At 38.7% G+C, this 144,179-nt stretch overlaps 4 protein-coding genes across 6 annotated transcripts; 3 read left to right on the plus strand and 1 right to left on the minus strand.

The window, feature by feature from the left end:
* The first annotated feature begins 18,450 nt into the window (after positions 1-18,450).
* On the plus strand, positions 18,451-80,130 carry LOC127434014 (PHD finger protein 24-like). 2 transcript variants are annotated; one of them, XM_051686434.1, is made up of 8 exons: positions 18,451-18,824; positions 39,232-39,659; positions 44,666-44,851; positions 57,623-57,701; positions 65,512-65,714; positions 68,831-68,997; positions 78,983-79,072; positions 79,393-80,130. In XM_051686434.1, the coding sequence occupies exons 2-8, from the start codon at positions 39,234-39,236 to the stop codon at positions 79,487-79,489; spliced, it is 1,248 nt and encodes a 415-aa protein (XP_051542394.1). In that variant the 5' UTR covers positions 18,451-18,824; positions 39,232-39,233; the 3' UTR covers positions 79,490-80,130. The 2 variants fall into 2 exon arrangements, with proteins under 2 accessions (XP_051542394.1, XP_051542395.1); XM_051686435.1 differs by lacking the exons at positions 18,451-18,824; positions 39,232-39,659 and adding an exon at positions 44,386-44,508.
* A 16,537-nt stretch (positions 80,131-96,667) lies between these two features.
* LOC127434020 (5'-AMP-activated protein kinase subunit beta-1-like) lies at positions 96,668-109,449 on the plus strand. Of its 2 annotated transcripts, XM_051686442.1 has the most exons (8): positions 96,668-96,805; positions 97,494-97,698; positions 97,810-97,979; positions 101,266-101,359; positions 101,440-101,554; positions 101,723-101,856; positions 108,450-108,518; positions 108,608-109,449. In XM_051686442.1, exons 2-8 carry the CDS (start codon positions 97,552-97,554, stop codon positions 108,683-108,685), a joined length of 807 nt encoding a protein of 268 aa, XP_051542402.1. In that variant the 5' UTR covers positions 96,668-96,805; positions 97,494-97,551; the 3' UTR covers positions 108,686-109,449. The 2 variants fall into 2 exon arrangements, with proteins under 2 accessions (XP_051542402.1, XP_051542401.1); XM_051686441.1 differs by lacking the exons at positions 108,450-108,518; positions 108,608-109,449 and adding an exon at positions 102,882-103,094.
* A 120-nt stretch (positions 109,450-109,569) lies between these two features.
* Positions 109,570-114,664, plus strand: LOC127434025 (phospholipase A2-like). Its single transcript, XM_051686448.1, has 3 exons — positions 109,570-111,264; positions 113,367-113,500; positions 113,600-114,664. The coding sequence occupies exons 1-3, from the start codon at positions 111,158-111,160 to the stop codon at positions 113,716-113,718; spliced, it is 360 nt and encodes a 119-aa protein (XP_051542408.1). The 5' UTR covers positions 109,570-111,157; the 3' UTR covers positions 113,719-114,664.
* Positions 114,665-133,749: 19,085 nt separating this feature from the next.
* ppp1r3c2a (protein phosphatase 1 regulatory subunit 3C2, duplicate a) lies at positions 133,750-135,560 on the minus strand. Its single transcript, XM_051686440.1, has 3 exons — positions 135,405-135,560; positions 135,185-135,253; positions 133,750-134,897 (listed from the first exon to the last, which is right to left on the minus strand). The coding sequence occupies exons 2-3, from the start codon at positions 135,196-135,198 to the stop codon at positions 133,910-133,912; spliced, it is 1,002 nt and encodes a 333-aa protein (XP_051542400.1). The 5' UTR covers positions 135,199-135,253; positions 135,405-135,560; the 3' UTR covers positions 133,750-133,909.
* Positions 135,561-144,179: the final 8,619 nt, after the last annotated feature.

Raw genomic sequence — 144,179 nt, forward strand, 5'->3', positions numbered from 1 at the left:
CAGGAGAGGCTCAATGGGTAGAACCATGGAAGGCAGAGCCACGGGAGGTTCGAGGAGCAGAGTCAGGGAAGGCGGAGCCATGGAAGGCTCAAGGGACGAAGCCACGTAAGGCGGAGCCATGGAAGGCTCGAGGGACGAGGTCGTGGAAGGCGGAGCCGTGGAAGTCGGAGCCATGGGAGACTGAAGGGGCGGAGCCATGGGAAGTGGAGCCATGGAAGACTCGAGGGGCGGAGCCAGGGAAGATGGAGCCATGGGAGGCTTGAGGGGTGAAGCCATGGAAGGCGGAGCCGTGCAAGGCTCGAGAGGCGGAGCCGTGGGAGGCTTGGAGCAAGGAGCCATGGGAGGCTTGAAGCAAGGAGCTGTGGAAGGTTTGGAGCAAGGAGCCGTGGAAGAGAGCACAGGCAGTGGCTGGGGAGCTGCCTCCATGGATGTTAGTGCTAGCATCGACTGGGGAATGGGAGTCCTTTTCCGGCTACAGGCATCGGCTCTGGGATGGTTGAGGCTACAGGTGTCGGCTCTGGGATGGTCGAAGCTACAGGTGTCGGCTCTGGCACGGTCGAGGCTACAGGCATCGGCTCTGGCACGGTCAAGGCTACAGGCTTCAGCTATGGCACAGTCGAGGCTACAGGCGTCGGTTCTGGGACAGTCGAGGCTACAGGTGTGGATGCTGGCTCGTTTACCGTGGCAGGCATGGGCGCTGACTCATTTACCATGGCACGTGTGGGCGCTGGCTCGATTATCGTGGCAGGCGTGGGTGCTGGCTCATTTACCGTGGCAGGCATGGCTGCTGGCTTGTTTACTGTGGCAGGCATGGGCGCTGGCAGTGACCCGGGGTTCCCGCCATAACCCACAGTGTAAGGGGAGAATGTGACCTCCGTTGTTGTTGCCGCTGACCGCGGCGGGGAATCAACCACCAGAGCTTGGAGAGGATTAGCCCCCCCCCCCCCAAAAAAAATTATTTAGGGGGAATGTTGGGAGAGGAGTTACCTTGGGTGTCGTGGTGATGGGAGTGACCTCCTCTGTCCAGCGTGTCGAAAATGGTGAGGGGTAATGGATGGCCAGCATGGCTCGGACATATTCCACAAAAGACAGATTCTCCACCTCTGGAAGAGCTGTATATTGGTGAAAGTTGAGTCCCATTCCATAAATGGATCTGAGGTAGGAGTCAGATATTGTGGTTGTGGTAACGAGTTGACAGAACTTAGTTATATATTCCAGGAGAGGAAGATCCTGTCTGAACAACTCCATAAACGCACCAGTCAGCTCCATGCTCTTAGTGATTGTGCTCGTCGGTGTTGGTGAAATACCTGCTGAGTCCTTTTTGGTGGTCTGTTCTTCTGTCACGGAGAAACTCATGGAGGCAGGGATAAGGACTCAATCGCGGGGTTTATTGAACAGGAGAATGTAGCAGAGAAGAAAACAACAGGTGATGCAATCCAGGAACAGTTTAGATGTAAAGAGCAAGTGAGTAATATCCAGACTGGTAAATATAGCGATGTACAGATGATAGGTGAACTCACAGCAGTCCTTTGATCTATGCAGGAAACGTAAACAACATAGGAGAGACCGATACGCTGGGGAATAAGCGGAGGATGAACTAATACTACTCATGGGAGAGTAAGCGGAGTCTGGAGGGAGAGAGGGAGTCCGGTGGATCCGTGACACCCATGTAGGCTACATATGCCAATATAATATAGCTATAAAGGAGAGATGCACCGATATGAATGTTTTTGTCTGATACAATACCGATTTTAACAAAAAAGGCAGACAGTGATACTAAATGAAAAAGACGATAACGATATTTTGCTATTACCTTATTTTATCATCAGATAACTGTTTTAATTTGGAATTATGCTTAAAAAATTTACAAAAAAGTACAAAAGCTTTTTTACTGTTCTAACAATAAATAATTTCCATTGAACATTGGATCTGTTGAACACAGGCCAAAATTATAAAGAGAGTAACAATTAAAGGTAAAAAGAGGATAAAAAGATACAGAAGATACAAATAAGGACTAGATATGATAACATGATGATTGATATGAAAATTTTTTATTTTGTACTTCTGCCAACTGAAGCCCTGACTGAAGTGCTGAATGCAGACTATATTTTAAAACACACCCTTTTAAGGTTTAGTAACCACGAAAGACCATATTGTAATTTCAGTCACAATTTAATCAATCTTACAGTATTAATGGATATCATACGTATGTCTCAGAGGTCAAAGTCTGCTGGTTTCAAAACGTTTTAGATGGTTACCCTCATCATGTAGCCTATAGGTAAGTGCCACTTTCACAACTGTCATATCCGTTTATGCTGGTTTTTCTGCAGTAATGCGAGAAAGAATAAAATTTTTATATTACATGGTCTTAAGAGTGCCAACCCTTCTACATATTGTGGCCATTATTATTTCTAGATTGTGCATTTGAATTCACAGAGTTTTTACAAAGTGTTTTACTAATTAATTATAAATAAAACAATAGTTTTTCATATCTGCGTTTTTATGCTAACAAGCGATATACCGATGGTTTTAATTTTGTCAAAATGCCGATACATTGGCGCATCCCTAATATAAAGCATGTGTAATACAAGTCATGTGTTCAATGGGGATGCTAAAGGTGTCCATAGAAATTATTCGTTTTTTTGTGAGAGACAGAATGAGGACAGCAGCCAGGCAGGCATTTCAGATGAGCAGGTAAGATTTTTATATTCTGAAAGGGAAAAATGTTTAATATGATACACCGTATGCAAATATTTATGAGTCTGCCTAGGTTGGAAAATGTCTGTGAACCCCTAGGCTAATGATGTCAACAAAAGCTAATTAGAGTCAGGAGATGGCAAACCTGGCATCCAATTAATATAATGAGCTTGGAGGTGTGGGTTAGAGCTACTTAGACTTATAAAAAACACTCAATCATTTTGAGTATGCTATTCACAAGAAGCATCTGCTGACGTGGACCATGCCTCGCAAAAAAGAGATTTCAGAAGACCTATGATCAATAATTTTTGCTTTGCATAAAGCTGAAAAGGGTTACAAAGTTATCTCGAAGAGTTTAGACATTCATCTGTCCACAGTTAAAAAAATTATCTATAAATTAAGACAATTTAGTACTGTGGCTATTCTCTCTATAAGTGGCCGTCCAGCCAAGATGACTCAAAGGGCATGCCGCAGAATGCTCAATGAGTTAAAAAAGAACCCTAGAGTGACAGCTAAAGACTTTAAGGAATCATTGGAGCTGGTTAACATCTCTGTTCATGAGTCTACTATTTGGAAAACAGGCATTGTGTCCATGGCAGGACACCACGAAGGAAGCCGCTGCTTTCCAACAGTGTTGCGTGCTTGAAGTTGGCCAAAGACCACCTTGACACTCCACAACGCTACTGGAAATTTTTTTTTTTTTTTTGTGGACTGATGAAATTAAGGTTGAATTGATTAGGAAGAACAGGCATCACATAGAGATGCTGTGGAATGACCTCAAGAGCCGTTCACACTAGACATCCTAACAATATGACTGAGCTGAAGCAGTTCTGTAAGAAAGAATGGTCCAAAATTCTTTCTGAATGTTGTGCAGGTCTAATCCGCAGCTACCAGAAATGCTTGGTTGAGGTTATTGCTGCCAAATGAGGATCGACCAGTTATTAAATCCAAGGGTTCACTTACTTTTTCCACAGCACTGTGAATGTTTAATGGGATGTGTTCAATAAAGACATGGATACTTCAAGAGTTCCATTGCCAGGATTCGAAAAACTTCAAAGGACCGATCACCTTCTACATTCTCAGGAAGGCCAACAATGCGTATATTCTTCCTTCTCCCTCTATTTTCCAAATTATCCAATTGCTCCGTCAACTCACGAACCCGTCTCTCTAGCATCTCCAGTTTGCCCTCAACCGGGGCAGCAGCATCCTCCACTGCGGATACTCGGTTCTCTGTTTCGGTGAACAGTTTCTCATGATCATCAAGTTCTTCATTCTGTTGGTACAAGAGTTGTGGAAGCGGATTTAACTTTTCATCGATCAACTTCAAGATATTTTCTGTAATCTCCGTGATAGCCTGGCAAAGGGCAGGGTCTGGAAAACTAACATTATCATCAGACCTAACAGCAGCATTGTCCTCAACCTGTTGGTTAGGCTCTGGCTCTGATTTGCTTGAATTTTTAGTATTTCTGTGAGGCATGCTGATTGACTGTCTCAAAAAATAGGTATCCAGGCTCATAGCAAGATGTGCAACAAGCAACGCAAGAAATAATGGCCTCTTCCAATAAAAATTATAATAAAATGGATGTAATGGCATGCAGGGTCTGACAAACATGACCGTTCTCTAAGCCGCCATTTTGAATCCCCCACAATAAAGACATGAATGATTATAATTATTTGTGTTACCTTAAGCACATTGTTTTTTGTCTATACTTGTGACTCTGATGAAGATGAGATCACATTTTATGACAAATTAATGCAGAAATCCAGCTAATTCCAAAGGGTTCACATACTTTTTCTTGCCACCGTAAATGCTTGGGTACTCTTAATATAGTACAAGGATTTGTTAATCGCTGACAGGTTTTAGCCTATAGATGTTAATGATGCGGCCTTGTTCTTATTATAGAGAATAAAATAAACTTGCATTGTTTTACCAATGTTAGTACTAACTCAGATAGATAGATAGATAAAAAAGCAGAGGGAAATGAAGCAGTGACACTTTAGATGTTACAAAGTTATTAAATATATATATATATAATCACAGGGAAGCCGATAAAAAAAAGAAAAAAAAGAAAACATTTGTGACCATTTGACTTCTGTTATATATTTCAAGAGTTTTGAAGGTAAATGATAGCTTTGTTCTGTGAAGAAGAGACCAAAATTTAAATCGTTTTGGGGGGAACTAATACATACATTAATTAATGTAATTGCTCCAGATGATATAGATATGTAGTATCACTGTAAAAAAAAAACAACAAAAAAAACACGGTAATTTTCTGGCAGCAGGGGTGCCAGAAAATGTCTGTTGAAAAACAGTAAAGTACTCAGAATAAATAAATACATAAACTGAAAAAAAAAAAAAACAAAAAAAAAAACAGAATTAGCTTTACCATAATTAACATCTATTACTGTAATTCTACAAGAAATCTCCCTATAATTCCATTAAATCTTATAATATATAACATATATTAATTGTTAGAATAGTCATACACCTCTAAAACACAGAATAATTATCTTTAAAAGAATGATAAAGAACAGCTTATGTACAGATAATTACTATTGTTATTACAAAAAAATACTGTAAATCTAAGATCATTTATATATAAAACACAATTTTTTTATTATAATATATAATAATTTTTTTAATTCATTAATAAACACATTAATATAGATAATTACTATTGTTATTGCAAAAAATACTGTAAATCTAAGATCATTTATATATAAAACACAATTTTTTTATTATAATACATAATATAAAATATATTTTTTTAATTAATTAATAAACACATTAATAAACTGTGAAAATAAATGAATTTTCTTTCTCTAAATGTAGGTTAACTGTACTTATGCATTGTGTCATTCTTCATTTAAAAAATATAAACTGCAAAAAACGAATTATCTTATTGAAGCAGGATAAGATTTGTTTGCATAATACTTTAAAATCACTGAAATAGTGACATTTTTGCAGCAGTTGCCCAAAAAATAATTAAAAATTAAATAAAAAAATTAAAGAATCTGTCATAAAGGTTATGCTATAGAATTAAAACTTTATGCCTGTAGCAACATTTTGGAAAATAGTTCACAAAACTAATTAAAAAATACACCACCACTCATTGATTCCTTTTTTATTATTTATTATTTATTATTATTCACAAAAACAACATACAAAACAACATACAAATTCTCGTTCAGCATATTACAAGAACTCATTAGCAACAGCTTTAAATGCTTAAGCATATTTTTCACACATTTTTCACTGGTTCATCATTTTTTAAAGCTGACAAACCAATCTCTAAAATGTTTTCGCACTGGGAACAACAGCTTTTGTTTTCCGCCCCTGAAAAAAAAATACTATGGCCTTTTGCCTTAACATAATATGAATTAAAACATGATATCAAACACACACACATGCACGCACGCACACACACAGTGGTTCCACCTGATTGAAACAAGTTCTCTAACAAAACGGTATCAATTTAAATGTTTCCTTAACTTAAATGTGAAAATTTGCAACTTAAACATAAAAAAATAAGCAAACTGCATGTAGTAAACATATTTAATATAAAAAGACAAGGTACAATTATTGATAAAAACATGAGGCACAACACTGAATTATCTTCAGTGTTGAGAAGTACAGCGTTGCACATTCTTCAATGTTTAAACCTTATAAAGCCACCTGTCTTTAAAACTCTTTTGGGTAACTCAGATCCAATGCATAAATCAGTCCAAATGTGAAAAGAAATCTGAAAAGCCTGGGCAGGTGGGTGATGACTTCACTTTCAAGAGCAATTAAATTTCTGACCAGATTGTTGTGAATTGCAGCATCTGTGAGTTCTCTGATCGCTGTTAACAGGGCATCTGGTGAAAATCCAACATTTGGCTCTTCTGAATCTTCAGCCCTGAAATTCAGAAATAGAAAAAAGTGCCAAAATTAATGAACAATTTATTAAAATCTGTTTCAAAATACACACCTACATAAAAGAATAATTCACACAAAAATATGTCATTATTTACTCACTTGTTCCAGACCTGTATGACTTTATTTCTTCCATGGAAGACAAAAGCTTTGTTTTTTGTTGTATATAAATCATCTTCTTTAAAAGGATAGGATGATCATTTATTCACCACCATGCCATCCCAGATGTTTATGACTTACTTTCTTCTGCAGAACACAAATGAAGATTTTAGAAAAATATCTCAGCTCTGTTGGTCCATACAATGCAAGTGAATGGTGACCAGAACTTTGAAGCTCCAAAAAGCACAAAAAGGCAGAATAAAAGTAATCCATAAGACTCTAGAGGTTAAATCCATATCTTCAGATACAATAAACAGATCAACAGATCAATATTTAAGTCATTTTTTATTACAAATCTCCACTTTCACTTTCAGATGTGAAAGTGAAACTAAACAGGCTTTCAGATGTAAATGTGAAAGTGGAGATTTACAGTAATAAAAGATTTAAATATTGATCGGTTTCTCACCCACACTAATTATATCACTTCAGAAGACATGGATTTAACAACTGGAGACATATGGATTACTTTTATGCTGTTTTTAACTGCTTTTTGGAGCTTCAAAGTTCTGACACCCATTCACTTGCATTGTATGGCCTTACAGAGCTGAAATACTCTTATAAATATTTGTTTGTGATCTGCAGATGAAAGTCATACATATCTGGGATGGTATGAGGGTAAGTAAATAATGAAAGTATTTTTATTTTTGGGTGAGGTATTCCTTTAAGTTTCAAAAATGGTTAAATGATTTAGAAATGTGTGAATAAAGTAATTTTCCCAGCATAATTGTAAGAATCTTGAGGCGTCTTCTCTCAGCAGCACAGGAATTGCACGAAGCACAATGGTTCGACTTGTGTGAACACACTGTTGATCCTGTAAGTGCATTTTTAAACTAGTGTTAAATGTTGAACATGCTGAATGTTTTATTCAGCCTTAACATTGTGAATAATCTAAAACCATTCAGTTCCCAACCCAAATTCATAGCTTTTATAACCTTCACAATAGTCTGAAGATAGGAAAGCTTAGGCTCAGATGGAATCTGTAGAAATGTTTGGCTCTTTTCAAGCAGATTTTTTGGGAAAATCTGCAGAATTTTGTGGATGGGATTTAAACATGGTAAAATGTGTTAAATTAATCTGAGAGTACTGTACACTTAATGGTTGCTAAAAGCATCACACAGTTTGCCAAACTATTTAACAAACAACATGCAAGTGATAGGGAATTTGTAGAACATTTAAGAAATTACAAATGTTTTCTGAGTTTTCAGCAGGCACAGATTTTGTCTCAGTTTATAACATAAACATATTCTAACATAACATGTGAATACAGCTTTTCAGTACACTCACCATTAAAGGGATAGTTCAAACAAAAATGAAAATTCTCTCATCATTTACTCACCCTCATGTCATCCCAGATGTGGATGACTTTCTTCTGCTGAACACAAAGATTTTTGGAAGAATAAGTGCAAAGACTGAAACAGAACCTGAAGGTCTTATTAACTTGACACAGTGTCTAAAAATGTACCAGTCCTCCGTGAGACACTGAAGAAACAGCGAGACGCGGTGCAGCAGGTATGGACGTTCGTCCAGCGCGTTTTTACATAGGAAAACAATGGGAAAACAGAGCAGACGCAGGAAAAACACGTTCGGTTTGAACGGCCCCTAACTCATCCATTCGCGCGCATCTGTGAGTGAGAGCGCATGCGCGAAACAAGTTCGGACAGCATATATATATTAATTTAATCTAAAGAATCACAGGCTAACTCCACTAAACAAAAATTCCTCATTGTTAAAATGTTTGTAAAATGTATAAATTGTACCTCTCTCGATACACAGAGGAGCTGATTATCTAAACACACGCTAAATTATGACTGAACTTGAGATTACTTTTGAATCCACTTGGACAGCAGCGAACATTTTAATGGAGGAAAAGTGCGCGCTCAGAGACAGCATGTGTTTGAACAGAAGTATATTCCTTCTCCAAAAGAAAACTCCTCTAATTAGAAGCTACATGCATGTAAACCTTAAATACATGCAAACCGATTTTTTTTCACGTATGGTTTAATAAATAATTAGATATTAAAATAAAGGTGTCTGTTCCAGCTCAATATTTTCAAGTTTTTATTGTACTTGCTTTGAATACTTTGAATTCTTTCAATACACAGTAAGTTCATTTTGTTCATTCAGGCCAAATCCTTTTTAATTGGCGTTATACGTTGTATTTTGGAATGATAATGATAGGAGAATGTAGTGATGGGTAATTTATACTTGATTTACATGTCATAAAAATGTAAGGAAGGGTAAAACACAGTTATTACATTTTTTAATTTAACTCTGTGGTTTTACACAGGTTTTTATAACATGAAATACACTTATATAACAATAAAATCTTTAAATTAATACAAATGTAGTGATAAAGTGAAAGTCAAAATCTAATAAAATGTAGTTTTTAACTGTCTCAGGATAGTCAATACATGTGTTTTTTCAGTTTATGTATGTAAAGTAGTGGTTAAGTTATACAAAATGACAAAATATTTCTTTCTTTAGTCATATATTTTCTTGCAATTATACATTTTTAAATGTATTATTAACAATATTTTTATGTATTTGACAGTGATATATCGCCATAACAAAATCAAGAATACTTTATTTTTATGGTTTGTTTTGTTAAAATCATCATTTAAAAGCTGTTAAAAACAGATATTTAATGTATTTCATTTATACTGAATTTTTTTTGTTAAATCACATGACACATTTCGATAAACAGTTTATTCTTGTAATTTTAATACAATTTTCCTGTCATTTTGAAATACATGGAAAAAATGTAAAATTTATTGGGAAAAAACTGTAAAATTTTTTAGAATTTATATATATATATATATATATATATATATATATATATATATATATATATATATATATATATATATATCGATCACCACAACATTAAAACCACTTGCCTAATATTGTGTAGATCCCCTTCGTGCCACCAAAACAGCACCAACCCGCATCTCAGAATAGCATTCTGAGATGATATTCTTCTCACCATAATTGTACAGAGCGGTTGTCTGAGTTACCATAGATAACCACTCTCATCAACAAGGCATTTCCATCCACAGAACCCTCACTGGATGTTTTTTGTTTTTGGCACCATTCTGAGTAAATTCTAGAGACTGTTGTGCGTGAAAATCCCAGGAGATCAGCAGTTACAGAAATACTCAAACCAGCCCATCTGGCACCAACAATTATCCATGCGATTATCTAATCAGCCAATCGTGTGGCAGCAGTGCAGTGCATAAAATCATTCATATATGGGTCAGGAGCTCCAGTTAATGTTCACATCAACCATCAGAATGGGGAAAAATGTGATTTGGACTCTGGCATGACTGTTGGTGCCAGATGGGCTGGTTTGGTGCCAAAAACAAAAAAACATCCAGTGAGGGGCAGTTCTGCGGATGGAAACGTCTTGTTGATGAGAGAGGTCAACAGAGAATGGCCAGACTGGTTTGAACTGACAAAGCCACAAGCCACCATAATCAGAGACAGTGAAATTAGTTATAAACAGCCTACATGAAGCATTGGACTGAAATAGCTTTTAATCCATTCACTCACTGTTACAGTAGATACTGAAAAGGAAACAGTGGGCAGTACATTCTGTATGTGTGTAATCTCTGTTAAAAGTGGTAATCTGCAATTATTACCTTAAGAAACTATTTCTACCTAATCTAACCCTTAAAATTTGTTTTCTTGGTGTAACCTAATGTATTCTAGTTGATTCAGCGATGTTAAATAAATGTTTTGCTTAAATAAAAACAGTTTCAAAGTAGTTTGGGTCAGAACTCTGGCACCTACAGTCAACAACATAGGCAACCAAAGAGAAGCATCCATAATTAGTGTCTGTCAGCACTTTTCTCTCATTCATCATATTGTTAGCAGATAGCTTGATGCTGGGCTCTTCCCCAGAGTCCTGCCAAATGAACGCTAATGGCCGAGAGATCACGCTGTAGATGGGCTGCTAATGGTGATGGAGTTTGTGCAACTGTTGCTGTCCCCGCCATTCATTGTGAAAGCACCGAGTCTGGCTCCACTGTACCTGTGTTCTGGTCAGGAACATTTGTCTGTATTAAAGAGTGGTGAAGCACTTGTTGGCTGCCCTTGAATCATTTCTTACATCTTTTTTGCCCAATCTGAGCTTGACAAAGATGTAGCGTTTTGTCAACAGATAAAACCTGAGCATAACCTAAACAATTACCAGCTATTGAAAATTATAACTACAGTGTCTTGTTTAAAAATGAAATATAAAAAGACAAAAAATTATTGAAGCAGTAATTACACACTAGTAACCACCTTAAATTCTCTCCCACAATGCCTCATTCGCTTCCAACTTTCCACTTTGCCTTTCATATCAGTATGTGATCTTCATTTTAAGATCTAGAGATTTATTTTAATTTTTCTCCAGGTGAAAGACCAGAAGGAGATAGCAGGGTGAGGGTTTGGCTTGGTACCGGATCTAATTCATAAAGGCTTGATCTTCTCTTTCATTTCCTTTTGACAGTATAGGTGTAGTGGTCCCTGGGGGATCCACTGTTCAATGGGCATTTACCTCACCATCAATTATGTATGCATCTCCATTTGACCCAGCATGCACTAGGACCAGATACTGGGAAGTGTTGGACATAACTGCCTATGCATGACTAAAATGAGACTATATGAGATCTTGATAAACTGTATGAAAACAGTGATTATTTCAGAGAAAGCATTCGATGAATATTTAGTGATCATAATTATTACTTCTAAGCCACATATGAGAACAAAATGTGACTAATTAGTGGTCTTGAGATCATGAAATTTTCAAGCCCCATTTGGTGAAACCTCAACCATCATTTTATCATGATGATTATTAGCAATAAACTGATGTATTGGTCTGGCAGATTACTTGCTGAAATTTGTCTATTTATTAGATAGCCTATAAACTGGCATAAACTGTGCTCATTTTTCTATAAACAAAATCTGAGCACATTTTGTGTTTTCAAATATTTTTTTTATTAATTTTGGGTAGGCTAAGTAATGTGTAAAATAAATGTTGATTTAATTTCAGCAATTTTGTGTATGGGTCATTGACAAATAATGTAGTCCGGGGTGCTAAAAATTTGAAATCTTTTGAAAATCTGGTCTAAATCATGCAGTATGTTTCAACTTCTTTGGTTTCATACAGTTTTGAAAAACATTTATAGCATTTTCAAAAAAAAAAAAAAAAAAAAAAAAAAAAGAGAGAGAAAGAGAGAAAAAAGAAAAATCTATGTAAAAATCTGTATAAAATGTCAAGTTGCACAACCACCAAGTAAAAGGCGTTAAAGTATTTTCCTTGCACCTTGAATACACGTGAGTGTACACAACTTAATCATTCATTTCAAAAAAGTTTTCAAACATATTTTTCAGGGTAAAAAAATATTTGTTAACAAAAATCTTGAATTTTTAAATCATGGATATCAAGAAGTTGACCTGAATAAAATCAATTATTTTTTAAAACTTCACACACACAGTCATGAGGGTCTAAAGGCAACCTCTCTGTTTTATGTTTTTTTTGTCACATGACAACCGAATGGCTACCTGCATGTTGGTTACACCAGCTGACTTTGATTTTGTGAACAAAAGTAATAATACAAAAATAAAAGAATAATATTTTAAAATAAAATGGCTTCACTGCCTTTTTTTTTTTTTTTTTTTTTAAAGAAACAATAATAAAAGATTATTCCAAATTGGGTATGCCAACATTTATTTTTTCAAGAATTGTAGCTTTTAATGGGACTTATTTTATTTTAGTTTCTCTGGATGGTTACACCACTTTGACATTTTTTATTTTAAGCCCCATGACAAATATAAAAATGATGTTGAATTCAGAAATTTGAAACATGTTAGAAACATTTTAGAGAGGTTTTCATGTTATTTTTTGTGTGAATTGTGTGAATTTATTAATGTATTATTTAATAGCTTAAAGGGATAGTTCACCCAAAAATGAATACTCTCTCATTTACTCACCCTCATGCCATCTCAGATGTGAATGACTTTCTTTCTTCTGCTGAACACTAAATGAAGATTTTTAGAAGAATATCTCAGATCTGTAGGTCCATACAAGAAAAGTGAATGGTGACCAGAACTCCAAAAGCTCCAAAAAGGAGATCAAGTCAGCATAAAAGAAATCCATCAGACTCCAGTGGTTTAATCCATGTCTTTTGAAGTGATCCATTTGGTTTTGGGTGAAAACAGACCAAAATATAACTACTTTTTCACTGTATTTTTGATTTCAAGCGTCGATTACACTTCCTATAGCATCATCTAGCGCACTGCGCATGCATCAAGCACTCAGAAGTGTAACCGAGCTTCAAATCATGATTATGCCTAGAGACAGCAATGACAAGATGTACAGCGAAAAAGGAGTTATATGCTGACTTTATCTCCTTTTTGGAGCTTCTGAAGTTCTGGTCACCATTTATTTGCATTGTATGGACCTACAGAACTGAAATATTCTTCTAAAAATCTTCATTTGTGTTCAGCAGAAGAAAGAAAGTCATGAGCTGTGTCCGAAACCGCCCCATCCTCTAAATAGTGCACTATTTCAGGTGTCAGCCATTTTGTAGTGGTGTTCATTCCCTACATCTCGTTCCTTACATTTGTTCACTCATTCTTACCCACAATGCCTCTAGCATTAAGGCAATACATATGACTACAGTGGTTAAAACTATGTCTTCTGAAGCGATCCAATCAGTTTTGAGTGAGAACAGACCAAACTGTAACTCCTTTTTCACTATCTATCTTGACATCAGCAGTCTCCTAGCCAATCATGATTTCAAGCTCAATTACACTTCATAGTGCTTGATGCATGCCAGAATGCAAGATGGTGCCAGGAAGTGTAATCAAAACTTGAAATCTAGGAGATCTGAGCTTGAAATCTAGGGCTAGGAGACTGCTTATGTCAAGATTTATAGTGAAAAAGCAGTTAATTTTTTTTTCTGTTCTAATCAAAAGTTATTAGATAGTCTTACGCATAACCTTTTTGCTGCCTTTATGCCTTGCATTGTATGGAGATAAACAGATCATATCTCTAAAATATTTTATTTGTGCTCCGTGGAAGAAAGTAAGTCATACAAGTTTGAGACCACTTAAGGGTGAGTAAATGATAATTATATAAAAAGTTATAATTTCTGGGTGAACTATTCATTTAAAACCATACTGAATGACTTTATGGTGTCAGAGCCTTTTTATATGAAAATGTCATGTATCTCTATAAGATATATCATTCTCTTCTAAATCATTTTTAGGAGCTAAGGAAGCCACCCACTGGAGTTGGGACTGAATCGGGGGAATCCACTGCAGGAACATGGAAGGGGTACAACCTCATGGATGAGGCAATAGGTGGGAGGCCATCCAACCAGCCTCCCATCCTAATTGCCTCATCACAGGAAACTCCATTGTTGCCGCAGTGAGTTCCCCTGATTCAGTACCAGAGGAGCCAGAGCAGGAGGACATGGGAGGGAGTGGAGATGCAGGGCCAGCAGAGAGACAGAGAAGGGACTCAGTTCTGGATTTTTTAGAGAAAGAGGCTGAGAAGGCAGAGGAGAGAATGAGAAGAGATGAGGGAGGAGAGACTTCTCTCAATTCTTGAGAAAATTGTGGAAAAAAAATTAAAGTTTTTATTTGGAGTCATAATTGCTTTTATTTTCACAACTATATAACAACTATATAATAACTGTATGTTAGATTAGTAAATAGTCATTTATAGAATCAGGTTTTATAAATAATCATGATGTTGTAGGGCTGGAGGAAGATCATCAAAATCTGGAGCAGAGACGGCTGCAGCTAAGTGGTTTCTCATGTGTTCACCACTCTGCGGGTCTGTTATGTGCTGGTCATCAGGGTCATCGTTGTTCAGTTGGCCTTCTTCTGGCTCCGTGATGTCACCACTTGTGATGCAGATGTTGTGCAGAACAGCACAACAAACTATGACCTCTGGAGCAAACACTGGCTAAACTTCAAGGGCCTTGAAGAAGATGGATTGCCATCGTGTTTTCAAACTGCCAAACGATCTCTCAATTATGGGCCGAAATTTTGCATGATGGGAGTTGAAATGATGCTGACTTGCATTCTGGAGTGACTCTCTGTATGGTGTAATAAGAGAGATTTGGTGGCTAAGGCAGGGGTAAACTCCATCTCCTAAAATGTGGTATCCCTCTGGTGGGTACAGTGCCTTAGTGTAGATTGGGCTGTTCTTGAGCACTCTGGAGTCATGGACAGATCCAGGATAACCCACAAAATTGTCCAGGTATTTTCCTTGGTGGTCACAGAGTGCTTGTAGCTGGATGGAATAAGACAACTTTCTGTTTAAGTAGCACATAGAATCAGCAGATGGTGGCTTGATTCTAATGTGACAGCCATCAATGATGCAGCAAGTGCACCAAAGGCAGTGCCGCCAGCAAGGTTTGCAAAGCCAGCACTGATTTCCTCAAGCTGCTGCAGAGATGGGAAGCAGATTACACTCTGTTTGATCTGGAGGATCTTTTTTGTGACTCTGTGAACAATCATGTGCACTGTCGAGCGGGGTATATCAAATAATCTGCAAACAACCCGGTAAGAAGTTGCACTTGCCAGCCAAAATGTAAAGACCAGAATTTCGACACCATGACCCCATTCGTGGTGATGATCCTCATGGAGGATGGTAATGAGGTAGGTCAGGGTTTGTCTGGTAAGCCTAAAGTCTGGCCTCAGACTTATATAATAGTGTAAGGTAATGTTTGGTGGTAAAATGTGTTAAATTTGTAAACCATTCTTATGGATGTGTGTATATATATATATATAAAAACAAATATTTATATAAACATAAGATACACAAATGATACACTGACATCAGTGTATTATTAACATCAACTTTGAACATTAGCTTTTAGTAGTTTATCTTATGTGGACAAAATGCATCCAACTGTAAACTAAAAACTGAAATCTAAGTTTTTAAATATCCTGTAAGAAATTTTCCAGGAGTTCAATGGATCTATTCTTCAGTTATTTAGTTTACAGCTGAATGTATTTTGTCTTAATAACTTTTTACCGATGGGTGGCGTCGACGAGCTAACAACGCACGCCTCAAAGTTGTTGCTCTTTGTGTAAAACGCCTTTATCTTCTCCTCAGGAAAACAAGATTCACCAGACAAGACGGGGTACATTTCTGTGCCAAGTTTGCCTCTGGACTTGGGTGGAGGACACCGACAAGATTTACATTTTAGAATAATAGTAAAGTCATTAAAACTATGGAATAACATAAATGGAACTATGGGAATTATGTTGTGACTAAACAAAATCCAAAATTAATCAAAACTGTGTTATATTTTAGCATCTTCAAAGTAGTCACCCTTTGCCTAGAATTTGCAGACATGTACTCTTGACATTTTCTCAACCAGCTTCTTGAGGTATCACCCTGGGATGCTTTTTAAACAGTATTGAAGGAGTTCCCATCTATGTTGGGCACTTATTGGCTGCTTTTTGTTATTATTTGGTCCAAGTCATCAATTTCAAAAACTTTTTTTTATTTTTATTTTTTTTTATTACATTTTTGTTTTATAAGGAAATAAATTAATATGGTGGCACAATTATATTTTTGTCTACAAAACTAATTTCAAACATTTAAGCATACGCCTTCAGATCAAAATATTTTTAAGATCATGAGAAACATTTCAGTCAAGTGTTTCAAAAGTTTTGACCGGTAGTGTGTGTGTGTGTGTGTGTGTATATATATATATATATATATATATATATATATATATATATATATATATATATATATATATATATATATACACACTGGTGGCCAAAAGTTTGGAATAATGTACAGATTTTGCGCTTATGGAAAGAAATTGGTACTTTTATTCACCAAAGTGGCGTTCAACTGATCACAATGTATAATCAGGACATTAATAACATGAAAATTTACTATTACAATCTGAAAAAAATGTTCAGAACTTCTTAAACTTCTTCAAAGAGTTCTCATCAAAAAATCCTCCACATGCAACAATGACAGCTTTGCAGATTCTTGGTATTCCAGCTGTCAGTTTGTCCAGATACTCAGGTGACATTTCATCCCACACTTCCTGTAGCACTTACCAAAGATGTGGCTGTCTTGTCGGACACTTCTCACGCACCTTACAGTCTAGCTGATCCCACAAAAGCTCAAAAGATCCATAACACTTTCTTCCAATTACCTGTTGACCAATGTCTGTGTTTCTTTGTCCACTCTAACCTTTTCTTTTTGTTTTTCTGTTTCAAAAGTGGCTTTTTCTTTGCAATTCTTCCCATAAGGCCTGCACCCCTGAGTCTTCTCTTTACTGTTGTTCATGAAACTGGTGTTGAGCAGGTAGAATTCAATGAAGTTGTCAGCTGAGGACATGTGAGGTGTCTATTTCTCAAACTAGAGACTCTGATGTACTTATCCTCTTGTTTAGTTGTACATCCGGCCTTCCACATCTCTTTCTGTCCTTGTTAGAGCCAGTTGTCCTTTGTCTTTGAAGACTGTAGTGTACACCTTTGTATGAAATCTTCAGTTTGTTTGGCAATTTCAAGCATTGTATAGCCTTCATTCCGCAAAAAAATGATTGACTGACGAGTTTCTAGAGAAAGCTGTTTCTTTTTTGCCATTTTTTTTTACCTTTTGACCTTAAGACATGCCAGTCTATTGCATATTATGGCAACTCAAAAACAAACACAAAGACAATGTTAAGCTTCATTTAATGAACCAAATAGCTTTCAACTGTGTTTGATATAATGGCAAGTGATTTTCTATTACCAAATTAGCAATTTAGCATGATTACTCAAGGATAAGGTATTGGAATGATGGCTGCTGGAAATGGGGCCTGTCTAGATTTAATCAAAAATGACTTTTTTCAAATAGTGATGGTGCTGTTTTTACATCAGTAATGTCCTGACTATACTTTGTGATCAGTGGAATGCTACTTTGGGGAATTAAAGTACCAATTACCTTCCAAAACAGCAAAATCTGTATGTTATTCCAAACTTTTGGCTGCCAGTGTAACATATATATATATATATATAAAGATTACAGAGATGGTCAAATTCATGAAGCCACATAGTGAAATGTTCATGACAAAATGTCTGCGACAGCTCCCGAGTGCTCTCTAGTGCATGGAATTTACGTCATCGTCTGAATTCACTCACTTCGTTCACTCACTGCCTGCCATTCACTATATAGGAAATAGTGAATGAGTGAACGAGTGGGCGAATTCAGACACAGCTATACACATCTGGGATGGCATGAGGAAGAGTAAACGATGAGAGAATTTTCATTTTCGGTGAAATATCCTTTTGATGGATCAGGACAAAAAAATCACGTCATTGACCCATAGTGTATACTGTACATACATATGTGCTATCACTATTACTTGTGTCTATATATGATATGAAATCATCCATTAGATATTGGCATCCGCATTGGGCACTGAAAAACCCATATCGGTCAACCACTAATGATTATTACCAAAATCAACAAGGGAATAAATCTTAATTTCTCATAAATCTGAAATATTAAAACAATGTTTGCGTCCATACTCTACGTAATGGCTCATCGAATGTCCCAGTGCAAACGTCATTTGAGCAGACCAATGAAACGTCTCCTTTTGCAGGTTGAAAACAAGTTCCCCCGAAGAGGCTCAAAGAACACTTGAACCTTGCAAATCTAGTAGCCTAGGCAGTTGAAGCCGCATATACAACTTTTAACAGGGCTCTTTCCGTGTTTACAGGAGCCGTAGGTTATACCCAAAGCAAAGTTACACTTGTCATTCACATTTTGAAGATTTCAGCACCGGAGCTGTCCAGTTATTCCGCCTTGATGCAAGACGCTTCATTGAGCTCGCGCTTCATCAAACAACGTTGTTTTTCTTCGCTTGCGGAATATTTGGTTGAAGGGGTTACACACAATACGACAAGGCTGTGATATACCGAGGCGCATAGCATTCACTGACGAAAGCGAACCCTTTGAAATGACTGCTGGCCGTGCGTAAAAGGAGCAGAAGAAATCAAATCTCAAGTCCCGGAGCGCCATCTGAATCCGTCCCAGGTTTGTTTTAGGTTTATTTTCACTTTGATACTCAATAAATCAAGGTAATTGTGCTTTTCTAAACTCGTTATTTTAAAACGTCGGTAAATCTGGCAAGAGGCGCAATTAAGACTGACAAGGTAGAATTTTAACGCGCATTTAAATCGCGTCATGAAAGCCCACAACTTACTGTGCACAGACGTAAATATCGCGAGCTAGAAAATTCATGCATCAGTGTTTGGTGTGGGTGCAGAAAAAGCCCCCATGTAGCCTATCCCACCTGTGCGATGTAGGTCGGTGTTGTTAGACGGGTATGGAAGAGAACAACGCATTATTGTTACTCCGCTACGTAATTATTATATATATATATATATATATATATATATATATATATATATATATATATATATATATATATATATATATTTTTTTTTTCTTTTTTTTTTTTTTTTTTTTTTTTTTTTTTTTGCCATTTTGGATGACTGAAATACCCATAGGCTAATATTATTAATGCAGTAACTTTTACAACCCTGACTGAATGTTGCATGCTACATGTTTGCTTTAAGAATGAATATTCAATAAAATTATTAAAACAAATTCTAAAGGTGTGTTATGTGCGCGATGAAGTTATGCACATGCTCCCTGCGCAGCACTGCAGAGGTAAGTTTGCTAGATCAATTTCAGTCTCTCTTAGTAAGACCCTTTTGCATCAGCTCTGACGTCACAGCCCAGGAGCGTGCAGTGTGTTATGTGGTCATTTAGACAAAGTGTGGTGCTTTGACAAATTCTCTCTAAGGTGATTACATTTCAGGGCAAGACATGTAGATGTTTTTTTTGTAGAAGTTTTATTTATCTTTTAGAAACTAGTATTAATTATTATAATATCATTATTAATAACATTGATTATAATAATGGATATTATTCTATTATATAAATATAAAGTAAATCTGAACAGAACATGATTAATCGGAGATATTTCTCATTAAGTGTACTGAATTCTTTGATAACATTTTCAAAATCAGATGGTTTGTGGCAACTCTTGACAACATTGAACATTTGTTTGTTCCATTCCACCCATTAACAGTGTTGTGTGTAATCTGATTACAAAGTAATTCGTTACTTTAATCAAATGACACATTAGCCTACAGTTTAAATTCTTGTAATCAAATAACAGTTACAGTTGATTACTTTTAAGTGCATTGCTTGAGTTACGTAAATTTCTAAAATAATATTATTTGTTTAGAATAAATTTAAAACAAGAATTATGTTCATATCTATGTATGTTTGTGTTTATGTGACAGCTGAAGGGAGAACAACAATGAACAAGGAGGAAATAGAGGCATTATTTTGAGCAGATTTATTGAGCAGAAAAACAAAAACCTTCCTGTGAAAAGTATTTTAGAAAGTAACATAAAAGTAAAGTAATTAGTAATATGATTATAAATAAAACTTTTCAAATGTTTTAATGATATAGATTATGATATATTCTGAGACTCTCAGCCTAAGAAACTGCTTATTTGACATTATATATCTCTGGGTGTAAATAAGGTGGCTGAGAATTATTATTATTTTTTTTTGTGTGTGTGTTGATACGACAAAGCAATCAAAAGTTATAGCATTACAAAAATATCTCTAAGTGTCCAAAAATCTCTCCAAACAAATAAAACAAAATAACTGTACATAAGAACTAATTACACATACAAACACAACGATGACAAAAGGTATGCATAGCATGCAGACATAATTGTAGTAATGAGATTTCACAGAATGAGTGCTTTTTGACACGAGTCTGCATCGAGTGTGTGTCGTGTACTTGGCGCCATCTCCTGGTGGCCATACGTAATATTGTGCTTTGTGTGTGTTATCTTATGATCTATGCATCCGATTACCTTGTGTGGGCTTGTTTGAAATACAATCACCTCCTCTAAATAATGCTATGTGATATTTTATGTTCTGTTTATTTTTCGTGAAGTTATAAGCGAAAATGCAGCACATAAGCAACACCAACATGTATGTCAAAGACATATACTTAGCTATTACTCGCTAAATAATCTGGTTGCAGTAGCGGATTTAGGCATGGGCGACATGTGCAGTTGCCCAGGGTGGCATCTTGCGGAGAGGCGGCACGAGGCACCCACACAGACCCCCCCACCATCAATAACTTTGGGGGCGTTTTGAAGCGGGTTTCGCACAGGGCACCATACAAGCTAGAACCGCCACTGTCTGGTTGTATTATACTCTTCGAGAGCTTTCCAACAATATATGACACATGGCTATTTGATGACTTTGATGTTTTACTGATTGCAATAAAATGTACAGTGCAATTTTGTTTGAATAAATTATCAAAACTGAACACTTCTGATTTGTCCGCAAATTTAAAAGCACTTGTTCAGTTTTGGTTATAATGCCTGTATGCAATGGAAAGTAGAGCTTCTAAGCTTTCAAACGATACCTATTTTATGTTGGTAAAGACTGTAGTTATTAATATATTGATGATTATATTTTCCTGGCGGGCCCATCCAAGCTTAAAGGGTTAAGTAATGTACCCAACACTGCCCATTAATCTATATAGCATTTCCAAATCACCGGGGTCAGAAATGAACCAAAAATGCCTCTGAAAGTGACAAAAATTTCCAAAATATTCCAAATTTCAACCCTAATAACACTAAACATAAACACTCCCAACAACTCCAAATTGTGAAACAGTGATTATACCAAAATCCAAAGTGACTCTGATTATTTAAAATGTATACTAGCAAGTGTTTATTGTGATATGATATCTTGTGCATTATTTACAGCTGCTTTTGCATTTGATGTTGTTTTATAGGCAACAACAGCAATTAAAGTCCAGCCTGAGAATTCATTTCAATTAATTGATTCAGCTCAAGTATTTAAAAAAAGGAAAATACTATTGAACACCCCTCATAAAGGTAAAAAAAAAAATGTCCCTGAAAACTAATTCCAGTCACTATCCCACATCTTCGGGACTGTCCTCCATCTTTTGGTACTCAGTTTTCATCCATCCCTCTTACCCACAATTTACTATGAGTGTCAGCTCTGGATCCCTGCAGACAGTCTCTCTCACAGTGCTCATTGTCAGCTCTTCTCAGAAGATTGCCTGGCACAGACTCAGTGCCTGACAGAAACTGAATGCCAATGTGGGGGCTCCTCTTCCTCTTTAGAGGTATTTACATTCAAATTTCTCCACATTGTGTTGCCTCCATGCCCATGGGCCAGCATGCGAGTGGAATTTCAACAATTGTACTCATAGTTTGGCCCTAACGCTTTGCTTTTGGGCTGCTGAGAGTCCAAGGTCAGATACTATGGGACAAAAAAAGCAGGGACGGTGTTGTGGAACTCAAATGTACAAACTCATATGGCATAGACAGACATAATTATGTGTTTTATCGTTTCGATTTTATTTATAAAGTTTGGTTGCTCACTGTCAGAAGGTGGCCTTAGTGAACTCGTTAGGTTGACTAAGTTCAGACCTTTGCTTTGTGTGCTTGGGGACTGGATATTCACATAAATGGAAAGCATTCCCATGGAAAAAAGAATGCTTTGTAGCTTTCCTATTCACAGAACGGTTCACCACAGAAACAGGTGATAAAAGGCAGTGTTTGTTGGGATTCCAGTCAGCAACAACTGACAGGGCAGAGACAATTTGTAAAAACATGGTATTTTGATAATATATGAGGGGAAAGACCCCTAAACCTGTAGGTGCAGTGCATCACAAACAGTAACAGACAGACTCAAGAGTTTTCACTATACAGCCAAGTATAACACTGCTGAATTTAAAGACTCCATGAAATCAAAATTGAAGTTTTGTGGCTTTTAGTCCATGTCTGCTTTTAAGACATCCATATGAGAGTGTACTTCCTGGGAAACAGAAAATAATACTGATGACTCATCCTGCACTAATCAGATTTTATCCAATCAATTCCTCTCTAGAAAGAGAATGACCCCTTTTTCACCTGCAACTTACTATCAATGTATTTTTTAAAACATAACCATAATAACAATACAATAACAGACAAAGTAAGCATATCCAAATATAAAGAAAACAATAACGAAAAAAAGCAAAAATAAAAATCCAACATTCATACAACAGCAAATACAGATTCATAATATTCTATATACTCCATTCTTGATTAATTTAAGAGATATAATTGTATTAAAGATACATGCTTGTTACAAAATGATTTATAAAACAGAGTAGATTAAGATATTCTACATTTCTGAACATTATAGGGATGCACTGATAAGAAAATTTGTAGCCGATACCGATACTGAACTAACAAAAACCCATAGGCTGCTACCGATAATTTGCCATTACTTAAACCAGATCACTGCTGGACTTTGGAATTATCCTTTAAAAAATTTACAAAAAGGTACAAAAGCTTTTCACTGTTCTAACAATAAATGATTTCCATTGAACCTGGATCTGATATGTTGAACGTATGACAGGCCAAAATGTTTAAGAGAGACACAATAAAAGATAAATAGAAAAAATCAAAACTATATATGATAATATGATGATTAGGGGTGCCACAAGATCTCACGATATTAAAATGTAACAATATTTCTCACTGAGGTGAAAAGCTGTCTCACGATATCAGCATGACGGAGTGTGGGGGTGAAATTAGCATAGAAGATGCCCCCGCCACTTTTAAATAGTTTGTGTGGCAGCATTTTAGGTACCCGGTGGAAACAATAAACGGCGTCAGAGTGACAGACAAGTCACGAACGAAGGCTGTGTCTCGTTTGGAAGGCTGCATCCTCCGGAGGTCGCATTTGTCGGCCGCAGTTGTCGGCCGCATACGTCATCGAGGCTGTCCGTTTCATTTAATTTGTTTTCTCCTTATTTTTTATTTATTGTCAATGCTTTTTATGTATATGCACTTACATTTATACAATTGTTAACCTTTTTTGCATTCCCAATAAAAAAATAAAAATTAATAAAAATGAAACGAGACGACATACACGGCCGACAAATGCGACCTCCAGAGGACGCAGCCTTCCAAATGAGAGACAAAACAAACAAACATTATAATAAAGAATGAGTAAGTGTTTCAAAACTTTTGACCGGTAGTGTATATAGTGTTAAAATATCGTCTCGCCTCGTTCTCGTGAACCCAGTATCGTGTATCGTCTTGTCTCGTGAGCTAAGTGTATCGTCACACCCCTAATGATGATTGATATGAAAAATGTTTATTTTGTACTTCTAAAACATTTTTGCACTTTTGGTTTTGCAGTTTTAAAACAACAGAACTCACATTTTACATGCACAGTATGTCCTGTATGATAGAACATTACAAATTCATACTATGCATATGTTGGGCATATTCACAGAAATGTCAACCACATCATGGAAAAATTAAAAGTTTTAACCAAAGGAACAAAACCCCCTTTTAAATTAGGGCTGGGCGATTAATCAAATTTTATTTTCAATTTACGATTTTGACTTCCAACAATTATGAAAACAAGATAATCGAGATAAAACGATTATTGTGCTGCATTTTGTTTGGCAATGAAACTCCCCGGTGTTATATCTTTAAAGCATCCTTTATTAAAGTTCAAATAATAAGGAAGCAGTTTATGAAAATGAACTCAGAAACTGGCATTTCTCTGTGCGGTCAGCGCCGCGTCTATGAGTTGCGTAAAGTAACCGGGGAAGAGACTGAATCTTCTCCCGGCTGATGCACACTCTGGTGCCGGGACGCTCGTCACTCACGCGTTTGCTGCAGCTAGATTATAACATGATGGCTCGCAACGTAGTGAATCATAATATATGTGTCACATTTACTGTGTGTATCTTATCATAAAAGAAAATCGGTGATACGCAGCTCTATTAAGAAGAGAAAGTTTGTTTTTTGTGAGTTAAAGATGGACTGAAGTGATCATAAAGGTGAGAGAGTGTAGTCTTAGTCCATTATACACTGGAACAAAATACGTTTTTGATTAGCATTTTTGTCGTGTTTTCCAAAATAATATCTAAATCTCCTTTAAAACAATGTACATTTACTTCAGGAGCTATACTGCAGAAGAAAAAATAAATATCGGAGAAAGTTGAATACAATATTTAATCAGGGCTCGACATTAAAGCTTGTCTGGGACAAGTGGATTTTTGAAGGGGCAAGTGGAAGAGAATTTTACTTGCCCGACTGGACAAGCAGACTGATTAAAACGTCAATAACAAAATAATAACCGACTATATTTGTGATAGCCTAGGCCTGTGTCACTTATTAGAAAGTTCATATTCTTATTCTGCTGTTGAAAGTAATCCAGAGCACGTACTTTTATAATTCGTTAGCGATCTAGTAACAGCTGCGCCCTGTTTGATTGACAGGCGGCGTATGTGTGTGTGCTGAACATGCACATGTTCCGAAAATGCTCGCACTAATGTGCACCTGAATGGTCAAATACATTTAAAAATTCTGCCAAAATGCCCGTCTTGGTGAGTTATTCATGTAAACACAGAGTGATGTCTAAAGTGAAAGTAAACAGCGGAGAAAAAAGCGGATTTGTATTAAAATGTCGGACTTGTAAGTGTAAATGTAAGCTAATAGACCTGCTGCTGTCTAGTGTGTCATTATAATAATCAAACAACCTGAACAAGAAAATGAGAAAACACTCACTGCTCTTGACTGAATAACTTTAGTGGCTTTAAAAAGTATTAATGTATTATAATCATACAGTGAAGACCAGTAGTAGTTTTATGTTGCATTTCATTCTGAATGTTTACTTGAATACTTGAAACTGCTGTTAAAAACTTCTAAAGCTGTTAAAAAAGCACTGATCTTAATTTGTATTTTTTATTCTATTATTTTTAATCTTTCTATTCATTGCTGTTTTGTATTGTTATTTTATTACTGACTGTTTACTAGTCTTGAATAATTATTTAAGAACTTCTTCTATAATTAACATATTAGTTAGTGTTATTATTTGTTGTAGTTTTGAAGCTGATATTGAGATTTATCAAATTTGACTACCGACTACTGAAATTTTGGTATTGTGATAATGTATAGCCTTTATTGTACATGGTAGATCTTGCTGTAATAACATGATGAAAAAGTAGATCTCATTCCATAGAAGTGTGAGCACCCCTGCTGTAAATGGCGATTGAGGCTTTTCTTTATTTGACTACCATACGTAACATAAAATAATTATCATATGACAATAGCCTCCTCCCCTACCCGGTGCAGTTTACATTTCAAGTTCAAGGAAATCCACTGTTAAAAAGACAAGTTTTTTAAAAAAGTTCAATAAATGCATGATGTTTCCAAAGTCAATGAGTAATCATGTTAAATAATCGTGATCTCAATAGTGACCAAAATAATGTGATTATGATTTTTGCCATAATCAAGCAGCCCTATTTTAAATTATGCATTATAGTAGCATAATGGACAATGGATAATGCCGTCCAGACCACTAGAGGGTGCCGCTTGCTCATACAGTGCTGACTGCAGACTATATTTTAAAATGAAGCCTTTTAAAGGGGTCATGAAATGCTCTTTTTTATAGTTTCATTATCTTTCCTGAGGTCCACCGATAATGTTAGTAAAGTGTTTGTTTTTTTTCTTCTCACCAAAATAGTCACAATTTAATAATATATGATCATTTTCCACCCTGTTTTTGTCCCTCTGTCTGAAACACTCGGTTTTGGCCTAAGTGCCTTCTTAAAACTTCAACGTAAACACCCACTGTTATGATTGGCTAACATCGTGCAGACCCTTGAAATCAGCCATTTTTGAAACTCATTCGGAAGAGAATGAACAAGCACCAAAACATTATACAGTTCACGGTTTACATATAACGAACATCCAACACATTGCATCTGAATATATTAAACTGTTCATCTCAAGCACAACTGTTAACACTCATACCCTGTCTACAGTGGACGCGAGAGGCGCGTTGCTTCAAAAGCAATAGAAGAACCCATTATAATCGATGCTGTTGTGGCACGTCATGGCAACAGTAAACAGGTGTCCCATTCTATTTTGCGCTGGTGCTATTACTGCCGTTGCCAACAACACAAAGAAACATTTTAGAAAGTTTGTGTTGACGCGCCCTGTGTAGACAGCCTCAAGCCATTGCGTCGCGTAGCATCAGCGGACACATCCAATGTAAACAGCAGCATTATAAACAATTAAACAACCATGACTTTTGAAATATTAATGAATGGAACTATTTACTTACCAGTCCCACCAGGATTTCGCAGCACTTTTTCCTGATTTTTGCGGCCCAAAATGACTGAATTTGCTGCAGATTTTCTCAAATTTTGCGATGCAATTTGCAGTGTTGTTTTGCAGTGAAAACTCACAAATCATCATTATATATCTCTGTAATTGTGTTAATTACATGTAAATGCAATTACATGTAATATTTTAGTGCACAATAACTGAATATGCAGTTAGCAAGAAAAAAAAAAAGAATTACACACAAAAATAGGCTACCATACATTTAGGTACGCACACAAATCTGCCAAATAAACCTTATATCTAGGGGGGTCCGGGGGCATGCTGCTCCTTGAGATTTTTTTTTTTTGTGTGTGTGTGCAAAAAACAACACCAAAGCATTCAATTCTGGTGACTTTGAGATAAGCATTTGTTTTATTTTCTTGAGTATGAGTAGCAGTCATGTAACTATTGGCTAAAGCATTTCTTCCAGTAACCGTTACGAATAGACGAATAGAGCAGAACGCAGGTGTCTCAAGACGCGTTTTTATCAGTTGAAGTTCTTTTAACTTGACACAGTGTCTTAAAATGTAGCATTCCTGTGAGAGATGCTAAAAACACAGTGAAACGTGACGCAATTGTCAAAAGACATCCATCTAGCGAATGTTTACATGGAAAATGATTGAAAATCAGCGTGAGCGGACGCAAAAACACGTTCAGTATGAACCTTGTTCACAAGACACAGCACTAGCTGAAGTTTCTCAAAGTTACCTCTAAAAAAGACAGACTTTTGTTTCAGATGACTGTAGGCAAGTTTCCACTTTATTCAGCACTGTTTGTTCTCTGTATTCGTAAATATCCCAATACTGTTTTACTGTGTGAGAAACTGCTCAAAATGATTCAGTGAGAGAGCAGTCTGAACAAATTGTACTGAATCACGAATCGATTCAGACTGTTTTGCAAGTCTGTTTGGCCAATTCACTGAAACCGACCGACTCAGAAGATTTATTCATTCACAAATTGGGCATTGCTAGTTCTTATATAATACAGAAATACGGGACACATTTCATGATTGGTGAAATATTCTGAGAGTAAATATTTCTCAGGGCAGTCGGAGCGCTCATGGTACGCACAGTGCGTACTGCCGCACAGCTGCAGGCGCCACTGTGTAGAAGTGACCTTTTTATATCAGTAAAAAACATTAATCTTCAGCATAAATTGCCATTTTCAGATTCGTAGCCTACTGTATTAAGCACTTCAGATTAAATCACAAATTACTACACAACTAACTGGGATTTTAAGTGAATGTTAGGGATTCTTTGTATAAACGCAGGTTTTGTGTCTCATTTACAGCATGCAGGGTGAAGATTAAAAGCTAGATTTGTGAATGCCGGTTTTTCCGCATTAACGTGAGAATGAAAAATAATACAAATTTAATATGACATGTTCTTAGGAGTGCCAACCCTTCTACATATTGTGGCTGTTAATATTTCTGGATTATGCATTTGAATTCACAGATTTTTTACAAAGTGCATTACTAATTAATTATAAATCAACCATTGATTTTTCATATCAGCGTTTTCAAGATTATAACCAATATACTGATGGTTTTCATTTGGTCAATAATTGGCCCATAAATATTGACAGCTGATACATCGGTGCATCCCTAGTGAATTTAGAGTTTGCCTGTCAAAATCATAGCAATTGACTAGCAGGTAGCAAATCATGGTTCATGGCAGTGACATAACTAAAGCCTATTAGTGTTTTAAAAGAAAATAGAGAAGCCCTTCAATATGTCCCGCTCAATCTTTCAGTTTAATAAAAAATACATCAACACAGGAAAAAAACCTTCAGCTTGTCTCACCACTTCATGGGGTTTTTAAACCCTGCATTATTCCTTCAGAACATGATGACAATCATGCTGATTTAGTTCTGCATCTAAACATCATTGTGAAATGTAAAGCTAGACTACATTGCTTCATTTCTATTGGCTACAGATCAGTCATGCATGTATAGAGAGCATAAGTATGCAGAAAGATGTAATTTAATTGAACATCTAGAAGAAACAAGGGTTGTCGCTTCAATACTACTAAACCATAACACCACTCGGCTAAACATTAGAAGCCAAGGTGTCCCGGATGTCCCAAGTGTCCTCAAATAAATTGGCTTTAAACTCCAATTCTCAGCCTAATTTGATCAGATAAAATTTCATACAGTACAAGAATGTTGACATGATATTGGAAAAAAAACACTGAATACCCAAACCTTCTCTGAAATAAATGAGATTTAATTATTGTGAAAGGGACCTGGTTGCTCAGCGTCTTTACACAAATGTCTGGTTTGTTTTCCGACCTCCTTTTGTCTTTACTTAAGGACATAGTTTATCCAACCATCCATCCATCCATCCATCCATATTAAATTAATTACATTTGATATTGAATGGATGCATTTTATGAATGATTTTTTGTGATTCTTTGAATTATAAAACCATGTTAGACAAAGTTAAACTACAATTGTGTCTCATTGTAGCTTTAAATGAATTATTATGATGAAAAAAGATGTCACATTGCCCTACCCCCAAGCAGCCTTGTTAATTTCTTTTTCAGTAGAGTCGTCTGTATTTTTAAAGGAGGTCTAGCTGCACTGTGAGTGTTAGTTAGACAGCTGTTGCCTAAAACTACAACTGAGCCTTTGAGCTTATTAGAAAAATGTTTCACTCATTTATTTCTGTGAAATTGCTGACTCTCTGCATCATCTGTAATGTGAAAAAATGCATTCCTAAGTCTGTTCATTCTCAGGGACTGCAGGGTTTCCCTGGTGAAATACAAATATCCAGCTATAAGTATCAATTTCAAGAAGTGAATTTTGTGTTTGACTGTGCATGGATTGAAATAAAGAATTATGGCAGCAGCTACTTGCACTAAGTGCAAATAGCGATAGATGCTATTTACACTTCTAAATAAATACAAACATACAGTATCACTGCAGTGTGTTTATCTTGTTTATTTAGAGTCCCACAGACACCCTACACCAAACCCTACCCCTAAACCTAACCCTAACCTTACCTTACAAAATTATCCATAGTTTTACTACAGTAACCATAGTATCACTATTGCATTGTATTTTGTAGTAAAATCATAGTCAACCACAAAATTAAACATGGTTACTATATTAATGCTATATTAATGTAGTAACACCATGGTTAAGTGCATTAAATCTATGGCCAAAAAGTATGGTTACTACAATATTATTATTGTAAAAGCATTGTTAATTTGATCCTTATCAAACCTTTCTCTCAACTCCCCACCATGTCAAAAAAAAAAAAAATAAATAAATAAAAAAAAAAGAAAAAAAAAAAGAAAGAAAAAAGAAAAAACAGAAATCAACCTTTATATTTATTTTTATTTATTATTATAAGTAATATTAAATTAAATATTAAGAGACAGGAGACAGTATGGGATAAAGTGGGACAAAGAAGGGAATTAAACACAGGACATCCGCTTTAAAAACTCTTTACACACTAAGCTATTGCAGTGACACTTGAGGGCACAGTTTGACTTTAATTTAGCTGTTTCCAGTAGACCACTGGAGTGCAAATAGCCCCGCTGTGTGGCAGGTGCTATTTAAACCTAGTGCAAATTGTCACCCCAAAGAAATATTTATTTAGTGTATGGTTTAGGGATGGGCATTTTCAAGTAGTAGTCGAGTACTCTAACCCACAAAAAAAGAAAAAAAAAAGAAAGAGTAATTGTTTATTTGTAAATTAAAATATCAGTTAAAAATATCAAGTATGACATATCTACACAAAATTAATATTTTGTTTTATTTACAAACATTACCAAGAACGGTTTCAAAATAAGCTGACTTTAACAAACTATGCTTTTCTTTTGGGGAAAAAAATTCAATAAACAATATGCATTAATGATAATAATAAAAAAACCTGGAGCTTACATAGAAACCAATACTGATGGCATTAAGGTAATGCACATACATTAACTACATAAAAATGCTATAACAGTTTTATTATTTTACATGTATTATTCAGAAAAACAAGTAGTGAAAGTTAGATTTTATAAAATGTGCTCTGCCCTTGATCAACTATTTAACACATAAGCTTGAATAAGCTTCCGAGTTTCTTGTACCGCTTCTGATTTTCTTTCCACCATAAAAACAGATCCTTGGTATGCATGACTCCAACAAGAACCAAATATCAGAGTAGAATTCAATAAGAGTCAAAATATTACAAGTATTGCCACAAGATGCCAATATGTCTCCTTCTCTCATCCAATACCTCAATGACTCAATTGTAACTATGAGATTTGGTGAGAGGTTAAGAGGAAAGCACAGGATAATTCAGCATTGCCCATGGCAGACAAATGCGCAAAAGAAAATAAATTTGTGATATTCGAGTAATAATTATAATAATAATTAATAATAATTCCTTACATTCATATAGCACTTTTCTAAGCACTCAAAACACTTTACATAGTATAGGGGGAATCTACTCAACCACCACCAGTGTGCAGCATCCACCTGGATGATGCGACGGCAGCCATAGTGCGCCAGAACGCTCACCACCCACATTCAATTCAGGGATGGAGATTATTAGGAGGCCATGATAGATAAGAGCCAATGGGGAGAGTAGTGTTTTTATTAGTTGACTAGCTGGTGCAGAATGAGTACTCAATTAGTCGATTACTTGTGCACATCACTAAGATGGTTTCCTTGAGGTGTCATTTATGAGCTAACTGTATTTGTAAAACTATTTGTAATTATTTATGAGGGATTTTAAACCCTTGATTTTTTTTCATTATATCTGTCAGAGGTATTGAAAGTTATTACATTTTGATAAAAGATTGTGACAACAAGAGACAAATTTTCTTTGGAATAACACAAATTAATCATGCGCACCAAGACCAGGTATAAAGAAAGTAAACGGTATATTTTGATTTTATGTTAATTAAAAGGTGATGTTAATTTTAATTCGATGTTACAATACTTTCTCCTATCCTATCTTAATATTGGTGGATTTCCCTGAAATGTATAAACACTATGGCTGTGTGATGCTATCAAAATTTTGCTCTCTTTGTTCGAGTATCCTAACTAATCCAACATAGCAACATTAGCTTAGCCAATGGTGTGAGGATGGAACTATCTGTTGGAATGATCAATGGCAGATGGGGGGAGTGCTTGGTAATTGGCAATTCCATTTGGTGACACCAATGGCCCAAAAATGTATCTATTGTTACACATTTAATTTAGCGTTGATCATTTTGTCTCTTGTCTTTTAAAAATATTGCAAAACTACGGTTATAAGCTTGGTCAATTACATTAATTGTAATTTCACTATTTAGTAGTTAGATTAAGAAGCTGCTAAAAGGAGCAACATTGCATAATAATAATAATAATAATAATAGTAATAATAATAATAATTAAAAACTGAGTACACATTTGTCCATTGGAGAGTGACATCTGTACTTCTCCATTTTTGAAAAGCACCAGTCGCCACTGGACTGTAAATGTTATAATCTGTGCTGAAAGCACTGTTGCAGTGGGGTTTCTGGTCAAAAGTCATTATCATGAGGTTTTCACAAAGGGATTGACTCAGACATTGTAACAACTGCTCTATAGCCAGAGAGATTTTCATCTTTTATGCTCTAAGTAGTGACCTGCTGTATCCTCTCTCTTCCTCTGCCTCTTGCCTCTGAGGACTCTTCATCCATCTGTATATATTCATAAAGTATGTCTAACAGTTCCAGTTCTATCCTCAAATCGTTCAGGGAGCGTCTGATGCATATTGCATACAGAAAGGGCAATAGCTGACTGCAGTTTCAATCTGATTGTCTGGCTTTTATGCAATTTCCGGCTGTTATGGTGCATCTTGCTCAAAATTACGTGTACACTCTTCCAGGCTGATACATTCATCTTCTGAGGAAAAAATATTTTTTGAACTTTATTCGGCTTTGTTCTCAGAGTTAAGTTCTTTTAAGATTTTCCTGCCCCTTAACACAACCTAAAAAGTTTAACAGTTTACATGTCGGTCTGGTGGGCTTTCCTGTCTAAGTGGACACTTTGATTAAGCTGCTGAAGTGGTCAAGATTTGGCTGGTTAGCATGGTCCAGTTAGCCCCTGCTGGTAGATGAAATACACAATTACGTCTGCAAAAAGCATATTTCTTTATTGATGGCTATTAATTTTGATAGTGTTTTGATAAAAAAAAAAAAAAAAATTATGCAAAAACCCAAAACCATAAATCACAACATTTCTTTATATAACATGAAAAAGACTTGTGTTTTTCCATGTCTGCTGCATAAAGTGTTATAAACCTGTCACATGACATTTACAACTCAGCTGACTGGCTCACAGTTGTTTCCATAACTGAGTGCCCACAATAAAAGATTGAGTTTCATTAAATTTTTATTTATTTATTTATTTTTATTTTTTTGTAGTTAACAAAACAAAGCAAAACAAGACAAAACAAAACACATTAAATCAGATGTTTGCAAATTTAATCCAAACCACATCCATATGCGTAGATACTTATATAACCACTTAAATCAGATTTTTTGGATTGCATCTCAGTCTGAACAGTCAGGAGGTGCGTTTCCCAAACAATGACGAAACTCACTGCTTAACCACATAGTACGATGCATTGTTGGAGAAATTAACTAGCTAGTCATGACTATACCCCGAAACTGTAGTAACTATGTTGCACATCCATCATTTGAACCACAAAGGTTGAACAACATGTCGTTAATGACGTTACACAGGGGGTGGACATCGTTTCACTTCGCCTCAGCAAAGTGAAACGATGTCCACACAGCAAACTAATAAAGAACTATGCTTCAAACCACAGGTAAAAAGCTGTAGTTCCAACCACACAAATTTGCGATGCCATTTGTGAAACACCAAATCGTTGAACTATGTTGGCAACGATGCTTTTGGGAAATGCACCCCAGATCAGATTTCAAACAGTTTTTTCCTCATTCGGGTCGCTTAGTAATACTGACGGCTACTCTCAGTTGTTGTATAAGAAAGTCTTTTGGCACTACATTATTACAGCATTATTACAGCAACCAATGTATGCACACCGAATATTGACAACACTATCTTAAAAAGGGTCTGATTTCATCACATGCAAAATGACAGTGCGGATAGTCAGTCTTAAAGATCAGATTTGAAAACCAAATTGGATTTGTTGAGAACTTCTTGCTGCAAAGTGGACCAGACTTTATAGCAGTAGTTAAAAGTCTGCTTACTTGAGAGACTATAACATTGCTGACCAAAATGGGGGAAAACATTCGGGATCAAATTCAGATTTTTCTAAATTCTACTTCTCCTCAAAGGCATGTTCTCCACCAATCTCTACTCTGGTGTACAGTATACTGTACAAAAACCAGTCAGCTTATGAGTACATTTCTTTTTATTGACTTAAGGGAGAAATTATATCATTATCAGACAGTAATATATGCTGTTTGTAGCCAGCCGCGAGACTGCGCCCAAATGAGACACATGAATTAATTCAGCGACAAGACGATAAACCACACCTCCCTCAGCCAGCTGATGTATCTATCAGCCAGAGTGGCAATATGAGTGCCAGAACACATTGAGCGGTAACAGGGTAAAGTACATCACAGTACCCAGGGTAATCACTGCAGTAATCTCTCTGTCACTCCCAGGCCTTTGATGAGATGCCGTTTAGGACCACCTCCTTGACTTCAATCATAATTAAAGTTCATATTATGGTGTGGTTCATTTACTGTAGGTGGGAGCAGAGAGAGAAAAGAGGACATGTGGGTCAAAGCTTGGGTTGATAGTAGAGTACGAACAAGTGGGGGAAGGCAATATCTGTTGAAATTCACAAGTGTGCTGCCTCATTGCATTTAAAAGGCAAGAGAATGGCATCTGAAGTAGTTTCACACCATTACCCTGATTAAACAATGAATAAATAGAGCTAGCATGCAAAATTATTTGCTTTGGACAAGCTAAATTAGACATTAATGTCCATCACAAGGATGGCTTGGACTAAGCGAAAAACTTTTGATGAAAATATCCTTTACATTTAGTCAGTGTTTCACAATGTCATATTCATAAATTTTAGTACATTTTATATATTATATATAAATGTTTAGATGAACTTAGTCGATGGAAATAAAATTTTAGTTGACAAAATTGTGCGAAATTACAAAAATATATATCAGACCAAACTTCAACCAAATCTTCAAACATTTTGAAACATTTATAAACCTTTAATTATGTATCAAACATATTAAAGATTTATCAACATGAAAAAACTCTCCCGAAAACCTGAGCAACTGAAATAATAGCATATTATGAATATACTGAAGTATTTTCTACTTTTGCTGGCTGAAAATGTAGCATGCTAACCAGCCAAATTTGAACCCCTTGTTTTCAAATCACAAAATCTTGTGATTCAACAGCTTTGCATTGGTTTTGCACCCTGTTCATACTGCAATCACAAGTCGCCACATGGTGCCATTAGCAATGATTGATGAACTGTGATGGCAGCGCACCAATAAAAGAAGGTCTTATAGCGATCAATCACATGAGTCACAGCTTAGGAGAAATCTGTAGATAACGTCAGCGAGAGACTGTATTTTGCTACACATTAGCTGTGGTTCACAAAATCTTCTTGATCCAGTATGTGGGTGTATATTTTTCGGTAATAGCAATGATTTGGAGCCAGAGTTGATAGATCTGGGCTTGATTTGAGTCTCATTACTCGTTGTGTAACAGGCCACTAACACCAACGCAACATGCAATGAACACAGTCTCTCTTTATGTTATTAATATAATCTAGGATTTGTAGCTTATGTCTGTTGAACCCTCTGATGTCTGTTGCTTGTGTCACATCTGGTTCCTCTCACACTTTTGGATGATTATACTGTAGCCTATAATATATGCCTCATGATTACTACATTAAGGTAAGTCTTTAATTAGGGGAACCTTTCTGTCACTTAGGATGATTTTAACCCTCATGTTCTGTATGGGGTTTTAGAGACCCCAAGGCCATTTTAATAGCTTGTAAAACTTTAAAGTATTAGGTTTATACTTCATGACTTTTCTTATTCTTATGAGAACTGATGATAAACATAATTTCAACTTGATATCACACTTCAAGCATCCTCAATGAAAAATGTAACGTTACTTATGTTTGGAGTCCCAGAGACCCCACATCAAAACATGAATACATGCAATGAATACACTCCTAGATACACTCCTGCCAGTTGGTTATTTTTACTCGTGTATTTATTACACATTCATACATTTAACACATTATTGTGTTTTTGCTGCCGTCAAATTGACCCCAAACAGAAATACATTTACCTGGCACATTTCTAAAAGTGCATGTCGACTTTGTGATACAACAGAGGTATAAAGCTTCAATAATATCTGCCCACTGGGTTTTGAGTATTTGAGAGGAACAAAAGAGGTTCATTTCAAAATTATTATAACACATACATCACTGGGGTCTGTGGGACCACAAACATGAAAACAATAAAGACATAAAAATAATGCTTAAAAACAATCAAGTTTAGTTTTAATGGATATATTATAATAGCTTTAAAAAAATTTTTTTGATTTTTGAGTGTTGAAAGGTTACATTTACCTGAAATTCAGTATTTTGGGCTTGTCCACAACCCAGGTTTTTATTTTGATTTTTTTTTTTTTAACTTCCTTTCTATATAAAAGATCAGAAAGTGCTGAAATCAGGAAACTTTTACATTTCACTTTTAGATTAAATGAGAAGTGACAGGAAGTACATCTTTTTATTAGCGCAACAGAATAAGGGTTTGAAGATATAAAATAGAAGATATTTTTATATGTAAAAGATCTATATTTTTTACTGTACTTTTTAAGATTTTATGATCTGGGAGTATTTTCCTTTTTATATGTAATTACTAAATCGATAGGCTATGTATGGCACTGAAAAAAAAAGATTTTGTGGTGATTTAAAAAATAGCAGAAAAGATTAAGTACCTTCTACTTGAATAAGTTAAAGCGTTAATTAGAAAATATTAAGTACATTTATGTGTTATGCTGTGGCCAGTGTCAAAATAAAAGTTCCTCAAGAAATACTGTATGAACTGTACAGAATGAACCTGGCGTCCTCCATATTTCCTGTTCATTCAGACAACAAAGCACTTGATACAGTGCTAGACTGCTTAGTAAACTTTACTTGAAACGGTGTATTGCAAAGTAAACTTTACTTGAGAATTTTTATTAAAGCCACCAAAAATTGTGTGAAGCATTTACTTGGAAATACGGTCTGTTAAATTTACTAGCAATTTCTACGTGGAGTACACCCCACTCCGTATTTTTTTCAGATTGAAGAATTTTAATTCAGAAACGATTCATTTATTTTTCTTTTCCTTTTAAAGGGGTCATGAAATGCTATTTTTTTTAAAATAGTTTTATTATCTTCCATGAAGTCCACTGAAAATGTTGGTAATGTTTTTTGCACCAGAACAATCATAATTTAGTAATATAAGATCATTTTCCACCCTGTATTTGACCCTCAATCTGAAACGCTCAGTTTTGGCTTAAGTCCCTCTTTAAAACTTCAAAATAAACGGCCACTGTTCTGATTGGCTGACAGCGTGCAGCCCCTCGAAATCAGCCATATTTAAAACTCAATTGGAAGAGAATGAATAAGCACCAACTTATTATAAAAATAATTTCAGGGTTTACACATAACGCACATCCAACGCATTGCATCCGAATATATTAAACTGTTCATCTTAAGCACAGCTGTTAACTCTCAGCACTATAAATGACATTTGAAATGTTCATGAATGAAACTGTTTACTTACTGTTTTGCACCGGGTTTTTTTTTTTAGCTGCCCTATCCTTCAGTAATAGTTGCTTGGCAAAGTTTGAATTGTATTATGTCTGGTTCACAAGCAATCCACACTGATATGAGCTAAAAAAGCATGCAATCCACGCTGAAATAAAGACATGTCCACATGACGCACATACATAGTCCAAAGCACGGTGTGAACAAGACGCACACATACAGCATCACCTCGCCAGAAACGTATAAAAACACATTTTTCATACACCAACAATTAAAAATAACGCAGATGGGCAAAAGAACATGTCCATGACGTGTTTTTGCTCAAAACAACAAGAGGCAGAACAGCTAAATGAAACCGAGTTGTAGTCTTCAGAGTTGTAACTTGACACTGCGTCTTTTAAAAGTGGCCCAAGATATGTATAAAGCGGTCAAAGATGCCTGTCTAGTGCATGAATATATACAAAGATATTCCAAAATAGTCCAGATGGGTCCCCTTTGGTGTTCAGACAGCAAATGTCTATGTCCTACTTTCTCTCACTCTGAGTACGAACTGAAGCAACAGTGGGTGGGGCCAAAGGTGTGATGATTTTAAGTAGGTGTTATTGTTTTTTGCTGTAGAGGTGGTCATTAATTAATGTACCTCATGTGACATAGGGTAGTCGCTAAAGTAGAGAACAAGGCCTTTTTGCAGCTTGGTTTCAATAAATGCTTTTATTGCATTGAAGATTAAGTTTTGAGTTCTGAAATTTACAGTGTTTTTATAGTAGAAAGACCTCTTACATGTCAAAATATCAAGGAAAATTTGATTCCTCATAACATGACCCTTTAAATTCAGAGTTAATTGACTGCTAGCTAACGTGATTAAATCCAAGTCTTATTCAACATTTTCTCTGAAAAAACAAACTTAAAAATGTTATTACCATCACGTCATTAGCATCTCACACAATTATCTGTTAGGTAATTATCGGACTGTAATCTGTTCAAGTTCCAGTTCATAGCATAGTTGGCCAACTGTCTCAATATCTTTTTTAACCAAATAGTTTAACAAAGTTTTTGTGATTTGGAAATCCACAGTACTGTGATAGTGACAATACTTGTCACGTTTTGTTGATGTACCAACTGTACCATCCGTTACTGATACTATACTAACAAAAAGTGCTCGAGCGCTTACTGTTGCTATGGTAACCTCATTAGGTGAACGGGCTTGCAAACATCTATTTAGGCTCAAGTACGCAGTCTGACTAACATGTGATCAAACTTTTGTGTTAATGTTGAAACCTTGATTGAAAAAGCTGTTTAAACAGATATGTAAAAATAACTGGTACTTTTACTTTTACCCACCCCCACCCCCACCCTTTAAAAGTGTTCCTAATTGAAGAATCAATCATTACCATAATGTTGATCTAACTTCTACTATGTTACTCCATTGCAGCCATGGGTGTGCTAATGTCTAAGAAACAGCAGGCGGAAAAGGTGCAGAAGTGCAGTGTGGTGGTGTCGGCTTTTAAAGAGGGACTGAAGGACCGGGCGGCCCTGGCCTCTGTGGTCCAGACGGAGGAGGTCGTGGCCGAGAATGGCGATGGATCTGCTGAAGGATCCCACCAGCTTAACACAGACCAGACTGAATCGAAAGAGAAGGATGACAAACTAGGCTCTTTATCTACTCAGCAAGACTCTGCCCTGCAAAAAAAGGAGAACAAAGCCAATCAGGAGGCTTGGGGGCGTCTCCGTGATGGGAAGGGGGTGGAGCCTGAGGAACTAAAGAAGGCACATCAGCTCACTTCTCCGGCATTTGTGCGGCCAAAGAGAGAGGTCAATGACGACCAGCCAGTAAATGTGCCGCTTGGGCAAAGAGAGCAGGTAATTTGGCTGAAAATTTTAATAACATGTGATGTGATGTGGTTTTTGGTCACATGAAAACCAGGAGATACTTGTGTTCACACATGATGACCATGATTTGGAGATTGCATTTTCTCTCTAAAATCACAATTTTACTGACAGTTTATAGTTTGGGATAGGGGGTAGAGTTAATAAAATATACATTCCTGTTGACTGTAATACTTCATTTACAACTAAAAGTTCAACTCACTTTTGGTGCCACTCTGTGGATGTTTCAACCGGAAACTGGAGCTCACACGTGCACATATGTTCGACAACACTACCAGCTTCAGCCACTGGAGGCAGTGTTATGAATTTTGGTAAGCACAGACCGATTTCAGCAGCAGAACTTTCGACTTGAATTCACAGTGTGATCAATCTGGATTTAAAAATGAGATACCATAGAAACAATCCTAGATTCAACACATCGCCCAATATTTATTACACAACCTCTCTTGACCTTCATATCTGGTCATTTGCTCAGAAAGCCCACTAACTATAAATACAGTACATGAGAGCGGATGACTCAATTGTATTCTATGTAATTATAAAACTAGTCTGTCTTTCCCTTTAGCTGACAGAGGAGGCGTGTTGATGGAGGTGATCCTTTCATTCTGATCTGAAACCAGTTCTGTGACTCATGTATGCTAGACAACATTGAGATTTAGAGTAAGGGAAGCTGATATCAGCTCAACCTACATGGCAGCTTAGGTTTGTTGACAGTGCGTGGGCAGTGGGTACTGGCTGGTTGAGCTGCGGTGGCGTCCAGGTTCAGTCTGAAATGAATTGGGTTCGTGAAGCACACGCAATGGGGCCAGACCTCACAACGAGCCACAGAGGAGCCACTCCAAAAAACACCGCTCTACAGAATGCTTTTGTTTACCTACAGTGTCTCTCACAGCAGATATAAAAGATAAGAGCATGCAGAACAAGATGCTATTTGGCTTGTCTTTGTGAGTTATAGATGCATTTGCCGTTGTTGGGATTTTCAGGAAAGTATATTCCAGTTGTATCAGGAATATAAAATAATGTATATGGACTGGTGAATATAATGTTGATAAAGCAAACTTGCTTTTACTTTAGCAAAGGGCAATACACATGAAGGGCTCCATTTTTGTGACTGCGCTAAGCACAGCACAACGCGTAACAACCGTGCGCAATGTCTTATCTAATTTTCATTAGAGCGCTAATTCTAAGCGCAATTTTCGTGCCAGTGCAAAGTGCAAGTGGGCATGGGTGGGAGTGTTTGTGCTATTTGTGGGTGTATGCACACAAACTGGGGGTGTATTGTATGTTAATGAAGTGGTGCAAAGCACAATTTACTAATTTACTGAGAAACAGGTCATTATGTTAAGACGTTTCAGTAGCACCTCTGTTCACAGCGCAATGTCTAAACTCTGTTCCTGCATTTGAAGTTTGGAGAATCCACCAGCAAGTGGTAATAAAGTTAATGTCCAAACTCAGAAAAAATAGTGGAACATCAATTATGCCCCTGAAATTTGTCAGGGAAGTTGTTTGAAGTTTGGAGGTTATACAGGCCTTAAAGACAGACAGATAGATAAGCAGTTGCTATTGGTTCTATATGGTTGCTAGGCTCTAGCTAGGCAGTTGCTAAGAATTTTAGAATTGGTTGGTAGGCTGTTTCTCGCTGGTTGAGCTTAAAACAGAGACAGGGAGTCCTAGTTGGGTCTAGGGTGTTGCTAGGCAGTTGAATTTCGTAGTGGTTGCTATGGTGTTGCTAGGCAGTTGCTAAGAGTTTCAGAGTGGCTACTATGGCGTCGCTAGGGTATTCTTGGTGGTTGCAAAGTAATTGCTAAGAGTTTCAGAGTGGCTAATTTGGCGTTGATAGGATATTGTTGGTGGTTGCTAAGTAGTTGCTAATAGATTCAGAGTGGTTGCTATGGCATTGCTATGGTGTTCTGGGTGGTTTCCAGGGTGTTTTTAGTCAGTTACCAGACAACCAGACAGACAATCTTATCAATTAGAAAAAATTAAAGCATACTAAGTTAGAACAGGCTGAATGTCTGTGCTGCCTCTGGTGGCCATAACTTTAAAATTCAGTAAAGTTCAATAAAAGATATCTAAGAGATGTTTGATTGCCATTCACTAAAAAACTGTCATTCCGATCAGTTAGAAAAGATAAAGCAACCCAAGTCAGAAGAGGCTGAAGGTATGTGCCAAGTTTGGTGGATGTAGCTAGAAAACTCAAGGGGTAACAATTAAACATTTTGACTGCGTTTTGTCAAGTTTGTACAGTAATAGTTGTGGATCTGTCAAGACAACATAGGAAGGTGATCCATATAATGAATATATATCATAATTATAATACACACATACAAAATGCTGAAATGACGCTTTTATCATGTCTGTTTTTACCATCCGTGGAAAGTAGAGGTCGACTACCATCCCAGCAGTTACTGTAAATACCGATCAGACCTAAATATGGCCAGAATTCTGATACAGAGATTGAGTCAGATTCTCTGGCAAGGTGACCCTCCTATGGCTGTTCTAATCACCCCGGTTTTAAATTCAGCACCTCTCCCACACACTCATATCACAATACTCACTCTCCTCGGAGACAGATGTCACAGTTTCAAGAGCAAAAACTGAGTTTATGCAAGCATAGGATAAATGTTGTGCCTGAAATGTCAGAAAAGTATTTGATCCCTGGCTTCTTGGTGCCATGATTCCTAGAAACATTATTAAGCGTAGGGTGTGCAAAGCTCCTGTTTAAAAAGGAAATTATTTAATTTATAAATAATTTAGTTATATGGAGAGAAATAATAAGAGTAATTTAATTACAGTGTAGCCAGATCTTGGCTTAATGTTAAAACGTAATAGTAAAGAGTCTGGTCAACTTGCAGCTTATTCTGGTGAATAAATACTTTTGTTTTATTTATATGTGCCATTTAGGGGCAGGTTTATCTGAAATATATTGCAGTGTGGCAAAAATATAATTTAAATATTGGTATTGTATAATTTGGCTCTTAACTGTGGTACCAACTTGAGAACTAACAGCTGCTGCACCATAGCAATGATAGCAATGATAGCAATAAGGCAACGACTCATCCATAGCTGTTCACTTTTGCAAAATAGGCCAGGTTGCTTTTATATCAATTGTGAACTGTACTGGAGAACAGGTTTCAAATCAATTAAACAAACGGAACAGTCAATGTCAAACAGATTTGTGTCTACACCCACATTCTAATGTGAAAACTCTGAACTAGACATTTGTCTCCACTTGTTTTCAAGCCTTTAAAATAATTTGACCCTAAGTTGCATTAATATGACAGGTTGTCAATAATTATACCCAGACTACACAGTCTGTCTTTGGACAGCAGACAACACAGCAAGGATTAGCAGCATACAGTAAGACAGCTTCAATGCAAGAGCTCACTGTATGCAAATTTGATCATTATTGATTCACCAGGGGTCTTCAGCAGGGGGTCCATGGCGATACTGCAGGGGATTCGCCAATTACTGTTTGAGCTCAATCAATATTTTGTGAAAAAATAAATAAATAAATATGTGTGAAACAAAAATATATTATTAACTTCAACCAAACCTAGTGGTACGGTGTAGTTCACCCCAAAATGAAAATTCTCTCATCATTTACTCACCCTCATGCCATCCCAGATGTGAATGACTTTCTTTCTTCTGCTGAACACAAAAGAAGATTTTTAGAAGAATATCTCAGCTCTGTAGGTCCATACAATACAAGTAAATGGTGGCCAGAATTTTAAAGGTCCGAAAAGCACATAAAGGCAGCATAAAAGTAATCCATATGACTCCAGTGGTTTAATCCATATCTTCAGAAGCGATATGATAAGAGAAAACAAAAACAAAATGTATGTCCTTTTTTACTATAAATCTCAACTTTCATTTTCACATTCTTGGATTTAACCACTGGAGTCTTATGAATTACTTTCATGTTGCCTTTATGCTGGTCACCATTCACTTGCATTGTATAGACCTATAAATCTGAGATATTCTTCTAATAGAAAGAATTTTAATTTTTGGGTGAACTATCCCTTTAAGAAGCTAAGGTTCAGCAAAATGTTTCATTGTCCCTTCTACATTCAAATGTTTTAAGTTACAGTAAACTGTAATGAACAAGTGCATGACACTGTACATCTATAATGATCATTTTAATTTGGCTTTGCAATGTAAGAATCATAATGTGTGTAAATACAAGGTATGATAATATACTGCAATGGTACTATAATCACATTATTTAGACAAGGCTTAAAATGAAACACATTTTCTTTTCAATAATAATTTTTTTATATTAGACACAGTGAGAGGCCCCATTAACACCTAGTATTAAGATGCATTTTGGGTGTTCCGTTTCAAACAGGACAATGCTAAATACAAATGGGGTCCAAAACATTGGAAATGCATGTGACGACATTGGCACAGTGATTAACAAGGAAAATTAAAAATGTCTGTGTAAATGTGGTAACCTGCAATTGTTACCTTGTAGAGTGATTTCTACATGAATCTAACTCTTCAATGTATTCAGGTTGATTTAGTGATGTTGAATAAAATGATTCTATTCTATTCAATTCTATTCTGTTTCAATTTAGTTTATATAACACTTTGAATAAATTTTACTTCTGGCATGAGTACAGTTAAATCTCATCTTTACAGCCTTCATCAAACCTGCATGACGTCTACATTACATGCCATGAAAGTAAACCACATGCAGATTCAGATGATGTGGCGCTTTACTCCATGGGAGATTCTAAATGAGCACTGAATGTCAAGTGAGATTATTTCTATATTTGGCAACCTTTAATGAAAAAAAAAACCAAAAAACTAATGGACGGAGGTATGTAAGTGTTAGCACTTCCACCACACTTCCTGTCATGTGTAATTAAAATGCATTTTCTATGTGAATTATGGATTTTCTTTCAGCAAATCGATAACAGTCTGGTGGCTATGTAAAAAATGATTGTCTGTCTGCTCTCCCACTGTTTTGAAATCAGCCTTTCAATGATGAGATGTGCGAGGTTTGTGAAGTGTGGACTGCGGATGATCTGTTCCCCTGTCGGATGTGCACGCGGGTCTTCCATGACGGCTGTCTGAGGGAGATGGGCTACCTGAGCACAGAAGCCCTGCAGGAAATGAGAGAGATGGCCCACACCACCACCGGCTGGAGCTGCTATTACTGCGTGAGTACTACCCACAAACGCATATGCACAAAATATTTACATACTGTACATATATACAACTGCATAGTGTATCTATTCACCTCCAACATGTGGACTGGTACCAGTAATCAACTGATCTGTTATGCAGGAATGAGAAGCATAGGTATGTCTGTGAAACTGCCCTGAGATATTAAGATGCCATCTCTATTAGCTGTTTTTCAAACCTAGTTGTCTCAAAGGAATATTTCACCTAAAACTAAACTATTCCTTCAGATACCTTTTCACTTACACTATTGACCCACCCTCATGTTGTTCAGAACCTGTTTGACTTTCTTCTGTAAAACACAAAAGGAGAATGCGTTGGTAAAATGTTTATGCTGCTCTTTTCCATACACTTAAACCGAATAGGGACTGATGCTGTCGAGCTACAGATATAACAAAAAAGCTCCGCGGATCATACAACCTGTGTGCTATATTCTAGGACTTTTGAAGCAAAATGTAGGCTTTGAGTAAGGATGAGAGAGAAGTTTTTATTAACTGACAATCGTCCGCTCTGCCATAGCTCTCAAATCTCATTTTTGTTTGTGTATATATTCAAATATGATGCATGAAGACACTTGGAAAGTAGGGTTGATGCTAAAGATGCCAAACGCCATTCATAAAATGGCATTTGCAATAAATTTTCTGTAACTTCTGTAATGTGACACATGAAACTTAGGGTATTTTCACACTTGGATCATCTTTAAAAGAACCAAACTCAGACCCCTTTATCGTATATAACATCTAGTTTTCTTACACCACTGTTTAAGCATCCTTCATAGAAACAGCCCAAACTTCCTTTATACTAGTTCAGTTTTTGGAGTAGAAAAATGTGTGTATGTGACTGTGAGCGAGTGATCTAGAAAAAAACCTTTTTCATGATCATAATGTGGATTATTTTCACAAAATTCATCATAAAATACAATAACAGAGGGTAACATGTGCATATTATGGCCATGTGTCATAAGGGTCAATGAAATGATGCTCATTTTTGTCCAAATCTATTAAATAAAAAATACATAAAAAAAAAAAAATAAAAAAAAAAAATACAATTCACACAAACCATTTACTTGAATACACCTCTTCTATGATGAGCTTATTTCAATTTCTGAGTTTAAAGCCGTACTGATATTTTTTCTTGGGGTTAAAGTAAAAAATGGCATGTGATGTCAGAGAAAAAAAAGTCAGTCTGATTAAAAGCTGAAATTATTGAAAAAAGAAATATTGGCAAGAATAATGTTTTATTGTTATTTTAAAAAAAAGCAATGAAATAATTGTTCTAAAATATAATTCATATTTAAAAATGCTTTTGTCCACCAAATCAAAGTTATTGGGTGAAACCAACATGGTAAATAAAAAATAAAAAAATCTATTTTTTTTTTTACCTTGATAAATGTGTTTGAAAACATTTAGGAAATGAATGATTAAGTTGTTTATAATCTCATGTATTTAAGGTGCAAAGAAATTATTATAATACTTTTTACTTGATGGTCACACCATATGACAATTTTAAAGTGTCAGTTTTTTTTCCCAAAATATATGAAATCAAATTGGACACAAAGATTATATTTCTGAGAACTTGACACAAGTGTTTTAAACTAGATTTTTAAAAGATTTCTCATCTTAACACCTTGGACAACCTTATTTTCTCAATCACCCATAAATATTAGGATCCCCCTTGAAATATTTTTTACAAATAGACCACTGCGCGTAACACCACGTGTTTGGCACTGACAGGCTACCCTACACCAGTAATGATGACGCACAGAGAAAAGACACAATGAGATGCTTACTTTGTTTCTAAGGAGATGACAGAGTAAGTAGCATATGAAAACTATTTAAACTCCTCACAAACAAACGTAAAAAATCTTTCTTTAGTGTTCTGTAATTTTCTACGAATGGCTGTTGCCCGAAGCTGTCATTAGATAAAATCAGGATCAATCATATTTTGTGTTGGTAATACGACTAATCTACCATGATTTTTTATGTAAAAATTGAATGCATTGATTTTCTCTCTTAATGTATAAAAACTGTTCTACACACTTTTATGGGCGAAACACTGTAAATTGTTTGAATTAAAAACATGTACATGTTGTAACTGTACACTCGTCATAGCAATATCTTCCCTTCTGTTCTCTTCTTTTTTAAGAAAAACAAAAGTTTTCCTTGAACTGTTATCTTGGCCATTTTTGAAAGTGTGCGAAACTTTTGAAAACTTGCATTACCTTCAGCGGCATAACTTTCATGTGAACACTAGGAAGGACAAGTCAGCCCATCGCTTAACTCCGACATACCTGTTTGCCGTGTTTTTAAAAAAAAATCTGGAGTCTTTTCTCAGTGGAGAGAGAACTCGTGTGCGCATGGTTGCCAGATTGCGGGACTAAAGTGTCACCCTGGCAGAATATTTCCAAACTGTTTCCAAACGTGTCAAGATCTAATTGGGGGATTTCACCTATTGAAATCTGGCAACCACACACATGTCGAAATCTAATTCTGACTGGCTTATCGCTCTTACTTAAAGTCTTTTATTTATCAAATGTAGAAAATTGAATATTTTACTTCCATGATTAGTTCCAAGTAATGCAATTAGCACAATTGATGGAAAGGGGGGGATGGTGATTTTAGAAGGGGGATGCTTTTTGGTATTTCTCACAACAAGGGGGATGGCATCCCCTCGCATTCCCCCTCAGCTCGAGCCCTGGTTACGTGAATGAGAAAATAAGTGAACCCAGAGCGCTTTGTGTTCACATTGCACATTTTTAGGGAACCCAACTGCAGGCTGTAAGTGAACTGTTGATTTCCTGTTGTCTTTATGTAATATCCTTATCTTGCATTAAGTGTTACAAGCTGTTTCAAATGCTGTATATATCCCACCTGTACCTGTAGCATATATCCACAGATCCTTACACCGTAGAGCACTTCTCAAAGGTCATTGTGGAGATGAGTATGTCAAGAGGGTCTGTGCAATGTGCTTATTCTCACAGCGTTAGATGAGTCTGGCAATAAAATTACAGAGTGGGCCGTCAAAGTGTGAAAGCGTCCTTTAAAGTGAAGTAGAGTGCTTATCTCATTTGCACAGGCTGTTGATGCTTAAATCGTTTGTTGGCCGTTTGGAGGGTTTAAGACATTTCTTTTCATTAACACATAATTTAGAAGGGATCTGCCTGAAGCCAAATACCTTATTCGGAAAGGCACGATTAATAACTTCAAAACGAATCATGGAAAAAAAAAAAATATTCGTTAGACTGATTAACCATCAACAAGCACAGGGATAGAGCGATATTTTATATAAACACATATCTAAAATGACAACGCAATGGTAAGTCTGTGAAGCCAATATAACAAAAGTATAAACATTATGAATGAAAATGTGCACGGTGTGATTTAAATTTTAAATTGGATGGCCATGCTGCAGTCTCTGTTTATTGTGCGCAGCTCAGAAAAAACATTGTTAGACTAATTATAGCAAATAGTGCAAATAGAATCGTACACTATGTGTGCTTAGTGAATCCGTGTATCTTCCGTTTATTCCATTTCCATTTTGAAATCAAAAAACGGATAACGTAGAAACAGGTGTTTTATTTTTTAATTTCTCTGCAAAAGTAAAAAACAAACATACACAAATTGAATAATTTTTTAAAAAGTAGAATTATAGCCTTTTTCTATTTTTTGTTTGTCATTCTCCCTTCTCAAAACTAAAACTGAAGAGAAGAAAAACGAAAAATCTAAAAGAAGTCTTCTCATCAACACTTACAAAAGTCACCAGCAGGGGGAGTAAAGATAAGAGACCTAACATGCATGGGGTAAGAGGATGCGACTATTCAGATGATAAATAATAGTATAGTAAATATGGCATTTTGTGGAAAAACTATTGTTATCATGGTGATTTTAAGGGATATACAGTAAAGGGACTTTTAAGTGAAGGAAAGCCCTATTCGGACAGGATTAGTTTACCGGACGCTGGCTGTTGCGTTTGGACTGATGCATGTTTTTCTCAAGCATTTTATGCTGCCCAGTGTTTATTTAGCCGTGAAAAAGATTTTGTATGTTGGTACTGCAGATGTCTGTAAGTTTACTGTTGATTAAGCATGGGACTTAAACAATGTCTGCACACAGAGATGGGATGTGTGTTCTGTATTTACACACTGTCGCCATGGGTGGACAGAAACTGACTGGAATGTATGGCAAAATGCAAGAGAACTGGTAATATTAGCGAGCCTGAAATCCTATATTACACTCTTGAAAAAAAATATATGTACAATCTGTTCACAATTTGTCCCGCTGCAAAATATGTTCTGAAAAACGGTGGTAAATCACAGTATTACGTGCTTGTGTAGCTACTTTTCTCATTTTCTTAACCGAAATATACAGGTGCATCTCAATAAATTAGAATGTCGTGGAAAAGTTCATTTATTTCAGTAATTCAACTCAAATTGTGAAACTCGTGTATTAAATAAATTCAATGCACACAGACTGAAGTAGTTTAAGTCTTTGGTTCTTTTAATTGTGATAATTTTGGCTCCATTTAACAAAAACCCACCAATTCACTATCTCAAAAAATTAGAATACATCATAAGACCAATAAAAAAAACATTTTTAGTGAATTGTTGGCCTTCTGGAAAGTATGTTCATATACTGTATATGTACTCAATACTTGGTAGGGGCTCCTATTGCTTTAATTACTGCCTCAATTCGGCGTGGCATGGAGGTGATCAGTTTGTGGCACTGCTGAGGTGGTATGGAAGCCCAGGTTTCTTTGACAGTGGCCTTCAGCTCATCTGCATTTTTTGGTCTCTTGTTTCTCATTTTCCTCTTGACAATACCCCATAGATGCTCTATGGGGTTCAGGTCTGGTGGGTTTGCTGGCCAGTCAAGCACACCAACACCATGGTCATTTAACCAACTTTTGGTGCTTTTGGCAGTGTGGGCAGGTGCCAAATCCTGCTGGAAAATGAAATCAGCATCTTTAAAAAGCTGGTCAGCAGAAGGAAGCATGAAGTGCTCCAACATTTCTTGGTAAACAGGTGCAGTGACTTTGGTTTTCAAAAAACACAATGGACCAACACCAACAGATGACATTGCACCCCAAATCATAACAGACTGTGGAAACTTAACAGTGGACTTCAAGCAACTTGGGCTATGAGCTTCTCCACCCTTCCTCCAGACTCTAGGACCTTGGTTTCCAAATGAAATACAAAACTTGCTCTCATCTGAAAAGAGGACTTTGGAACACTGGGCAACAGTCCAGTTCTTCTCCTTAGCCCAGGTAAGATGCCTCTGACGTTGTCTGTGGTTCAGGAGTGGCTTAACAAGAGGAATACGACAACTGTAGCCAAATTCCTTGACACGTCTGTGTGTGGTGGCTCTTGATGCCTTGACCCCAGCCTCAGTCCATTCCTTGTGAAGTTCACCCAAATTCTTGAATCGATTTTGCTTGACAATCATAAGGCTGCGGTTCTCTTGGTTGGTTGTGCATCTTTTTCTTCCACACTTTTTCCTTCCACTCAACATTCTGTTAACATGCTTGGATACAGCACTCTGTGAACAGCCAGCTTCTTTGGCAATGAATGTTTGTGGCTTACCCTCCTTGTGAAGGGTGTCAATGATTGTCTTCTGGACAACTGTCAGATCAGCAGTCTTCCCCATGATTGTGTAGCCTAGTGAACCAAACTGAGAGACCATTTTGAAGGCTCAGGAAACCTTTGTAGGTGTTTTGAGTTGATTAGCTGATTGGCATGTCACCATATTCTAATTTTTTGAGATAGTGAATTGGTGGGTTTTTGTTAAATGTGAGCCAAAATCATCACAATTAAAAGAACCAAAGACTTAAACTACTTCAGTCTGTGTGCATTGAATTTATTTAATACACGAGTTTCACAATTTGAGTTGAATTACTGAAATAAATGAACTTTTCCACAACATTCTAATTTATTGAGATACACACACACACACACACACACACACACACACACACACACACACACACACACACACACACACACACACACACACACACACACACACACACACACACACACACACACACACACACACACACTGCCGGTCAAACGTTTGAATTGACTGAAATGTTTCTCATGATCTTAAAAATCTTTTGATCTGAAGCCTGCATGATCTGAATGTTTGAAATTATTTTTGTAGACAAAAATATAATTGTGCCACTATATTAATTTATTTCATTATAAAACTAAAATGTAATAAAAAAAAATAAATAAAAAAAAAGTTTTTGAAATTGATGGCTTGGACCAAATAATAAAGAAAAGAAGCCAATAAGTGACCAACATAGATTGGAACTCCTTCAATACTGTTTAAAAAGCATTCCAGGGTGATACCTCAAGAAGTTGGTTGAGAAAATGTCAAGAGTACATGTCTGTCTGGAATAATTCACACAATAATGAAAATTCTCTCATCATTTAGTCACCCGTCTGCCATCCCGGATGTATATGACTTTCTTCAGCAGAACACAAATTAAGATTTTTAGAAGAATATCTCAGCTCTTTTGGTCCATACAATGCAAGTGAACGGGTGCCAAAAATTTTAAGCTCCAAAAATCACATAAATCAGCATAAAAGTAGCCTAATCCATGTGACTCCAGTGGTGAGAAAAAGATCAATATTTAAGTCAATTTTTGCTAGAAATTCTTCTCCCTGCCCAGTAGATGCATGAAGAATGTGAATCACCAAAATCAAAAGAAGAAGAAAGTGAACGTTAAGTGGAGATTGACTGAGCAGGGAGGAGAATTTATAGTAAAAATTGATTAAATATTGAATGATGAAATATTGGCATTATGTAAACAAACTGGCATTTAAAGGGTTACAATCCTGAAAATGAATGAATATTTGGTAGTTATGATCAAGTCTGATGTTGGTTAAAAAGTCAGTGAAAATGGAAAATAATATTAATATATAATATTTTTATGGCAGTTGTTTGACATGGACATTTTTGTCCTCTAAGGTCCTGAGTTTTTAAATCTGACACTTTTTTTGTCATATTTGCACATATTTCCTCAGAGGGCTAATTCACAGTTTATGTATGTGATTTTCTCACTGTGCCCTCACTACTACCTAATCCACATGTGTGTGCAAGTGTTTTGTCAAGGGCTAGAGATGTTGAGACTGGGGATTAGACTGTCGGACAGATTTCAAGAGACACAAATGTTTTGTTACAATTCCTTTTCATATCATGTAATACCATCCAATATTGTCAAGTGTATTACTGTGCATTGGGTCAAACCTGGGCTAAATTATAAATGCTAGAGGTGCAGAGAAAACAAAGGCATGAAATTTTGCATCAGCAGGTTTTAGCGAGAAGACCATGGTGGAAAATTTATTTTAAGAGAGTCCAAGCCAGGTTGTCAAACTGATTTTGGCACTTGTCATCACAAATAATGTTCTGCCGTCAACAGAATTAGCAATGTCATTATGTGTGTGACAATTTAGGTAATTGAAGCCCTTCCTCACTCAAAAATAAATAAATAATAAAAATAAATAACACATAAAACAAGACTCAAGCTACAGTACATTCATGTGCACTTGGGAAACTCCTACTTCGGAGTTGGGTGGTTGCTTTTACAACTTGTCATGCATTTAAGTTGGAAATAAAATACCACATAAGCCCAAAAAAACAAAAACAAATAAACAATAAATGACAGTAAAAGCACTTCTTTCTGTTGTACCAGTGGATAAGCATAAGTGAATACACCTACATCACTTTTACACAACCAATATGAATTTATTCATCATTTATTATGGTTAAATTGGTCAGTTCACTCAAAAATGGTCCTTTACTCATTCTCACGTTGATCTAAACTTCCAAACTGACTATGCTTTCCACCATCTTTTGCATGGACACGTCCCTTCCAACGTCCACTTGGAAGCCGCATCAAACTGATATGACATGCACCTGGTGTAGAGATATGTTTATATGCTCTAGTTATGGATAATTGGGAACGGCATAGACATCTCTACAAAAAGAGGGAGTATGAAAACTGTGAGTTGAAGCGATTTTGTCACACAGTAAACAGGAATAAGCTGTGAATTGGAATTAATAAACTCTGTATTGTCTTTCTAGCTAGCTGTCCCTGCCTCTCAGTAGTGCATCCATAATTAGCTATGTGACCTTTTCCCTCTTGTTAGGGTAAGCCTGGCATCTTTGGGGTTTTGTCATTTGAAAATATCACCCAGCAGAGCTACATTGTGCTGAAACTGCTGCAGTGTTTCTCTGTTCATTCTATGGCTAGTTCAGCTTGCTTTTTATGCTAGATTCATCCTTTGTACTTCTTGTGGAATTTGAATCTTTTGGACTTTTTCAGCAAACATGAGAGTTAAAGTAATAGCTAATACTTGTGGGAAAGCCCAAAACATACTCTACGCAAGTATATGACCACAAACACTTATTTAGCATTGGCATAAATCATCTTCTTCTACAGTGTTATCTTTTTCTGGTCAATTGTGCCATGTTCAGAACGTGCTTACTACTGTGCTGTATACACTGTGTCCTCCCATATATAGGTTTATAGAGTTTAATAAAATTATGCTGTGGAAATGACGGTGATGGAAATTAAATTTTTAACGTTTTCAAAATAAAATGTCCAAATCTTTGTCTTGCTAAGGTTAGTTTCATTGCTAACATTTTATATACCATTAATACACACAATTAAATAAGACTTTCATATGTTTTGTATGTAGTGCATCCATAATTTTTCATACGTTCAGCCCTAAAAATGGCTGACTTCCTGATCAGTGCCCTGACAACTGAACTAGGGAACTGATTGGTTATTAAATGTGCACTCAGTAAGTTTCTGTTCACAATGTCTTGGACTTACACTGACACCTAGGGGCATGGATCGTTTTCAGTTACAAATGTCATTGTAGAAATTCACTATTCACAGCCATCCAGGATTATTTAAATCCCAGAGTGAAAGTGTCCAATAACAGGACGGTTACTGAGATTAATTGAGAAGTATTTGGCTGGTCATGTGATTCTAACATGGCAGCCCCCATATGCGGACCCTCTCCATGCAGAATAAAACAGCTTTTATAAGGTTACTGATATGACTGGACTCTTCATCTCATGTGAGTGGTCATGCTTTTAGACATATGTTTCAAAATTACAATCAATTTCTTTAGAAGTAAAACTTTTCAAATGAGGAAAAAATGACTGACTTGTTCATTTGAAAGGTCTTGTTATTAATGACACCTGTGGCCGTTAAGTGAACTGCAGCCTGCTACCTGTTGCTCGTGCTGATGCTCGCGCTCGTGCACACACTCCATAGGGACGCAAGCGAGCGAGCATCGACCAAAACAATGACGTAATGTACAAAGAGACTGAATGTGATTCACCGGCATCATGCTGACAGATGAGGTAGCATAATTAAAATCACACAGTTATGATTGTTTTACTACAAACTTTGAGACTGTATATTATATTTGGTGGATGATGACAGTAGCTGTTTATAAAATAGACTGTACATTATAAATATGTTGACACAATTCAGTATTGATGTGATTCCATCACAACTGTCATTTTGATATATCGATGCACTATTGTTTTAAAATAATAGATTGTATATATTTTCTGTATAACCAAGTTACGTTACACTAATGAATGGGTCTTTTTGCATTATCTTGAACATTGTCTAGCATTCATTTCATGTGTTATTGTAGTTTAGCTAAACATTACACAGATCAATCCTTATGGCACTATATTTCACAAGCTTTGCAGTTATGTAATCTTACCTGTCCAATAAGAAGAACAGCAATTCAGGGTCGATTTTGATCCCCAAAACCAAACAAAGCTCCCTCCAGGAATCAAATGCCCTGCCGATGTTCACTCTAGTTTTCACTCGACCATGATCACGTTCCCGCTTGGCCAGATGGATAAGTAGAATAAAGTAGATAAATGTTTTTTTTTTTTTGCTAGTTTTTTTTTTTTTTTTTTTTTTTTGGCTTACTCTGAGTTTGTGTTGGAGTCGGTGTTGTGCTGGGAGCTGGACGTTTGCTGGATTCCATCTCTAAGATAACGTTTCCTAGTGTTGAAGTTTGTTGTCTCTGTTCAGTAGCAGAAGAGAAGCTATTACTGTCTGAGTAAAGGCTCTCAGGAGCATGCATAAACATCACATCCTTTGGATTTTCCTGGCAAAACCGACCCGCTCCCTTCATATGAAAATCAGTCTACAGGCTTTAATAGGCAACCTAGGAAGTCCGGGAAGGGCTAATTTTCTAAGCTGCATTACAAGCCGTTCACACATTGTCAAAAAAAGGGCGAATATTACGTGAAAATTGTTACATATTGCAATTTTAAATACATTAATTTTTGAAAAAACTTTGTTAGGGGCAAAACAATTTGTGTGGTGGAAATGGTGAAATAGTAGGCATTAATCCACAATAAAAAAATTAAACATAGTATGCTACATTGTAGTCACATATCTTCATCATTTTGTATGTGAGTGGTTTCAAGTTATCATCTTGGAAATAAATGTATATAATTTTAATTACATTTTGGGCAAAAATGTTTTAACGTTTTGGCAGTCCAATCAAAATATAAGTCAGAAAAGAGATTGTGGCTGTAATTATTTCCTTGTTGTAGGTAACTGTACCGCCCCCTTGAGTTTTGAAGTTTGTTACCACCACAGAGCGGGACAATGTGTTGGCATTGAGTTGACCATGCATTCGCATTCATGCAGTTTGTTTGCAAATAAATATTTCTGGCCTTAGAGGCTACAATATATCCCAGCTCTCACTAAGCATTGTCTTTTAACATCTGTTCTTCATTTTGGAGATTTTGACCCATGTCTGTTGAGATTGGGTCTCAAATAAACAATGGACCTGCATCTGAAATCTCATTTACATCTTCCTCCTCAGAGGAGGAACATATCCCACTGGTCATATGAGACACAACGGACAGGAAATGAAGACCCACTCTTCTCGCTTGCACTAGCGCCATTGTTCAGAGGAATTCTAATCAGGCTGGGGAAAGCTGATTGAAAATAAAGCTACTCCAAGTACTACTGGGCTATGAAAGCCTCTATTTAAAGGCAGGGCTATAGCTAGACAAAAATTCTCACTGTGCATTGATATAAAAGAACAAGGCAACATTTGATCTCGGAGAGCCTCTTCTTGCACCTTGCATCCCTCAAACCCATTAGATCTCTTTAAGAGTCGAGTCAGATAGGTTGATTATTACTGTTAGTTCAAAGATCATTAGCCTTTTTGGAGAGATAAAGGGAGAGAAAGAAAACCTGCTGCTGAAGTTAATTTATAAGTAACTTGTATAATTTTAGTGCCACTAGCAACACGAAACAGAATTGCAAAAATAACAACTATTTTCAAGCAAGTTTAAAACACTCCTCCCTCTTGAATTGTTCGAACAAGGTAGCCCCGCATCTGTTGTTAGGTCAAACAAACAGGCTGCAATAGAGCGCAATAGTCTGGTTCTGGAAGTTAAAATCCCATAAAGTTTTTCAATAGACAAATTGATTGTTAACGATAACTTAAATCATTAAAGACATTAAGGTTGTAAATCGATTATACCTTTGTTGAAGCCATCAGTCTGCGTCATTTCAACTTCGTTGTTTCAAAATCCTGTTTAATAGCAGAATTCCTAAGGAACAACTACACTACCCATTGTCCAGCAGAGAAAGATCCACTAATTACAGAACCACAGCCAAAAAAAGCCCGCCAAACAAGTCCAACAGCGAGCGCCCACTTCCATAATGTACTGTGAATGATGCAATCAAGTCGCTCTCCCTTCCCCCTCAAACTATATATTTATTTGTATGTATCGGAATATTTTGTAATAAACATAAAATAATTTTTTTTATACTTATTATCAACAACAACTTTATATCAATAGTTTTCCATTTTTCCATTTTTTTTTTTTTTTTTATTAGATTGTCCATTGCAATGCTTCCTGGGATTGTAGTTCATTCCCTCATTAAAGATGTTTAATTTAAACATTTAAGCTGGTTGGTGTGGTTAATGGCTTAGGACTCTTTTATGCAGGGTTTTATGAAAAGCCTATGAAAAAAAAATAATGTTAAAAAAACTTCCAGAATCCAGACTGCTGAAAAGTGGGCAGGCACTGTTGCACTGCTGCTAGTGGCACAAATTAAAGGTGCGGCCAGATATTTTTGGTTTATTTTGCGACTTATACTGACATCTAGTGGAGTGGATGCAGCATCCACACAAAAGCATTAGTTTTATGTTTGCCATGCCATTGTAGAAATGCACTATTCATAGTCAGCCATATTAGTTATTCTGTGAGCGAAGGTGTCTAGTAATATTCAGTTGGTCATGTGATCTCAAAATGGCGGCCCCCATGAGGTTGCCCAGCTCCATGTAAAATAAAACAGCTTTTATAAGCCTCATGTGAGTGTACACAATTTTAAACATATATTAAGTACTTTTAATTTCTTCAGCAGTTAAATTTTTTTTAAACTTATTTTAATACACAATTTCTAAAAGGCAAAACACAAAGGCTCTGTGAAAGATATCATTTTTCCTCCATTCTTCCTTTTTTCCCATCTTTTTTCATCATGTTGTTTTACAAAAGACATCTAATAGAAATAGTATTCACAAAGAATATCCTGTTGAAAGTCATTCTCATTCAAAAAGTCCATTACTGTAGTAGAATTAGTTAACAAAGGAAGCAGTGTAAACTAATATGCTTTTTAAAGTGATGTGTCCTTTATTGTGTGACTGTACCAGAACAAGTCTATCCCTCTTCATCCTTCAGGATAATGTGAACCTGCTGCTTACAGAAGAAGAGATGTACAGTCTGATGGAGACCTTCAAGCAGTGCAAGATCATTCCAGGTGTTTCTCTCAGTCTCATTCTAAACGGTGTAAACCTGCACCTTTACGATATACAGTAGTTCACCCAAAAATGAAAATTCTGTCATCATGTATTCACCCTCATGTTGTTCCAAACCCATATGATGCTCTTTCTTCTATGAAACACAAAATGAGATGTGACAGCTTCAGTCACCATTCACTTTCATTGAAAATGTAATCTGGTGATGATTAAAAATTTCATGACTAAAATTGTAATCAGTAACACAATCTTTTAAACTGCACTTTCTAGATAATTTAATTTGATTACTTTTGGATTACTTATTGCATGTTTTGAGGAAAATCGTCACAGTTACTTGTGTAACCTCTGTTCCCTGATGGAGAGAATGAGACGTTGTGTCGATGTAGTGACACTAGGGGTCACTCTTGGGAGCCGAGACACCTCTGGTCTTTGATAAAAGGCCAATGAAAATTGGCGAGTGGTATTTGCATGCCACTCCCCTGGACATACGGGTATAAAAGGAGCTGGTATGCAACCTCTCATTCAGATTTTATGCTGAGGAGCCGATATAAGGTCCGGCCATTTCAGCGGGTAGTACAGCGTTGTGGCAGGAGGGACACAATGTCTCGTTCCCTCCATCAGCTAATGGAGGTTACACAAGTAACCATGACATTCCCTATCAGGTCGACACGTAACCTCCCCCAACATAGTTATGAGTGTCGAACGGCCCTTTGGGGACAAGTCGACTACCCAAAAGATAGAGACAGGCTAACCCAGTCGTGGGCTCTTTTCCCCTTCTTTTTTTCCACTCCCTAAAAAAGAAGGGGGATTATCCGACTGGGCCACCAGGTCTAGTCGTGGAGTGTCCCTCCCAAGGGGAAGACACCGCGGAGACCACACCTCACTCAAAGTGAGGGGGGGATATTTAAGTGGAAGAATACATCACATGGTCTTTCCAACCATGTGGAGAGTCTTCAAGGTAGATCCTACCCAACGGGGGAGGAGTTACTACAAACATGGAGACTGGGGCAGAGGGGCTCTGCCCAAGGAAGACGCAGTTTGCCAGCAGGGAAATGAACTAGCGGAAGATATATATATCACATGGGGTTAGCCTTACAGGGAACTGCCACATGCGGAGCACCTACCCCAGAACAAGACTCTTGGTTAGCACATGTACTGGGCGCACGTCTTCAACTCAAAAGGAGGTGGAAGGCTCTATGTGCAAGCAATACACCCGGCCGGCTATCCTGGGCTTATACGCTTGTATTGCATGCCACTACCTGGGATGAAACTGGTTCCACCCGGAGGTTGTAGAACCTTGCAAAGGTGTTGGGTGTTGCCCAGACCGCTGCTCTGCAAATGTCTGTTAGAGAGGCACCCCTGGCCAGGGCCCAGGAAGCCGCTACACCCCTGGTAGAATGGGCTCATAGCCCTACCGGGGGCGGCAAGTCCTGGGCGTGATATGCCATAGATATGGCGTCAGTGAGCCAGTGGGTGATCCTCTGCTTGGAGATAGCGCTTCCTTTCCGCTGTGCACCAAAGCAGACAAAGAGCTGCTCAGAGATCCTAAAGCTCTGCGTGCGATCCAAATAGATGTGTAAAGCGCACACCGGACACAGCAACGACAGGGCTGGGTCTGCCTCCTCCTGGGGCAGCGCTTGCAGGTTCACCACCTGGACCCTAAAAGGGGTCGTGGGAACCTTGGTCACATAGCCCGGTCGGGGTCTCAGGATAACCTGAGAGTAGCCCAGACCGAACCTCAGGCACGTTTCAGGCATCCAAATCAGCTGGACCACGTGAGGGTGGAGTCTCCACTCTCCCCTGAGGGTAACCTGTTGTGACAGCATGTCCGCTGTAGTGTTGAGGTTGCCCGGGATGTGAGTGGCTCGCAGCGACTTGAAGTGCTGCTGACTCCAGAGGAGGAGACAGCAGGTGAGTTGTGACGTACAGCGAGAGCGCAGACCGCCTTGGCGGTTGACATATGCTACCGTTGCCGTGTTGTCTGTCTGAACTAACACGTGCTTGCCCTGGATCAACAGCCGAAACCTCCGCAGGGCGAGCAGAATTGCCAACAATTCGAGGCAGTTGATGTGCCAATGCAGTCGCGGGCCCGTCCACAAGCCGGCGGCTGCATGCCCATTGCAAACAGCGCCCCAGCCTGTTTTGGAGGAAACCGTCATGACCAAGACGCGCCTGGAGACAAGTTCTAAGGGAACACCTGCCCGTAGAAACGAGAGGTCGGTCCAAGGGCTGAAAAGACGGTGACAGACCGGCGTGATGACCACGCAATGTGTCCCGCAGCGCCATGCCCATCTCGGGACTCGAGTCTGAAGCCAGTGCTGAAGTGGTCTCATATGCATCAACCCGAGTGGGGTGGCCACCGCTGAGGATGCCATATGCCCCGGGAGCCTCTGAAAAAGTTTCAGTGGAACCGCTGTTTTCTGTTTGAACGCTTCAAACAGACCAACACCGTCTAGGCGTGCTCGTTCGTGAGGCGCACTGTCAAAGAGACTGAGTCCAACTCCAAACCGAGAAAAGAGATGCTCTGAACTGGGAGGAGCTTGCTCTTTTCCCAGTTGACCCGAAGCCCTAGTTGGCTGAGGTGTGAGAGCACCAAGTCCCTGTGTGCGCACAACATGTCCCGAGAGTGAGCTAAGATTAGCCAGTCGTCGAGATAGTTGAGAATGCGAATGCCCACCTCACTTAGCGGGGCATGGGCTGCCTCTGCGACCTTCGTGAAGATGCGAGGAGACAGGGACAGGCCGAAAGGGAGGACCTTGTACTGATATGCCTGACCCTCGAATGCAAACTGCAGGAAGGGTCTGTGTCGAGGAAGAGTCGAGACGTGGAAGTACGCGTCCTTCAGGTCTACCACCGCGAACCAATCTTGATGCCGGATGCTCGCCAAAATGCGTTTTTGTGTCCGCATCTTGAACAGGAATCTGTGTAAAGCCCAGTTCAGTACTCGCAGGTCCAAGATTGGCCGCAACCCTCCGCCTTTTTTCGGTACGATGTAGGGGCTGTAAAACCCCTTCTTCATCTTGGCCGGAGGGACAGGTTCTATTGTGCCCTTCCGTAGGAGGGTAGCGATCTCCGCGCAAGGTAGCAGCGTTTTCGTCCTTCACCAAGGTTAAGTGGACACCGCTGAACCCGGGTGGACGCCTGGCGAACTGAATCGCGTAGCCGAGTCGGACGGTCCGGACCAGCCATCGCGATGGATTGGAAAGCGCAAGCCACGCATCCAAGTTCCGCACAAGGGGGACCAAAGGGACAACATCGTTGGACGTACCAGCAGGTGGGGCCTCGTGGCAGGGCGGAGCTCGAGGTGCCACACCATGTTGTGGCCATGCTGAGCCTAAGGACATCGAAGCACTTACCTGGCTCCTTGTGACAACCCCCGGAACAGCCTGGGACGGGGGAGGAAGAGGCCTGTCCTCGTGACCCGTGGAGACTGTCACATCGGGGGTGGATTTGTGCCACAGCTGGGCGCTTAGGGGTGGGAGACCACCGCTGGAGCGCCAAACCTGCCAAACAGAGTGGTGGACGGTGGTCATGATGACGGCCATGCACATCGGATACATGACCCAGGGAACAAGGAAACCGCTCTTGCTGAACTCTTGAGTACTGCAGCCACTTGGGCATGCAGCACAATTAAATGCAAAAGTAACAAAAAGATGGAGAGGTCTGCTTACCAGCTCCAGAGCAGCGGGTTTCATCGTCCCTGGGTCACCCGTCTCAAGGGCGCTTTGAAGCCTTTCACGGGTTCTGGGTGGCCGCGAGACGGGTGGCGTCTGCTTCCTGTGGTGGCCTCCACGCCGGGGCTGGGCCGAAGGGGTGGGCTGCGGTGGAGCCAGTGCAGTCACTGCAGGGGGATGCCCTTGGCGACGAGTAGACGGGGTGCAGGATCTTGAGCCACGCCGGGGCAGGATATGCTGGATAGCCTCCGTCTACTGCGCCACTGTCGAGAACTGCTTTGCAAAGTCCTTGATGGTGTCGCCGAATAGGCCAGCCTGGGAGATGGTGGCAGCAAGGAATCGTGTCCTGTCGGCCTCACCCATCTCGACCAGGTTGAGCCAAAGTTGGCGCTTCTGGATCACTAATGTGGACATCGTCCACCTGAGAGAACGCACCGTGACCTCCGTTGCTCGTAGAGCGAGGTCGGTCACCGAGCGCAGTTCCTGCATCAATCCCGGGGCGGAACTACCCTCGTGCAGTTCCTTTAGCACCTTGGCGGACTTGAAGGAGAGCCATGGCATGCAGGGCGGAGGTAGCTTGTCCAGCGGCACCGTAGGCCTTGTCTGTCAGAGATGACGTAAACCTACAGGCCTTGGACGGGGGCTTTGGGCACCCGCGCCAGGTGGCAGCACTCTGCGGGCATAAAAAATCAAATCAAATCAAATCACTTTATTGTCACACAGCCATATACACAAGTGCAATGGTGTGTGAAATTCTTGGGTGCAGTTCTGATCAACATAGCAGTCGTGACAGTGATGAGACATATACCAATTTACAATAAACATCAAATTAACACAGCACAATTTAAGCATCTGATATACACATAATTACACTCAACAATATACAAATAATAACATACACTGTACAGTATACAATACGCACTATATAGATACACATTATTCAATAAAAAAAAATATATAAAAAAAGTATATATAGTATATATAGAATGTACAGTATTGTACTGTATTGACATTCAGGCTGTCGGCTGATAGTCAGTTGTTAAGAGAGAATATAATATAATAATAATATAATTTATGACAGTCTGGTGTGAGATATAAGAGTAAGGGTAATAAAGTGCAGTGCTGATGTGTTTTGATCGTGAGAGATCAAGAGTTCAGAAGTCTGATTGCTTGGGGGAAGAAGCTATCATGGAGACGGCTGGTGCGGGTCCTGATGCTGTGATACCGCCTACCTGATGGTAGCAGTGAGAACAGCCCATGGCTCGGGTGGCTGGAGTCTCTGATGATCCTCTGAGCTTTTTTCACACACCGCCTTTCATATATTTCCTGGAGGGAGGGAAGCTCACCTCCAATGATGTGTCTGGCAGTTCGCACCACCCTTTGCAGTGCTTTGCGGTTGTGGGCAGTGATATTGCCGTACCAGGCGGAGATGCAGCCAGTCAGGATGCTCTCTACAGTGCAGGTGTAGAACCGTGTGAGGATGTGGCGGTTCATTCCAAACTTCCTCAGCCGTCTCAGGAAGGAGAGGCACTGATGAGCCTTCTTCACAATGACTTCAGTGTGGATGGACCATGTGAGTTCCTCAGTGATGTGGACACCCAGGAACTTGAAGCTGCTGACTCTCTCCACTGGTGCTCCATTGATGGTGATGGGACTGTGTTCTCTGTCTTTTCTTCTGAAGTCCACCACAAGCTCCTTTGTCTTACTGACATTGAGGGAGAGGTTGTGCTCCTGACACCAGTGTGTCAGAGTGTGCACCTCCTCTCTGTAGGCTGTTTCATCATTGTCAATGATCAGACCTACCACCGTCGTGTCATCAGCAAACTTAATGATGGCATTGGAGCTATGTGTTGCCACACAGTCATGTGTGTACAAGGAATACAGGAGTGGGCTGAGAACACAGCCCTGTGGGGCTCCAGTTTTGAGGGTCACTGAGGAGGAGATGTTGCTGCCTATTCTAACCACCTGGCGTCTGTTTGACAGGAAGTCCAGGATCCAGCTGCACAGTGAGCTGTTTAAGCCCAGAGCCCGGAGTTTCTCATCTAGCTTGGAGGGCACTATGGTGTTGAATGCTGAGCTGTAGTCTACAAACAGCATTCTCACATAAGTGTTCTTTTTTTCCAGGTGGGAGAGAGCAGTGTGTATTGTAGATGCAATGGCATCATCAGTGGAGCGGTTGTTGCGGTAAGCAAACTGCAGCGGGTCAAGAGAGAGAGGCAATACAGAGCAGATGTAATCTCTGATTAGTCTCTCAAAGCATTTGCTGATGAAGGGGGTCAGAGCAACAGGACGCCAGTCATTTAAGCAAGGTGCATCGTGAGCGCCTTTATCCACCGGGGGATTGCCGAATAGCCCTTGGCCGCCCCACCATCGAGGGTAGTGAGGGCGGGGAAGCTGAAAAGCTCGGAACCGGGCAGTAAAAAGTGCCTCCGACGCCCTTGTCAGCTCTTCATGCACTTCTGGGAAGAAAGGAACGAGGGCGGGGTGTGGCTTTGAGCAGCGCCGCGAGCCCAGGAACCAATCATCGAGCTGCGAGGGTTCAGGGAAGGGCAGAGGGTTCCACTCTAGCCGACGCTCGCGGCTACTTGGGAAAGTATGTCATCATCTCCGCGTCAGCCTGTGACTGGGCAATCGTCCCCAAAGGGAGGAGCCCAGCTGAGGCTTCCGCATCCAACTGGACGAGCCCGCTCTCCGATGCTGCCCTCGAGAGCTCATCACTTTCGCGGGCTCCGAATAATAGGTCAAACTCGCAGTGAGACAAGCCGGCGGACTCATCCAGAAGCCCGATCGGGAAAGACGAGCATGCTGGGGAATGGGAGGTCCGCGGGGGGATACCTGGCGGAGCCGGTCCCATTGGGGTCCCCAAATCGCCCCCAGTGCTAGCTGTTCTGGCCTCATACCCGTGGGTAAAAGGACCGAGGCGGGGAGCCTCTGGGGTGGCTTTCTTTCTTATGAAGGCGTTGCATCGTTGCCATGGACATGTCCTCGCAATGAGAACATGACCATCCACGAACGCTGTCTCTGCGTGAGCAGTGCACAGACACAGACACTGACAGAAAGACAGTGATCGTGACCGTCAGAAGGCAAGAGATAACGAGCGCAACCAGGAATAACACAATCGGAAAGGCATCTTTAAAAAGACGCGTCTTTAAAAAGATGTTCCGTGTGTGCCGATCTTTTAGAGAAATATACTCTTATTTCTGCCGAAGCGCCCAGGGGCATTCTCTGCATTGCACCAGTGCAGAGGGGGGAGAAGCCGCTGAAATGCGCCGTCAGATCCAGCAGAGGTGAATGAACAGTCGTGGGAATTCAGCTCAGTGAGCATGACCGTTCGGCTCCGAAGAGAAAATCTGAATGAGTGGTTGCATACCAACTCCTTTTATACCCGTATGTCCAGGGGAGTGGCATGCAAATACCACTCGCTAATTTTCATTGGCCTTTTATCAAAGACCAGAGGTGTCTCGGGCTCCCAAGAGTGACCCCTAGTGTCACTACATCGACACAATGTCGAGTGAGTGACAGATAGGGAACGTTAATTTCAGCATTTCTTTTAAAGGCAAGACTGATAGGTAATGTAATAAATATCGAATCAAGTAATTAACAGTAATCTCACATTTAATGTAATATAATATAATTACAAGTACTTGATTTTTGTAATCTCTACCTAATTCTGTTTACATGTAGTACATCACTACCCAACAATTGGTGACTGAGGCTAACATTCTGCCTAACATATTCTTTTGTATTCCATGGAAAAAAGAAAGGGTTTAAAACAACATGAGGTTTAGTAAATGGTGAGACAATTTTCATATTTGGGTGTACTATCCCTTTAAAGATGAATTTCTACTTGATCTAACCCTTAAAAATTACTTTTGTTGGTGTAAACCAATGTAGTTCAGGTTGATTCAGTTGTAAGAAATTATATTTCATGAATCACATTTTTAGGTTAACTGACAAACATTTTTTACTGTGTAATAGTCTCTCTGTGAGTTGTGGTTGAAATAAATGACTTTGTGGGGTAAAAGTAAGATAGCTAATTAAAGGTTTGCTAATTTATCACATCAGTTCTGTAATTAGGCTTGTGTCTCGATTCTGTTGATCGATGATGCCCTCAATCTCTCACCTACTTTCTGTTCAGAGTCGTTCCTGGTATCCGATGAACTTCTGCAATACAGGCACTTTGTGACCAAGCAGCTCTTTGAAAGGGAATTGACTGATGATGAGGAAGAGGAGGTTCTGGCCCAGTTTGCCGCTCTGGATCCAGATAAAAAGGGCCAGATTGAATGGTCTGACTTTCTATACCATGAGTCACTTTCAGTACTGCAGAAGTTTCGTACAGAGGTAAAATGGGACATGCAGAGCTGTACAGGTGTAACAGTATACCCTACAACTATTTAAATTTAAGTTTAAATATAAATATAAATGTCAACGTTTGTGGGGGAAATCTGTGAAATTCTACAAAATAGATTTAACAGATACATTCAGTAAAATTCAGTAGTATTGCCCTCAAAAAAAGAAATCAACGTGCTGCTTTTAAATGTTCATGTAACGTGAAATCAATTCCATTCTGCTGAATTATTGACAAGCGCCAACCCCCATCAGTTTGGTTTCCATCCAACAATTTTTATGTGCATTTTGAAATTGCGCAAAAGAAATCCTGAATGAAAATGCTTGATATACGATTAAACTCTCAAAATTAGCTTAAAATGTAATGCGCTAGGAGGAGGTGGATTTTCTTGAGATTTGCATTAGTTAAAATTAACATTGAAGTGATGGAAAAAGGTGTTTTGAACATAGCTTGATATGACTGGCCCAACGAAAGGACAGACTGTGGCACACAGTTCTTTGAACATAGCTCTTGATATTCGGAAGTGTTTAACCCACAGCTGGTCTTTAAAGTGGGTCCTCACAATCTGCTTAATGCTGGCAGTTACTCGGTTAAAAGAATTTGGCAAAATGTGCATCCCGAATATACACAGTATATATATATATATATATACTCTATATTATATACTTATAATTATTTTTATTATTCTAAATTACCTTTATTTGGGGGCTTTTCTCAATAAATATTGGTATATGTTTAATTGCGATTCATTTAATTAATTAATTGATTGACAGCCCTATTTAAAGCATAGAAGTTGGGGGGTGGAGGGGGTTGTGGAATTATCTGGATTTAGATATGGTAACAATTTGTTAAACCGAGCTCAGAGTACAACACTCTGTTGATAGCAGAAAGCATTATAAAATTAGAAAGAAAAACCAATCCAAAAATCTAGTGGATTACCGTAATTTTATTTTGTGTAAGGGGTGTGAAAAAAACCCTTAAATGTGGTTAACACATGTTCTTCCGCCTTTTATATACTATCAAATGTGTGGTCACAGGTGTGTCTTTCTTTACATTTTACAACAACTTTAAACAAGACTCATCCAATCAAATTGGAAAATTTTTGAAACAAAGGATAAAAGTTAGGAAAGGAGGAGGCGAGAACTGTCTTAACAATATAAATAATATTTAATGGTTAACTTAAAAACACAAACACATACAGGGCAGCTGCCTGTAGTTCTGCCACCTCCGGTCGCCTTTATCCCTCTCGGGCTTGATCAGCCTGATTAGGGGCCGGGTGTGCAGCATCACGGCCTGGCCCCGCCCTCCACCCCGCCACATTCCTCCCTTGTTCATTCTCTGAAAGAAGGTGCCTTTTCAGCCCCGTCTGCCGGCAGGTCATCCCCGCCTTTCTGGATCTGGGAGTGGACAAGGGGAGGGAAACACCACAACAATAACAATACAATACTAATATTTAAAAAGAGAGGGAAAGGCCAACACGGAGTGACAGCGGGGGAGAGAGAGGAGAGAGAGAGAAAAAAAAAGATTTACTTGCAGGTTCTCTGATACGCTGAAGCTTGGTCCTCGGCCACTCCTCCACCCTCTAGTGGACGACAGCCGCACCTCCCCGGGCGGATCGGAGGCCGCTCGTGGTCGGCGGTCATCTTTTGACCCTGCCACGTTTTAGCGGCTGGTAGGGGTCTCCTCCCCTGGCAGGGGCCCTGACCGCTCCATTTACCTTTTATTGGGGGCCTTTCTCAATAAATATTGGTATATGTTTAATTGCGATTCATTTCATTAATGAATCGATTGACAGCCCTATTTAAAGCATAGAAGTTGGGGGTGGAGGGGGTTGTGGAATAATCTGGAACAGATTTAGATATGGTAAAAATGTGTTAAACTGAGCTCAGAGTACAACTCGCTGTGCGTTTCCATCCACTACGCCAAGCGCATTATCTTGAGGGAGTCACCTTGTCATGATGAAGCAGCTGAATGACATTCTTGTTTCAGGGAGAGTTTTATTTGCAGGATTGGAGCAATTGTACCTCGTTTTATTAAATGCTGCTGCAGAATAAGTGAAATATCTGATATAATGAGGGCTGAAATGGATGTGATGCCCATTCGCCACCAGCCTCCGTTTACCTGGGAGTACCTACGCTAAAAAATGCTAAACACTTCCGAATATCAAGAGCTATGTTCAAAGAACTGTGTGCCACAGTCTGTCCTTTCGTTGGGCCAGTCATATCAAGCTATGTTCAAAACACCTTTTTCCATCACTTCAATGTTAATTTTAACTAATGCAAATCTCAAGAAAATCCACCTCCTCCTAACACACTAAATTTTAAGCTAATTTTGAGAGTTTAATCGCATATCAAGCATTTTCATTCAGGATTTCTTTTGCGCAATTTCAAAATGCACATAAAAATTGTTGGATGGAAACCAAACTAATGGGGGTTGGCGCTTGTCAATAATTCAGCAGAATGGAATTGATTTCACATTACATGAACATTTAAAAGCAGCACGTCGACTTCCTGTGTGATCATATTTTTTTTATATAATTTTTTTATTTTTTATTTTTTTGAGGGCAATACTATTGAATTTTACTGAATGTATCTGTTAAATCTATTTTGTAGAATTTCACAGATTTCCCCCACAACGGCTCCCCTCGTGTTCGGCGGCCGTGCCTCCGCTTTCAGGCGGCCGGGCTCCTCCGTCCCCCGGCAGTGGCAAGGCCTCTACTACGGCGCATCCCTCCTCCCGGGTTTCGGCACCAGTGTAACAAAGTAAAAGGGAAAGGAGGAGGCGAGAACCGGCTAAACAATATAAATAATATTTAATGGTTAACTTAAACAATAAGACAAAAACATACAGGGCAGCTGCCTGTAGTTCTCTCTCTCTCGAACTGCTGCCTCCGGTCACCTTTATCCCTCTCGGGCTTGATCAGCCTGATTAGGGGCCGGGTGTGCAGCATCAAAAAACTCACAAGGGGTCGTTAAGTGTTATAAGTACACTGATTTTTATTGATCTTCGTCCAAGAATTCATGTTCTGTTCTAATGAAAGTCCTTCTGAATGCCTTCCCAAAATCTAATATTTATGCTAAACTGATACAATTATATTCTATTTATCCAGAACTCATTGGTGAGAATTCTGACAGCAAAGGAGAGGGATCGGGCACGAGCCGTATTCCAGAGTCTAGACCAGGACAAAGATGGAATCATCACCGCCGGAGAAGCCAGACGGGCCCAGACCTCATGGTTCCACAAGATAAACAAAGAGTCACAGTCCTGCAATGTCAGGTGAGCCAAACATATGGAAAGTTACCACATTTCAGAAATTAAATACAGGGGCATTTTTAGTTCTGCTGTAAATATATAACTGAAATTTCCAATGTTATTATCTATACATTTCTTTTTTTGCCACTTTAGTGATTATTTCACTTTGCAGGCTGTTTTGAAAACGTCATGACTACTGGTGTAACCTCCGTTCCCCGATGGAGGGAACGAGACGTTGGTGTCGATGTAGTGACACTAGGGGTCACTCTTGGGAGCCCGAGACACCTCTGGTCTTTGATAATAGGCCAATGAAAATTGGCGAGTGGTATTTGCATGCCACTCCCCTGGACATACGGGAACAAAGTTTGTGAACACTACTGGGAATTAATGGTGCACGTCTTCAGCTCCAAGGGAGGTGGAAGGCGCTATGTGCAAGCGATACACCCAGCCAGCTATCCCGGGCTTATCCACTTGTGTTGCGTGCCACTACCTGGGATGAAACCGGTTCCACCCGGAGGTTGTTGAACCTTGCACAGGTGTTGGGTGTTGCCCAGACTGCTGCTCTGCAAATGTCTGTTAGAGAGGCACCACTGGCCGGGGCCCAGGGAGCCGTTACACCCCTGGTAGAATGGGCTGGTAGCCCTATTGGGGGCAGCATGTCCTAGGCGACATATGCCATAGTTATGGCATCAATGAGCCAGTGGGTGATCCTCTGCTTGGAGACAGTGCTTCCTTTCCGCTGTGCACCAAAGCAGACAAAGAGCTGCACAGAGATTCTAAAGCTCTGCGTGCGATCCAAATAGATGCGTAAAGTGCGCACCGGACACAGCGACGACAGGGCTGGGTCTGCCTCCTCCTGGGGCAGCACTTGCAAGTTCACCACCTGGTCACTAAAGGGGTGGTGGGAACCTTGGGCACATAGCCCGTTCAGGGTCTCAGGATCACGTGAGAGTAACCTGGACCGAACTCCAGGCACGTTTCGCTGACAGAGAATGCTTGCAGGTCACCTTCCCTCTTGATGGAAGTGAGCGCAGTCAGGAGGGCAGTCTTCAAGGAGAGTGCCTTAAGCTCGGCTGACTGCAAAGGCTCAAAGGGGGCTCTCTGTAGACCCTGAAGAACTACAGAGGTCCGATGAGGGAACGAGGCGCGGCCTGGAGGGATTCAGCCTCCTGGCGCCTCTTAGGAACCTGATGATCAGGTCGTGCTTCCCTAAGGACTTACCGTCAACTGCGTCATGGTGTGCTGCTATGGCAGCAACGTACACCTTCAAGGTGGAAGGGGACAGCCTCCCTTCCAACCTCTCTTGCAGGAAGGAAAGCACTAATCCGACTGCGCATCTCTGGGGGTCTTCCCGACGGGAAGAACACCACTTAGCGGACAGACGCCACTTAAAGGCATACAGATACCTCGTAGAAGGGGCCCTAGCCTGAGTGATCGTGTCTACCACAACAGGTGGGAGTCAGCTTAGGTCTTCCACGTCCCATCCAGGGGCCAGACATGGAGATTCCAGAGGCCTGGGCGCGGGTCATTGGGGGAAACGCAAATTTGCACATGCCAGGGGGCCAGCTGTGTGCCAGCGTGTCTGTGCCGAGGGGGGGCCTCGGTCAGGGCGTACCAGAGCGTGCAGTGGGGAGGATTCTTGGGAGATGAACAGGTGCACCTGTGCCTGTCGAATTGACTCCAAATCAGCTGGACCACCTGAAGGTTGAGTCTCCACTCTCCCCTGAGGGTAACCTGTTGCGACAGCGCGTCCGCTGTAGTGTTGAGGTTGCCCGGGATGTGAGTGGCTTGCAGCGACTTGAAGTGCTGCTGACTCCAGAGGAGGAGACGGCAGGCGAGTTGTGACATACAACGAGAGCACAAACCACCTTGGTGGTTGACATATGCTACCATTGTCGTGTTGTCTGTCTGAACTAACACGTGCTTGCCCTGGATCAATGGCCGAAACCTCCGCAGGGCGAGCAGAATTGCCAACAACTTGAGGCAGTTGATGTGCCAATGCAGTCGCAGACCCGTCCAGAGGCCAGCGGATGTGTGCCCGTTGCAAACAGCACCCCAGCCCATTTTGGAGGCATATGTCGTGACCACGACGCGCCTGGGGACCAGTTCTAGAGGAACACCTGCCCGTAGGAGAGGTCGGTCCAAGGGCTGAAAAGATGGTGACAGACCGACGTAATGGCCACGCGGTGTGTCCCGTGGCGCCATGCCCATCTCGGGACTCAAGTCTGGAGCCAGTGCTGAAGCAGCCTCGTGTGCATCAACCTGAGCGGGGTGGCCACCGCCGAGGATGCCATATGCCCCAGGAGCCTCTGAAAAAGTTCCAGTGGAACCGCTGTTCCCTGTTTGAACGCCTTCAAGGAGACTGAGTCCAACTCCAAACCGAGAAAAGAGATGCTCTGAACCGGGAGGAGCTTGCTCTTTTCCCAGTTGACCCGAAGCCCTAGTCAGCTGAGGTGTGAGAGCACCAGGTCCCTGTGTGCGCACAACACGTCTCGAGAGTGAGTTAGGATTAGCCAGTCGTCGAGATAGTTGAGAACGTGAATGCCCACCTCCCTTTACGGGGCAAGGGCAGCCTCAGCGACCTTCGTAAAGACACAAGGAGACAGGGACAGGCCAAAAGGGAGGACTTTGTACTGATACGCCTGACCCTCATACACGAACCGCAGGAAGGGTCTGTGTCGAGGAAGGATCGAGGCGTGGAAGTACGCATCCTTCAGGTCTACCACCGCGAACGAATCTTGATGCCGGACACTCACCAGAATGCGTTTTTGCGTCAGCATCTTGAACGGGAGTCTGTGTAAAGCCTAGTTCAGAACTCACAGGTCCAAGATTGGCCTCAACCCACCGCCTTTTTTCGGTACGATGAAGTAGGGGCTGAAAAACCCCTTCTTCATCTCAGCTGGAGGGACAGGTTCTATCGCGCCCTTCCATAGGAGGGTAGCGATCTCCACGCAAGGTAGCAGCGTTTTTGTCTTTCACCAAGGTGAAGTGGACACCGCTGAACTTGGGCGGATGCCCTGCGAAGTGAATCGCGCAGCCGAGTCAGACGGTCCGGACCAGCCCTCGCGACGGATTGGAAAGTGCAAGCCATGCATCCAAGTTCCGCGCAAGGGGGGCCAAAGGGACAACGTCATCGGATGTACCGGCAGGTGGTGCCTCGCGGCGTGGCGGAGCTCGAGGTGCCACACTACGTCGTGGCCGTGCTGAGTCTAAGGACATCGAAGCACTTACCTGGCTCCTTGTGACCACCCCCGGAACAGCCTGGGACGGGGGAGGAAGAGGCCTGTCCTCGTGACCCTTGGAGACTGTCAAATCAGGGGCGGATTTGTGCCACAGCTGGGCTCTCAGGGGCGGGAGACCGCCACTGGAGTGCCAAACCTGCCAAATAGAGTGGTGGACGGTGGTTGTGATGACGGCCGTACACACTGGATACGTGACCCAGGGAACAAGGAAATCGCTCTTGCTGAGCTCTTGAGTACTGCAGCCACTTGGGCATGCAGCGCAATTAAATGCAAAAGTTAACAAAAAGATGGAGATCTGCTTACCAGCTCCAGAGCAGCGGGTTTCATTGTCCCTGGGTTGCCCGTCTCAAGGGCGCTTTGAAGACTTTCACGGGTTCTGGGTGGCCACGAGATGGGTGGCGTCTGCTTCCTGCGGTGGGCTCCACGCCGGGGCCAGGCCGAAGGGGCGGGCTGCGGCAGAGCCGGTGCAGTCACCACAGGGGGACGCCCTTGGTGATGAGTAGACAGGGTGCGGGATCTTGAGCCGCGCCGGGGCAGGATATGCCGGCTAGAATCCATCTACTGCTCTACTATGAGAACTGCTGGGCAAAGTCCTCGACGGTGTCGCCGAATAGGCCCACCTGGGAAATGGGGGCAGCATGGAATCGTGTCTTGTCGGCCTCACGCATCTCAACCAGGTTGAGCCAAAGGTGGCGCTCCTGGAACACTAGTGTGGCCATCGTCCGCCCGAGAGACCGCGCCGTGACCTCCGTCGCTCGGAGAGCGAGGTCAGTCACCGAGTGCAGTTCCTGCATCAATCCCGGGGTGGAACTACCCTCGTGCAGTTCCTTTAGCGCCTTGGCGGACTTGCAGGAGAGCCATGGCGTGCAGGGCGGAGGCGGCTTGTCCAGCGGCACCGTAGGCCTTGACCGTCAGAGACGACGTAAACCTACAGGCCTTGGACGGGGGCTTTGGGCACCCGTGCCAGGTGGCGGCGCTCTGCGGGCATAGGTGCACCGCGAGCACCTTTATCCACCGGGGGATACCCGGCGGAGGCGGTCCCATTGGGGTCCCCAAATCGCCCCCAGTGCTAGCCACGCTGGCCTCATACCCGTGGGTAAAAGGACCGAGGTGGGAGCCTCTGGGGTGGCTCGCTTTCTTACGAAGGCGAGCTGCGAGCGCAACGTTGCCATGGACATATTCTCGCAATGAGAACATGACCATCCACGAATGCTGTCTCCGCGTGAGCAGTGCCCAGACACAAAAGACAGTGATTGTGACCGTCAGATGGCGAGAGATAACGAGCGCAACCAGGAATAACACACAATTGGAAAAGCATCTTTAAAAAGATGCGTCATTAAAAAGATGTTCCGTGTGTGCGCTCTTTTAGAGAAATATATACTCTTTTAGAGGGGAAAAATGCTCTTTCAGAAAATATACTCTCTAGTTTTTCTGCCGAAGCGCCCAGGGGCGTTCTCTGCAGTGCACCAGTGCAGAGGGGGGAGAAGCCGCTGAAATGCGCTGTCAGATCCAGCAGAGGTGAATGAACAGTAGTATTCAGCTCAGTGAGCGTGACCGTTGAATGAGTGGTTGCATACCAGCTCCTTTTATACCCGTATGTCCCGGGGAGTGGCATGCAAATACCACTCGGCAATTTTCATTGGCCTTTTATCAAAGACCAGAGGTGTCTCGGGCTCCCAAGAGTGACCCCTAGTGTCACTACATCGACACCAACGTCGAGTGAGTGACAGATAGGAAGCAGGGAAATTTTCGAGGACAGCTCACGCAGAAAATCTTAAGTATATGACAATCTTTAAGGGTAATCATAGAAAGCGAGAGAATACTAAACATCTTTTTAATCACAGCTTAATCAACAATAAACTTCAGACAAAAACTTGAAAATCATTTCAGGAACTTGTCCAATTTGTCTGGCATCTTGGAGCAACAAATCAGCTCAAGCTTGCCAGTTTTTATAGCCATGGCAAAGGCAGCCAATGCTAACTGCTCTCATTTCATTAGCATGAACCCCCATCTCTGCTCATGAATTACTCCGAGCTGACTTTGCATTCAGAAGCTGTATAGAGAGAATATGAATAATTTAAGATGTGCATTTACTGACAGGCCCGACTTTGGGATTAATGCATAACCTAAAGGAAATGATATAACCGTTAAAGTAACAACTGTGGTAGGGTAAAAGTTTCTTAATGCTGGAGAAAAACAGCGACTAGGACAAACTTTGACAAAGCACATTTTGCCTGTCAAATCATAATTCAGACCTGACTCTGTGAGCCCCAAATTCAGAATGATGCATTTCTGCAGTGAGTTGTGCAGTTTTGTGGATGCTAAATGCATCATCTGTCCTTCATAATCATTCATTCCTCAATTGCCACCACACAACGAAAAGAAAAATCACAAAATGAGATCACTTTAATGTATCAATTGTTTATTTTAGACAGCAGTGAGATGAATGGAGAAATGTGCAAGTGGAGACTTTTGCTTGAGTCTCTTACTTCTCAGACTTTTCTCCCTGTATTCTCACGTGTGTCTCCTTTAGATTTTCAGAAGAGATCTCAACAATTTTCAAAACTGTGCTCTGATTTGCCAAGATATCAATGTGTGCAATCAAACGTAATTTTAACGTTTCTTATCCAATTCTTCCAAGGCCAAATTATCTGAGCCATATTATCCGCATTCATTTTATGGCTCTTTATTTTTAGGGGCTGTTTACACAGAATGTGTTCTAGAGTTAAAAACATTATTATCACACAGGAAATACCTGTGTTAGTTTCAAATTTTTCCCACTTCAATTAAGACCCATTGTGTCAAATTCTGTACAAGCGTAACCATGTGGTAAATGTTAATGCCCTGAAAATCATTTCGATCTGTGCCTTGGATGTCACATCCCTTTTGATCTTCGGCTTTGCTCAGAAGTAATTACTCGAATATTTTAGAAAATCAGACACGCTGTGCCTTTCATGTTACATCCATTCAAAGGTTTCATTTTGCTCATGTTTTGCACAAAGCATCACTTGAAGATTCACATGTGCACAACTGAAGTTCCAACTTTGGCTACCAGGAGGGCAGTTTGGAAATTCGTAAAGCATAGACCGATTTTTGTAAAACAAAACAACAACAACAACAACAACAAAAAATCGACTTATCGCCAATTTTACTGTGAGATCAGTTTGGATGTGTAATTAAACAGAATGCTTTTTTACATTTTTCTTTTGGGCAGTTTAGCCAATTCCGAACATTATTTTGCGGACATTTTTGATATGTCCACCCAGAGGAAACTTATTTCTCATACGTAGGCTGCACTTTCATAGCTCATGAGACATAATGGAGTTCCCAGTTACTGTATGCTTCATTTACATATCAACTCTGTTTCAGATGTTTCTCCTAAGAAATTTTAGGAGAAAAATCTGAAATAATCTGAAATAATAACTCAGCAGAAATGATTTCATATGGAAATCTCTGACTTTGATTGCAGCCTTTGAAATCTTGGCAAATCTGAGCACACTTTGAGACATTTTGAGATCTCTTCTAAAACCCTAGAAGAGACAAATGTAAGATTACTTAGGAGAAAAATCTGAAAGGCAGGAGCTCTCCATTTAATCTTAACTGCTGTTTAAGAGAAACACATTAGATAATATTAAAGAGGTCTCATTTGTGAGTATCTTTCCTACACTGTAAAAAGTGTTAAATTGCAATTGGTACCTATTATTGTTAAGTATTTCTTCCTTATCTTACCCTTGGAAATTAGTTTTGTTGGTATAACCTAACTTAGTCAGGTTGATTCAGACATGTTAAATAATATTTTTGACTATAATCAAACCAGTTAATTTAGATGTTACCACACAAAGCACATTTTAAGATTGTAAATATATTATTTTTTACAGTGTATATGTGGGAAAAACTAACTATTATTTTATTTCTTTTACATGAGCATGAATGGAGTGTTTAGTGTTGACATCATCCTCCATGCTTTATTGTTGTTTTTTTTATCAATCATTCCATCTTTGTCACCATTGCTGAATGTCCATTTATCCTGAAGACTCATGGGACTGTGTGCCCCTTTGTTCAATACTGGGTAAGTCACTTAATCTGCATGGACCTCCCCTAGAAACATCATACCCTGTTCCTTGCCTTTATTATTATTATAATCATTTCATATTCATCTTCATATCGCCTCATTTACTGAATATTGCATTCATTCGGTACACCAGAATGAAAGCAAATGATTCAATCACTAAAAATATCTAATTATCAAACTAAAGTGAGTAGTTTACGACTGTAATGACATTTTCTTTCCAGGTTCTTTTTCTCTCAACCGCTATGGCTGTATTAAATAAGACTGAGGTTGCCCTCTCATTATCAAGTTCAAAGAGGGGCTTTTGTTCTCCTCAGAGAAGCCCTTAAGAATATTTCTTATCAGCTCAAAGGGGTACAGCAGGTTAAATGAGGGCCTGGGTGTGAGTGTGCATGTGTGTGTGGGTGTATGTGTGTTTGCTTGGCATGTTCATGGCATGACTAAGCTTGCATTCTGCAAATTTACGCTCATTAAAATCAACTGAGGGCTTTGAGATCAAAGCAGACAGTCTGGACTCTGAACAGTCCAGGTTCTAGAAGATATGTTTGGGTTTGTTTTTCAACACACACTGGTCATGGTTGCACTTAATTTTTATTCACACTTCATTTAACTTAATTAGCGTGAGTTTTTTTCAGAAATTTATTTCAGTGGATGCAATTTGTCAATTAATTTCAGTGTACCTGAAAGAAGACATGCAATATGTCTTTAAGTTCGGAAGTTTGAAAGAGTTGTGTACCATTCAGAATATGCAGAATTATAATAGAATTTAAATTCAAGGAAGTAGAATTTAAAGGGATAATTCACCCAAAAATAACAATTGCCTTATCATTTACTTACCCTTATGCTGTCTTAAACTTGTATGATGTGTTTTTGTCCATACAATGCAAGTCAAAAGGGTCCAAAACTTTTAAGCTCCGAAAAGGACATAAAGGCAACTCAAGTGGTTTAATCCATGTCTTCTGAAGAGATAGGATCAGTTTTGGATGAGACAGGCAAAACTTTATGTCCTTATTTATTATAAATCTTGACATCTGCCGTTTCCTTGGTGCGTTCATGAAAGCAGCTCAATCACACTTCCTTGTATTTGGACAGAACACATGTACAACGCGCTGAGCATGTGTCAAGCAAAAACAATCACCCAAAACAGATCGTATCGCTTCAGAAGACATGAATTAAACCACTCGAGTCATATGGATTACCTGCCTTTGTCTTTTTTGGAGCTTGAAAGTTTTGGACCCCATTGACCTATATTATATGGACAAAAACACATCATATATCCTTCAGAATCGCTTCGTTTGTGTTCTGCAGAAGAAAGAAAGCCCTACAAGATTGAGATGAAATAAGGGGGATACATTTTGGGTAAACTATCCCTTAAATGAAAATCAATAAATTCATATGACTGATGTAAGTGTAGTTTTTAATAATACATTTAATTGTTTAGTATGAATTTCCCATAATTTTATCATACACACATATGAGGTAATTCCAGAAACATTAGATGATATTAATAGTTATTGTTTGAAATGCCACCTAAATCAATTTGTGTCTATCTTTAATAAAAAATTATATATATTTATTTTATATTTTTCATTGTGCGGCTTTTTAAAAAATAAATATTTTAATATATTTTCTGGACTATAGTGGAAGAACACTTAATTTCATTGAATGTTATACTGTAATTTACCCCAGAGCCCCCAAGTATAGCCAAACAACATGAAGCAGGCTTACAAGATCCTTGCCCATTTTGTTATTGTTTTGGACTAATGAAACCCTCTCTTGTCTTATTATATATTTGTTTTTAACTACAATTCAGTACATTCGTCTTCTAGTTTAAATTCAAATTCCAATTTAACATCCTGTGGCTGTGGCCAATTTAAAGAGATAGTTCACCCGAAAATGAAAATTCTCTCATAATTTATTCACCTTCATGCCATCCCAGATGTGTATGACATTCTTTCTTCTGCAGAACACAAACAAAGATTTTTAGAAGAAAATCTCAGCTCTGTACTGTAGGTCTGTACAATGCAAGTGAATGGTGATCAGACCTTTCAAGCTCCAAAAATCATATAAAGCAGCATAAAAGTAATCCATAAGACTCCTGTGGTTTAATCCATGTCTTCAGAAGAAATATGATAGCAGTGGGTGAGAAATAGATCAATATTTAAGTAGTTTTTTTACTATAAATCTTCACTTTCACTTTCACATTCGTACACATCTGGGATGGCATGAGGGTGAATAATTGATGAGAATTTCCATTTTTGGGTGAACTTTTTCAACTCATGAATTTAAAGGAAGCCAATTCTTAAATTCTACATTCTGTGCCTGCTTACACACACACACACACACACACACACACATACACACAAATATACACAGACATAAAAAGATTAGTTAAGTCAGCACGCAATTTTTGATACTGTGCTGTTACCCCATCGGCAAATTGAATACAAATAGCTATCATTCCTCACAGTAATACATGTTTCTTCACCTGAGTGAACAGGTCTTCTGTTGTGAACTTGCATATTTTCAAAGGTTGGGTATCATGCTCTCTGAGCACTGAGGTGTCAAGAACAACAAATTAGAGTTTGAAAACTGAGAGAGCTGCTGCCTGCTGTGAGCTGTCCAGCAGTGAGTGTGTTTGTGTGGGGGATACATGAATACAACAGCGTGTGTTTCAGCTTGCTTTCTTCATCTGCAGTATCAGCCATGTCGGTCCAATATCTGAGAGCAGTCCAGCCAGTTCCAGCAGTGAGAGAAGCAGAGATAAAGCCATGGAGAATGACAACAGGTTAGTGTGTGTGTCCCCACAAAGATGATAAAACCCGACAAACATACATCGTGAGGACCTACCCTTAGACTTAGAGATTTCTAGCTGACAAATGATAAAATGGGCAAAAAATCCTGTAGACCTATATTGTAAAAGAGAACCGAGCCATATTTAGGGTATCAGAATACCACAGAGACTTGGGGGTGGGCTCTTTTGAATTTAGCCAGTGAGAAACCACCTAGCAACCACCCAGAACACCCAAACCGCATAATAAACTGAGAACACCTTAGCAACCGCATATCTTTAGCTGACTCTTTTATGCCCCTTTTTGTGTTTTCCAGACCAGTTACTTGGAACAACTTTCTGAGGGAGAGCGCCATATACATCTTGGCCGCAAGGCCCAACAGCTCAGCCATGCACATCCGTTTGCCACTCTAACCATGGCCCCATAGCCTGAGAATTCTAGAGGGGCTGGAAATAATTTCCTAGGTCTGGATTAATGAGAAAGAGGTGCTGAGGACTAAACCCTGACACTACGAGAGTCAAAAGCTAAAGAATACGCCACCACACTCAAAGACTGTACAAGCCATCAACAGATTCTTCCACCAAAGACACAATCTAGCGACACACTGACAAAATCACGCTCTTGAACAATAGCACTCTGTCACCACTTTAAAATTAAGGTTTTATGAGCTCTATGCTTTTGTTTTTTTGTGACCAAGTAACTGTTCTAAAGAGGGTCTGTGGCTAAATGAGAGGGAGAAAGATCTGTTACCCATTAGCAGAGAAATTACGGCACCACAACATTTGCATATAGTGTTTTTGATGTTAACGTGTTGCACCATTTTCAAATTGTAGCTCTAGCCAAATGAATTGCAGTATCGATGTGAGAGCAGTGGTCTAATCATTGCTTATCTAATTTCACAATCACCGCAAAATCTGAATATCAATAAAGTGGGCATCAAATGTTCCACATAGGAATTAAAGAGAGAGATGATATATAGATAGTTAATATATACACAGTTTATATTCTGTATATATATATGCATACACCGATCAGCTACAATATTAAAACCACCTGTCTAACATTTTGTAGGTCCCCCTCGTGCCACCAAAACAGCGCCAACCCACATCTCAGAATAGCATTCTGAGATGATATTCTTCTCACCACAATTGTACAGAGCAGTTATCTGAGTTACAGTAGACTTTGTCAGTTCAAACTAGTCTGGCCATTCTCTGACCTCTCTCATCAATAAGGCGTTTCCATTCACAGAACTGCCGCTCACTGGATGTTTTTTTGTTTTTGGCACCATTCAGAAGAAATTCTAGAGACTGTTGTGTGTGAAAATCCCAGGAGATCAGCAGTTACAGAAATACACAAACCAGCCCGTCTAACACCAACAATCATCCATGTGATTATCTAATCAGCCAATCGTGTGGCAGCAGTGCAGTGCATAAAATCATGCAGATACGGGTCAGGAGCTTCAGTTAATGTTCACATCAACCATCAGAATGGGGAAAAAATGTGATCTCAGTGATTTGGACCGTGGCATGATTGATGGTGCCAGATGGGCTGGTTTGAGTATTTCTGTAACTGCTGATCTTCTGGGATTTTCACGCACAACAGTCTCTAGAATTTACTCCAATGGTGCCAAAAACCAAAAAACATCCAGTGAGCGGTAGTTCTGTGGACAGACATGCCTTGTTGATGAGAGAGGTCAACAGAGAATGGCCAGACTGGTTTGAACTGACAAAATCTATGGTAACTCAGATAACCGCTCTGTGCAATTGTGGTGAGAAGAATATAATCTCAGAATGCTGTTCTGAGATGTGGGTTGGCGCTGTTTTGGCAGCATGAGGAGGACCTACACAATATTAGGCAGGTGGTTTTAATGTTGTGGCTGATTGGTGTATATACATAGTATGTGTATTTATTCCCATACCTTACAAATGACTTAACACTCTTTTTCTTTCTTTTTTTGTTGATGTTTCTTTAACTCACTAGTTTCATACTTATTGTATTTTACTGGATTTGTAAAATATGTAACCACCTGTAGAGATGGCATTACCCAGTGTTAACCCAATAGCTGATGCAAATGTAAAATCTTACAAAAGACTTGCTGTCAAATGCTGATTTAAAGGCAAGAGAGAGCAAATACTTTATCCTCAAATGCTTCATGATCAGGTCCAGAACTTATTGCCTAAACAAAACGGACTCTTCTTTATTTTTTACAATAGAATCTTGTGGATTTGTTTTTTTTCTTTTTTTTTTTTTTTTTTGATCTGGATCAGACAAAAACACATTTTAATATCTGAAACCATTTTATTTTTAGGCCTAAACCATGCACTCTCCTTTAAAGGGATAGTTCATCCAAAAACGAAAATTCTCTGATAATTTACTCACCCTCATGCCATTTGAGATGTGTATGACTTTCTTTTTTCTGCAAAACACTTTTGCAGATTTGTCGAAAAAGATCCAGGCTCAGCAGGCCCTTAGAATGTGAGAGGATGGTGATTAGATATTCGTAGGTCCAAAAAGCACAGACAGTCAGCATAAGAGTAATCCATCCTATTTCCAGCACTGACATTAATGTCTTCTAAAGTGAATCGATCATTTTGTGTGCGAAAAAGAATGATGTTTAAGCACTTTTTTTTAACTATAAAAGATTGCTTCCAGTCAGGCGCTGACGAATGGCCAAATTTACCCGAGTGCTCCGGTGATGTAAGCGCAATGGTTCCACAAATCTTCAAAAGTGTTTTGCAGAAGAAAAAGTCATACACATCTCAGATGGCAGGAGGATGAGTAAATTATCAGAGAATTTTCATTTTTGGGTAAACTAACCCTTTTAGATGGCACCTCAGTTTATACTTATTATATCAAACTGTGTGAGGGGTACAAAACATCATATCAGCCTGTTTATATGGTCATATCCACTGTATATTTGCTTATGGAAAATTCACGTTGGATCACTCAAGGCAGTAATTTCAAGGGATTGTGCAATACTCCAAGTTTTGCTGGTAGTACTGGAAATAAATGCATGACATTAACTCCAAAAATGATACTTCAGTTGTGTGGGCTCTTGATTATTATGGAGAACATAATCTCAGCTTAGTGTTGTTGTTACCATTTAGGGTTGTATCTAAACAAAATGAAATTAATAAATCTTTTAATATATATATATATATTTTTTTTTTTACATTTAATTGTATTAATCAAATTCAATTCGATGGAATATTGTAATGAACCTGAAATGCATAAATTTAAAAAATATTTTGTGTCTTTCTGTCACCAACCACCTATAACACCCTAGCAGCTGGCTAGCAATGCCCTAGTAACCATCCAGAACACCCTAGCAACTGCCAAGAAATACTTAGCAACCAGCCAGAACACACTAACAATCACCTTGAAATGGCCAAGCAACCATCCAGAACACCCTTGCAACCACCTGGAAATGCCCTAGCAACCAGCCAAAACACCCTAACAACCACCTTGAAATGGCCAAGCAACCAGCCAGAACAACTTAGCAACCAGCAAGAACACACTGGCAACTACCTAACAATCAGCCAGAACACCCCAAGCAACAAGCCAGAACAGCCTAGCTACTGCCTAGAAATACCCAAGTAACCAGCCAGAACACACTTGCATCCGCCTAGCAACACCCTAACAACCATCCAGAATACCTAGCAGCCAGACAGAACACCCTAGTAAAGGCCTTAATACACCCTAGCAATCAGCCATAACACCCTAGCAACTGCCTAGAAACGGCTAGGCAACCATCCAGAAAACCCTTGCAACCACATAGAAATGCCCTATAAACCATCCAGAACACCATAGTTACCACCAAGAAATGTCCTAGAAACCAGGCAGAACACCCTAGCATCCACCTAGCAATCAGCCAGAACACCAAAGCAACCAGTCTGAACACCATAGCAACTGCCTAGAAACGCTCTAGCAACCAGCCAGAACACCCAAGCAGCGGCCAAGAAATGCCCTAGCAAACAGCAAGAAATACGCTAGCAACCAATCAGAACAACCTTGCAGCCACCTAGCAACACCCTAACAACCAGCGAGAACACCCTAGCAGCCGCCTAGCAATGCCCTAGCAACCAGCTAGAACACCTAAGCAATCTGTCAAAACACCCTTTCAACTGCCTAGAAATGACCAAGCAACAAGCCAGATAACCTTAGCAATGGCCTAGAAATGGTCAAGCAACTGCCTGGAAACACTTTTGCAACCATCCAGAATACCCTAGTAACCACTTAGCAATCAGCTAGAACACCCAAGAAACCAGCCAGAACACCCAATCAGCCGCCTAGAAACATCCTAGCAACCAGCCAGAACACCTTAGCTACTACCTAAATATGCCTTAGCAATCAGCCAGAACACCTTAGCAACCACCTTAGAAATGGCTAAGCAACCATGCAGAATACCCTTGCAACTGCCCAGAAATGAATTAGCAACCAGCAAGAATACCCTAGCAAACCACCTAGAAATGCAGATAGAACACCCTAGCAGTGGCCTAGCAATATCCTAGCAGCAGACAGAACACCCTAGTAACGGCCTTAATACACCCTAGCAATCAGCCATAACACCCTAGCAACCACCTAGAAATGGCTTAGCAACCATCCAGAACACCCTTGCAACCACCAAGAAATGCCTCAGCAACCAGCCAGAACACCCTAACAACCCCCTAGAAATGCCCTATAAACAATCCAGAACACCATAGTTACTGCCTAGAAACATCCTAGAAACCAGGCAGAACACCCTAGCATCCACCTAACAATCAGCCAGAACACCATAGCAACCAGTCTGAACACCCTAGCAACTGCCTAGAAACACCCTAGAAACCAGCCAGAACACCCTAGCAACCAGCCAGAACAACCTAACACCCGCCTAGAAATACCCTAGCAACCAACCAGAACAACCTTGCATTTAAAATAATGTTAGGAGTTTCACAAAAATAAAGTGAATTCACAAATAAATAAAATGAGATTTGCACATAAAAAAAATTATTTACAAATATATTTTTTAACTCACAAACACAACTCTGTCCAGCATTAATTTGTGGATCGCTTGCTGTGCATTTGTGGAAGGCAGCTCTCATTTGTGAATTCTGAAACATTTCTTGTGCGAGAGCTGCAGGCAATCCAAAAGACTCTACCCATCACCTACTCAAGCCAATCAGATAATGACCACATTTCTTGGACCAATCATAGCACATTCTATCTTCAACCAATCACGCTTCGTTTTACTATCAGGGTGGGACTGGAGTCACAGAGCTCTCATGAGCATGGAATCAATTACATACAGATAAGCTTCAAGACCGCAAACTTTTAAAGAAACGGATGCCAACAGAGGAATACTGTAACTTAAGGTCCGTATCATTTTCTCTCAGTTATAAACATGTGTAGTGTCTTGGTAAATGTCGACTACTGAAAATTGCCCATTTGTAGAGTCCTGATCATTAGCTTTATAGCTAACCTGGCTGACTGTATGAGTCTGCTAGTTTAATTTTAACCAAGCTTCTTGACTGAAACTCCTAGCTACATAATGGAAATGTATGTACTGTATGTGTCGTCAAAACCTTCTTTCATAATGTTACATGGCAGATCCAAACAGACACACTACTAGACACTACAAAAGATCAGGGTTGGGTTGCACCAGCTGTGCGTAAGGTCTCACTTAAGTTGGGATGTAAAGTTCACACTAAGGGCTTAGTAACTACTAATTAGTTTGTAACTAAGTCAGTGCTTAATTTGGTTGCACCACCTGTTCTTAAGGCAAGACTTAACTAGTAGGTCGTAAGCTCTCCGTAAAGTAATTAGTAGTCGCATAATATGATGTTTACCTGTATTGATCCAATAAACAGCCTACAAATTTGTACACAGAAGTTTTAAAAAGCTGTTAACTTCAATTTGTTCTTGTTATGGTTGATGTTCAAACCTTGTTTGCTCACGTAAATGTCAGCTGTAATAAATTATGTCCCCATTAAAATACGATATGCAATAAAAGTAGATTTGATAAATACTATATTTGCCCTGTATAAATAACAATATATAGGAACTGTATCTAAACTAAATAAGGGGTGATAAATAAATACTAATACAACAGGCTGGAAAAGTAGACATTTATTCATTTTAATATCCTATATATTTTTAATGTGTTAAAACTTGACACCGGACGACAGTCAGTCTTGGTCAGTTCTAGTCCATGTAACCCATGTGTTAGTTTGTAGTTTATGGTTTATTGTTCTGTGCATATTCTCATGTGTATTTGTGTCACCATCATCATCTTTATTAAAAGCCTGCAATTAGATCCATCGCCTCCCGTCTCATCTCAGCTACAACACGTTACAAAAGAACTGACCCAATATGGATCTAGCGGCTGTAAGAATCCTTCTCCTTAAGCAAGGGGACAGTCCAGTTGAGGATCACGTCCGTGAGTTTCTAGAACTGGCTAACTTGGTGCACTATAATGACCACTCTCTGGTGGTTGGTCTTCATAGTGCACTAAGGGCACGGATGCCTCTGGCGGATCCTCACTGGACGTTGTGCGACTACGTGGAGGTGGCTCTGAAACTTTGTGACTCCCCTTTCACTCTGGGTAAGGCAGATGAGGACATTGAATCACCTCCCAGAGTAAACGCCCCTTCCTCCCAAGCTTTCCACGGCCCCTTCCTCCCAAGCCTACCACGGCCCCTTCCTCCCAAGCCTACCACGGCCCCTTCCTCCCAAGCATTCCATGGATCCTTCCTCCAAGCCTTCCACGGCCAACGAGCCAGCACCCATGCCTGCTACAGTTTACAAGCCAGTGCCCATGCCTGTAGCTTCGATCATCCCAGAGCCGATACCTGAAACCTCGTCCATCCCAGAGCCAGTTCTCGCTAAGCTAATAGACCTGGAGTTGATTCCCACCCATGTGCCCACCCTGTGTACCCTTCCTCCTCTGCTGGTTCTGTCCAGCACGATGGCCCCTTCTCCTCCGTTGCCTCCACCCAGGACATTAGCTCCTCCTTCTTCTTATGATCAGCCGGTTCCCCCCAAGTCACCAGCTCGACCACAGCCCCCAGTGACTTCCCAGACAAGGGGATCTGTCGACCCTCCAACTCCGCCTTGGCCCTCCGAGCCCTGGACTCCACCTTGGCCCTCCGATCCCTCATCATCACCTCAGCTCTACGTCCCCTCATCTCCACCGTGGTCCTCCAGCCTATTGGTGTCACTGGGGTCCCTTGTCCCCCCAGCTCCGCCTTGGTCTGTCAGTCACCTGGCTCCGCCTTGGCTCTCCAATCCTCTGGCTACGCCTTGGCTCTACGATCTTTCGGCTCCACAGAGACCTCCATCCCTACAGCTCTGCCTTGGTCCTCAGTCCCACTGGCTCCACCTCAGTCCTCCAAGCCTACAGCACTGCCTTGGTCCTCCGAGCCTCTGGCTCCACCATGGTCCTTCGAGCCTTCGGCTGCTCTCCAGAAAATACCCTAGCAACCAACCAGAACAACCTTGCTGCCGCCTAGCAACACCCTAACAACCAGCGAGAACACCCTAGCAGCTGCCTAACAATGACCTAGCAACCAGCTAGAACACCTTAGCAATAGGTCAAAACTCCATAGTACCTTAGCATTCGCCTAGTAACCGCAACTGCAGCCGCCTAAAAATGGTCAAGCAATCATCCACAACACTCTAGCAACTGCCTAGAAACGCCCCAGCAACATGCCAGAACACCCGATCAACTGCCTAGAAACACCCTAGCAACAAGCCAGAACACCTTATCAACTACCTGAATATGCCCTAGCAATCAGCCAGAACACCTTAGCAACTGCCATAGAAACGGCTAAGCAACCAGCCAGAACACCCTAGCAAACCACCTAGAAACGCAGATAGAACACCCTAGCAGTGGCTTAGCAATACCCTAGCAACCAGCCATTACACCCAAACAACCGCCTAGAAATGGCTAAGCAACCATCCAGAACTCCTTTGCAACTGCCTAGAAATGCCCTATAAACCATCCAGAACACCATAGTTACTGCCTAGATACACCCTAGAAACCAGGCCGAACACCCTAGCATTCACCAAGCAATCAGTCAGAACACTATAGCAACCAGTTTGAACACCCTAGTAACCAGCCATAACACCTATTCTATTGTTTTTCTAGTTAAGAACATAATATTATTGTATCTGAGTGTTGTTGATAGTGCGCAAGGTTATCCTTTGTGAGCTATCTGTTATTTTTAGCTGGTGTACAAAATGTTCAGGCCAGCAGCTCAATGACTGCTAAATTAACATGTTAAGATTGCTAAACTAATCACATATCAGCCAAACACACACACAAACTCAATCACATTCATATTACTTAACAAATATAACATGACATAAAACTTCACCTCCAACTGTACGCCCTTTACTAAAGGGAATTCAAAACACATATTCATTTTTTTATTTAGATCGTGAAAAACCATTAGAAACTGTGATATTCACACCTTTCTTGTCCCTCAAGATATACAGAGCCATTCATCGAGGGAAACATCTGGAGATGGTGATGGCCCTATAATAAAACTAACAGAGGTTCAGCCCAAAGCACTAAAGGAATCTGCAGTAGCAGGTGTGACAGAAATGGCCCCCGGCAGGGAGCTTTTTACACATCTGTGAATGCAGAACGCCACTGCCTACACACTCTCCTGCATCTGACATTCTCTTGGAAATATCAGATTGCCATCTGGACTGGAATAGTGAAGAATAGCCCTTTGAAAAGCCTTTTGAGCTTACCATACTTAAAGGAATAGTTCACAATGAAAGTGAATGGTGACCAGGGCCGTTCAAGTGCAAAAAATGACCAATAGCGAGTAAAAGTATCATAAATGTAGTCCAAATGACTCGTTTGCTATATTCCAAGTCTTCCAAACGATAGCTTTGTGAGAGAAACAGACCGATATTGAAGTTGTTATTTACTGAAAATCTTCCTCTCCGCCGTAGCTTTCAAATGTCCTTCATGAGATTTGAATATGCTCATATTCAAATTTGGCACAGTGCAATCATTTATGAGACACGCAAGGACCAATGATGTTTGGCAAGCTGCTGCAAATAAGAATATTATCAGTGAATAAAATCAGTTAATAAATTTCAGTTTCTTCTCACACAAAGTTTTCATATGGCTTCAGAAAACTTGGAATATATTCACTTTCATTGTATAGAAAAGTGCAGCAACAACATTACTCTAAACTTCTTTTGTGTTCCATTGAAAACGGAAATTCTAACAGGTTTGGAATTACGTGAGGGTGAGTAAATGATGACAGAATGTTCTTTTTTGGGGTGAACTATTCCTCGAAGCGTAACGCTTTTGTGCATTACACTTTACTAAGCCTAGCTCTCTGTTAGAGAACAGATAAACTTTCTGTGGTCATAAAGTAAAACCATTGCCCTGTCCCCCCGGCTTGAGGTTACAGTCATTCAGACGCAGACTGTATATTTTCAGTCTTCGCGTATTAAATATTGCAAACTCATACTCATGGTGTCAATCTGGAACCTGGCACTCCCATGACAGCACCTTCCACTGACTCCGAGGGAGGACATGTCATGAGCGGTGATCCATTGGGGTGAAGACGTATCACAGCACGGTAGATGACACCACTCATCAGCTGCTCAGGCATTGAGAAGGAGGACAGTTTGGCAGAATGCCGAGCCTCATTGCTCTGAAAGGTCAGGACATCAGTATCTCCTCAATGTTTGTACGATGCTCTGATGACAGTTGTAGGGTGCACTGGGCATAAAGGCACCCCTTAAAGGGATAGTCCACCCAAAAATTAAAATTCTCTCATCATTTACTCACCCTCATGTCATCCCAGATGTGCATGACTTTCTTTCTTCTGCTGAAAACAATCAAAGATTTTTAAAAGTAAATTTCAGCGCTGTTGGTCCATACAATGCAAGTGAATGTTGACCAGAACTCCGAAGCTCCAAAAATCAAATAATGGCAGCATAAAATTAATCCATATAACTCCAGTGGTTAAATCCATATCTTCAGAAGCGATATGATAGGTGTGGGTGAGAAACAGATCAATATTTAAGTCCTTTTTTACTTAAAATCTCCATTTTCACATTCTTTTATATTTTGAAAGTGGAGATTTATAGGGGAAAAAAGGACTTACATATTGATCTGTTTCTCACTGTCCTATGTGAACGGCCCCTGCCTTGCCTATTCAAGCTCATAATTTAAAACATCCTGACACATTACATTATAGGGGGTCAAATCTGCTTAAAGCCTAAAATACACTTTGATTTTTAAGCATAAACTAGCGTATGTGTACAGTCGAACGCTCTAGTCTTTCAAAGTACAGCTATACTCCAGGCATACACAGGCCATGCACAAATGATTGCTATCCGATACTGAATTATTTCTCTTTAGTAGTTTAGACCCATAAAGTGTACACAAAAATGTAACTCACAATGCAAAAAATCCTACAAAAAGTCTTCGTTTCTTTATTCAAAATATATTTTGGTGCGAAATATGACCTTGGACATGTTCTTCATGAGATTCACCCAACAACAACATCTTATCTTTGAGAGTGCTCACAAAAGATCTAACCATGCATGAATATTTTAAATCTAGTTTCATTTTTAATACTACTTTTAGAGTGACATTCACATGCTATCAGAAATACACATCAGACAGAGCAAGAGACATGATGGAGTCTTAGTTTAAACTCTGGGGGTCTAAACTGACATCTATTTTGTTTCTATTTTTAAGATCATATTTTATGAATTATTTATCCATTTCTTTCAGCATTTTCAGCATAATGTATAAAAATACTCTTCACATTCAAAAGCTGATCATGAATTCAGTGCCACACACTCCTGTCTATTATTCTCTTTCTCAAAAATTGCATCAGACCATTAGCCAGAGCAAAAGTTGTATTATTAGTAAGGGTCTTGTAAGTTCGTTAAAACCTGTGATTTTATGGCCAGAACAAAGAAAAGTAATCTGTATACAGAGGTAAAGCTAGGCCACCATAATAAATAATGTAAATAATAATGTAGGCTTCTCATGAAACTCTTGTAGTGCTCTTGTTTGCAAGCTCGAAGCTGTATACCAAAGACAATCCATTGTTCCATTGAAAATCCAGAAAATCAGTGAGGCAGTGAGTACAAGGTTTCAATAGCAAAAACCACCACTAAAATTAAATGGAGCTTTTCAAACAAGTGCCTTTAAACACACAAGGACATTTGTTGTGCCTAGGGGAATTGTCAGGCATTGAAGATTAACATAAAATGAAACCCTACTTAAACCTCAATTTTTTATTTCTTTTCAAAATGCTAGATATCCAGGCTTTGAAGCCCTATTGGTTTGATCACACATATATGTCAGTCTGCATACTCTTGTTTTTTTGTTGTTTTTTTTACATAATATTTTACCCTGAATTTTCTATAATTTTTCTGTGTATCCATGTGTTTGAGCAAAACTGTGTGCTGTCTAATAGGATGAAGACTTGAAGGGGATCACAAATGCAAATTCTGAAATGCAAATGTAGCTTGTCAGATCGTAAAGCAACTGTTCAACCCAAATCAACATATTCAAATCTTTGGTGTAGCAAAAATATGTAACACATTCTTGATTTTGCACTACTTAGATGTTCCCTTTAAATGCACTTAAAACAGCATTTTTATCACTGTAAATGTTTAAGTAGGTTGGTGAGAAAGAGAGAGAGAGAGAGAGAGAGAGGGGGAGGTTGTTGTTGGTCTACAACACTGGCTATGACAGAGGGATATGGAGTTCTTCTAACTGAGAAACAAACAGAAAGAGATTCACAAATAGAAAGTTGGTCCACAAATAAATTGCATGAGATCCACTAATAAATATAAGGAGTTTCGCAAAAATGAAATTAATTCACAAATAAAAAGAATGAGATTTACAAATATATGTTAGGAGTTTCACAAAAATAAAGTGAATTCACAAATAAATAAAATGAGATTTGCACATAAAAAAAATTATTTACAAATATATTTTTTAATTCACAAACACAACTCTGTCCAGCATTAATTTGTGGATCGCTTGCTGTGCATGTGTGGAAGGCAGCTCACATTTGTGAATTCTGAAACATTTCTTGTGCGAGAGCTGCAGGCAATCCAAAAGACTCTACCCATCATCTACTCAAGCCAATCAGATAATGACCACATTTCTTGGACCAATCATAGCACATTCTATCTTCAACCAATCACGCTTCGTTTTACTATCAGGGTGGGACTGGAGTCACAGAGCTCTCATGAGCATGGAATCAATTACATACAGATAAGCTTCAAGGCCGCAAACTTTTAAAGAAACGGATGCCAACAGAGGAATACTGTGACTTAAGGTTCGTATCATTTTCTCTCAGTTATAAACATGTGTAGTGTCTTGGTAAATGTCGACTACTGAAAATTGCCCATTTGTAGAGTCCTGATCATTAGCTTTATAGCTAACCTGGCTGACTGTATGAGTCTGCTAGTTTAATTTTAACCAAGCTTCTTGACTGAAACTCCTAGCTACATAATGGAAATGTATGTATGTGTCGTCAAAACCTTCTTTCATAATGTTACATGGCAGATCCAAACAGACACACTACTAGACACTACAAAAGATCAGGGTTGGGTTGCACCAGCTGTGCGTAAGGTCTCACTTAAGTTGGGATGTAAAGTTCACACTAAGGGGTTAGTAACTACTAGTTAGTTTGTAACTAAGTCAGTGCTTAATTTGGTTGCACCACCTGTTCTTAAGGCAAGACTTAACTAGTAGGTCGTAAGCTCTCCGTAAAGTAATTAGTAGTCGCATAATATGATGTTTACCTGTATTGATCCAATAAACAGCCTACAAATTTGTACACAGAAGTTTTAAAAAGCTGTTAACTTCAATTTGTTCTTGTTATGGTTGATGTTCAAACCTTGTTTGCTCACGTAAATGTCAGCTGTAATAAATTATGTCCCCATTAAAATACGATATGTAATAAAAGTAGATTTGATAAATACTATATTTGCCCTGTATAAATAACAATATATAGGAACTGTATCTAAACTAAATAAGGGGTGATAAATAAATACTAATACAACAGGCTGGAAAAGTAGACATTTATTCATTTTAATATCCTAAATATTTTTAATGTGTTGAAACTTGACACCGGACGACGCATCCTGAAAACTGCACCGTTTTAACGGTTTCATGCTGAAGAGCCACTTAAAAGTATTTTTTTTCTCTCTCTCGTAAATGTAAACGAGTGTAAATGTCAACGTCATACTTTGTATGAGCTCACTGATGTCATAAAATATCAGTCTTCTTTTTTATTCCAACCGTTACTCCTGGTCCGTGTCTTCCGTAAATATTTAGTTTATACGTAGGGTTATGTCCTATCTAAGTTTAATGGTGCAATGCTCAAATATTTAATGGTGCATAAATTGTGACTTAGTGCCCATTTACGCCACAACTAGGCTAAGTAACTTACGTATAGCTGGTGCAATCGGCCCTCCGCTGGTTCTGTCCAGCATGATGGCCCCTTCTCCTCCATTGCCTCCACCCAGGACATTAGCTCCTCCTCCTTCTTCTGATCAGCCGGTTCCCCCCAAGTCACCGGCTTGACCACAGCCCCCAGTGACTTCCCAGACAAGAGGATCTGTCGACCCTCCAACTCCGCCTTGGCCCTCCGATCCCTCATCATCACCTCAGCTCTACGTCCCCTCGTCTCCACCGTGGTCCTCCAGCCTATTGGTGTCACCGGGGTCCCTCGTCCCCCCAGCTCCGCCTTGGTCTGTCAGTCACCTGGCTCCGCCTTGGCTCTCCGATCCTCTGGCTACGCCTTGGCTCTATGACCCTTCGGCTCCACAGAGACCTCCATCCCTACAGCTCTGCCTTGGTCCTCAGTCCCACTGGCTCCACCTCAGTCCTCCAAGCCTACGGCACTGCCTTGGTCCCCCGAGCCTCTGGCTCCACCATGGTCCTTTGAGCCTTCGGCTGCTCTCCAGGCACTAAGACCCCCAGTTCCGCCCCTCGAGCCTCTCACAGCTACACCTTCCATGGCTCCGCCTGCCTTCGTTGAGCATCCCTCAGCTCTGCCTGCCTTCGTCGAGCCTCCCTTGGCTCCGCCCTCACCCCCTGAGACTCCTCCTCCGACGGCTCTGCTCCACCTCCGGACCCATCTCCAGCTCCGCCATCGGGATCTCAAATCCCTACTCCTGTTGCTCCGCCTCTGGATCCGACCTTCATGTTTCCACCTCCTGCGGCCAGGTCGCCTGACCCTGTCCCTGCCCTGTGGCTGCTTCCCGACCCTGTCCCTGTGGCCACCTCCCGATCCTACCCCTGCCCTGTGGCCACCTCCCAGGCCTCCCGATCATCCTCAGACTCCTCCCTGCCCACCTGATTGTCCGCCAATTCCTCCTAAACCTCATAATCATCCCCTGGATCCTTCCTCATCATCTGCGGCTTCCTGCCCTCCTCTTCCATCTGTGGGTGCCAGGAGTCCTGTTCTCAAGGACTCTTATTTTGATAGTTTTTGTCTTCTGTCATCAGTTTACCATGAACTACATTTCCCACGATGCACTGCCCTCATCACAGCCATCTGTTCCCCATCTTCCTCACCTGTTCTCCATTCCCTAATCAACACCTGTTTGTATACAGTATATACCCTCATATTTTGTTCACTCTTGGTCAGTTCTAGTCCGTATAACCCATGTGTTAGTTTGTAGTTTATGGTTTATTGTTCTGTGCATATTCTCACATGTATTTGTGTCACCATCATCATCTTTATTAAAAGCCTGCGATTAGATCCATCACCTCCCGTCTCGTCTCAGCTACTACACGTGACAATAAATAATTATGTTAACCCTGTGTTTCACTTATTTACTCAGGAAGTATATGGGCTGTGAGATACAGGAGGACAATAATAATAATAATAAAAGAGTTGCGAGGATACTGGAGAACTGGTGCTCTCTGCTCCACATCACAAAAAGATGGAAACAGTTGTGGGACTTTTGTGCTACTGGTGGTAAGACATCTCAAAGCTCCATGACCCAATCTTGTTTGTGTAACATGTTCTTTTCTATACAGTAATGGATTTGTTTTTAATGTGTAACTGTTATTTTTTTCTAATAATTTGTACAGAATGCTTTTACCCTGTCTAGGAGTATCCGTCCCAGACAACTGAGACAACACCATGACGTGGCAATAAGGATGTTCATGTACAACAAAATCGAGCAAAATGCAAGTTGTAATGTTCAGTTCCAGTGTTGGTGTGTGTAAATACAATGTACTCAAATTTAATGTCTTTTGTAGTTACATGCATGACAACCTGTAATTTGTAACCAAAAATCATACCTTTTAGCCAACAGATTTGCTTAGAAAATAAAAAAAACACTCTTTAAAACCTACTAACCTCAAAAGATTTTTCAACTAAATGACAAAAAAAATTTTGTCAAATGAGATAAGTCATCATTTATACTCATATTAATTTTGTTCCAAACCCAAAGGACTGACTTTCTTCTGTGGGAGATGTCAAGAATAATGACAGGGACTGACAGCCTCGCTTTCATTTCAGCCTCATTAGTAGCATCTACATTTTACAGTGTATTCTCATATTCCACAGAATAAACTAAATAGTACAGGTTTTTTTAAAAAAAACAAGAGGGTGAGTAAATGACAGAATATTAATTTTTAAGTAAGTCAACCCAAAGACAATGTACCATTTATTTAAATGTTGTATTGCACTTTCATTTCAAGACATGACATTATAACTTAAAAGAAATCTGACATTACAGAAAAATAAACAATCTCATATTACACATTTTAAAAGGTGTCCTGTATTGGAGCTGGAACCACTGAGTTTTGGAGCAGGTGAGTCAAGTGCTTGAGTCGATTATCACTGTCAGAACATAATGCTGTATTTTATGAAGGGACCCCCTAATAGTACCTCCTAAAACATTCACACAAATGTGCTAAAATGCAAAATTCTAATAAATATTACCTTACAACTGCTTTTATTAAATACATTAACATAATGTGAAACCAAATTAATGCCATAGCAGATCTTGTACACTGTGTAATATAGGGTAATAATTTATGGTTTGTGCTTCTAAGATCATCTAATATGATTCATGTTTTATAAAGACACTATCTGTACTACTGATCTTTTGTAGTGTCTAGTAGTTTGGATCTGCCATGTAACATTAAGAGTATAGGTTTTGACGACAAATTTCAGTCAAGAAACTTGGTTAAACTTAAAATAGCAGATTCATACAGTCAGCCAGTTTAGCTATAAAGCTAATGATCAGGACACTCTACAAATGGGCAATTTTCAGCTGTCGACATTTAACAAGACACTACACATGTTTATAACTGAGAGAAAATGATACAAACCTTAAATCACAGTATTCCTCTGATGATGTCTGTTTCTTTAAAAGTTTGCGGCCTTGAAGCTTATCTGTATGTGCTTGATTCCATGCTCATGAGAGCACTGTGATTCTGATCCCACCCTGATAGTAAAACGAAACATGATTGGTTGAAGATAGAATGTGCTACGATTGGTCCGAATAATGTGGCTGTCCAAGAAATCTGGTCATTATCTGATTGGCTTGAGTTTATGAAGGGTGGAGTCCACCTATTTGTGGATTGCCTGCAGCTCTCGCACAAGAAATGTTTCAGAATTCACAAATGTGAGCTGCCATCCACAAATGCACAGCAAGCGATCCACAAATAAGTTGTGTTTGTGAGTTAAAAAATATATTTGTAAATAATTGTTTTATTTGCAAATCTCATTTTATTTATTTGTGAATTAACTTTATTATTGTGAAACTCCTAACGTATATTTGTATATCAAATTCTTTTTATTTGTGAATTCATTTCATTTTTGCTAAACTCCTTTCTCATTCAATTTATTTGTGGACCAACTTTCTATTTGTGAATCTCTTTCCATCTGTTTCTCAATTAGAAACAATTCTAACTCCATAGAGGGAAAGCCAGTAGCGGAGTAATTGCACTTTGCACGACAGACACAATGAAACTGATGACACACTGTGACTGAGGCAGAGCATTAACAGCAAAATAACTCACATGCACCCCTAGAATTTCTGACACGTTAATGTAAGAGCAATCTTACGTATTTTGATTCACTCAAAGATACATACATAATACATCATTTGGGTCTATGGGACCCCAAACATAAAGACAGTAAAGTCAATTTCAACAAGACACTATGGTTAAATGACCATAATGTATTTCCAGAGGCCACAATCTCCTTCTCGACTTTTTTATTTTTATGCTGGTGGAAATTCTGGGGGCTAAATAATGGCTAAATGTCTCCCTCCATTGGCCATTATGAAAAATTACCAGAATATCTATAGACAGTAATGAACGTTTCGTTTTAAACACCGTGCAACCAAAAACAAAAAACGTCCCAACTTCATACAAAACTATGAGCAGTTACTACACAGTAAGCTTGCACCACTTGTTTGGCTGATCTTTTAATTATTACAGCACACAGCGTTTGAAACGTGCTATAAAAGGCGCCCTACTTGCGTGTCTCCGGTCAATGATGTTACGCATGCGCTGAGGAACGACTGCTCGTCAACTTTTATCAGTTAAAGACGCGCATGCGCAGTGTGGCTCCCATGAGAGCTCTTGAGCTTGTGGGCGGAGTGGCGCAAGGATGTTTAGTTTGTGACGATAGCAACGTGAATGAAAAAATGACGAAATAACTGTGACAAGGGACAAGTAGCGCTATATATACGTTAGTGCGCAAAAGGGGGATGTAAGTTGTATTCCGAGTATTAATATAATGCAGCAGAATTGTAATTATTTTCAGCATTAAATATGTGAGGTTTGCATGCTTGCAGGCTATAATAAATCCGCTCGATGTCGCTAGAAATACAATGTCGCAGCTGCATAACGTTACGTTGTTTATATTATTAATGTAACGTTATTGGATATACAGTCAGAGCGATTGCTACATTTGCTATTATCTTGTAGGAGATTAAATATGCATCCTATTTTACAAGTGTCAATTGGCAACTAAAAACAGGTAGTTTACGTTTGCAATAAATATCAGGACAGACAGACAGTTGAACTTGGCGGAAATCACTCTGCTTTATCTTTGAAATGTTTTAACAGACTTTAAATAGTTGTGACCTTGCAGTGCAGAAAGGTTATTTTTATAAAAGCATAAAAAAATAAAAATAATAAAAAAAAAAATAAAAAAAAAAACCCCATAAATTGCGCCCCGAAGGTCTCTAACTTTAGCAATTAAATGAGCAACTAAATTAATGGAGCTGTCAACGTTATTTCAAGCGTTAAGCAAGTGTAAAGGAAATACTAGTACTTGCAAGACAGCACAAGAATAGCATTTACAGTTGTTGGTAACGTTATGGTTTAAAAAGTATAAATTATGCATACATTCCATAAATCCAATATGGATATTGTTATTTTTGGTTTTTAATCAGACCCATCCAGCTGGCCTCTCACCCTCTGTGACCTCTGGGTAGGCTTGTTCAAAGCACTATGGGGAACACAAGCAGTGAGAGGGCAGGCATGGGCCAGGACAAGGCCCACAGAAGGGACAGTCGAGGAACCAAGGAGGGAGACCGTCCTAAAATCTTGATGGACAGCCCTGAGGATGCTGATATTTTTCACGGGGAAGACATCAAGGTATGTGGGTTGGCACTGGCTTGCATTAATTGACCAATAATGAGTTCACTTTATGATGATCTCATGATTTAGAAATGATGATATTGTGTACTCTCTACAATCTTCTATTAGGCACCTTTAGAAAAAGAGGAGTTTATTGAATGGAGACCAGACCTGGACACCAATGAAAAGGATCCCACCTTGGATCGACCCACTGTATTTCGTTGGACTGGAGCTGGAAAGGAAGTCTATGTCTCTGGCTCTTTTAATAATTGGGCCAACAAGATTCCTTTGATTAGGAGGTGTGTAAATATATCCTGGAGTTAAGATAATGATATGTACTCCTACAGATGAAAAACTAGAAAATAGGGTTAGAAAAGTGATCATACACTTGGATTTAATACTTCGTACAGCTAACTTTTGCTTTAATGAGAGCCATCAGTCTATTTGGATATGTCTCAGTTAGCTTCGCACATCTATATTGGGGAATATTTGTCCATTCTTCCTTTCAGAATTGTTCGAGTTCAGTCATATTGGGGGGTTATCAGTGATGGACTGCTCTCTTCGAGTCCATCCACAGGTTTTCTATTGGATTTTTGGTCATGGCTCTGACTTGGCCACTCAAGGACTTTGATCTTCCTATCCTTAAGCTACTTTTTGCGTGTGTTTAGGGTCATTGTCATGCTGAATGGTTAACCACCTGCTTATCTTCAGTTGTCAAGCAGAGGGCCACAGATTTTCCTCAAGAATAGCAGCATCCATTTTTTCTTCAGTCCTGACCAATTGCCCAGTCCTGCTTTAAAGTTAAATATTTGACTCATCTGACCATAAAACCATTTGCTACATGGCATCAGAATCCTCCATGGTCAGAAGAGAAGAAAATTGAACATTTTGGACTGAACTCCAAGCGCTATGTTTGGAGAAGACCAAACACAGCACACTACCCAGAACATACCATACCTATTGTGATGGCAACATTATGTTGTGGGGGGTTATGACTGGGTGATAGGATGATGTAATCGGATATCAACGATATCTGACAAATATCGCGATTGCGACACTCAATGACAGACGAAGATCGACAGTATTGAGAAATTACAAAACCATGGAGCTGGGAAGTCACCAAATATATTAAATAGTAGCACAGGGTGTGAAATTAGCATCCACCAAATTCGGGTAGCCTGTTTCTTGCGCCTGGTGGGTAAGTTTGCTCATCTACCTGCCACTGTGGCGTGATAACTGTAAGATTTCTCGGAATGACACGTGAAAAGAAATGCTGTTAGACACAAAGACATGCGCTTGAAGAAACACACTTTATTATATTTTGAAGAACAGACGAAAGAACAGCCGTCAATGCGCGAGTCTGATTTGCAGCGAATGGATTCGTGGATCACATGCATGTAAAGAGTTCTCACTCTTTCTTTTTTGTTTGCAAGAATTGTGACGTCTATGAGAATTCTGCAAATGACCTCAGACCATCTCAGGAGGTGCTTGAAGTTTCGTTTGCTTTATTTCCATGGAGCTTGCGCTTATGCATTGTGAACGCAACTCTGCAGGTTCACTTTATAATAATAATAATAATAATGATAATAATAATAATATTTTTTATTTATATAGCACCTTCAAGAACCCAAGGACGCTTTACAAAATATAGGCAAAAACAGAGATAATCATACAAAGTAGTTTCAAGCAAGTAAGCAAGCAATCTAACAGGCATACAATATCCAAACATGAAAATGGAGACATGTACAATATAATACAGAGATAGTAGCTGTACTAGGGGCAACCAGATAGAAAAACATAGTTTAAATAAATGAGTTTTTAATTCTGTCTTAAAGGTTTGGAGCGATGTAGATTCACAAACATTTTGGGGCAATTTGTCCCAAAGATTTGGTGCAGTAGAACTGAAAGCCCTACCACTGACAGTAGACAGTCTAAACTTAGGTATGACAAGCAAGTTTCCAACACTAGATTTAAGAGTGCGGACGGAAACATAAGGATGTATTAGTTCTGTCAACTTTGAGGGTGGTAATCCATGAAAGGCCTTAAAGACTAAAACAAGAATTTTGAACTGTATGCGATAGGCAATTGGGAGCCAGTGCAGTTTGTGAAGGATAGGAGTGATGTGAGCTGATTTCTTGTTATGTGTGAGAGCACGAGCAGCAGAGTTTTGCGCAAGTTGTAAGCGGTGAAGTGCTTTTGTGGGTAAACCTGCGAACAAAGCGTTACAATAATCTAAACGAGAGGTTATGAAAGCATGGATGACAGTTTCAGAACGTAGGCAGCCTATAGCCTATACATGTGTATACAACCTAAACAAGTTCACCTTGAACATAAAATTGAATTATATTTAAATAATTATTGTTATCATCATCACCATCATTATTATGTTTACATTTATAATTGTCCTTAGATCTTAATTTGTTTTAGTAATTTTCAGCCTGTTGTAGACGAATACTTGCATGTTGACAAATGGAAGGGTGGTTATTTAAGATTTTTTTGACCACTTCGTTATTTTAATTGCTTTTTCCTTTAAAGTGCAATTTGAATTTAGAAATATCTTTGGTTTAAGTTTTTAGTGTTTCAATAAATGAATTACATTTTTAAAGCAAAATAAATAAAGCAAGAATATTCACAGAGGGGGTTGACGATGTAATCGGATGTCACGATATTAAAAAAAAAAAAAAAAAGAACAAAAGATCATGAACATATTTCTTGTATATCGCCCAGCCCTAGTGGGGGACTGGGCAGTTGGTCAGGATTGAAGGGAAAATGGATGCTGCCATGTACACTCAAATTCTTGAGGAAAATATGTGGCTTTCTGCTTGACAACTGAAGATGGGCAGGTGGTTCAACTTTCAGCATGACAATGACTCTAAATACACAGCTGAAAAAACCAATGCAGTGACTTAAGGATAGAAAGGTCAAAGTCCTTCAGTAGCCAAATCAGAGCCCTGACCTAAATCCAATAGAAAATCTGTGGATGAACTTGAAGAGAGCAGTCCATAACTGCTAACCCCCCAATATGACTGAACTTGAACAATTCTGAAAGGAAGAATGGGGTATATTTGCCCAATATAGGTGTGTGAAGCTAACTGAGACATATCCAAATAGACTGATGGCTCTCATTAAAGCAAAAGTTAGCTGTACGAAGTATTAAATCCAGGGATATGATCACTTTTCAAACCCTGTTATTCTAGTTTTTCATCTATTATACACTTTTGGAACTGTTGCCTTTTTATTTCGTAACTTGAATGTTGTAAGGCAAAATGTGTAAATAAAGCTGGAAAGTTTTAAAAAAGTTTTGATTTCAGGCTGTAAGACAAAAAAAGGGACCATTTCAAAGGGGTATGATGATTTTCCATAGGCAGTGTATACAAATATTTGCTAAAGATAATCTTGTCTCTAATGCAAAATTACCAAAGTAAGCATGGAGTGCAAAATTGTTGACACTTTTATAAGTGGGGAAAATGTACGTATATTGGTTACTATATGTAGTTGTGCAACAGTCTTATACCGATACATTTTTTTGTTTGGTTTTTTTATCCATAAATAGCATTCCAGTTTTACCTCTTGTCTCTTTATTAGTCAAAATAACTTTGTGGCGATTGTGGATTTGCCTGAGGGTGAGCACCAGTACAAGTTCTTTGTGGATGGACAATGGACACATGACCCAACAGAGGTAACTGAGACATCAAGCATTATTGATTAGTGCTTTTTCAAACAAATAATCAACACAATGTTGAAATGTTGTCCCCTCAGCCTGTGGTGACCAACCAGCTTGGCACGGTCAACAACATCATCCAGGTGAAGAAGACAGACTTTGAGGTGTTCGATGCTCTTATGGTGGATTCCCAGAAATGCTCTGACTTGTCCGGTGAAAACTACAATATCTCTAATGTCTTAACACTTTTACAGTGGTTATATCATCTGAGAAATAGAGGGAAAAACTGAAATGACTTGGTGCATAACATGTCATAATGCAAACGGGTTTAAAAATGGTCAGTTGTCTGTTGTTGTGACACTTTGTTCTTGTTGATTACAGACTTGTCCAGCTCTCCTCCTGGGCCATACCATCAGGATGCTTATGTACCCAAACAGGAGGAAAAATTCAAATCGCCCCCCATTTTGCCCCCTCATCTCCTACAGGTTATCCTCAATAAGGACACGGGCATCTCTGTGAGTATCTAACAAAACCTCACCAATAGCGGTGCAAATTTCTGCTCTTACAATGATACAGTGATGATTTTTAAATAATTTAAGATTCATAATATGTATTTTTTTTTTTTTTAAATGCACTATTTTCACAAATGTAACTAGAGGGACGATTTATAGTGGAATATTGACAAAAACAAAACATGTTTTACATTCATAGGCTCAAGAATTTACATTGGGCATTACTATAGTAATTAAAATGGATCAATTTACCATAATTAATGTTTAATTGGTTGCTTTTAACCCAATGTCAGTTCTGCTCAATTGACAGCATTTGCGGCATAATGTTTATTAGTACAAAAAAAAGAAGAAAAAAAAAGAAAGAAAAATATTTAATTATTCTCGTTTATTGAAGAAAAAAAAAGTTAAATTCATAATTGGAACACATTGTAATAATTTAAAAAAGCATATGTGTATATACTAATGTTTGTCAATAAACAGATCATAAGACATTATTTACACATCCAGACTTGTAAGCATATTAGTCATATTTACACAAAGTTGATTTGAAAAACACTGTATATTTTTTAATTAACTTAACAATTAACAATTGAATTAACTACTCTACAAAAGAGACAGTTTCTTAATGCATGACAACATAAGTAAAACACAATAGTAGTTCAATTCCAGGTATACTTGCATAGGTGTGTTCACCTCAGTTGTTTTCTGTGTATTCTTCAGGAGTTAAAAGCAGCTCTTACATTTATACAGACTGGATCATCACAGACGTTGTGCCATATTATGACCAAATCAGACAAGAAAACAACACGAAAAGATTTTGAATAAGAGATATTTATGTGTAGGCGTGTGTACTCGCATGTCACACATCAGACTTGTCGGCATACGGAGATGAATTATGGATAAAACATATTTAAATGTCTGCGAAAGTCAAATTTGGCAATATTTGTGCAGAATTCAGATTGGTATACACTTTTCCTGGGACTTGGCATGGATAAAAATTTAATGTTTTACTTAATTTCATTTCACAGGTGTTTTTCCATTCACACCCATTGCTTCCTACCGCTAATGATCACAAGTGTGGTGGCTACAAGGAAAAATTGACTTCACTGAAACTGGTCAATAGAGCGCAACAGTCTGGTTCCGGAAGTAAAATCCCTTTTGTTTTTTGTGTAGACGAATCGATTTTCAACGATTCATTTTAAACCTTTAAAGACAGACCTACCATGAGCTCCGAGGTTGTTCATCGATGGTATATGCCTTAGTTAAAGCCATCAGTCTGCGTTATTTCAATTTTTTTTTTTTTGGGTGGGGGTGGGGGATTTTCTCCACTTTTCTCCCCAATTTGGATGCCCAATTCCCAATGCGCTTTTAAGTCCTCGTGGTGGTGTAGTGACTTGCCTCAATCCGTGCATCCTATCACGTGGCTTGTTGAGCGCGTTACCGCGGAGACCGAGTGTGTGTGGAGGCTTCACGCTATTCTCTGCGGCATCCATGCACAACTCACCACGCGCCCCACCGAGAGCGAGAACCACATTATAGCGACCAGGAGGAGGTTAACCCAATGTGACTCTACCCACCCTAGCAACTAGGCCAATTGGTTGCTTAGGAAGCCTGACTGGAGTCACTCAGCATGCCTTGGATTCGAACTTGTGACTCCAGATGTGGTAGTCAGCACTTTTACTTGCTGAGCTACCCAGGCCCCCATTTACATTTATATTTATTCATTTGGCAGACGCTTTTATCCAAAGCGACTTACAAAAGAGGAACACAAGCGAATCATCTTAAGGAGACAGTGGTATGAAAAGTGCCATATTACAAAGTTTGACTAGCATCAGAATAGCATTCAAAACAGATTAATGTGCAACAAGGATTTTATTTTTTATTTTTTTATTTTTTTAGTGACTGGTTAAGTGCTCATGGAAAAGATGTGTTTTTAGCCGTTTTTTGAAGACAGAAAGTGAGTCAGCTTCACGGATGGAGTTTGAAAGATCATTCCACCAACATGGCATGATGTAGCCGAAAGTCCGGGAAAGTGTTTTGGTGCCTCTTTGTGTTGGTACAACAAGGCGACATTCCTTAGCCGACCGCAGACTTCTAGTGGGCATGTAGCTCTGCAGAAATGATTTTAGGTATGCTGGAGCAGACCCAGTGACTGTTTTGTATACCAGCATCAGAGCCTTGAACTTGATACATGCATGAACTGGCAGCCAGTGAAGAGAGACAAGGAGTGGTGTAACATGCACTCTCTTTGGTTGATTAAAGACCAGACGTGCTGCTGCATTCTGGATCATTTGCAGGGATCTAATTACACATGCAGGGAGGCCTGCAATGAGAGCATTACAGTAGTCCAGTCTAGTTATGACAAGTGACTGAACAAGAAGTTTTGTGGCATGTTCAGAGAGGAAGGGTCTTATCTTCCTGATATTGTAGAGTGTAAATCTACATGATCTTGCAGTCTTTGAGATGTGGTCTGTGAAATGTAGTTTGTTATCGATGGTTACCCCTAGATTTCTGACTGTTTTGGAAGGCGATACTGTAGTTGCACCAAGCTGCACGGTGATGTTGTGTTCAACAGCAGGGTTGGCTGGAAAGACAAGGAGTTTGGTCTTGGCTGAGTTAAGTTGCAGGTGGTGTTCCTTCATCTAGGCCGAGATGTCTGCCAGGCAGGCAGAGATTCGAGCAGTCGCCGTGGTGTCGTTGGGCTGGAAAGACAAGTAGAGTTGCGTGTCATCAACGTAGCAATGGTAAGAGAAACCATGTGCCTGGATGATGGGTCCCAGTGATGTTGTGTATATAGAGAAGAGAAGTGGCCCAAGCAATGAACCCTGAGGTACCCCAGTAAGTAGCTGATGTGGCTTGGACACCTCACCTCTCCAGGCTATCTTGAAGGACCTACCTGAGAGATAGGAATTAAACCAGTCAAGCACAGTTCCTGTGATGCCCAGCGCAGAGAGGGTGGAGAGTAAGATCTGATGGTTGACTGTGTCAAAGGCTGCAGAAAGGTCCAGTAGAATCAGGATGGATGATCTGGATTCAGTTTTCGCCTGTCTCAGTGACTCAGTGACCGACAGCAGGGCAGTCTCGGTGGAGTGTCCACTTTTGAAGCCTGACTGCTTGTCATCCAGCAGCTTGTTCTGTGTGAGAAGGGAAGAGATTTGATTGAAAACTGCCCTTTCAAGTGTTTTTGCCATGAATGGGATGAGAGAGACTGGTCTGTAGTGTTCTGTTTGTGTGGGGTTAAGTGCGGGTTTCTTCAGTAGCGGGGTTACTCGAGCCTGCTTAAATGTAGTGGGAAAAGTGCCTGTAAGTAGAGATGTGTTAATTATATGAGTGAGTGCAGGTAAGATGGACAGAGAGATGGCCTGGAGAAGGTGAGAAGGAATGGGGTCAAGGGAACAGGTGGTGGGGTGTTTGGAGAGGAGGAGTTTAGAGACCTCAGTGTCAGTCAGAGGAGAGAACATAGAGGAGTTGCATACAGGAGACGGGTGTTTGACGGGGTGAGGTGCTGAGAATGTATTCCTGATGGTTGTAACCTTATTAGTAAAAAATGTGGTGATGACATCTGCTGTCAGTGATGTGTCAGGCAGTGGAGGGGGAGGGCAGAGAAGTGTGTTGAATGTTCTAAACAAGCTGCGAGTGTCTGTGGTGCTGTTGATCTTGTTCTGGTAGTAGGAAGTTTTTGCAGATTTAACGTTATCTGAAAAAGTCTGCTGGATCTGCTGGATTTCCGGCATCTCCTCTCAGCTGCCCTGAGGTCAGTCCGATGTTCACGAAGGACGTCAGAGAGCCAGGGGCTGGGTGGTTTAGTACATGCTGGCTTTGAGGAGAGAGGATGGATGTTGTCTAGACAGGTTGTTAAAGTAGAGCTTAGTGTGTCTGTGGCAGTGTTTACATCAAGGGTGGAAAATACATTTTGTGTGGGAAGAGTGGTAGAGACAGCAGTGGAAAGGCGAGAGGGTGAAAGAAAACGGAGGTTACGGTGAAAGGAAACCAAAGGTGGAGTCTGTTTTAACGTAGATGGGAGAGTCATGTTGAATTGAACAAAGTAGTGATCAGAGACATGTAAAGGAGTAACAAGAATATTTGAGTTGGTACAGTTATGTGTAAAAATGAGGTCCAGCTGGTTGCCCAATCGGTGGGTTGCTGTGGTGCTTAGTCTTTCCAAGTCAAATGAGGCCAGAAGAGCATTCAGTTCAGTGGCCTGGGGCTTGTCTTGGTGTATGTTGAAATCACCAAGACCCACAAGTGGCTTACCATCCTCCGGGAAGGAGGACAGCAGGACATCCAACTCCTCAAGAAAGTTTGCCAGCTGACCTGGAGGGCGATAAATGACAACATGTATTTTTGTGGGTTGCATTGTAGTAATAGCATGGAATTCAAAATTATTATTGTTACATAGAGGAGAGTGTGGTGAAAAAGTCCAATTGTTATGAATGAGCAAATCTGTTCCCCCACCCCTACCGGTGTGTCGAGGGGTGTGAGAGGAGAAGTTGTTGGAGAGAGCAGCAGGTATTGCTGTATCCTCTGGACATATCCGTGTTTCTGTCAGTGCCAGTATGCTGAGGGTGGACTGTGTGGCAAAGGTTGGAATGAAGTCAGCTTTGTTCACAGCTGACTGGCAGTTCCAGAGTCCCACTGAGAAAGTGAGCGGAGCAGGTGCTGAAGTACAAAGTGACCGCAGGTTGTGTGGGTTACGTTTTGTTCTTGCATCTATATTGTGTAAACGGTCTGTAACAGATAACAGGGATGTGTTTGAAGGCATATGTTATTCGTGAAGTAGACATGTTAGTATATATATATATATATATATATAAGGAAAATAAGAAAGAGATAAAATTAAGATACTTAAGTGCTATGGTGAGTGGCGCCTTGTCGGTGTCCTTGCTCGGTGGACTCGCACAGGTAGACTCGCTGGTCTTTACACAAGTAGGTCTTCACACGAGGAGGGCTTTACACGAGGACTACCACTTCTGCTGCCGCTTCCGCATCAGCATTCACGTCAAATATATACACGATGCTAACGAGCCATACATTGAAAAAAGCAGGACACACCTTAATGCTACTTAGCACAAAGCTAGTCACGTGGGCAACTGAAACCACAGGTCATGCGAGGTGAATAGCGCGGGAACAAACGCGACTTCAGTACACCGCAAATAAATTATGCTACACTTTAGCAATAAATAATACTCTAAAACAAGTGGAGCAATGTTTATAGACACTAAAAACAACAATGGTTTTACACACACTGGACAAACAACTCTAAATCTAGCAGTGAATAACCTGGGACGAGTCAAAACAATATAGCACACACACCAACACACGTTTAAGCGACAGGAGTTCAAGCCAGTAAACAAACAGCACAAGTCTAGCAATGAATACAACTCTACAACAAAGTAAAACAATGAAATAAACACATTTACACGCAACTGCAGACTCCTGTAAATAAATTGCTTCTCCTAATAATTTCAAATTCATTGTTTAAAAATTATGTTCAATAGCAGAGTTTCTGTTGAACAACTACACTACCCATGGTCCAGCAGACACTGATCAACCAGTCAGAGAATTGCGGCCAACAAAGCCACCAAACAAGTCCAGCAATGAATGACGCAATCAAGTTTCCCTACACTTTCAAACTACATATATATTTGTATATATCAGAAAGTTTTGATATTTCTAGCATTTGTTATTTGATTACATCATTCGCAGTGCTTCATGGGGTTGTAGTTCGTGCCCTCATGAAAGACGGTAAGTACACAGTCTGGTACCATTTGTCTTCAAATGAAAGTTTGTAATGTTGTGATTCACCTCGGAGCTGGTTGGTTTGGTTCATGACTTACAGCTCTTTTATAAAAGATTTTATGTAAAGCTTATAGAAAAAATGAATGGGAAAAAATACTTCCGGAATCCAGATGGCTAAAAAAGGTGGACGGGCACTGTTGCACTCTATAGCCACAATATGTGATCAGTATAGATGATAGCATGATTTTAGTGTGATAAAATCAGGGATTTACCTGCATAAACAGCGTTTTACTAGATTACAGGTGTTACCAGCGTTACGTCATCATGACAAGAAAGTTGTAATATTGGATTTAACTTTACACAGATAAAGTGTATCATGTTAATATGTGTAATGTTTTTGTCTTGTGGCTATACATTTGAAACAGTGTGTATTTTAATATTTATTGACTTGCCTCATTCATTTCCATTGTAAGTGCCTTATTGTAACCTAGATTTGTGCCATGAAGATGCAATGTCAACAAACCCTAAAATGACTGTACAAATTATTATATAAACAACTTTACAGCTCAAGTAATACATGTTTTAACTGAATAATTAAGTGCTTTTATAAAAATTATAAGGTTCACTTTTGCCTTTAAACCCTCCACAAATTGGCCCTATTCACTTCCATTGTAAGAGCTTCACTATAACCTCAATATTTTGCTTTTTAAAAAACAAAAGTCAAAATAATTTTTTGTGGTGATCAATATTATGTCAAAAATGCTGTCGATCGAGCGTAACTTGTATTGAACCTGGGATTTTCCTTCAGTTACAAGTATTGCACAGACTAAGGGAAATGTATTCTTGTTTTCTGACAGTGTGATCCAGCTTTGCTTCCTGAGCCCAATCATGTCATGCTTAATCACCTGTATGCTCTGTCTATTAAGGTAAGCAACAAACTTACGGAGCTCTGAGAAATGAGCCAGTATTGATTTTCAGTCTGTACTGATGTCTCTCATCTCCGGCTCTCTGACAGGATGGTGTAATGGTTCTGAGTGCTACCCATCGCTATAAGAAGAAATATGTCACAACCTTGCTGTACAAGCCAATCTGATCACTGTCTGATCATCTGAGAAAACTGACCAATGCTCCACCTATATGAGCACTGTCTAGTTTGGCTTTGTTTATATAGTGTGTATTATTGTAAATATGGATGCACAGAGATGCACTTTAGAAATATATTCCACCTTGTTGGGTATAAAGTAATCAGAAACTTAGAAATGCCATAGAGTTACAGGTGAATTAAGCACATATCTATTATTTTAGATGTTGGTATACATTTTAAAGATGTAACACAATGGAGACTGGGCCAAAAGTACATGTTCACAAGTGTTTAAAATGACTTAATACTATGAAGTGTCAAAGGGCAAAGTAGGTAAGATGTAGAAAATGACTTTAAATAGAGCTTGACATGTTTTGTTCAGTGTTTAAATGTGACATGCTTATGTAGATAAATGTTAATATATATTAGGAAGCATGTTGATATTTTAGCTGCAAACTTTCTCTGTTATCACTCAGAAAAACACCAGTTATCAGCTGTTTGTGTTAGGTACCAAATATAGAAAAAGGTTTTGATTCAAAAACTTCTGAGTTAAAGAAAATAGTTGTTAACTCTAAATGATCATTCGTTTTTTCCTTTTAATGAAAATTGAATTGAATTGAATTGATCTTTTAAACGTTATTTTCTGTTCTATTTTTAACTTCTAAATTTTTACTAGAACAGTAACAACCATAAATATTTAATTTGTATTATGTGTCATGTTCTAAGGAATTAAACAATAACAACAACAATTTTAATAAATTATTCACCCACTTTTAGCTATTGTGTTTGTTTGTTATCAGGTGTACAAAAGTTACCTATGCTTTGGTTCAATTGAATAGAGAGTTACTTAAATTTAACAGGCTCCAAGTTCACCAGAAGTAACACTAATCAGACTCATGATGACTTCACATAAATCATAACTATCAACCAGCTAAACAAAATAACAACATTAGCCATACAAATAATAACAATTATTATATTTCTTCATAAGTTCCCTTGTCTTGACCAAAACATAATTTATTCAAGTGCAATGGCTTATGGGTATTCCACACAGATGCAATTTTGTAGGCTACTTAATAATTAAGAGTTACAGAGTTAGTAGCAGGGCCGTTTCAGACCACAGAGTGGTGGTGGTGTAGTGGACTAAAGCACTGACCTGATAAGTGGAAGGTTGTTGGTTCAATCCCCACAGCTACCACCATTGTGTCCTTGAGCAAGGCACCTAACTCCAGGTTGTCCCTGTAATCAGGGCACTGTAAGTCGCTTTGGATAAAAGTGTCTACCAAATGCATAAATGTAAAATGCATTCTGGCACCCTAAGTGAGATCCCTATTGGCACCCCTGTTCTGGGGGGGTGGGGTTGTTAGGGGAGCATGGCAGTGGCCTCCTCTTTGGCCCCCGCCTAGGTGACCACCTAGTTTGCCTATGCTTAGCAATGGCCCTGGTTAGTAGTACTTGAAGTCAAAGTTTATAGAATGCATATATTTGAGTTATGATTCCAAAATGTGACATTTCAAGTACTGTTCAATAAGGACCACTGGATTGATTTTATTAATGACAACTTTAGGGTTTAGAGAGTAATGGTAACTTAATTAAAATTAGTAAGAATAGTAAAAAATAATTCTTAAGTTGAGACAACTATTTTTATTTGAGATAACTATTAGTATTTAGGAAAGTGCTGTGGTGATTTTTGTTGCTATTTAGAGTTTTTGAAGAAAATAAATAAAAAGTGGAATTGCTGCAGGACCCAGATTGCAGTACCACAATGGTTTATCATATAAAAACTAAACAAAAATGCAATTAAAATGAAACTGAGAAATTGAATACTTGTCTTCTTTTTGGTTTATAAGTGTCTATTGAATTTCAGTGGTTTAACACTCCATTGCCAATAATTCACTGCACAAAAAACATTGTAGTTGACAAACCATCCTCGCTGGTTTATCCTCGCTGCAGGTAAACTGTATTTAATGTAGACTGGGTCATATTTCCTTTTACTTTGCACAGTTTTGTTCATGGTTCTCAAGGATCAGGATATGTCACGCATCCTGCCCATTTTTGCATCTATCTAATTTGGCTAGCCTCTTCCTAATTTAATTTGTGCTAAAAAAAAAGAAAAAAAAAAAAAAAGGGAAGTGTTTTCTCCTCCCATTTTAAAAGTTGATATGCCTATTTATTTTAATTATACATGACTGTAGGGTTCAGTACATTTTATTTTATTATTTAGCATTGTTTTATCCTTGCCATCTATTACCCTATCAGAACAGATACATTTTTGAGTCGCAACCCACCAGTCGAGAACTTGAGAATGACTTTTATTATGTACAACAACAAAATATAATGAAGCACAAGTTTTCCCTTTTAAACTCTGATTTCTGAGAAGTACTGTATATCTGCACATAGTATCTTAACAGGAATGATTTGTTGACTTTTTGTATTTCAGCTCAGGCTCTCCCTTATCATAAAGCTGTTTGGCAGTTCAGGGACATGATCCTCTGCACTGCTCCTGACAGCTGGCCTGTTCTGGACTATGCTGACTATGGTTGTTATTGTGGCTTGGGTGGATCTGGCAAACCTGTGGATGAGTTGGACAGGTCAGAATTCCATTCTGAACATCAGAAAAAATTTAAGAAAGGTTCATATTTAGATTAGTTTTCATAGGGAGAGTGCCCACCTAAAGTACATGGACACTGAAGCCACGTTTAAAATATCTGAATGTCATTTGCATTGATAATAACAAAATATCAAACCAAGGGGCATCTCTAAACAAATGATACTAGACCTAGACTTTCTGAATTCTCAGAACTAACTAACTTAGTCATGTTTTCAATTTAACCAACATATACAGTATATATATATATATATATATATATATATATATATATATATATATATATATATATATATATATATATTAGTAGGTATGTATGTACAGTGCATCCGGAAAGTATTCACAGCGCTTCACTTTTTCCACATTTTGTTGTTACAGCCTTATTCCAAAATTGATTAAATTCATTATTTTCCTCAAAATTCTACAAACAATACCCCATAATGACATGAAAGAAGTTTGTTTGAAATCTTTGCAAATGTATATAAAAAAAAAAAAATAAATAGAAATCACATGTACATAAGTATTCACAGCCTTTGCTCAATACTTTGTTGAAGCACCTTTGGCACCAATTACAGCCTCAAGTCTTTTTGAGTATGATGCTACAAGCTTGGCACACCTATTTTTGGGCAGTTTCTTCCATTATTCCTTGCATGGACCTCTCAAGCTCCATCAGGTTGGATGGGAGCGTCGGTGCACAGCCATTTTCAGATCTCTCCAGAGATGTTCAATCGGGTTCAAGTCTGGGCTCTGGCTGGGCCACTCAAAGACATTCACAGAGTTGTCCCGGAGCCACTCCTTTGTTATCTTGGCTGTGTGCTTAGGGTCGTTGTCCTGTTGGAAGATGAACCGTCGCCCCAGTCTGATGTCCAGAGCGCTCTGGAGCAGGTTTTCATCAAGGATGTCTCTGTACATTGCTGCATTCATCTTTCCCTCGATCCTGACTAGTCTCCCAGTTCCTGCCATTGAAAAACATCCCCACAGCGTGATGCTGCCACCACCATTCTTCACTGTAGGGATGGTATTGGCGAGGTGATGAGCGGTGCCTGGTTTCCTCCAGATATGACGCTTGCCATTCAGGCCAAAGAGTTCAATCTTTGTTTCTCATGGTCTGAGAGTCCTTCAGGTGCCTTTTGGCAAACTCCAGGCGGGCTATCATGTGCCTTTTACTGAGGAGTGGCTTCCGTCTGGCCACTCTACCATACAGGCCTGATTGGTGGAGTGCTGCAGAGATGGTTGTTCTTCTGGAAGGTTCTCCTCTCTCCACAGATAAATGCTGGAGCTCTGTCAGAGTGACCATTGGGTTCTTGGTCACCTCCTTGACTAAGGCCCTTCTCCCCTGATTGCTCAGTTTGGCCAGGCGGCCAGCTCTAGGAAGAGTCCTGGTGGTTCCAAACTTCTTCCAATTACGGATGATGGAGGCCACTGCGCTCATTGGGACCTTCAATGATGCAAAAATGTTTCTGTACCCTTCCCCAGATCTGTGCCTCGATACAATCCTGTTTCGGAGGTCTACAGACAATTCCTTGGACTTCATGGCTTGGTTTGTGCTCTGACATGCACTGTTAACTGTGGTACTTTATATAGACAGGTGTGTGCCTTTCCAAATCATGTCCAATCAACTGAATTTACCACAGGTGGACTCCAATCAAGTTGTAGAAACGTCTCAAGGATGATCAGTGGAAACAGGATGCACCTGAGCTCAATTTTGAGTGTCATGGCAAAGGCTGTGAATACTTATGTACATGTGATTTTTTAAGTTTTTTATTTTTAATAAATTTGCAAAGATTTCAAACAAACTTCTTTCACGTTGTCATTATGGGGTATTGTTTGTAGAATTTTGAGGAAAATAATGAATTTAATCCATTTTGGGAAAAGGCTGTAACATAACAAAATGTGGAAAAAGTGAAGCGCTGTGAATACTTTCCGGATGCACTGTATGTATATATACTTAAAAGTCAACCTGATTCCTATAGATATATATCAGATTCTCATAGGAATCAGGTTGACTTTTAAGTATTGGACTTAATCTGTTTTTACAAAAACTGGCTAATAAGCATGCTAAGATTTGATCTTGTTCCTCCACAGATGCTGTCACGTTCATGACAAGTGCTATAGTGATGCAAAGCAGCATGATAAATGCTGGCCAATCCTTGACAACCCAAATACCATGTCCTCCTCTTACAAATGTGACAAGCCGAGGAAGAAAATCACCTGCAGCAGTGAGTATCAACTTGTCTTCCTCTACTTTTTCAGTATTAGATGCCTGGAAATATGCAGAACCCATAGACAATCAAATACCATCTCTCTTTCTCACTCAGGTAACAACAGTGAATGTGCAATGTTCATTTGTGAGTGTGACAGGAAAGCTGCCGAGTGTTTCGCCAAAGCTACCTATAATGAAGAGAATGTACGCCTGCCCAGTGACCGCTGCAAATGAACATTTCTGAGTGTTTCAAGCTCGAGTTATAGTTCAAAAGTCTGAGACCACTTGTGAAATGCTTCCATTTTTCTAATTTAATACACATTTTTTCATTGCAAATTATATTATCAAATAATATTATTACAAGTTTGTGCAAAACCTGATGATCATGATAAGAGAATGTTCTAAAGAGCATTTTGTGTGCTTAAAAGTAACCAGACCAATCGTACAATTTCATTATTTGATTACTGACCTAGAAATAGAGATGCTGAATACAGAATTGTAAATATTTATTTTGTCTTAACATTACAATATTTTTATTTTTTAATGTTTCAAAATCCTAGATTTAATTCCCACGTTTAAATTCGATTTAAACGATATTTAATGTGGACTCAAACATTTGATCCCCACTTTACAGTATACTGTATACATTTCAAATATTCATATGAATATATTTATATAAATCAGCTTATTAAGCAGTGGGAAACTCTAAATTAGTATTTCATCACATGGGAAGCCATCACAAATCTGTATCTATACATACAGACATCTACCATCTGCTTGAGGACCTCAATCAAATGTATAACTGGTGATAGAATCAAGAGTTTATCACATATAAAATCAGTATGCAATAAACTCATATAGACACTAATGAACTTGTTGCCAAGTTTAATTTTTTCTGCATGTCTTGCATACTTTTACAAAGTTTTGTTTATTTTATTTTTCTGAACATGTTATGATCAATGAAACTTTCAAATCAAACTTTGAAGGTCCAAAAAGCACATAAAGGCAGCATAAAAGTAATCCACACGAATCCAGTGGTTAAATCCATGTCTACAGAAGTGTAATGATAGGTGTGGGTGAGAAACGGATCAATATTTAAGTCCTTTTTTACCATAAATTCACCTCTCTGCCCAGTAGGTGGCAGTATGCATGAAGAATGCAAATTCCCAAAAACAAAAGAACAAGGATGTGAAAGTGAAAGTTGAGATTTACATTAAAAAAGGACTAAAATATTGATCTGTTTCTCACCATGATCATATCGCTTCAGAAGATATGGATTAAACCACTGAAGTTGTATGAATTACTGTTATGCTTTTTAGAGCTTTAAAGTTCTTGCCACCATTCACTTGCATTGAATGCACCTAAAGAGCTGAGATATTTTAATAAAAATTTTGTTGGTGTTCTTCAGAAGAAAGAAAGTCATACACATCTGAGATGGCATGAGGGTGAGTAAAAGATAAGAGAGAATTTTCATTTATGGGTGAACTATCCCTCTAAATACTCTTCATGTTGAACTACAGATTGTATGTAATGATAAATACCATAGAATGAGCATGCTGACCCATTAACAGAACTCTTTATTGTATGGCCCTGTAAAGAGGCAAGAAGCAGCTTTTCCTGGTTCAGGTAAGCGTTTATTTTCCTCACTGCAGCAAATACAGTCTTTCAAGGCTTTTACGCTGTTCAATAACTCAGTCTTAAAAAATCCACAAGCTGCTTCACAAAATAACTCTCAACTTTGCAATAATAAACTCTTGGCTTCACAATCAGTGCTCAGGCTCTCTCGCTCTCTACTTGCGGTCTGGCTCTATTTATGCCGCTCTCCCTGTGCTCACTGAAATTAGAGACAGGTGTTAGACATAATTTAGCTCAGGTGTAAGCGCCCTTACCGCTTTCTCTCTCTCCGGAGAGATGCTTGTCCACGCCCCCGCTGCCACAGGCCCCATTACCAGGCTTGCATATGAAATTAACACTGGGCCAAATATTGTACTAGTATTAGTCATATTACCTAGTAACAAATACACAAATACACAAGTTTGATTGGACACACCTTTGAAGTCAACAACAAAAGTTATTGGAGGCATTTTCTCCTGCCCTTCAAAGTAGATATTTACTTTGCTATTCGAAATATGTGCAGTTAGTTGCATTATATTTGCTTTTAGCATTGTATTTCACTGCTATCCTCGGGCCTATCAGAACAAACCTGCAACCCGTTTTGGGTCATGACCCACTTGAGAACCACTGACTTATTCAACCACTAGGTTGGGAGTTGTATTCATTTGAATCCTGCCCAATTTTCAAATGAGTCACGGTTCTTAACACACACTAAATTATCAAAGACAAAAAAGTACAATTATGTGAGCGATGAAGATGCCAAACCCTCTTCATATGTGTATTATACATTGTAAGTGATGCATTTAACATTTTTTTATTGACGTCAATGAGTTAAGGATGCATAGTCGTCTATGAGCTTGCACAACAAATATGTAGCTTGAACAAATAAAATTACTAATAGCACAAATTAAAATTGGTCAGTAAATAGGATCAAAATCCAGAACATCATATGAATCTTATGAAACTGCCATATCTTTAAAATATTATTGATAGACTGTGGGAAGTCCTTCAAGAAACAGAAGTGAATGCACTGCTCAACAGATTCAACTATACGCAATGTACTGTAATTTTGGTATTTAGACATGAACATGAATGTCTGGTATTGTTTTGTAGCAAATTATATGATATTTCAGAATGTGGACAATGTAATAATGCAATTTGTGGTTTTCTAAATGCATTATATGTATCTATTTATCACTAAATATTTTGAGATTGTCTTTTGATTCATATGCTGGTAAATTTCTATTTGACAACCAATCAATACTTTGCTCAGAGGGAAAAGAAATTGATAATTTTTCACCTTGGTTGAATGCTTCTGTTAGTTGATGCATCGTGCTTTCAAGTCTATTAAGTTTTGTTTGTACTTGCACTTGCTTGTTTTGATTATCCCCCCAGAATCTACACTCCTGTACGAAACTGACTCCTTTTAAGTAACCTGATTGTTTTACTGTTTTAAATTTAATTAACTTGTCTCCTTAAATTTACAGGAGCATATAGTAACTGAAAATGGGAAGGGTATTTTTATTTCCTGTCTTTGCATGGCACTCGACAGAGAGAGTAAATGTTAAAATGAAGTGTTATATAATGTATCTTTGTACAAAATGAATGTAAAGGTGGATACTTGTTAGTGTTTAATGTTTTGTTGTGTTATTTCGAAGAGTTCCTGAAAGTTACCATTATGATGAATAGTAGAGCATGAGCTTAGGTTGAGGACAGGTACATATCACAAATGATCTATATGGCTTTACTCATTAAGCAATTGCTATGATCATCAGTGTTACCAATTGCATAAAAGCAATATGCTAGCATTTACTGTACTTGATATGTTTACTAAACTGGAAGTATATCAATTAAGATTACTTGTTAATTATGCACTGTAAAAAAAAATCAAACCTTAATTTTGTCAGATAAACTCAATATTAAAACTTGGTTGAACTATTTTATGTAGAAAAGTTGATATTACTTAAAACAATCAATAAATTCAACTTGTATGTAATTTAAGTCAGAGCAACTCACATTTTTAAACACTGAGCACATACAATGTCAAGTTTGGTGGTGAAGGTAAAATTTACAGGCTTTTGAGCATGCACAGTTTGATCACTGATGCTCAGTCCTAAAGATCTGCTTAATAAAGAATATATTTATAATAGGGGGCCTGGGTAGCTCAGCGAGTACTGATGCTGAGTGACTCCAGCCAGGTCTCCTAAGCAACCAAATTGGCCCGGTTGCTAGGGAGGGTAGAGTCACATGGGGTAACCTCCTCGTGGTTGCGATTAGGGGTTCTCACTCTCAGTGGGGCACGTGGTAAGTTGTGCATGGATTGCGGAGTGTAGCATGAGCCTCCACATGCTGTGAGTCTCTGTGGTGTCATGTACAGCGACCCACGTGATAAGATGCGCGGATTGAAGGTCTCAGAAGCGGAGGCAACTGAGATTTGTCCTCCACCACCCGGATTGAGGTGAGTAACCGCGCCACCATGAGGACATAGTAAGCAGTGGAACTTGGGCATGCCAAATTGGGGAGAAAAGGGGATAAAAAAGAAAAAAAAGAAAAAATAATATATTTATATTTTTAAGAATATTGAAAATTATGGACAGCTGTACTTAAAAATGCAAGTTTAATGAACTTAATCACTGATATTCTTAAGTTTGCAGAATTATTATATTGAGTTCATGGAACTTCTAAATTGAATTGTTAAGTTGGTACAACTAATTTGCCTGAAGTTGGGTAAATTCAAAAATGCTTTGCAGCTGCTTGCCTTTTTAAAGTTTACTCCACTTTTTATTTTTTACAGTGTAGATTCAGCCGAAGAGTTACATTTAAAGTTAAGTGCCATCAAAATGTGTTAGTTAAGAGCAAAATAGAGCAAAATTAAAATCTGAAAGTTCTGTGAACTTAAACTCAGGAGTATATTTACTTTAAAAATGTGAGGTAACTGATTGCCTCAAATTTTTTTTTAGTTCTGATAACATATTAGGGTTTACAGTGAATACAAAGATTATATTTCTAAGAATGTGGCAAGCGTGTTTTAAACTAGAGTTTTAAAAGTTATTTTTTTCCCCTCAGACATCCTTATTTGTCATTGACCCAAATTTGATCTGCTATGAAATAACCGTTTCTAGAATTAGGTCTTTTGCATATGCCATTTATGAGAAATCACCACTTCTTTATAAGCCACTTCTTTATTAGTATAATGTGACCAAACAGACATGAAAAACTTGTCTTAAAATGTTCTAGAGCAGCAACAACATCAGAGTCAGGTGAGGACTTTAAAATCAGCAGGAGCGATTGGATTTCTGAACCTTCAAACCTTTTGTTTTCATGCTTTAAATTGATGTTTCATTTGTGTTCTTCAGTACTGCTGTTTTATTGGTCAGTTTGGCAGAAGAAAATGCGTCTGCCAAGGACACAGTGCATTTTTATGTAAATATAGTCACTTTTAAAGTAGGTAGTTTGATTTCCACTCCTTTTATCTTTATTGCCCTAATCAGGTTAGAAGGTCTAATTAGAATTTATTTTCCTGTAAATGAACTCCCTGTGAACAGTTCAATCAATTTTATAGAAGCAAAATTCATGATTAGATCTGAATTTAGATTGCTGATATTTATCAGTCGTTTAGGGAAATTCTATGAGATCTATTTTATGTATTTTGAGTTCTTCTGTTAACAAGGTTTACAAGCTCAGAAGTTCCCTCAAATGTATTGTAATTAAAAAAGTCCACCACTAGGAGACGCTATAATTGACTTTATTGTGTTAAGCCTGCAATATGAGGCCAAAATGTGATGAAGAAAATAATGTTTACATATTCAATGTAATAATATTCAAAAGTCCTAATTATTTCTACTTGCAATGACCAATTTTGATGATGGAATGCATACTATAAAATCTTGATAATTTTACCAAAATTGTATTTCAATAAGCAATGTGTTTGTAGGCCAGAAAGAACAGGACAAATCAGTCTGATTTCTGATTATGCTGGGATTGGTCATGTGTTTATGATGTGAAATACAGTACATATTTTCTATTATGATAACAGCGACATATTTAAATCTTTATTGTTTAAAATACACCTGCGAATCAAGATTCTTACATTTTCATGGCTAATTTAACATTTTCGAGGTTTACATAATAAAATCAGGGTGACAGGAACATGTTATGAACTTGTTCTTTAGTTGTGTTTGGAGGTATTGTCTCATAAAGTCATCAGTTTAGAAAAACTATAAGAAAACCTCTGCCCTGGGGGAAACGATATACAGGTATGTACTAAAAAAAACTCAAACATCTTATGTGAAAGGCAGTGGTAAAAATTGATAAGTGCAAATCTTCGATCAGTCAATAAATCAAAAAGGTTTGTTTGTGCAGTAATATACATGCTTGTGTAAAAAAACAACAACTATTCTTAATTACCCAAATTGTAATTTTGGAGGTCACAAGAATTCATAAACAAGTTCAATCCATCTACTGGCAACACATAAATCAGTGCAATTCTTGAATATTCTGGGTTTAATACAACTCAAGGTCAATAGCATCTGCAGTTGATTACCAAACAATATAGTTTTGACTATTCCGTTAATTTGTTATAACAACATGTGCACAGTAATGCTCTTACAATGGAAGACTATGGAGCATGTGCATGTACAGGACATTTAATAAATGTTTAAAATATTAAACTGTCACACAGTTCCGAAACTATAAGCATAACATATGAGACTAGTGTGATAGAACGAATTACTAACCTTGTGATAATCAAAATTTTCTACTCATACCATGAGTAAAAAATAGTTTCCTCTGTTAATCGACAGCATGTCACAAGGCCTATACCCATGGCCATAGCAAGGAATTCTGGGCCTCCTGAGTGTATATTGCTCTGGGCCCCTTTCATATAAGAAATACAGGTTACATTTTGTTGTGGGGCCCCCCTGGACCTGTGGGCCCCTAGAATTGTTTCCACCTTTCACCCATTAGCTACAGCCCTATCTATACCAGGTGGTCGATAGAGCTTAAGTGATATAAAGTCAACCTAGAACATATTTTTAACAGAGAATTGTCATAAAAATCAATACAATATAAATAAATTGCAAGATATAACAAAAGACATATAAATTAGATTACTAGCATCGCTTAAAAAAAAAAGATTTTTTTTTTAACCTAAAAACAGATTGAAAATAAAACTGAAATCACCCCATAACAAAAGAGAAGGTGAGGTAAAATAAATAAATAAATAAAAACAGATGAAGAATGTGTTCCCTAGCAACAGTTTCTGACTCACTGTGACTCTCCTACAGTTTGGCCATGGGCAAGTATTACAAAGATCCTTGCTCTAGTTTATATCAATGTGTTCAAGTATGAGTGTGTGTGTTTTCTTATTAACAATGATTATAACCGACTCCTTTTTTGCAGAATAAACTTGCTGCATTAAAAATATAGATCAAAAGGGAAATGGCCATATTATAACTTATTTCTACATTAAAGGGATAGTTCACCCAGAAAAGAAAATTCGGCCATGCAGAATGACTTCACTTTCATTATGTGGAAAAATGATGCAATGAAAGTGAATGATGACTGATGCTGCCTAACACGAAAGAAAAAATTACAGTCATACAGGTCTGGAACAAAATGAGGACATACAAAAAAAAAAAAAAAAAAAAAAAAAAAAGAAAACTTGCTTCCACTGTTACGTTCTCTTGCTTCTCTCCTTTCCTGTTCGAGTCCACAACAACAAAGCCTCCAATTCCCTTGTGTTATCAAGTTCCAGAGTCTCAAAACGTGAGAATGTCTCTTCTTTTCATAGAAATTTCTAGAACACAGAGAAGCCACATTCAAGGAATCTTGTTGGCCAAGAACAAAAGATGTTTTGGCATAATGCCAGAAGAGCTTTGGGGAATTGAGCAAAACTCAGGAACATCATGTGCTCATGATCTTTTGAACACCTGAGATATCATATGCAATGTTTATTTCAAACACTAAAGGTGCTGTAGGGTTTTTTATATATATATATATATATATATATATATATATATATATATATATATATATATAGAATGCCCACTAAATGTCACTATTACCTTTTAGATTTCATTGAATTAAGTGTCCTGAAATATCACACCTGTCTCTGACAGCCCTGTAAACAGCAAACAAAAATATGACTGTGGTCTGTGGCCAGATTCTTTGCTAAGCCACTCAGAAGACTTTGAGGCACTTTTTGCCTGTCAATCATTGTGCACGCTCAGCAGATAGCTAAGAGCGTGACAGTTGAAGTGGATCATTCAAAATTAATTTAACGCCATATATGCAGCTTCATGAGCAGTTTTCAGTTGTTAGTTTGTTGTGTGAGAATTCTATTTTGCTAGCATTTTAGCACAAGAACAACGTGTCTGCAGGTGTCAAGTCTTTTTTTTTAAAGTTGCTCTTAACTTGACATCATCATATAAATATGAGTCATATCATATTCAATCAGGTCATGGATGCAACCCGCTCAGAACAGGCTAATCTCTGACATCATTGAGAAAAAAGTAAACTGGTTTGGAAGGGAGACACCTTGGAAATACATTAATCACTTTAGATGACAAGGGAAAGGTGTGAATGACAAACTCCCACACATAGCAGGACAGTCTGCTGGCTTTATTCTACTGGGATGAGCAAATCACAAAATCCATCATGAAATCAAGACTATAGTTAAGGGAGATGGAGAACAGAGAAAGGCTTTCCTCACCTTTTACCTGCTTGTAACTCAGTTCACACCATTTACATTTATGCATTTGGCAGACGCTTTTATCCAAAGCAACTTACAGTGCCCTTATTATTTTGACAATCCCCTGGAGCAACCTGGAGTTAAGTGCCTTGCTCTTAGTCCACTACACCATTGCATTTTTTCTGCATTTCTGCATTTTTACATTTTCCAAAAAACATTTAGTACCGTTTAGTATGTTTTTTAAGCGATTTGTACTTCTTTTTTTTTTACACTGTCACAACAAAGGGCAAAAACATTCCAAACATTCTAAAGTTGGCTGTTTAACCCTCTGTTACTGTTCAGGTCATTTTTGACCCATTTAACTTTTCTTTTAACAATTAAAAATGATTTCCTTCATCTGAGAAATATAAGATTTGGTGACTTTTCCTACACTTGCCTTCTGACCCCCCCCCCCCCCACCCCCCCCAGACTTAATGAGTCTAAGTGATTAATAAAAAGTGCAAATTTGACCCGCCATCAGAAATGAATGTGTGAGACTATTACACAGAGCATTTTCCCCCCAATTTGTCAAATAAAATCAACCAATCAGCCACAATGCGGAACACATCCACACAGAAATGATGGGGTAAGACTCTAGCACCATGGTACTCAACAGGTGGCCCACCATCTTTTTGTGGCCCGCATGATGTTGTCACCACTTAAAATTATGGAATGTGTATAGTTTTTGAGGTGTCACGTTTCAAGAGCATTTACAATAATTCTCAGTATTTATAAACTACTAAACAGTTATAGAGGAAAAGAAATGGCAAATGGATAAAAATAATGAATTAAACTACAAATCTGCAAATATAAATCTGATTATAAGCCACTTTATATAACATGAGTGCGGCATCAATCTGCATGCGCTTCGATAACAGTTTGTGCATGCTCTCAGTCACTTTAAACATTCATGCGCTGAGTCTCTCTTCCACACTTGTTTGTCACTGCCATAGCGCGAATCAACTGAGTCTCAGGTGACAAACAAATTCAACAGAGATATATGCTTGTCGTGAACTGTAATAACAGAAAAAAAAATGGTAATCCTGCCTAAAAATAACTGAGTTGAGACATCTTCTCCCAAATGCTTAATTTTTAGTGATTTGCATTACTTACCTAAAATAACTGTGTGTTTGAGTGTGTGATGGCCAGTGTGTCATGACAGTCTTTGACAGTGACAAGAGAACAGATCATCATCTTTCTATATATGGCAAAAAAAAAAAAAAAAAAAAATACATTCCTCAGAATGTACATTTTAATTGTACATTGTCATTTTTTTGAGTGGTGCATTCTGCTGCAGTATATTGCCTACTTATAAAAGTGTGGATCTTTTAAAACAAACAAACAAAAAACATACAGTGTTGGCTTATATATGATCATTGTAATTATAGTATAAAACAGTTTTTATTTTTTTAAAGAACCACACTTTTACAAGAATTTTGCTATATATATATATATATATATATATATATATATATATATATATATAAAATATTTTTTTCCTTGTGTTAGTTACATGTGTCCATAATGTATTAAATACCATATAGCATAGTCTACTCACCTCATTAATATAAAAAGTAATTAAAATATGTTTAAATAAAAAATAAAAAAAAGAGTGAGGCCCTCGAGGCTAAAGGGATCCTGCTTTCCGGCCCCTAAACCTAACCCTACCCCTAAACCTAACCCTCACAAAAAACTTTCTGCATTTTTACATTTTCAAAAAAACTTTTAGTTCCATTTAGTATGTTTTTTAAACGATTTGTAGCAGAATTGCACTTCAATAGTGGGGTTTCCCTTTATGTAAAACTCCGGGATTCCTTCAATGTACAAGCACATATACGCAAACGTGAGGGATCATCGATATTTTACATTGGTGTGTATAAATGGGTATAGTTTATAGTGTATGTGCTTTTCCCACTGCACTCCCAGAAATGTTAAATTCTTTCCGCTGTGTTGACTTGCTGTTGGCTCCATCTTGTAACGTTTGTTATTCGGTGTGTTCACGCACGTGCGCAGTCTTCAAACACCCATCAGAACGCAGCTTATGTGTTTACATGGCCACATTAGCCACGTTCTCAATGAGAAATCCAAGTGTGTTAAACCACATTCTCTTAATCCCTTAAACGACGTAAGGAAATCAGCGTTCTTGTTTACATGACGTTTCAGAATGCCGCTTTCTGCAAAAACCCTGGATATTCGGGTTTGAAAAACTGAAGTAAACTAAAGCGGGGAAAACTTCTTTGTGGGTGAATGGAAGAGCATAGCAAATATTATTTTACAGCAAAAGGATAAATACACTATTATGTTTCCACAACATTCCAAAAGAGGAAAAATATAAAGTGGTGGATTAGGGCAGTCAGATGAGATACAGATGCCTTTGAAACTCAATTGAAGCAGTGTTAACTTATTTTTTGGATAACACAGGATGTTATAAATATACATTAAATAATAAAAAAACTGAAAATGTAAAAAAGTGCTAGATTAACACTGCTAAAAAGTTGGAAACACATAACACAGTCTGTGAAAAGGGTCCACTTCCCCTCCTTGCTCCAAGCAATTGTAGAGTGAGAGATGCTCAGACTTTCAAACAACCCCCTCAAATGGTGAGAGAAGCCCCACTCTGTGTATTTTTGGAGTGAGAAAACACAGACACAGAACACTTCTGCTTGCTTCAGGCAAAATCACACAACTGTATTGGTGATTTGTTCATGTACAAATCAGTGTTTTTAAGCGAATCCTTCAAGTGAACGCATCGTTGTTTACCTTCTTTGTTTTGGTCATGAACAACTTGGGGGCGAGTTCACTAAACAGTTGTGCCACTATTGTGCATGGTTTTCAGTGCAAAGCCCTGCGTCGTATTCACTAATCACCCGCAATCCAGTTTAAGCAGGCGCAATCTGCATTGATATTGTGCTGCGTCTTGAGTATTGAAATTAAGTTGTCATTCCTTTTGCACAAAACACAAATTAGGCTTATTATATATTGTGCTTCATTCACAAAAATTGCCTGGCACAATTTACATTGCACGATACTGCCAGATGAAAGCAGCTCCTTGTTTAAAAGAGATGTTTGTGTACATTTTCTATCAAAATTATATCAGCAGTAATTCATCAAATATTGATCAAATGATGGAGAAGAGCGTTATAACCTGGCATATTTTTCTAGATGTGTGGTGAATTCAAGTGCACATTTGGCATGTTAAAGAGATAATTCAGGTGTCTGGATCACAGTAGTCAGAGATTCTGTTCAGTTCTAACAGAACTACATAGCTACATAGCACTGATTGGAATTGCGTGTAAATTGTGTTCTGCAGCAATGGGATTTGTGGGCACGTTTGTGAAATTGTGCGGGATGGGCGCTAAACCAAATTACCAGCAATTCTACCGGGTGCAATTAATTCATAGTGAATACCACCTTCAGTGTTTTAAACAAATCAGTTTGCGTGAACGATTCCATAACTCACCTATAATAACACATAAAATACGCTCATTTCCCACCACGTACTGGAAGTAATATACAGAAAAGGCCACAGAACAAAACAGTGAACAAATCTGAATTCATCTTTTTAGTGTATTCAAAAGATTTGAGTCACTGTGATAAATCAAAATCTCCATCTCTAGCTCTCTGCATTGCTATCATATTCTGGTTTGGACTGCCATGAACACAAGAGGAGTCATTCAAACAGTAAAGCATTCAAGAGCTGTAATACTGAATATCAGCACGCTTGGAACACTCTTTGGCCAATCAGATTTGAGTACTGGAACCAACTGTTGTATAATGGGAAACATAACTATAATTTTCACACTGCCCCCAACAAACACCCACACTCCAGCCAACCCCAAAAACCACTGGAAGTTGGTGTTTGTTGCCATTTATTCAGTCCCACCAGGATTTAAGAGCACCTTTTCCTGATTTTTGCGGACCAAAATGACTGAATTGCGGCTTTTCTCAAATTTTGCAATGCAATTTTTTTTATTTTATTTTTTGTGTTGTTTTGCAGTGAAAACTCACAAATCATCGTTATATACCTCTGTAATTGTGTTAGTTACATTGTAAATGCAGTTACATGTAAATATTTTAGTGCACAATAACTTTCTATTCAGTTAGCAAGCAAAAAAAAAACAAAAAAGAATTACACACAAAAATACCATACATTTAGGTGAAACCTGTGGGTGTTGGAAGACACTTAATTATTTTTGTATTAAAATGTTCTGTCTCAGACAATACAAGAAAGCTTCTCTAAGTTTAAAATAGACATGCAATAAATCTGTCAACTAAAAACACAAATGAGGATTCAGTAATTGGGCCTGTTGCAATTATTACATCATCTAATATTGAAATCTGATATATGGCCATATACAAACAAATACAATTAGAGTTCATATATTTGAGCATTTATGTACAAATAAAAATTCCACAAATGTTTTGAATTTTTTTATTTTATGAAAATGGCCATTTTTGTCATGTATTGACATATATGTTGCATATATGTATATATGTGACCTTTTTTTAGTAAAAAACATTTATGAACATTTATTATCAGCATAGAAGCATATTGCTATTTTCATATTAGTAGCCTACTGTATTAAGCACTTCAAATTCAAATCACATTTTACTACACAACTAATGGGGATTTTAAGTGAATGTTAGGGTTACTTTGTATAAACGGCTTGCTGTGGTGTATGTGGCATGTGTGCTGTCTGCGATCCCGCAAAAGTTTAGACAAGGATTTTGATTGTGAACGCACAACGTGGAGGAGACGAGACAGAGACGCTTACACTGCTACTATGGAGATGATTCAGTTGCAGCTGTGCATTTGGATATGTTGCGACTGCGTCAGGCAACATGCATTTTTCCGGTGTCAAGCATGAAGGAAAGCGATGGGATTCCTTGAGATTTAATTTTTTTGCGTAAACTTTGCGGAAATTATACAAAATTGCAAGCTGCCGCAAATAATGCAGATATTGGTTGAATTTGCAAGAATTCTTGCGATGTGCCCTGTTGTGTCAACTATTGCAATGCTGTCCTTAGTATACTGCCTGCAAAAGATGTAAACAAGCTTCAGGTACTTCAATACAGCACTGTCAGAGTCTTCACTTGAGTGGGGCAGCTCACATCTCCCCAGTCCTGGAACAATAACACAAGCTACCAATATAATCCAGAGTGAAGTTACAGTAAAGACCTACTTCTGGTGCACAGTGACTTAAGTGGTTTGGGGTCATCTCTACCTGACGGACCTTGTTGACATTCTGACCTCCATTTTCTCTCTAAGGCCAACCCAAAACACTCTTCTCTTTGTCTATAAAATAAGACTCTGCACTATAGGTGGTCTAATTTCCTCTACCTAGGGTCCATGTCTCTTAAAATAATGTTTTGTGGTAATCAACATTATCCCATAAATGCTGTAGATTGAGCTTAACTTGAATTTAACCTAAAATATTCCTTTAAATGTATGATGAGGGGTGACATAGGGAGAGAGAATAGGGTTCTGGTGGGCATCTGAACTGGTAGGGAAATAAATGTATACAGCAAGCGCCACTATAACTATTGCTCAAATGTAGAGTTTGGGATTTGGACAAACACTTCACCCTAAGTATTAAATGGTCAACTCGACCTGCTTTGTTTGTGCAACAGACATGCATGATATCTCAAATCGTGTATATAAATATGTGATTAGATCTTACAGATAGAATACACCTATTTTCTCTGCTTATATTCATGATCAGTTTGAATGCACATGAGATGTATTCAGCATAATTGTGTTAAAACAGTGTTCTTTGCTATAGGAAGACATGATGTAATGTTTCATGAGGCCTGATTCCTCGCATGATGATTGCTGAGACCTGAGTCTAAGAACTCAGTTACACACAATAAGAGTAGATAAGATGTTTGTAGGTAGGAATGCACTTGAGACCAGCTGGTGCTGTTACTTCATGATATAAAAATGAGTCATATCATACTGAATTATGAGAGGCTTAGCATGAAAGCAAGGAAGAGGTTAAAGAAAGAGAGAGGTAACAGACGGTGTCTGACAAAACAAATCACTTTTCACTGACACTTTTGTTGACTTGATTATCAAGTACACTTACTTTTGAAAAAACTTTGTTGGGGAAAATTGTTTGGTGTGATGGAAATGATGATGATGTGATGGAAATTGATAGAAAACATTTTTTCCACAGAAAATACTGAAATTATTTATGTTAAGTTCACTCTATGTTTAAATTATCAAAACTTTAAAAATGTAATAATTTGTGTTTTTATAATGGATTTTCATAATTTAACATTTAAATTCTGGGTCTGGGACAAGGCTAAAACTATGAATACTTATGTCATTATTTTACTTCCCTATAAAACAATAAAATCTGTATATAAAAGGCATTTAAAAAGTACCCAAAATACATTTTTTATATACCAAAAAAGAAAAAAGTTTAAATCTTCATGTCATAATAATCAGCCCCTGCATGGGACATAAAGAGGCCCCGAAGTTAAAGAAACACCTGTAAAATAGACTGTTAGAAATGGTTAATAGACAAATTAAAGAAACTAGTGAGAGTGTGAAAAGTGTGTTTTAAGACAGTTAATTTTATAGAGAAAAAAAGTGCTATGTTGTGTGCACGTGTGTTTAGGAGTGTAAAAGGTTGAATGCAGGTCGGAGGTCACTCAGAGGTAGATCAAGTTTGCTTCTGACATCATTAATAATATAAACTTGTATGGAGGGGAGACACCTCGGAAATACAAAGATAACTTAAGATGACAAGTTTGAGAGAGAGAGGCATAAATAACAACTTCCCACACATAGAAGAACATTCCAGTCTGTTCATCTCACTCCCCTGGGCTGAACAAATCATACACATCTGTCATTAGATCAAGGGTAAAGTTAAGGGAGGTGGAGAAATGAGAGAGGCTTTCCCTGCATATTACTTGCCTAAAACTGGATTCACAACATCCAAGCATGAAACCTCTTACTACTGCCTGTGGTATCTATTTAAGTAATATTGCTTCACCCCAGGTGAGGTTTGGCCCTCACAATGGTCCCCCTGTCCCTTTCTTAGAGCATGTAGGAGAGGAAAGAATGAAAGAGGGAAAACTCATTTAAAAGGCATTTCAGGTTCTATTTTCAGGGCATGCGAGCATCGGAACTGGACCTTAGAGCAGAGAAAGAAGGTCGCCTGGTCTGATGAGTCCACGTCTGAGCCAAAGAAGAGCATTTTCTTTACTTTTCTCTCTCTCTCCTCTTGACCCTGGGTCTGGCCATTCATGTGGATGTCAATTTGACATGTGCCACCTACCTAAACATCGTTGCAGACCAGGTACACCCCTTCATGGCAATGGTATTCCCTGATGGCAGTGGCCTCTTTCAGTAGGATAATGCGCCCTGCCACACTGTACACATTGTTCGTAAATGGTTTGAGGAACATGTTGAAGTGTTCAGGGTGTTGCCCTGGCCTCCAAATTCCCCAGATCTCAATCCGATCTCAATCCTGGACCAACAAGTCCGATCCATGGCGGCTCCACCTCGCAACTTACAAGACTTGAAGGATCTGCTGCTAATGTCTTGGTGCCAGATACCACAGGACACCTTTAGGGGTCTTGTAGAATCCATGCCTCAGCAGGTCGGTGCTGTTTTAGCGGCACGTGGAGGACCAACAGCATATTAGACATAATATTTTGGTTCATCTGTGAATATTTATCTTATATGAAGGTCACATTACAGTAAAACTGTCTTGGAAACATTGTAACATGCTTCCATAATTTATTTTACTATTTAAAATGCCTTTTAAGTATAGATTTTATTGTTTCGCCCTTGTCCCAGACCCAGAGTTTTTATCTTAAAATATGAAAATGCAACACAAAAATATTCATTAGTACATTCCATAAAACTGGTCATCTAACAAATTGAATTAAGTTAAACCAACAGCTTTTTTTAGTGTACATAGAAATCATGTATTATGCTCTGATGTTATTTTATCAACATAAATCCATCATAATTTAACTGTTGAAATGGATAAAATCACCAATAATGATCAATATTTCCTTCAATTAAATCTGATACATGCAGTCTGCAATGCATCATACACTGGTGTAGGGGAACATAATCATTAGACTGAATTTATTCATTAATTATTTTATTTGCAATAAAATATGCAGTTAAGTCTGCTGCACAAATAAATGGGAAAACAGGATTTGTTTCCCCTCACGTTAAACCATGCCCCCAGTTGCCCACTGCAACTACAGTATGTCCTTTCTAAGAACTCCATTACATATAATGATAGGTGACAAGATGTTTGCATGTAGGAATGCAGTCTGAGTCACAGCCTTAGTATACCATAGAAGGAATTGCTGCTGTATGCACGTGTTTAGGGGTGGAATTAGGTGGTGGATGTAGGTTGCTTAGAGATAGAACAGGTTAGCTTCTGACATCATTAAAAATGGGACAGCAGATGTTCTGCTATACAAGTGACAGACTCCCATACCTACAAGAACATTCCAGTCTGTTTACCTCATTCCACTGGGCTGAACTAACCACAGAGTGGTTAGTTGAGGGAGGCGGAGAACAGATTCCTTCAATTTACACCATCAGCCATGAAACATTTTATTCTCATGCCTGTTGTACAGTATCTAATTTCCCAATATTGGTTCAGCATCATGTAGGAAAGAATGTGAAACTCATGTAAGAGGAACTTTCATGTCATCTGCTGCTCATGTGGACCATATTGGCTTACATAGCCCTTATCTGAATGTGTGGTGTGAGGCAATGCATGATTTACATGAGTGTGATTTACACATGTAGGGCACTCTGGACCAACATTTTTTAGCTAACCTTAACCTCTAACAACATTCCTAGCTCTAACCATAATCCAATCCTAACCTAACCTCTATAATCAAAAGGCAATGATTTTTTAATTGGGATGTTGTTTTAGAGACTACAAAGAATGTTGATCAAGTAATATGTCATTCTTTGCGTTTCATTCATTGCTCTTCTGCCCTGCAAAGACAAAACTACAGCTACACTAAAACTGAGAAAAATGGCTTTAAAGTTATTTGGTTTAATTGTGGATTTTGCAGCTACTTCATTTTTTACACTCCATTTCCTCTGAATCTGAGCAGAGTGAAGGCAAACCCATCTGTCATAGGACAGATATCATCTAAGAGACAAGAAAAAGTATAGTTACTGCATTTTGCCTTTGCACGGGGGGGGGGGGGGGGGGGGGTAAGTCAGGAGGTTTCTGCAGCCTGGGGTGTAACGGTGGGGGTATGTGACGAGGAGAAGGGTGTGGCCGGGTCGAGAGGATGCACACCCTGTGCTGAGTTGCCCAATCAGTGAGAAAGGGATAAAGGAGGAGCCGGGACCCCTTAGAGAGAGGGAGATGCATGTGGCCGCTCTGTGTGTGTGTCATTATGTTTCAGTTTTATGTTGGTGTCTCATTAAAGTTTTGTTGATTTTTAAATCAGTTCCCATATCTTCCTTTCCAGAACCTTGTTACAACAGTAATGTGCAAAAGTCTTTACACTAAAAGGCACATTGGATGTATTACACAGAGCCCTGATTGCATGTGTCCCTGCTCTAATTGAAGCCAACATCTACCATTACCTGCAACTCATTGCTGGTAATTAGAGGGTAGCCTTTAAAGGGGTCATATCATGAGGAATCAAATTTTCTTTAATATTTTGACATATAAGAGGTCATTCTATTATAAAAACATACTGTACATTTCAGAAATCATAACTTAATTCCTAAAGCAAAAAAAGCATTTATTGAAACCAAGCTGCAAAAATGCCTCGTTCTCTACTTCTGCAACTTCCCTACGTTACTCGGGGCCTATTATTACAGCAACAACATTAAAGTCTACTTTAAATCCTCACACCCTTGGCCCACTGGCGCTCCGTTTGTTCTCTGAGAGAGAGAGCAGAACAAGCAGGCTTAGTGTGACCTAACCATTCCTGAAAACAAAGATTTGAGTTATTTTTGTATATAATCGTGCATTAGACAGACCTCTTTGACCGCTGTCATGTATCTCGCGCCGCTTACAAAAGATGCGGTGTCAAGTTACAACTCAAGTTACAATATCAACCTGCTGCACCAAGTGAACATCTGCAGTGATTCAATCTATGAAGTTACTCATAAATAATGTCATGAAATAAATTATGCAAATGGATGCACGTCTCATGGTGTTTTGACTGACACCCCGTTGTTATAATCCCCCTATTGTCCAGAATTTCTTTACACTTCTAAATATTTTACCAAATGTATATGTTGAGAGTTTGCAGTTAGAATTGAATGTGATAAGAGAGAGTAGGGTACCGTGAAATAATACAAAAGCAATAAATAAAAAAATACGTTTGAATCAATGTAACAAATAACTCGCTGAATCAATCAGAGATTATTTGGTAAAAAATCTCCCAGCATGATTTGCATGACACTCGACAGGGAGAGTAAATGTTAAAATTAATTATTATATAATGTGTCTTTGTACAAGATGAATGTAAAGGTGGAGACTTGTTAGTGTTTAATGTTTTGTTGTGTTATTTAGAAGAGTTTCTGTTATGTTGGAGTTCTGAAGGTTACCATTCTGGTGAATAGTAGAGCATGAGTTAGGTTGAGGACAGGTACAAGTTAAAATTTTTATTTTATTGCTTTACACATTAGGCAATTGTTATGCTAATCAAAGTGTACTGTTACCAATTAGCATGCATCCAGCATGCTAACATTCACTGTACTAGCTAATGCTAGTTAGTTTTCTTAACTTCAAATATATAAGTGGAGGTTACTTAATATTAAGTTCAGCCAAAGAGTTAAAGAATTTAAAGTTAAGTTCTTTCAAATTGTATTAGTTAGCTTACTCAATATTTAAGTTAATAGCAGTTAACATGCATGTGTAGTACACAATTAAAATCTGAAAGTTCTATTAACTTAAACTTGGGAGTTATTAACTTGCCTCAAATTTTTTGAGTTCTGCTAACATATTAGGGTTTACGGTGTTGTTTTTGTTGCAGAATCATTGTTTAAATCATGTTAAAAAAAGGAGTAAAAAAATAGTGGATGTCTGATATGTATTAAAACTATTGTCACTTGTTTGTAATGTTAAAAATATTGTGTGGTGTTGCTGACATCCTCAAAGCTTGACATGGTTCTATTCCATGAGAACGTCTGAAACATTCTTCTGCACAAATTGTTTTGTTGGTTGCTAGGTGTGGGTTCATCAAAATAATAGACATGAGGAGTGTCTCGACATAATACATTACATCAAGTTATGTGACTTGTTAAGGCATGTAAAGCCTTAGGCAAGTACACAAGCTAATGGTCAATGTATGTTTTAGCTACAATGTTGCACAATTACATTTAATTGACAGAATAACCTTGACACAATTCCTGCAGTTTTTTTTTTGTTTTTTTTTTTTGGAAAGAACATAATCAGACAAAAGTTGTTCATGTTCCTTTTCTTTTTAATGAGTTAAAAAATAAATACATAATTATATACACATACAGTATATACATACAGTATATACAAAGGATTTATACATTTATACAGACACTTTTTTTTTTTTTTAGATCTCTTTTACATATACATTTAATTCTTCAGACAAATTAAAGGCATTATGTACAGGTGAAAACAGCCCAAGAGTTTTCCCCAAAATTTTATATTTGTATTCTTACAAATGTAGGTTTAAAGAAATGTAAAATGTGCAAATTAAAATAGATTTAAAAAAAAAAAAACTAATCAAAATATAAATATCATGACATTAACATGTTTCATGTATCATGACTTCTTCAACAGTATGTGCAAACTAGCTAACATGGAGAAAGACCAGAAGTCCATTCACAGTTCATTCAAGTCAATGATATATACAGCTTTGGGACGTATTTGTCAGCCATTCTCAATGGCATAGATTTGGCTTGAATATTTGGGGGGGGGGGGGGGGGGTGTTGTACTTGCTTGTTTTAATTATTGGGGGGGGGGGGATACCTCCTGGAATCTACATCCATGGCCATTCTCCATTTTCTTACATCTTTCAGTCTGTAACTACAGTGGCATGCAAATAGAGTTCAAGTAGACATGTGGACCGCATGTGTCTCAGTCCCATCTAACACAATGGAGCTACATTTGCCATTCTTCCCCAGGTTCTATTTAAAATGGGGGGGCTTTTGCATGCCACATAGTTCATCTTAGGTATATCATAACCTCTGACTGCAGGCCATGCTGAAAAGCGCTTAGGACTTGGAGTAACAAAGTTCCGTCTGCCTGGCATCTGCATCTGCACCAACCGAGGTTCCGGCATCACGTTTTCAACATAGATCTGGTAGTTTTTACCTTTGTTGTTGTCCACAAGCTGCAAGTTGCCATTCCCGGGTTGGAACACCACAAAGAACTCCAGACGTTCTTTTGGGTCCAGCTCGGATGGCAGAGACACATTAAAAGCAAACAAGTCTGTCTCCAAAGTTGCATGTGGTTCCCTCACATACGTGCAGGGGATATCTTGATGGCTTCGCCATGAATTAAAAGTTATGCGAACAAAGACAGCCTTGTCAAACTTAAGGTTGCGGACCCGTACCGTGCCACTCAGCGCCCTCTCGATCACAGTACAGCTTTCTAGTTGCACTAGAGCTTCCTGCAAGCTTTGACGGTTTGCAACTGGCTGTGGAAATCCAAGCTTCAGCTGCAGTCTCCCACTCTGCTTGAACGACTGTACCTTCATCCTCTCCTCAGGTTGTGGAAGATCTTCTGTTTCTGGCTCTGAAAGGTCAGTGATGAAGATGCGTACGGACGTGAGAGGGAGACCCTTAGCATCAGCAAACACTACCTGTTTCTTCTTGCGAGGTGTGCTTCTGCCAGAAGAATATGAGGAGAGAGAGCTGCCAGAGCTGTATGAGGACAGGGAAGATGTAGGTGATGGGGTGGAAGATCCGGATAGATGAAGCTCCTGTGAGGACACATTTAGGTCCTTGGATGAAGAGGACCTAAGTGTGGACATGCCAAGGAGCTGAGACACTGGCGGGCTTATCTGCATATGCATGGTGAGGTCAACTGGCATCACAAGGTCTGGGAGAGAGTAGCTATTAAATCTGTATTGTCTGTAAAAACACATGGAGAAGACTAAATTAGACAATTCTAATATATATATATATATATATATATATATATATATATATATATATATATATATATATATATATACACACACACACACACACACACACACACACACATTTTTTTTAATTCATAATGACATAAACAGAATTACATTAAAAAAGTGAAAATATTTTCTAATCAAGTATCCCAAAGTCCATGTTTATTGATGACTAGCTTAACAAAGAACAAACAGTTAACTTAATGTTGTGCAAAGAACTAGTCAACTTACTTTGTGCTGCTCATTTCTGGTTTACAGATGAAAAGTCAGATCCCAAACAAATTGTGGAGTGTGAAATGTCTATGAAGGAAAAATAAATAATTTAAGTAAACAGAGAGCTAAAACCTTAGACATGTGGCTGAATATATTTACTGAAAACTAGTTATTTCAATAAATAAGATTATATTTAGTGTTAAAACATGCAGAATTACAGTTCAAGATCTTGACTCACCTCAGTCAATGAAAGATGCGCTGAAATGGATTTTCCACGAACTTTTAACGTAGAAATGTGCACAATGTCAAAGAAATGCGCAAAACAACAAAGTAAACAACACTGTTTGCCGTCTGAAACGAACCCTTAATCAAACTCAATGTTACTTCTAACTCTGTGTTGCCACATGGGCTTTAAAAGCGCGAGCAGAGGGGCGGGGTGGTGCGAGCAGAGGGGCGGGGTGGTGCGAGGCGGGGCTCCATACAGAATGTACATGTACTGAATGAATGACGTACTGACAATTTCAACGAAAGTGCTATCTGTTAGTATTGATTGATTGACGATTTGTACGCAATCCTTTCAGTACTCTGATTTGTAGAGTCAAAATATAATACTTTCATGAAATAATTTCTTTAGTCAGTGGGTTAAAAACATGAACAACAGTATTAGAAACTTTTGCACAAGCCAGTATACGTGACTCTGCCATATACAGTATGTACATAGTTTGTGAAAGAATTCTTTGTCCATATTTTGGACAGTGACTCAATAACAAATATTTTTTTACACACAATGTATAAATACATAACATAAAACATTACATAGTTCATTTGGCCTAGCATAAACTGAACAATTAAAAATAGATAGTTATGACTAGTGGTCGACCGATATATCGCCGAGGCCGATAAATCGGACAATATTCTGACTTTTTTAATTATCGGCATCGACCGATAAATTTTCCTGTTTAGCCGATTTTTTTTCTTAAGGGCACCGAAAATCGCCTGCTTGCATTTTGTTGTTACGTGCATCATGTTACTAAAATAATAGGCTGATATGCAACAGTGTAATTTAAACGGTCCGTATATCAAAGCTGCGTCAGATGCGTTTGAGCTCATAATGTTAAAGTGCTTGCCTGTTTGCCTGGAGGGATGTGTTCTCAGCCCACTACTGTATTCCTTGTACACACATGACTGTGTGGCAACACATAGCTCCAGTGCCATCATTAAGTTTGCTGATGACACGACGGTGGTAGGTCTGATCACTGACAATGATGAAACAGCCTACAGAGAGGAGGTGCACACTCTGACACACTGGTGTCAGGAGCACAACCTCTCCCTCAACGTCAGTAAGACAAAGGAGCTTGTGCTGGACTTCAGAAGAAAAGACAGAGAACACAGTCCCATCACCATCAATGGAGCACCAGTGGAGAGAGTCAGGAGCTTCAAGTTCCTGGGTGTCCACATCACTGAGGAACTCACATGGTCCGTCCACACTGAAGTCGTTGTGAAGAAGGCTCATCAGTGCCTCTTCTTCCTGAGACGGCTGAGGAAGTTTGGAATGAACCGCCACATCCTCACACGGTTCTACACCTGCACTGTAGAGAGCATCCTGACTGGCTGCATCTCTGCCTGGTACGGCAATAGCACTGCCCACAACCGCAAAGCACTGCAAAGGGTGGTGCGAACTGCCAGACACATCATCGCAGGTGAGCTTCCCTCCCTCCAGGAAATATATACAAGGCAGTGTGTGAAAAAAGCTCGGAGGATCATCAGAGACTCCAGCCACCCGAGCCATGGGCTGTTCTCACTGCTACCATCAGGTAGGCGGTATCGCAGCATCAGGACCCGCACCAGCCGACTTCATGACAGCTTCTTCCCCCAAGCAATCAGACTTCTGAACTCTTGATCTCCCACGATCAAAATACATCAGCACTGCACTTTATTACCCTTACTCTTATATCTCACACCGGACTGTCATAAATTATATTATTATTATATTATATTCTCTCTTAACAACTGACTATCAACCGACAGCCTGAATGTCAATACAGTACAATACTGTACATTCTATATATATATATATATATATATATATATATATATATATATATATATATATATATACACTTTTGTTTATATATTTTAATTTTTAATTTTTATTGAATAATGTGTATCCATATAGTAAAAAAAACAAACAGCGTATTGTATACTGTACAGTGTATGTTATTATTTGTATATTGTTGAGTGTAATTATGTGTATAACAGATGTTTAAATTGTGTTGTGTTAATTTGATGTTATTGTAAATTGGTATATGTCTCATCACTGTCACGACTGCTATATTGATCGGAACTGCACCCAAGAATTTCACACACCATTGCACTTGTGTATATGGCTGTGTGACAATAAAGTGATTTGATTTGATTTGATTTGATTTGTTTCATTCTCACTCTCTCTCCTCAACAGTTCCATGTAAATTTAACTGTCTTGTCTAATGAGGAAAAAGGCAAAGATCAATAAAACTAATATCATATATACCGTCTGCTAATATGCACATATTTTGGTTAATCAGATGTAATAAACCAACCTCACACAACTTCAGCAGATCCAGTGTCCTGTGGAGCGCTCATTTATTTACCTTTAAAACACATAATCTATCAGCCTCTCCTCAGCAGTTCCCTGTAACTTTAACTTTATCTAATGATAAAAGGCAATCATCAATAAAACTTCTATTATATACCGTTTGCAAATATGCAGATATCTCATTTAAACAGATGTCATTCACGAACCTGACGAAAATCCATCGTTTTCTTCCCGCAGAGCACTCTAATATCTTCCTCTGAAGCGCATATTCTATCAGCCAGAATCAAAACTTCAAGATCAGGATCAAAAGTTCCTCTCATTCACAAATCATGACCGTCAGTCCCTGACAATCCAAGCAGGCGATCCAGGCTGTTTAAACTATCATGAAATTGCAGCTGCTCGCTGGACCCGCATGAGTGTGTGAGTGCAACCAAAGTCTTTCTAGCAAGTCAGTCCACTGTTGGCCATGTTTGGAACACACTCGGGAGGCTATTTCCAGTCATGACAGTGCAGCTCCTATCTACTTGAATGGAGAAAGACCGAATTCTCCATTAAAAAAACCCATATCGGTCGACCACTAGTTATGACTCTAAATTCTGATTGGATAAGCTTTCAAAACCATTGCAAAATGACTATAAATGCACACCTGTGACCACACATTATTTTGTGTTTATCTGCCAAGTTGAGCCTACAGTTAGGTTAATGAACTATAATACTTGGCAGAAGAAGTTTATTGTGATTATTAATATGAATAAATGCTAATTCCACTGCCCATGCACATTCGCAGTAAGACCACCTTCCTGCATCCTTTTCACATCAATCCACATTTTATACGCCAAAGTCAGTTTTTGATTATTCTTCTGTTTTTACAATCATCTGCCATGATGAAATTGATTATATAAACTGTGAAATGTAGTTAAGTGAGTGTAAATGAATATTGATACAATAAATGGCAGTGCAGTGTGTGTATGTCTCAAAATGACTGAACAGTTAAACTAAAACAGTCTTTCTACATTTTATGTTGTTTTCATATGTTGTCTAACACAATTTACTCATGTTATAAGCTGTTGTTTATTTGAATTTGAATTGTATTCTGTTGTTTTATCTTTTTTTGCCAACCCAAAGCACACAAAATGAAATAAATTATGACAGTGGTGTTTTTCTCAAAATATGTGTGGGTAATATCCTTTTGTCAGGTCATACCTGTGTGTAATGTTGCATTTCAAATAGTACTTAGAAATTTTTGGTAAAAAAAATAAAATAAAAAATAATATTGTGCAATTTAAAAGTCTTGTACTGCCTTAAAAAATTTTTTTTTTAAAAACAAATAAAGGCTTAGTGAAATTAGACATTATAAGTGATCCCATACCATGTTACAACTGATCTCACACGTGCTCTTACATTCAAAAACACTTTCTGCTTTGGACACTGGGGCACTGCGTTGAAATTCGGTAGGCAAAGACCGAGTTCACCTCAAGAAAACTCAATGTACTGTTTCTGAACTCGATATCAGTCTGGTAAGTAAAAGTCCAAACATAATTCACGTAAGTACGCAAACGCGAGCACTTTGCCAACACATGGCCAATGCGTGGTCCCGTTATACATACATTATGTGCGCTCTTGCGTTGCTCTGGCAGTTACAAACCTCAGACCACAAGGGACAAAACAGTTTTTTAGATGCCACGAAACCAGATGTGGTGGGGTCAACATATCGACAGTTGAGGAGTGTGTTCTTTTGTATTTGCTGAAAAGATGACAGAAAATATGTTTGTATAATCTAATTGGTTCGGCAAAACTCTCCTCACATTGCTGCTCCACCATAACAGTTGTTGACTGAAAAAAGAAAATCAGCTGTAGCACCCCTTGCAGCAATGCTGAGAATACAGTGCGTACTTGCGTTACGTTGTGAATTGCGCTCTGACACATTTCACAATGCAATGACACGTGAAATCGAGCTTGCGTACTAAGATGCGTCTGCGTTCACGTACTTACGTAGAGTATGTTTAGGCCTTAAATGTCATTGAGCGCATTTACATGCATCAATATGCTTATATCTCCCAAAAATCATCTTATTTAAAAAAAATCTGACAAAGCAAGAAAACTGCATTCACGTGAGATTTGAGATAATCCAGTTATTCTCTGCTTTTGATGTCAAACCGTAAAGAAGCATGCGCACAACACATGCGTATATTTGATAACCTGGTTCGAACACAGATAATGGTGTTTTCATGCAACTCGAAAGTGGGATAATGGGCAAAAATCTACCTGTGTCGATCGGTTTAAGGCCCCAATATACTTCATATGAAATTGAAGAATGAGCAGGTATGACGTCATTTAGAACAAAATCTTGCCAAAAAGAAGGTGTTTTTGCTTTCATTTCGTTGGTTCATAACAGCTCGTCTAGGCGAACTTTTAGGAAAACTTCTTACTGGCTGCTAAACACCTTCTTACTGCCATTGGTCCATGTCATCGGTAGGTGTGACCTGAAGCTCCACCTACTTTGAGGCCAGCAGCTAAATTTGTTTATGTTGTTCAGTCAGTCAAGTTCAGTCAACTAGAACACATCGGCATGCACAGTCATAAGCGAGCTGGTGCAAATTAACCTACATCATTCGCGTAGAGACATTTTCCAGAAACATGTCGTGCAGTTTTTGGTTTAATTAATCTACAAAAGGAACCAAATCTACTCATATACTCTTTAATGCTCATTTGTTTGATATGAATTCACACATCTGCCCAAAGGAAGATATGCCCCTATCATCATTCTTTTGTCTGTATTTTTTCCATTAACACTCTTTCATTCACCAATATTTGCAGTAGTATCAGTGTCATCATAAATTACAAAAACAGTGTAATCGGCACATAGTATAGTGTGTTATGAATTCAGAATGGAAACAAGACAAGCGCATTTTCTACTACACATATATTACTTTAAATCATCATCAAGTGGTTAAAAAGCATCTTTTACTGACCTAGTGTGTGAATTCTACTCATAGAATGAAGTAGAAGTTATTCTTAAGCCGTTTATGACCTTACATCGATAAAGGAAAGCCATTTAATGCATTTACATGACCACTTGTCTGCTTATTATGCATAATCAGTGTAAGAATGTGCATGTAAATGTGATCAAAGACAATACAGACCTAATAGTTTTTACTACATTCAGATTTAAAAATTCACAATTAAAACTAGTTGAAAGTGGAGTTGAAATAACCTATAGAAAAATGTATTAAAACACTGTATTTTTACGACTAGTGGAAGGTGAGGTTGAAATTCTGATTAAAAAAGTAACGAAACAAAGAAAAAACTTTGGTCCATGTTTTTAACCAAAACCCAAGCAATTGATGTTGTTGAGGTAGGCCTACACTGATAATACACTCTAATTCAACTTAGCTAGGTTTAGAATACCAAATAAGATATTGACAGAAAAAAAAAAAAAAAAAGAAAACAAAAATCATAGAAACTACATTAGGACAGAAGATCACATTGCACATGGTATGCAGTCAGCAACAAATTAATTTTGGTTTGGGTATAGACAGTGTTCAGTTGGCTAATTACACTATATTTTACATAGCTTAGGTGAGGTTCTCAGTCCAGTAGCACGCATTGAAACAGGAATGTTATGGTTCTCTAAATTGATTTTATTATTATTACAGACGTTGAGAACATCTCCACAGAAACATGATTAATGCAAGAGTCACATTGCATATTGCACATTTTATTGCCTTGCAGCTGTTAACTGGGCAGAATCATCTTTTGACAGTGTATCATCGAATATAGAAACACCAAATACAAAATAACTCAACAGAAACAGCATCAGTATGTTGTTTTTATTTATTACAATTTATTAAATTATGAAAATAGTAATGACGGTTGATAAAAACCACGATTTTCATAAAGTCTCTTAAAAAGAAAAGTTCTTTCAACGGTTCTTTACAAAACAAAATAACTCTCTTCTTATAAAACAAAAACAAAACATTTTAACTGTATTGGGTTAGTTTTTGCATTAGCTATATGGTTCTTGGGAGATTAGTTCTTGATGTTATATTATAGATACTTTACCATATAGGTTGTTTAAAGCACCTACAGTATACACATGTTTTCTAAAGTACTAGAGATGAAAAGGTTCTTTTAAGCTTTGAAATGTTCTCGTATGGCATCAGGCCATAAAGGTCACTTTGGAACTTTTATTTTTGAGAGTGCAGGTTCTAAAGGGGTTCCCTCTGTGAAACTGCTTCTGAAAACATGAGGAACTTCTAAGATTCAACATTAATGAATATTATGTCGGAATGCAGTTTAAGAAAGATTTACCTTTAATGCAACTGATTTTAAATTGAAATCTTTTTAAAGCAGAGATGTAGTTTACTACAAACTCATATTAAAGCTGTCTAACATGTCTTACATAACTCGTCTTGACTTCAGACTTAACAACAAAACAAAAGATGCAACTTGAACAAAAGCGGCAACTTCAGGAGAGGTGTGCACATTTTTATACATAATATCATAATAAGATGAAAGAGTAGTTTAGGTGGATTTTTCATATGGGTGTGCAACCAACCAAGAGCTCCATGTTCCAATCCAACAAGTTTCAGTCACTCCTTACGATTTCTGTCCAACTGATTTCATTAGCCTACAATTGTTTTTTAATGCCTTTGGAATGCAGATCACTTTCCATTCCCAAGTGACTTACAGCAAGTTGCTATGTTATGTTGCTATTTGAAACTTACCATAGGATCTGGAACAGTCTCTTCTACTTCTGCATACCAAATATCAACTAGATAAAACTTGAATTGAACATGAATTGGTTATGGAATCTGTGATTCAGTGCAGTTATTAATGCTGGTGTGGGTTTACCTCCACCTTTCTACAGCTCTTTTTAACAAGAATATAGCATGGGAACACACACACACACACGCACAAAATCGAAGTGGTAATTGGCTGTATGGACTTCACTGAATCTATCATCTTAGCCTGTAAAACCACTGCATGCACACTGATTGAATGAAATCAATAAGGATTGCCTCAGCAAACTCAGGTTATCAATTCTTCTCAACAGGTAGACTGTTATCTGGGAATTCTCATTTATTGGAAAGGCAGCACTGGCAAAGCAAATGTCACCATCTCTGCTCTCCAATTTTGCTACTAATCTCTGCATTGATCTGTCCATGAGCTGGACCTTTGTGCACACTTTAATCGTTTTCAGTTTTCCAGTCATGCTGGAGAAAGAACACGAGAAGGTTAATGCTGTCCGTTGTGTTCATGTTGTGCCACTGAAATGACACACATACTAGTGTCCCTCGAGCATTTTGTTAATTAACGCATAACCTTCTTCTTCTCAAACAATTGTTTATAAACATTTTCTGTTTATTATAACAGAATATATAATTCTATATATTTTTATATTTCTGTTTATTTCTGTTTTACCAGTATTTCCTGTAACAAGAATTGTGCACAGAAGACTGTAGGCTTCGTTTTGTAATCAAATAATCAATTCTTGGTTTGTCACTCCTGGATTTGGAATGTGGATCGCTCTGTAGAACAGGTTGTCTTGGATTAAGTGAATTAAATTTTAGGTCAGATTTTTTTCTCCCTTTTTTTTTTTTTTTTTTTTTTTAGATAACTTTGCACCACCCTTACAAAAAATCTAGAGTTCTGACAAACTTGCAGCTGATAAACCTTTGGCAATGATGAAGAGTTTGCTGCAAATCTCATTTGCATCTGAAAATAACAAGTGGCACATTTTTTGAGTGGCAGCAAGTTTGCCAGAACTCTTGATTTTTGTGAAGGCAAACATATTTTCTATTATTTGGGGGGTCCATACACGAAAATGACCAAATTTGGCAGAACAGCTGTAATCTGAGTGTGGTGAATGTGAACGTTTTCAGTTAAACTATTGCAGAGTTATGAGGACATTTTAGTTATTAACAGAATTTAACGAAACTAGTTGCATGTCCTCAAAATGTCCTCTCTGTAGTTTCGTAAAGAGGATTTTGTGTTCAGAAGATTCAGGCCTCTTATAGTCAACACCCCACCACCCCAAAATTTGGCGGGTCATATCTGGCAAACCAACCACATATGTGTCCAATTTCATTAGGACCAGCAGTTTGCAATTGAAATAATTGGCTATTGATTTGTCCAATATTTTATTTATCGAAATGGATAATGATATTATAGCATATGTTAACAGCAGCACATATAGTCAAGGGGTCAAAGATGCCGCAACTACACCATTCTGGAACTATACCATTCTGCAGGCAAATAGCATCTTTCTTCATTGATGGCCAATCAAAAGTATTTTAACAAAAAGATTTGTGCCAGGTATTACAGGATTCTTTATTTGTAACAAAGTAACACAAAACCAAATGTCGACTTCCTCAGTTGGTTACAAGCAATTTATGAGCAATGGCGGAACTTAAAAAAAAAAAAAAACAATAAATA

This window comes from Myxocyprinus asiaticus, chromosome 43, assembly GCF_019703515.2.
Source record: "Myxocyprinus asiaticus isolate MX2 ecotype Aquarium Trade chromosome 43, UBuf_Myxa_2, whole genome shotgun sequence".
NCBI classification, from domain to species: domain Eukaryota; kingdom Metazoa; phylum Chordata; class Actinopteri; order Cypriniformes; family Catostomidae; genus Myxocyprinus; species Myxocyprinus asiaticus.

Coding starts and splice junctions, on each gene's coding strand:
- LOC127434025 (XM_051686448.1), top strand. CDS start 111,158: ATGATCCTCTGCACTGCTCCTGACAGCTGGCCTGTTCTGGACTATGCT. Junction 111,265..113,366: donor CCTGTGGATGAGTTGGACAG/GTCAGAATTCCA, acceptor GTTCCTCCACAG/ATGCTGTCACGTTCATGACA. Junction 113,501..113,599: donor GAAGAAAATCACCTGCAGCA/GTGAGTATCAAC, acceptor TTTCTCACTCAG/GTAACAACAGTGAATGTGCA.
- LOC127434020 (XM_051686441.1), top strand. CDS start 97,552: ATGGGGAACACAAGCAGTGAGAGGGCAGGCATGGGCCAGGACAAGGCC. Junction 101,360..101,439: donor GGACACATGACCCAACAGAG/GTAACTGAGACA, acceptor TTGTCCCCTCAG/CCTGTGGTGACCAACCAGCT. Junction 101,857..102,881: donor ATAAGGACACGGGCATCTCT/GTGAGTATCTAA, acceptor TTCATTTCACAG/GTGTTTTTCCATTCACACCC.
- LOC127434014 (XM_051686434.1), top strand. CDS start 39,234: ATGGGTGTGCTAATGTCTAAGAAACAGCAGGCGGAAAAGGTGCAGAAG. Junction 39,660..44,665: donor CGCTTGGGCAAAGAGAGCAG/GTAATTTGGCTG, acceptor TTTTGAAATCAG/CCTTTCAATGATGAGATGTG. Junction 57,702..65,511: donor GCAGTGCAAGATCATTCCAG/GTGTTTCTCTCA, acceptor CTTTCTGTTCAG/AGTCGTTCCTGGTATCCGAT.